The sequence below is a fragment of the Delphinapterus leucas genome, chromosome 3 (assembly GCF_059928025.1).
Source record: "Delphinapterus leucas isolate spDelLeu-1000000601 "Yukka" chromosome 3, BTC_Dleu_Yukka2, whole genome shotgun sequence".
Taxonomy (NCBI): Eukaryota; Metazoa; Chordata; class Mammalia; order Artiodactyla; family Monodontidae; genus Delphinapterus; species Delphinapterus leucas.
Window position 1 is genome coordinate 81,437,995 of NC_143131.1, and position 144,179 is coordinate 81,582,173.

Sequence of the window (144,179 nt, forward strand, 5' to 3'; positions counted from 1 at the left end):
ACCCAGTGCTTACCTAAGGGCTTATAAACAAAGTGACATGAGAGCAGGGATTGAGGTTATGCATGGGCTCAAAATCATGAAGTTACTCTCATCAGAGCTGATCTGATTACCACAACTGCTGAGTGCTTGACTGGCCAATAGGGTAAATCAGGGCCGAATCTCTGAAATGGCAACAATCCCCTGGGATACCAGCTAGCAATCTGGTGGCAGGTTGATTTCCTTGCGTATATCCTTATTTTGGATAAATGTCCAAAATGTCTTCCTTGCCTGAAATGTCCCTATCAGCACCGCCATCAGAGAACTTACTAATACTCTGTTCACTATTGTGGTATCCCATATAACAGTGTGGGGAACAAGTGTGACCCTAGAGTTCTTTAAAATTCTCAGGGAGTCTATGAGGTCAAAACTGTGTTGTTGTTGTTTTTTTAATTTTAATTTTATTGGAGTATAGTTGATTTACAATGTGTTAGGTTCAGGTGTACAGCAAAGTAATTCAGTTATACATATACATATATTCATTCTTTTTTAGATTCTTTTCTCATATAGGTTATCACAGAATATTGAGTAGAGTTTCCTGTGCTATACAGTAGGTCTTTGTTGATTATTATTTATTTATTTATTTATTGCGGTACGCGGGCCTCTCACTGTTGTGGCCTCTCCCGTTGCGGCCTCTCACTGTTGTGGCCTCTCCCGTTGCGGAGCACAGGCTCTGGATGCACAGGCTCAGCGGCCATGGTTCACGGGCCCAGCCACTCCGCGGCATTTGGGATCTTCCCGGACCGGGGCACGAACCCACGTCCCCTGCATCGGTAGGCGGACTCTCAACCACTGCGCCACCAGGGAAGCCCCTTTGTTGATTATTTATCTATCTTATATATAGTAGTATGTGTATGTTCATCCCAAGCTCCTGGTTTATCACTCCCCCCCACCATGTTTCCCCTTTGGTAACCATAAGTTTGTTTTTGATAACTGTAAGCCTGTTTCTGTTTTGTAAATAAGTTCATTTGTATCATTTTTTAAAAATTACATTCCACATATGAGTGATATCATATACTTGTCTTTCTCTGTCTGACTTATTCACTTAGTATCATAATCTCTAGGTCCATTCATGTGGCTGTAAATGGCATTATTTCATTCTTTTTTATGGCTAATATTCCATTGTACATATGTACCACATCTTTATCCATTCCTCTGTTGATGGACATTTAGGTTGCTTCCATGTCCTGGCTATTGTAAATAATGCTGCAGTGAACATCGGGGTGCATGTGTCTTTTTGAATTATGGTTTTCTCAGGGTATATGCCCTGGAGTGGGATTGCTGGGTCATACGGTGGCTCTATTTTTAGTTTCTTAATGAACTTCTATACTGTTCTCCGTAGTGGCTGTACCAATTTACATTCACACAAACAGTGTAGGAGGATTCCCTTTTCTCCACACCCTCTTCAGCATTTATTGTTTGTAGACTTTTTGATGAAGGCCATTCTGACCAGTGTGAGATGATACCTCATTGTAGTTTTATTTGCATTTCTCTGAGAATTAGTGATGTTGAGCATCTTTTCATGTGCTTTTTGGCCATCTTTATATCTTCTTTGGAGAAACTTATTTATATCTCCTGCCCATTTTTGATTGGCTTGTTTGTTTTTTGACATAGAGCTGCATGAGCTGCTTGTAAATTTTGGAGATTAATCCTTTGTCAGTCACTCCGTTTGTAAATATTTTCTCCCATTCTGTGGGTTGTCTTTTCATTTTATTTATGGTTTCCTTTGCTGAGCAGAAGCTTTTAAGTTTAATTGGGTCCCATTTGTTTATTTTTGTTTTTATTTTCATTACTCTAGGAGGTGGATCTGAAAAGATAATGCTACAGTTTATGTCAAAGAATGTTCTGCCTATGTTTTCCTCTAAGGGTTTTATAGTGTCCAGCCTTACATTTAGGTCTTTGATCTGTTTTGAGTTTATTTTTGTGTGTGGTGTTAGGGAGTGTTCTAATTTCATTCTTTTACATGTAGCTGTCCAGTTTTTCCCAGCACCACTTATTGAAGAGACTGTCTTTTCTCCATTGTATATTCTTGCCTCCTTTTTCATTGATTAATTGACCATAGGTGTGTGGTTTTATTTCTGGACTTTTTATTCTGTTCCATTGATCTATATTTCTGTTTTTGTGTCAGTATCATACTGTTTTGATTACTGTAGCTTTGTAGAATAGTCTGAAGTCAAGGAGTCTGATTCCTCTAGCTCCATTTTTCTTTCTCAGGATTGCTTTGGCTATTTGGGGTCTTTTGTGTTTCCATACAAATTTTAAAATTTCTTGTTCTAGTTCTGTGAAAAATGCCATTGGTAATTTGATAGGGATTGCAATGAATCTGCCTTGGGTAGGATAGTCATTTTGAAAATATTGATTCTTCCAATCCAAAAACATGGTATATCTCTCCAACTGTTTGTGTCATCTTTGATTTCTTTCATCAGTGTCTTATGGTTTTCAGACTACAGGTCTGTTGTCAAAAATGTGTTTTAATAGAACTAAGACCTTGTTTGCTATTTTCCTTATGTTCATTTATACTGATGGTACCAAAGCAATGGTAGGTAAAACCTCTGACCCTTAGCATGAATCAAGGAAGGGACACCAAACTGGACTAAAAGTCATAGGATTTTTCACCACTAGGCACTCACAGAAAAAATTTTTACATCAAGAATATGTAAATATTCAAGATGACATAGTAAAAATATTTAATTTTATTAAAGTTTGACCCTCTAGGATATGCCTTCTTAATAGCCTGTGTAACAAATGAGAAGTCATGCATATAGCATTTTTTCTGTTTTTTTACATACCAAAATAAAATGTTTGTCTTGTGGAAAAGCACTTGTGTGACTGTGTAAACTGCAAGCTGAACTAGCTGCTTTTATACTTGAAAGAACAATTGACAGACAAATTACAATTATTTAGACTTTTGTATTTGGCAGATATTTTCTCAAAAATAAATGAAGGGCTTCCCTGGTGGCGCAGTGGTTGTGAGTCCGCCTGCCGATGCAGGGGACACAGGTTCGTGCCCCGGTCTGGGAAGATCCCACATGCCGCGGAGCGGCTGGGCCCGTGAGCCATGGCCGCTGAGCCTGCGCGTCCGGAGCCTGTGCTCCGAAACAGGAGAGGCCACAACAGAGAGAGGCCCGCATACCGCAAAAATAAATAAATAAATAAATGAAGTGAGCCGGTCACTTCAAGGGAAATAATTGACAGTATTTTGTTTCCAGTGAAAAAATTCAAGCTTTCAAATAAAAGTTAGAATTTTTGAAAACTATCCACCTCTGTGAGCTTGAAAGCTTTGCAATAAAAACTTTAAATACTATAATGGTGATATTAATTAATGTGATTTGTTTTTGATATTGTATAATGAAATGTGTCATCATTTGGAAGGTCTGAATAACTCAGTGAACCAATATTTTTGAAATGATCGAAGCATGATGTTACAAAATCATGCATGCTAAAAGGTTCATTTAAAGTGCAAGATAGACCAGTAGTTTTGATGTAACACAGTACATTAAATAACAAATTTAAACAAAAGGCAAAAAACAAATTGAGAAAACTATCTCTAGCACATAGTAACACTTTGTCAGAAATAAAAAGCACTTTATGTTAATAAGTATAACAGATCATTGAGCTGTTTCTACTTGTTGAGGTATAAAAATGAAATAGTTTTTTTTAAGAAAATAATTGCTTGAAAATGTACTGTGTTGAATTTTCTTTTTTTTAATCCCTTAACACTTTCTTGCACAGATTCCAAAACCTTATGGTCACTTTGTTATTCAATGAGTCCTGAAAAGTTTAAAACCACAACCTCATATGCCCAACCTTAGTACCACTGAAAGATGTGTCTCTGGCTAGTGGGAGTGACTTCAGGGAATGGGTGTAGGGAATTGAGGAAATACTCCAAAAACTGTAAAGTGTTTCAATAACCAAAAAAAGATTACTCTGAATCCTAGTATCTCTGCTCCCCAGTCTGGTGCTTTATCTGGGGTGGCAGATAGTGGGTGGGAGGAGACTGGAAGAAATAGGGTTGTTTCTATAGCCTCTTTGTACCTTAGAGGGAGGGAGAATTGTCTGGTCAAAACTTCTGGTGACATTTTGGCATGGTGTTTCTCTTTAGCATGTAGGATACTTTGTACCTCTGAACCTCGACTTTAAACTTTAAACTACTATCTAGGTACCAGATAGTAGACATCCTATTTTGTGAGAAAATTACCAATACTACAGTAGAAAAATGACCAAAGAGCTTAAACAGAAAATTCCCAGGAATATGGAAGACTTACATTTGCTGTTTCAGATAATTAAAAAATTATTAGACTAGTATAATAATTTTACATATTATATTACCATTAAAAATTATAATACCAAAATGTTTCAAGGTTGTGGTGTAGTAGGCACTTTTCGTTCACTGTTAATGGGACTTTAAACCAGAATGGCCAGGTGTGAAGAATAACTTGATTACCTGTGTCAAGAAACACAGATACATCCATACTCTCTGATGTACTAAGTCTCTTTCCAGTAATCTACTCAAGAAAATGATCTTAGGTGCTATCAAGGGTATATGAGTAAAGACAATCTTCATGAAATTATAAGAGTACAGATTGCAACCACTTAAATGACCATAAAGAGGAAATTGTTAAATTATTTTGTAACCATATGATTGAAATATTATATAGCCAAGAAAGACAAATACTGTATGTTTTATATGTGGAATCTAAAAAACAAAACACATGAACAACTATAATAAAACAGAAAACAGACTCACAGACACAGAGAATAAAATAGTGATTGCCAAAAGGGAGAGAGGTGGGGGAGGGGTGAAATAGGTGGAGAGGATTAAGAGGTACAAACTACCAGCTATAAATGAGTCATAGGAATGTAAGTTATAGCACAGGGAATATCGTCAGTATTTTGTAATAACTTTTTATGGTGTGGAATCTAAGAATATCAAATCACTATGTTCTACACCTGAAACTAATATAATATTATAAGTCAATTATACTTCAATAAAAAAGAAATATTCTATAGCCGTATTAGTCAGAGTTGTCCAATAGGATAGATAGATAGGTAGATAGATAGATAGTTACTTAAGTATACAGTTGACCCTTGAATACTTCAGGGATTAAGGGCATCAACCCCCCAGCAGTAAAAAATCTGTGTATAACTTTTGACTTCCCCCAAACTTAACTAATAGCCTGCTGTTGATCAGAAGCTTTACCGATAGCACAGTTGATTAACACATATTTTGTATACGTATTATAGACTGTATTCTTACAGCAAGGTAAGCTAGAGAAAAGAACATGTTATTAAGAAAATCATAAGGAAGGGAAAATACATTTACAGTACATATATGTATTTATTGAAAAAAATCCACACATAAGTGGACCCGCATTGTTCAAACCGTGTTGTTCAAGGGCCAACTGTGTTTGTCAATTGGGAGACAATATCATCAAGTCACTAAAATTATTTATTGAATACTTTCACATAATTAATTGCTTACTTAAGGAATACCAAAAGCTATAGTTTGTTTAGAGTCTAGAATAAAGAAGAGAACATACATATGCAAGTTATTGGTAAATACCCACAGGGTATAAGGAACTGTCAGTATTAAGAATGCAGGAAATGCTATAGGAGTTCAGATTCCAAGGAATGATTGTTTTTTCAAGGGACAGAGGCAGCAGAGGAAGTAAGATGTAATTGGGCTTCTGAAAAAGAATAGAATTTTTTTTTTAAGAAGAAAGAAGGAAGAGAAATAGAAGCAGAAGAAACAGTATTAAGAGAAGTTTGAAATTTACTAGACAGTTGTATAAATTTCCTAGGCCTGCCGTAACAAAGTACCAAAAACTGGGTGTCTTGAAACAATAGAATTTTATTGTCTCATAGCTCTGGAAGGTAGAAATCCAAAACCAAGGTGTAGCTAGGGTCATGCTCCCTTTGAAACCTCTAGGGGAATCCTTCCTTGCTTCTTCCTAGCTCTGATGGTTTGCCAGCAACTTTTGGCATTCCTTTGCTTGTAGTACATGCATCACTTCAATCTCCCATCTTCATGTGGTATTCTCCTTGTGTCCATATCATCCTTCTTCAGTTCATGTCTGTCTCTGGGTCCAAATTTTTCCTTTTTATAAGGATAACAGTCATACTGGATTAGGGCCCATCCTAATGACTTCAGTTTAACTTGATTGCATCTGTAAAAATCCTGTTTCCAAATAAGGTCACATCTGAGGTACTAGGACTTTGACATATCATTTTGGGGGGCACGATTGAACTCATGACAGCAGTTTTATGGAACAATGATTTGGAGTAACATAATAAGTTTGAAGAGAGTTGCTAAGCCATGAATTCTAGACTGAGGAAATTAAGTTTTTAAAAATAGGTAAATAGGTGATGAAGAGCCACTGAAAATGTTCAAGAAGTGGGACTGAACTCAAGCATCTCTTTCACTTCCCTGTCAAGCTCCCACGGAAATGACAGGAAAGCTTTATTTGTTTTTTTCTTGTTCTTTGTTTGTTTTGGTAATGAAACCATAACATCACTCTTAAGTAGGTAAGATATGAGGAGTAATGAGAGGTAGAAAGCAAACGCTGTCAGATTGACCAAGAAAGAACAGAGAAAACAGCAGCATGGGATGGTGAAGGAAGCTCTGTTCTCCGTAGGAGAGCTCTGGGCTGAATTCATGCGAAACAAAACAAAACAGAACAAGTGGGACATGGAGAAATCTGCAATGTTTTATGTATAAAAACTGCCAAAAATTTCTATGAACTGGAAAGTCTATTCAAAATTTGCACTGTTGACTCTGTCCAGTGACTGTAACTGTGGTGACTCATCGCATAAAACCTATAATGAGTTTAATTTTCACAGACCACATGTTGAGTAATTGTCCTTGATATATGGCTTTATTATGACATCATTCTCATTTAAGAGCAACTTTATTTCTGGAAAACTTCACTCTGTAAGAATTATTTATCTATAGCTGTTTTGCTTTAAATCAGTGCAAAATTCTCTCATCAAAATAGTAAATACCTTGTTGAAGATGCTATCACTGCAAATCCAACTTAATTATATTCTCAAAGTTTTAATTCTTTATGTAAGTTCACACTTGAGAGGGCAAAGTACAGAGTCAAATTTTTATAGCGGCTTAACTGTTCTCCAGCATGAGGTGTGAACAATCAAAATTCCAACTTTATGCACTTATCACTGAAGCAGTCGCAATAAGTTGACTTTAAAAGTCAACAAATCTTGGGGCTTCCCTGGTGGCGCAGTGGTTGAGAGTCCACCTGCCGATGCAGGGGACACGGGTTCGTGCCCGGGTCCGGGAAGATCCCACATGCCGCGGAGTGGCTGGGCCCGTGAGCCATGGCCGCTGAGCCTGAGCGTCCGAAGCCTGTGCTCTGCAACAGAAGAGGCCACAACAGTGAGAGGCCCGCATACCACAAAAAAAAAAAAAAAAAGAAAGAAAGAAATGTCAACATATCTTATAATGAAAACTAGTTTAAATGTAATATTGAATATTTTTTAGGCACTGGAAGAAAATACCTTCTTTCCTTTTGGTCTCAAAAATCTCATATTGTTTATTAGAAGTGTCACAAAATATTGTAGGAAACAATCAATGAGCAAAATATTCAACTGTAGTCAATTGCTGAGATCTTATAAAAGTAGGAAAACCGCCGTACATGTCCCTATTCTTTGCCATGGGAGTTCTTTCCCTGTAGTAACTTTACTACAAAAAAAGGGAGACTTATTCAGATACATACTTATTTGGCAGTTTGTCAGTAGAGGAAAGAAGGAAAATCTGTGTGAGTGATGATTTGTTCTGATTCATATCTGCTTCAAGTTTTAATTGAACCTGAATCTGTCATTCCCTCCCTCCCCATCATTCCTTTTAACTGAAGGCTTGAGGATAGTAAATGTACCAGTTTTTTTCAATTTTATTTATTTTTTTAGCTGTGTTGGGTCTTTGGTTTTGCGCACAGGCTTTCTCTAGTTGCAGCGAGCGGGACCTACTCTTCGTTGCGGTGCGCGGGCTTCTCATTGCGGTGGCTTCTCTTGTTGCAGAGCACAGGCTTTAGGCACACAAGCTTCAGTAGTTGCCGTGCATGGGCTCAGTAGTTGTGGCACACAGGCTCAGTAGTTGTGTCACGCGGGCTCAGTAGTTGTGGCTCGTGGGCTCTAGAGCGCAGGCTCAGTAGTTGTGGCCCATGGGTTTAGTTGCTTGGCAGCATGTGGGATCTTCCTGGACCAGGGATTGAACCCATGTCCCCTACACTGGCAGGTGGATTCTTAACCACTAAGTTCCCCTAACTATTTTTTATTCCAAACAAATCATTTAAAAATCATGAAGTGAATGGATTAAATGGCAGATCAGCATTAAAAAAATTAATATGTGGTAAAAACTCCAAAATGGTGGGATTCAGATCCAGGTTAGATGTACATCCGTAAATAGTTGTGTAGAAAAAGGGCGCAATGGACATCAGAGGATTCTTGATAGTCAGGTTCATCTATGGCAATTTAAATATTCTCTAGATTATCAAGGTTCATCTAGGACCTGATCTGTTATATGGTTCTAATAAAAGGAAGACCTAACCTCCTTTTAAACTGCAGAACCTGCAGAACTTTCCTCCTTAAGCAGCAGAGTAAATTATTAAGAAAATCAAGCCAAGGAGATGTTTTGTTCCACAGGGAAGAATAAGGCATCTTCTTTCCCCAAACAAGGGAGGAGTAGCCAGAAATTTGTTTCTAAAGACCAGAGTTAGGACTTTTCTTCCTGTCCCTCCTTTGTCAGGGGGAAAGTAAACTGAATCATGATTGCCATGAAGGGAGTGGGCTACTGGTCTTTAGATGGACATCACAGGTTTATACGATGACAGAGCACAGACTAGAGTGCTTCTCCAAGTAATCAGGGCAGCTCTGATAACCTCTTCTGCCTCCCCATGATAACTAATGTCTGCTGATTTTACTTCCTTGTCAGTATGGGCATGACTCCAGACTTAATTTGATTTAGGAAAATAAAGCAATGTGATGCTTCCTGCACCTGGATGTATAGAAGATATTTGCCTTCTAGAAGGCAAGGGCCATGGTTGCTGTAAGATTAGATTCACATCAGGGCTAACCCCAAGATTTTCAAAGTTACTCTGGGATGTTTGTGCCAGAGACATAAAGTTATTCAGTGCCGGATTAAGTTTGTGCAAATAACCTGATAATAAAATTCTAGGAGGTTGGGTGATCATTCAGAAGAGCCTAAAATTTGTTGTTCATGAACTATGTTAACATACTTTTCTTCTGTGTTTACCTACTATTCTGGCTGTTTTATCTACTCTACTTTTTGCTTCAGTTGCTTTCTCTTTTATTATTAATCTCTCTCTAGACCAGCTGAAAACTCAAATATCTAAATCCAGGAAGGAAATATAAATTAGTAAATGGGGCTATAGTAAAAGACGATAAATGGTAACTGGCTCTTGGCTTCAGTGTCAGGGAAGAATACGGAGGGACGTGGTAGGGCACAATATTGAACACATATGTTCTATCTAAGGAGCGTAGTCACCATTCAGCTGTTAAACATGTGGGAATGTGGGTCCAGAGTTGCCAGATGTTAGATTTTTTTTTAAGAGAACTTGGAGGTCATGCTTTTTTCCCCCCTCGTGAAATACCCTGCATTTAAAAATGTTGGCCGTTCCGGCTTCCCTGGTGGTGCAGTGGTTGAGAGTCCGCCTGCCGATGCAGGGGACACGGGTTCGTGCCCCTGTCTGGGAAGATCCCACATGCCGCGGAGTGGCTGGGCCCGTGAGCCATGGCCGCTGAGCCTGCGCGTCCGGAGCCTGTGCTCCGCAACGGGAGAGACCACAACAGTCAGAGGCCCGCGTACCGCAAGAAAAAAAAAAAATGTTGGCCCTTCAAATAAAAGCATAGAGACTCTGTATTCCATCTACAGATTGGCTAAGGTCTGGTATGGTATGAGATAGGGAAATAGATCCTCTCATATACTACTTGTGGGAATGTGAGTTTGAGAATATTTCTGTGGAGACCTTTTGGCATTGCCTGTCAAAATTATACATAAATGCATGTATTTGACTCAGCAATTCTGCTTCTAGGAATTTACCATGCAAGTATACTTACATACTTGCAAAATGATATGTGCATACGGATATTCACTGCAGCACTTATTTAATAGTAAAATATTGGAGACATCCTAAGTGTCCATCAAAAGAGTCCTGGTTAAATAACTTATGGCACATGAATACAATGGAATGCTATATAGCCATAAGGATGAATAAGGCAGCCTGTATGTACTAACATGACTTGTTAAGAAAAACAAGGTGTAGAATAAACAGTTTATAGTCTATGCTACCATTTGTCTTTATATTTTAAAATAACATGTATGTATTTTATCTTAAAGATATATGTTATATATAATACTTATGTATATATTGTACTAAATGTATTCAAAGATTATCTGTGGAAGAATATAACAAAACAAAGCAAGGCTTGTCTCTGTGATGGGGAGCTGGGTGGTTGGCAACAGAGTTGGGAAGGCTACTTACTCTTTACTCTGCATCCTTTGTTACTTTTTGAAGTTTGTTTCATGTGCATGTGATCATTTATTTTAAAAAATAACCAAAAAAAGGGGAAAATTTTAAAAAAGTTTGAAAACTCTTGAGTAGGTCAACATTGAATGGACCACTAATTTGCAGCCTGCCCTTGACCTGCTACCTCCACACTTGCCTGAGCTCTTGGAGGCTTTTGCCTCTTCCCTCCTGTGCCACGATTTAGCACAGCGTCTTCGTCAAAGTAGTTGCTCAGTAAACGTTCTTACGTGAGTAGATGGTCTCTTCATGTTTCACTTCTCTCACTGTATCTTCTTTTATTCTTGTGTTCCTTCACAAGCCTCAAACTAGCCCTCCCCCAGATCTCTGGTCCTCATCCATCCACTCTCTTCTTGCTACTGTCCAAGATAACGTGCACATCCTGTTCTGGGTCTCAGCAAAACTGTGGCCTCAGCTTTGGCATCTGACTGGCAGACATGAGTTTAGATTCTGGCTACCACTTACAGGTGGTGTAAACCCTTCCTACCTTCTGAATCTCAAGTTTCCCTTCTGAAAGATAGAGATAAGAATGCCTGCTTGGCAGAATTATTGTGAGACTTAAAATAAGTAACATACCAAAAGTGCCTTTCAAAAAGTGCCCAGTCCAGAGCTCATACATAGTAAGTGAGCAATAATTGTTAATTAATTCTCAAAGTGATCAATAATGGTTAATTCACTCTCAAAGTCTTAAGCGTTCATCTACCTATCAAAATTGTTGTTCAATTCATCCATTACAGTAGAGTGTAATTAATAGTACTGCAGAAAGCATTTTCATTTTAGCAGAAATTAAAACATATAGGCTGAAGGCATAAAGCTTAAATGAATAGATTTTAAGTATTAACTAAAAGAGAGAATTTGTTGTAGAGGAGAGGGAGCCATGGGAGAGAGTCTTGGCAAGGAACTTGGAAGGGCTTGCAAACAAGAAGTAGTAGTTCTTGGGAGTCTCCTCAGTCCATCTGGCTCACCTGGGAAAGGCATACAAAGCTGTGGTGCTGTGGGACTATTTAAGTTAAATATTGTTAATTAAAGCCTTACACCCTAAGGGATAAAAACCAATGTGGGCTACAGTGGCTGTGTGTTAACAAAGCTACCTCTAGAGAATTTCTGAAAATCTCTGAGGATTTCAGAATCCACCCTGAGGATGGAACCTGAGAGTTCCAGAATCTGAGAAATCTTTCTTCCCACCTCTCTTGCCTGCCAGCTGTTATTTTCATTAAAGGTAAAGTACATTTAAACTGCACATCAAAGGCAGCTTGAGAGGGATAGAATATTCCAGAAGAGCCAGAGATGGCCTAAACTAACCAAGTGGAGAGAGATCTTACTCATATGGATTGCTTTGGTGAAGAGAGCAGAAGAGAGGGAAGAATTTGTGTGTATAATGTATAAAAAAAAGTATAAAAATGAATTCTTTTAGCATAAATTGGCAAAGACTACAGAGCTAAAGCTGTTTTAACAAATTGCACTTTGTTGACTTTTCAAAACAAAAGGCCTAGAATACCCATCTTAACTTATTGTGCCCTGTAAATTTATCTTGGTCAATGTATTGCAGAGTTGGAGCAAGGTTCTAGCAATGCCTTCTAAGTCGATGATTTTAGAGTATATAATTTTCTTCTGAGGTGACTAGAACAGTTTTCAGACTTTGCTTCATATAAGTCTTTGTACCACTTTAAAAAAAAGTCAGTAGTACCCAGGATCTGGATTATTTTAGCTTCCGGATTCCAGTGAGTATCCTGGAGAGAGGAAGATCTCAAAGCACAAGAGTGGAAGAAACGTGCCTAAATTTGCTTAGAAAGTACTGACAGCGCTAGGAGTTTCACCAGCATTTCCTGTGTCAAAAACAAGTTCTCACTTTGGTCTTCAATGGCAGTAAAATGGGGATCAGAAACTGTTACTGTTTGTTCAAAAGCAGAAGCTATAATCATTTCGGAGAAAGAGACAGCAAAATTGAAACTGAAACTCTCCTACCTGTCTGTAGCACCAGTGGTGTGTGTCTGCTGGGGGCTTCTGCTCCCTTGTTGCAAGTGAAATGATTAACCACAGAAGTGTCTTTCACTTCTGTTCTAAATCGGGACATATCTTACTGTTTTCTGTACCAACCAAGACATCTTATGGGCACCCAAAATAGCTCTTAGTGGCATTATGAAGTCTTGCTTCTTTCCCTTTCCACAGCATGTGTATTCACTGACATCACTTCGGAGAGCTTCAGTCTGATTTAATCATTAGACTAATCTGCACCATTAATCAAAATGCTCTATGAGATGACCCAAACTCCAAAGCACAGAAGAGAACTGCATGACATGCAGATGTTTGCTTCTTTATTTTAAGCAATTCCATGACCTTCTTGGGATCCAGGATCAGATTTAAGAGAATTAATTAGCCCTAAAACAAACAAATTTTTATCAGCAGGTTTCATTCATTCCTCATAGTGTGGTAGGCCACCCAGTATTCTATCAGACTTTAAAATTTCAAAGATAGTGACAGAAAAGAAATTAAAATAGAGGGAATTCTCATGGCATCATGAATGTTAGGAAATTATGTGGGGGAGGTGTTCACAGAGGAGGCAAAAAATTGCCAAGAGAGTAAGCAAATCAAGTACTTTTATACCTTTCTCAGACATTCTCCTTGCCTGAAATGCTATTTTCTTAATTTTAAGTGATCTCCTTATTCATCAAGGCTCAGTTCAAATATTTTTCCTGCCAGAAACTCTCTTATATCTGCCCCCAAACCTCAGATTTACTGGTTTCTTATTTGTGTTTCTGTAGATGCTTCTTAGTACATCATATTACAGATATTTATTTTTGTAGTTTTATCCTGTGATAGACTCTGAATTCCTTGAGGATATAAAACACATATCCTTTCAATTTTTGCAATATGCACATTATCTAGTATGTAGTAGATAATAAATCCTGTTGAAGAGAACCAATTTGGGAATAGGGAGTTGGTAGCTGAAAATGATCTAAAATGCCCCCTTCTTTCATTTTATCTCATTCCTCCATTTGTCTGCATATGTCTGTCACTGCTTAGATGATGCCTGATCAGGCCCTGCAACTATTAAGCCATCTTTCAAGTGTCAGACTCTCATTTCTAACAGTGCAACACAATTGCGTGTTATTTTAAATGTTTCAAACCTCTTTTGCATATATTACCTTATTTGGTTCTTACAAAAATTCTACAAGGTTCCAGATGAGAAAACTCAGACTTGACAGGCATCAGTGACTTGGACTAGAAATCAGGTCTGTTGAACACTGAGTGTAATTTCATTTGATCTAGAGCTTATTTTTAAGTTATTTTTGAAATAGTTTCAAACTTATAGAAAAGTTGCAAACTAGTGTGAAGAACACCTGTGTACTTCACCCAGATTCACCCATTGTTGTCATTTTGCTACGTTTATTCCTCTCTCATCTGTTTATCTACCTACCTACCTACCTATCTTATCTATCTATAATTTTATGAATCATATGAAAGTAAGTTGCAGGGACTTCCCCGGTGGTGTAGTGGTTAAGAATCCGCCTGCCAATGCAGGGGACACAGGTTTGAGCCTTGGTCCAGGAAGATCCCACATGCCAGGGAACAACAAAGCCCGTGCACCACAACTACTGAGCCTGTGCTCTAGAGCCCGCGAGCCACAACTACTGAAGCCCACGTGCCTAGAGCCCGTGCTCCGCAACAAGAGAAGCCCCCGAAATGAGAAGCCTGCGCACCGCAGTGAAGATTAGCCCCCGCTCGCCGCAACTAGAGAAAAACCTGCACGCAGCAACGAAGACCCAACGCAGCCAAAAATAAATAAATAAATAATCAAACAAATAAGTAATCAAATAAATAAATAAATTAATCAATTAGTGCTCTTTTACCCCTAAATACATCAGTGTATATTTCTTAAGACAAGAATATTTATTTACATATCATACTAAAGTTATCAAAATCAGAAAATTTAGCACTGATATACTACTTTAATTAACAGACTTATTAAAAGTTTGCAAATTTTCCTAATCACGTCTTTTATGACTTTTTTTCTGATTCAGGATTGAACAGAATCACTCATTGCATTTAATTTTTATATCTTTTGTGTCTCCTTTAATTTGGAAGTGCCCCCTCATTCTTTTTTTTTTATTTCATTATGATTTTTTTAAGAGTTCAGGGCATTTATTCTGTAGAATGTACCTTAATTTGGGTTTGTCTGATGTTTCCCCATGATTAGATCTAGGTTACACATTTTGGCAGATTTACTACATAAGAGTAATGCTGTTTCGTTCTCAGTGTATCACACCGGGAAGTGCATGATGTCATCTTGTCCCATCATTGGTGATGTCTGCCATGCTTCTTTGCTTGATAAAGTTTTCTTTATAAAGTTACTATTTTTCCACTTCTATTTATGCACAGGGCTTTAAATTCTTTAAATTTCAAGTAGGGCTAATTGTTGTATAGGCAACTGGTGTGCCCCAATTCATAGCCTGGTGGGCCCCCTCTCACTCCAGCCATCACTAGGCAACCATCCTCAGCTAGGTGACAACTGACATCATGCTCTCACCTCTCGAGTAGCGCCTCATTGTTACTCTACACAGCAGCTGGGATGCCTGAGTCAAGTAACAGACCTGCCTCACACACTGTGAGAGAGAGAGAATTAATGCCTGTGGGGCAACTCTTGATCAGTAAGAGACAGCCTCCGGTGGATTAATGCTACCCTCTTCTATCCCTTGGGTGTACAATTCTGAGCATCTTTAGAAGGTCCAAATGGATCATGTCCTGGATGTTTGTGGTCACATCCAACTTGAGAACATTCCATGTACTGATTTTCTTTCTTCTTCCATTTTATTCTCCTCAGTCCTTCCATCCCTGTCCCTAGATAACTGTCCCTTATCCCAAATTTACAGAAGAAATATTGAAATAAAATTCACCTCAAAGAAGTTTCATGGAAATATGTGATTACATTGTATAAACTCATAAAATAAGTTCAGAAACTTCAGAGCACACATACCTGTTTTTTTTTTTAAGTGTTTTAATTAGAGTTTTGCTTCTTTCTTAGGTGCTGACCTGTCCAGACCTTCCTTTTTAACCCAAACAAAACCACACCCTCTTCTACATTAATGCCAATCTATTAGGCTCTGATCGTGCCATTGGCACATCTCTCCAGTCCCAGTCTCTCCTCTGCCCACATTCCCTACCATTGTAGTGCCTTCCAAATTGTAATCCCTGAGGGAATTGCAAGAGAATGAGAAGGGTTTAGAGAATGTGATTGCTCTGCTCAACTGCACACACCTCTTCCTCCTCTTTCTCACGGTCCTATCCTTCAACTTTGCCTTTCCTTTCCACTAATTATTTTCACTTTGTCCTTGCTCCTTTGTTCCTGATAGGCAACTCATTCTCCTTGTGGAAAGAAAATAAAACAGAGGAAAGGTGAGACTATTACTTATTCCTGTGTAGTAGCAGAACAGAACGGAACAGAAGGCTCTGTGTGAGTGTGTTTCCTAGAAGAAAACAGCACCATGATTAAGCACCCAGTAAATAATTTGAGATGCTGATTAAATCAAGGAAAATGTCTGGATAGGTTTGTGGAATGACAAGTTTTGAGAACTGGAGAATTCTCTATCTTAGACATTAGGAAGCCCGACAATTGTTTCCAGTTCAATTCTATGACATTGTTCAAACTTTAAAACCTCCATAATCAATTTCCTCTTCTTTTAATTAAAAGATACAGTAGTTGTCTTTAGTTATCATGGAATTGAATAGAAATCTCAGATAATGAGATACATAATATAATTTTAACATGTTTTTAGGTGATGCAAGACTAATCCTCAATATCGTTTAATCAATTTCTTCTTCTTTGCCCCTACAATCATGCAGGTATGTGGCCTACTTTCTTTTTGCACTGGTTGTGTTATATTCTGTCACATCTTTCTTAAGATATTAAGGCTAGACTATAGGCCTGGAGCAAACTTTGCCCTTGGATAGTTGACAGGCATTGTAATTTAATTCAGTTGGTATTTTGGGCCTAAACTCTCAGAGCTGGAAGAGATCACAGAGAATCTTTCATCCAGCCTTCACCTGGTGTAGGAAACATATCTTCATCCACAGCTTACCTAACAAGTGGCTTTTTAGTATAATAATTCCAACCACTGGATGGAATTTTAAGGAGTACACAAGTATTTTGTTGCAAAGTTATTACTGTAACTACATTTTCTTACTTTTCTCACACTGCATTTGAAAGTATGTGTTGTCGGTCATAAACCAAGATGAAACAATAACCCTATGTAATGAAATTTTGTGGTTTGAGTCATCTTGCCAGTTATAGAGGTGAACATGGAGCAATTCAGCCACTTTCTTCTTGCAGAGATAAGGCATGTTTTTGAGGACTGTGCCAAGGACGGGAGAATAAGTGGTCTATGGTACACAGTATCCAAGTAAGCTAACCTGCCAAGGCTTTATTGGTAATTACTGGCCTTACAATTATAATACATGGCTGCTACAGAATAAAAGGAAGGTGGCAATTTATGCAACAGATCATTGTTTCATAGTCAGCACTAAAGAAGGGTGGCACTAAGCAGTAGAATTTTTTTAAACCTTTGAGGTAAAGTAGTAAAGATAGTATTAATAGACTAAGACTAAAAGAGCAATGTCCTAATTATGGTCCCTTTTTCTTTTCTGTTCTTTTTTTTTTTTTTTATGCGGCTCGTGGGTTCTTAGTTCCCCAACCAGGGATTGAACCCGGGCGATCTGCAGTGAAAGCACAGAGTCCTAACCACTGGATCGCCAGGGAATTCCTATGGTCCCTTTTTCTTATCCTTTCTTAAAGATGATTTCTACTGCTAGTGAAGGACTAGAAAGAAAAAAAGTTTAATACAGGGAACAGTAATTGTTTGGTTAAGATCAAAGAATCTTCCAAAATCTTGTTTGCTCAGAGTACCAGAAGTCAGATATCTTTCTACTGGAAGCAATAGGGACTAGGTAGCTCAAAAAAATGAGAAGAAAAGTACTTAATACCACTTAATGTACTAGGCTAAACTGTACTGCCTAATTTCATAGTATTTCAGTTTTTCAGAGGATCTTAATATTCAACAAATAGGCTGATATTTTCTCTGCAAGGGCCCAACCAAGTGGTCATCCAACCTGTGAGTGAAAGTCACAGAAAATCAGATTAGGAATCCAAAGAAAGAATGATAGGACAGAAAATGGATGAACATGAATGCTCCATCTGTAGAGAGATTCAGATTCAGGCTTCATGTCTAAGCAAGACATCTGCTTCTCTCCACCGTTTGTTTGTGATAACTTTCTTGTCCTTACTTGAACTATGCTTGCTCTTTGACCTCATGACCCCAAGTGCTTTGAGTCCTCCATATTCTCCTAATCAATCAGCCCCTTCCATCTTCCCATTTTCCCCCTTCCAGCCCCAGACACTGGTGTCCACCACTTAAATCATGCTTTCAATATTACTTTCAACTCTAATACAGCCATTCTCTTTCTTTGGCCTTTGAAATGAGCAGCTGAGAGTTCCTGGAGAAAAATTACACAGCTGTGACCACTGATGTCACTATATATTGCTGCTTTCTGACTACAGTTGTGTCCTCATTTATAGTCAATATGTCTGATCAACTGATAGTGTTATTCTAAATCTTCCCTTTCCTCTCAAATCCCCTTTTTGCCACCAAGTTTTCTCAGATTCAGCAGATGACTGTTCTGCCATTTCCCCGAGAAAAACCAAGGACATGAAGTGAGAATTGTATCTACCTCTCCCTCTTCCTTACAAACTTATTGACATCTGTACCTCCCCTTCCTGGTGGAAGAGGTGCCCAAGTAAAGTGCATTTTCAACCTGTGGCTTGGACTCCGTCCCTTCCTACCTACACAATGAGTTCATTATATCAATCATCTCCCCTCTCCTCCTTTACCTTAGAAAACAAAGAGAACAATGTTTTATCTCATCAAAAACAAAACAAAAAACAAGTCTACTGTATCAGTTTGGGCTTTTTAACTTTAAGCAAAAGAAACAAAATCAGAATAATTTACAGAAGAAGTACAATTCATTGGAAAAATACTGATGTAACTCATAGCCTAGAAGAAGATGCTAAACAGCCAAGCCTCCTGAGGGCAGAAAGTTCAGGATCATAGAAAATGGAACTGTGGACCTTTGTGGTCACACATATTTGCAAACTCAGGTCCAACCACTGTGCATCACCACTCAAGATTCAACTCCTAAGAAGGAATCATTTGACTGGCCTGGCACACCAGAGGAGACATTCTTGATACTTTCACTTCTGACTTCCACACGGCACAGTTAACTAGACATTGTTTGCCCTTATCTTGCTTGATTTCTCTGTAGCACTTGACATGGATGAACATTTTCTCCTTCCTAAGTTCTTCTCTTTCTTTGATTTCTGTGACACTGTTCTCATCACTAAAAAAAAAAAAGGAAAAGTTGACACTATTTTTAGTTTCCATTGTAGATTCCTTTTCTTCTGCTTAAGCATTAAATATTGGCTTTCCCATGGCCCTGTGGTCTTCTCTTCTCAGATGTATGGCTTCAACTTCCATTGCTGTCATGTCCCAAACCGTACCACATATCAAAATTTCTCTTGGGTCTTAGACTGAATTCCACACTTGAATATCCAATAAAATTCAGCGTATCTAAAAGAGAACCTTCTTTTCCCCAGATCTGCTCTATTTTGGTGAATGGCACATCTCTAATCAGTCTCCCAATCCACTTCCCAGGAGTCTTCCCAGGTCACTCTGACATCTAACACTCACCAGTCACCAAGCACTCATGAAACCCCGTGTCATTTACTTCCTAAATATTTCTTGTCCTCCTCTTTCTCTGACTTATAACCATGCTTTTGATTAGGATCTTCATACTTTCTCACTTAGATTGCCACATCAGCTTCCTCAAGACTAGTTTCCTTCCACATCACACTCCATTTTTCACAGAGTGATCTTTCTAAAATGCTAATCTAATCTGCAAGTTTGGATTTAGTCCATTTATCTTTCAGGATAAACTTCAAAGCTTATCCCACACATTCTGTCTTTGGCCACTTTCTAAGTCTTGCTTGATGACCAGTTTCTTACCTCTTTATTATGAAACAATCAAGCTTCCTTTTGGAGGGACTAGAGTTGTTTTGTAACCTTGCCTGCATGTAAGAAATTCTTGAGGGCATTTTAACAATTTAAATCTGCATTTAACATGTGCATTTTAACAATTTAAATTTGCATTTAACATGTGCAGATTCTTGGCCTGGCCCTAAACTTATTGAATTGGAATCTCCAGGGGTAGACTTTTGGTATCACTACTGATTCTTAAGATGGGGTCAGTTTATGAAATACTATCTGAATGTTTCTAGGCAGTCCTTTTGCTTATGTTGTTTCTTTGTTCTGCAATACCATTCCTTCTTGTCCTTCAGAATTTTATTTAGTGTCACTTAACAGGTGACCCTCATTTTGACTTAGATGCTCCTTTTCTGTGCTCCTGTACCACCTAAACCAATCTCTGTCATAGTACCCAGCACACAGATAAACAATATTTGATTGACGTTTTTTAATGCAACTGGTCTAAGAACTCATTGTTTGTTTTTCCCAGCACATAAGAAGCAAATAGTAGGCATTTGACAAAAATTGCTTTGATATGTAAAAGTGAATAAGAAGCTCAATCTGTGTTTTGTTGTTATGAATTTTTTTCTGTTGCCTTATCTCTTTTTTTATTGACGCACTTTTAAAATTTATTTATTTATTTATTTATTTATGGCTGCGTTGGGTCTTCATTGCTGCTTGCAGGCTTTCTCTAGTTGCAGCCAGTGGGGGCTATTACTCTTCGTTGGGGTGCGCGGTCTTCTCACTGTGGTGGTTTTCTTGTTGAGGAGCACAGGCTCTAGGCATGTGGGCCTCAGTAGTTGCGGCATGTGGCTCAGTAGTTGTGGCTCGCGGGCTCTAGAGTGCAGGCTCAGTAGTTGTGGCACATGGGCTTAGTTGCTCTGCGACATGTGGGATCTTCCCGGACCAGGGCTCGAACCTGTGTCCGCTGCATTGGCAGGTGGATTCTTAACCATTGTGCCACCAGGGAAGTCCCTGTTGCTTTATCTCTAAAGGTAGGCATAAGATGAACACTGTACAGCTTCTTTAAAATACCCTTATTACTCTGATTCCATTAGAATAACATTGTAGAAAAATATTTTTTGATACGTGAAAATATTATAATATATTGCTATAGGAAAATTGGCTAAGAGAATATACGTATAATAGAAACTTTTTTGTTAAAAAAACAAATTAAGTAAAAAATGTATACATATATATAAAACATACTGGGAAGATATTCAATTACTTTTATTACTCTTATCTTTGGGCCATGAAATAATGAGTGATTTTTATCTGCTTCCATCAGAAGTACATGAATTTTGTAATTAAAAATATGATAGGGACTTCCCTGGTGGTCCAGTGGTTAAGACTTTGCCTTCTAACTCAGGGGGTGCGGGTTCGATCCCTGGTCAGGGAGCTAAGATCTCACATGCCTAGCGGCCCAAAAACCAAACAAAACAGAAACAATATTGTAACAAATTTAATAAAGACTTTTAAAAAATATGATAAAAAGAGCAAATAAGCACTGTCTTCCCCAATCTACTTTGAAGATAGCGTGCATTTGTGCACACACACACACATACACACAAATGCACCCCAAAAGAAAAAAAGAAACGTTTGGGTCCTTTGAGACTTGACTATTCTATAGAAAGCCAAAAACTATTCAGAGAAAACAAAGTACTGAACTGATAAGGGGGGCTCAGGAATACATTGAATATGCAACTCTCATCAAAAATAATTATCTATTGGACTTCCCTGGTGGCGCAGGGGACGCAGGTTCATGCCCCGGTCCGGAAAGATCCCACATGCCGCGGAGCGACTGGGCCCATGAGCCATGGCCGCTGAGCCTGCACGTCCGGAGCCTGTGCCCCGCAACGGGAGAGGCCACAACAGTGAGAGGCCCGCGTACTGCCAAAAAAAAAAAAAATTATCTATTAACTAGAAAAAAGAGACAGGTATGTTTTAAACTTATTCAAAATACACAATTCTTTGAGATTTGTGAGTAGACAGGACTCAGTCAGGAGAAAGAGAAACTTTCTCGTGGGAGACTTATTTCCTCAAGCGAGGATTTGGGATTCTTGAGGATTATAAACCAGTTAAATACATGATGTTCTTCCTTAGGGCAATTTAGTCAACAGTACAATTAACATCATCAGCTGCCACAAGGAAGCAGTTTTCTGGAAGTAGATTAAAATAGGAAAAAGGAAGGGTCTAAAAAAAGATTCAAGTTGAATAAAGTTTGTTATCTACCTTCAAGCCTGTGATCTTGGAAGACTTTTCTGTATTTCTTGAAATAGTGCTTTATGTTCGTTAATTTTCCTTAAATATTTCTGCAAATGTTAGTAATTAAAATTTACTCTTTGAGGGAAAAAATGTTTTAATAAAATGTGAATAGTTGAATGGCCTGTGAGCCACTCCTGTTCTTTCTTAGCTATGGAGAGAAAAGCTCAAGGACATGGTCGTATCTCAAAGCACCACCCTTCACTGGTGGAAGCAACAAGAATGGCAGATATTGACCTAGCTGGTCTTATCAACCCTAACTGCAAATTTAACTCATAATCCCATATATAAAATATAAATTAATTTATATTAATATTATATTAATATATTATATTAAATTAATATAAATTAATTTTGGCTGGAATAATGAACCTTAAAAGCTATGTGTTACTTTAATTAGAAATTCCAGGAGCACTTGAAATACATTCAAACATAAAGTTAATATCTAAAAGCATGTACAAATTTAGTGTAAATAAATTTTCTTGTTACATAATTTTTTTTTCATTGTGTATTTCGATGCTATTATTTTAAGTAAGGGTTCCTGGCAAAGTTAAAATGAATATTGATGTTTAGACAATTTTTCAGGAGTAGGTCTATTACATAAAATGGGGCAAAAAATCATATTTAAATACCATGTTAATTAGCTTCAAATTAAAGTAAAATATATATTGTTTAGTTGTATAAACTACTTCATGCACAAATGATTAATAGAAAATATTGAAATCTGTAATGCTCTAACAAATTATGACTAGGGAATCTTAAATCAAGCCATCACTTGACCAGAAAGGTTTAACATCTGGCCTTTGATTTTTAAAAATATGTTGCTTACTCTGCAAGTGTCAAGTCCTAAATGATCTAATAGTAATCAGCTTCTTTCTCCTTCTATGCTTCCACAAAGCTGAGTTATTTTGACAAGATTCAATAACAGGAATGCTTCTTTTTTAAGTTGATTTTTCTCTCTTTTTAAAAAATTAATTAATTTATTTACTTTGGCTGCGTTGGGTCTTCATTGCTGCACGCGGGCTTTCTCTAGTTGCGGTGAGCGGGGCCTTCTCTTCACTGCAGTGTGCGGGCTTCTCATCGTGGTGGCTTCTCTTGTTGTGGATCATGGGTTCTAGGTGTGCAGGCTTCAATAGTTGTGGCACATGGGCTCAGTAGTTGTGGCGCACGGACTCTAGAGCTCAGGCTCAGTAGTTGTGGCACACGGGCTTAGTTGCTGTGCAGCATGTGGGATCTTCCCGGACCAGGGTTCGAACCTATGTCCCGTACATATTGACAGGCAGATTCTTAACCATCGTGCCACCAGGGAAGTCCCAGAAATGCTTTTTTTTTTTTTTTTTTTAAATAAAGTTATTTATTTACTTTTGGCTGCATTGGGTCTTTGTTGCTGTGCACGGGCTTTCTCTAGTTGTGGCGAGTGGGGGCTACTCTTCATTGCGGGGCATGGGCTTCTCATTGTGGTGGCTTCTCTTCGTTGCGGAGCACGGGCTCTAGGCGCACGGGCTTCGGTAGTTATGGCTTGCAGGCTCTAGAGCGCAGGCTCAGTAGTTGTGGTGCATGGGCTTAGTTGCTTTGCGGCACGTGGGATCTTTCCAGACCAGGGCTCGAACCTGTGTCCCCTGTGTTGTCAGGGAGATTCTTAACCACTGTGCCACCAGGGAAGCCCAGGAATGCTTTTTGAATAAAAGACCTGAGAAATTTTTCTTGGCCTTGTTGAGAATTAGCATATAAATGGCAAGCAAAGATTTATGTTCAATTAATTAATTAGAACCTGAGGTCCTATAAAACATCCTTTGTTTTTTCACTTTGGTGGGAATTATAGGTTTAACATGTCTTAGGATTAACTTCAAAGAACTAGCATAAATATACTTTTGATGTTAAAAAGATAATCAGAATCTATTTTAGGGAGTGTGATATGCTTTGTGGGTAAAATAAAAAGGCAAGGAATTGATAACTAAACTAGTTGAAGTTAAACTAAGCACTAAAATTTGAATTGAAAATAGATATCCAAATGTTAATTTTATATATAAAAAGACTAAATGAAAAAATAATTAACCATTTTCTGAAAATTCCTTTAACTTAAATTAGACAAAAACTGAAGTTTTATGGTCTTGAGTTTTGTCTCTACAAATGTAAGCTCCTTGAGAACAATGCCCTGTCCGGTCAACCATTGCTTTTGCACTCAGCCCAGTGTTTACATAGATGGGTACCTGAAATTACTCTCTATCGCTGTCCTTTAGACCCTATTTCAAGCTGACATAAGCTACATTGCTCCTTCACAATTCAGTTCCTTTGGTGGTTAGGTAGTTAACAACTTCCACTTGTTAGATGGAGGTGAAGACCATGGGTCTCTTTTTCCTCAACCTAGGTATGAGGTGATACATTACAACGTGAGAAATCAAGCAAGCTTCAGACTGAATTTTGAAAGTCAGCAAGCATTTATTAGCATGTAAACACCAACACAGTCATCCCACCTCTCAGTATTCTCAGTGAAGTCCAGCTGCCTTTTTGGGTCTCTGACAAGCAACTTGTGTGGAAGGTTTACTCAAGGCAGATGGAATAATATTATAGCAACTGAATTCAGGACCAGTGTGCCTGCAAAATATTTCTAGCCAGTCCATGTACATTGAACACCAATTATCTCACTAATACAAGATAATTGCTAACATCCATTATGTCAATTAATAAATACTTTGGTGGCTAGAGATAAAGATAGTTGAAGCTAGAAGCAGGTACTTTGAAGGGCTTTTGAGTAGTCATCCAAATGATAACTATCCCTGGTATATGTATTCTGCTTTTAGTTTGTAGATTAAAGCTAATGTGTACATATATATCACACTGCCTATGGTGATGTGTTTTAAGTTAAATATTAAATAGAACATTCCATTCCTAACATTCAATATGTTTTTTTAAAAAATAAAAACATCTTACATAGCCAAAAATGACATTATCACACCTAAAAAAATTAATGATTTATTAATGTCACTTAATACTCAGTTCATACATATTGTCTGCTTATAAGTGGTCTATTTGAATCAAGATTCAATCCAAAAACATCTTATTAAATCCCTTGAGTCTCTTTTGTTCTTCCATAGTACTATTTTGCAATGACATTCTGACTTACTGAAGTTCTCCCAGTTGTTTTTTAGAATGTCTTGTATTGTTTGATCCCTTTCATATGCTGGTGTTTTACCTGTTCCTTCGCCTCCAGTAATCTCTGTAATCTAGGAGTCAAAACTAAAGGCTTTATAAAGTTTAAGTTACATGTTTTTGCCAAAGTTAGAATCATAGGTCATGTTGCATCACACTGGGAGTCACAAATGTCTGGTAGTCCCACCAGTGGTGATAAAATTTGGCCATAGGATTGAAGGGTTTGAAAGTCTGATTCTTCCATTGCAAAGGTATGTTTCTCAGCTTGTGATCAAATTTTTATTTTTGGCTGGAACTGGTGAATATCCAGGTTACCAACAGCCATATGCCTAATCCTTTTAGCACCAATTGATAAGTCTTGGCTGATTCAATAATCTCATTAGGGCTTGCAAAGCACGTATAGTTGTAATTCTATCATTTATTTCACAGTTCTTAGCTGACTTTCTTCTGTCAAGTAGACTCTCTCTCTTTCAGCTAAGGCTATTTATATTATTCTAGATGACATATCCTTCTGGAAAGGTGGAAGAAATGTTAACTCATTTCTTTGCCTCTAAAATTTGGAGGTAATTTACTGAGCAGATATCTGTCTCCAGGACTCTAATTGACCCTGCACAACATGGCTGCTTTCTAATGCATAGTCTATTAATTTTTAAAAATAAATCCCATTGTGCTTGTGCCGAAATGGCTTTCTGGGAACAATTATTGTGGTGTATTGCATTTCCTATTTGTTTTTTGTGGTTATGTAAAGTTCCCTTAGTGTCCGAAGATGTAGTAATCACTGCTGTTACTCTATTCATTATATTTGCTTGTAGAGATTACTTGATTCATTTCCTGCCAGGGTATTCCCATGATGTTCCATGATTTCTGTTGTGTTCTGATTATTTCATTTATAACATTTATTTGGTGCTGAATGGGTTCCCACATATATCCAACGCTGATATCCTCTTACTTCCTGTTCCGCCATCACTAACACTCTCCTTGGGTATCTAAACAGATCATGGAACTGTCTTGTAGGGGGCTTCAGAAACAAGTTATATGGCCAATATTTGTTAAATGATAAAAACCAAAGATCTAGCACATCAGACAGGAAATCATCTCTTGAAAATTTTAATTATTTGTAAGACTGAATTAGATTTGACAATACCTGGATTTGTCATTATAGGATCCCACTAGTTTCTCTTCTGGTATTGGGCTGAAAACTGAAATAATTTGATACACTACTTAGGCCAGTGAAACACATGACATAGAGCGTGGTTTGAGAGATAAGGGGCCCTGTGAAAGAAAACTGCCTTGCTCTCCATCTTGAAGAATTTTAAAATAAATTATAGACAATGTAACAAAACCTCTAAGAGAGCAGGGACCACTGTTGAATTCCCAGAGTGAAGCGGCACACGTAATATAAATTGAACAAATCTTTGTTGAATGGATTAATTTCAACTCACTTATTTCTGTGGGAATTAAAGATCCTCTAAAGCATCACAGATGAGAGCTGGAAAAATCATTTTGTTGAGATATTCTCTCTTGACTGAGATTCTATATTATATTCTATAGGAAAGTGCACCAAAGTTCTTTTGCCTTTCCTGAAAGTGTTTATTACCCTCCAATATCCATTTCTTACTGATATTATTGCTAAACTTCAAGGTCATTTCAGAAATATTCGGCAGTACAATGAAGACACTACGTGAAGAAAACGGCCCCATTTCTATCATGCCTCAGGTTCTGTTTCCCATGTTGACACACCTAAAAACTCAGATATATAATTTTTCCTAATTGCCTAGACATATTTAATCATGTATACTCACTAAATCTAAATGAAAGAATAATGAACCATTTTCTGAAAATTCCTTTAACTTAAATTAGACAAGAACTGAAGTTTTATGGTCTTAAGTTTTGTCTCTACATAATGTAAGCTAGAGGGAGCTGATGTATCAAGAACGATGTCAATAGAAATATACCTGCCAAAGGGACAGAGCATTATTGATTAGTCAATGTGGTTCCTCTTCTCCCTTCCCCCACAAAAGTCTACAGAAGGGTCGTCAGGAGCAGGGAATTAGATAATTTTAATGACTGTACCACCATAGCTGGTACCTGAAATATCCATTTCCATTATGGTGGTTTAACTGCCAAATTAACACAAAGTCTATGCTTGTCAGACTCCTCTGTCCTCTAGAAACCCAGCACCAGTCAAATTAAGCTCTTCAAATTCCCCTTTCACACATAACAAGCAGACTACTCCATTCTTGTTTACATATTCTTTAAAAAGAAAAAAGTTATTGTCCATAAAATTGATTGGGTTTAAGCCTCCCAGTTATGACCATAACCTAATCACTTAATCCTATTACTACTCTGAGCTTCTACCTAGGTCACTTTATTTGAGTTTTAGTTCTCTACCAAAAGATGTCTGATCTTATCCTTTACTTTCCCCCTCCTGCTATATATATATTGTTGGGGGGAGGGAGGGAGACATGCTGTTTTCCTCATCATTTCATTTTGAAAATTTTCAAAATTACCACACAGTTAAAAGAGTAGTACAATGAATCTTTGTGAGTCTCTTACTTAGATTTATCAATTGTTAATAGTTTGCCAAATTAGCTTTTATCTTTTTTCTCTCTCAAATTTTTCTTTCTCTCTGGTTTAATACTATGGATTATGAAATTTTTCAATGCATAGTAATTCATTAGCAGTGTTATTATTTTGATGTCAAATTGTCCCATATTTACTAGAGGGAGTCCCTACAGACTATCTCCTTTATGCTTTTGACATGATCATATTTATGCACTATATTTTAATTCCTCTTGACTTCATGTCTTAGAAGATTTAACCTTCAGGTTTGGTGCTATTTTGCTATGTCCCTTATGCATCTCCTACCAATATGAATGATTTAGTAATTTGAAATAATTACTTGGTCTGTTCAATGTTTTTAGGGCAAGATTTATATGTATGCATAAGTTGATATTTTTATATTCCATGGTAAATCATGTTTTTCTTAAGAAAAATTCTTCCTGTTAAGTTCAAAGACTAATGCTGAAGATGGCAATGGGAATAATGGACCTTAAATTGACATTTGCTTCTTGGTATAACTTTATCTGCAACATTTTATTCAACACCCCTTTTTAGTGTTGAGTGTTGTGATATTTTTTCTTATGGATTTTTAAATTAGATGATATGACATTTAGTGTACTTTCAGAATTCTGAATCTAGCTAGAGGTTTAAAAAATCAAAATACCACAGGGATTTTCAGATGAACAATCCAGTATTGTTCAGAAATGTTAAATTATAGGACTTTCTTAAAGAATTTTCCTGGTGGCCTTTCCGCCAGAACCACTATCTTCCAGTAATTTGCCCAAATGACCAACACAAAGGGAAAGAGAAGGGGCACCTGGAATATGTTCTCTAGGCCTTTTAGAAAACATGGAGTTGTTCCTTTGGCCACATACATGCGCATCTACAAGCAAGGTGATATTGTAGATATCAAGGGAATGGACACTGTTCAAAAGGAATGCCCCACAAATGTTACCATGCAAAACTGGAAGACTCTACAGTGTTACCCAGTGTGCGGTTGGCATCATTGTAAACAAACAAGTTAAGGACAAGATTCTTGCCAAGAGAGTTAATGTGCATATCCAGCATATTAAGTACTCTAAGAGCCGAGATAGCTCCTGAAAAGTGTGAAGGAAAATGATCAGAAGAAGAAGGAAGCCAAAGAGAAAAGTACTTGGGTTCAACTGAAGCACCAGCCTGCTCCACCCAGAGAAGCACACTTCGTGAGAACCAAGGAAAGGAGCCTGACCTGTTAGAACCCATTCCCTATGAATGCATGGCATGATGGGTGTAAAGAAAATAAAAGATCTAGACTAAAAAAAAAAAAAAAAAAGAATTTTCCTGGTGAAAGAATACTTTAAAATGCATACAATGTCCAGTGCTGACCATTTTTTATAGAACAGCTTGCTATGCATCACCACTCAAAAAACTATGACTTCTTTAGTTCTTTCTAAATATTTTTTATATGTGTCATTAATGTTTTCACTTTAAAATGGAGAAAAATATTTTCCAGACCTGGGTTATTCTCATGACATAAAGAGGTTTTAAAGTCTTTCATTTCACAGAATATTGTTTATTTCATAAAGCAAGATTTAGCTAAAATGTACACTGTTACTCTGAAGATTTAAGTACAATTTCCCAAGATATCCAGTCAGTCACTTGCTCCAAAATGGCCCTGGGGGGATAAAGAAGCTTTATTTCTAGTCCCAGCTCTTGCCTTAGTTAACCAATTCTGTTGTTACTTTAGGCAAATTATTTGACCTCTTTGGGTTTACTTTCTCCACATGAAAAAAAAAAGAGAGTTTGACTAGATGATTTCTAGAATCATTTCCAATTCTAAATTTCTGTGAATCTTTGGTAACAGATTTAAATTTCAATATCTGAAGAAAGTACTAAGAGAAGTACTTCCTTTTATCTGCAAATTCACCTGCAATAATCTTTTGCTAGAGATGGAGATAAGAGGTGGACTATAGGATAGATATAATGCACTCTGCTAGCTCTTTCCTTACACATATTTTACAAACACGAAGTATTGCATATGCATAGCCTTTCTATGCTGAATGGTACATACTTTGGTAAAAATGTAGGTGAGAGGACAGTTGAGACATCAGGCAACAGCTCTTTCTTCCCTTCCAAATTTTTAAAATGCATTAATGCTAGTTCACAGTACTCTCCCACATGGGAGCAATATTAGGACAAATGTGTTCATCTGAAGGACATTGGAGGTTCTGTATCTCTGAGTAACATCTCTCCAACCCTATCTCTCTGCCCCTCAAGTTTTACCACATCCAATTATTTTCTAAAACATGGTAAAGGATTCAATACGTTAATGACAATAAGCTATCTCCTTGGAGCAGTGGCTTATCTGCCTTCAAATAAATGACTGGAGAAAATTTATTCAATTCAAAGAAGCAATATTTCTTACACACTTTCTAGAAAATATTTCTCAAAATGTTCTAATTTAGACATCCACTTACTGCTGGCTTAATGATCAAAAAGATTTAGAGAGCCCAAAGCATTTTGAAGTTGAAGTGATTTAAGTGCCTGTACTGCTACATCCCTTGTTCTTAAATGTGTTCACTCAACTTGCTGAATTTATAGTACCAATTTTTGAGAAGAACAATGTTTCTGCCTCCCCTAAGAAATTCCTCAAATTCCTTACAGTGACAATCAAAAGGAAATCTGAGTTGCACTTTGTGAGACACTTCTTACATACTCAGCAGCAGTAAAAGTTTTTACTGTCAGGTTTCAGAAAGAAAATTACAAATTTTCCTTATTTCTTCAACCTTTAAAAACATAGTAAGTGCTACACTAGATAAAAAACAAACAAAACCCCACAACTAACTACAGATGGAGTGCCTATGGCGTGAGCTTTATGATCAAACAGACCTGGATTCAAATATCAGCTCAGACATTTGCTAGCTCTCTGATTTGGGTTATTACCCTTAAGGAATATGAATCTCAGTTTTTCATCTGTAAAGTGGGACCCAATGTTTAGTGTTATAAGTTTTAAATGAGATAATGCGTATAATATACTTAGGTTAGTCCTTTGAACATATGAAACGCTAGCCATTATTAACTGGTTGCTAACCTTTTAATTTTATTTCTAAAAGTTGAGGAGTATTTTAAAAATGTGATTAAAATACCACTATAACTCCTCAAAGAAATTGATTCCTTGCTATCATGAAATGCCCAATCAGTGTTCACATTCCCCTAGTAGGTTTATCCAAATTAGGATCTAAACAAAAGGCACACATTAAATTTGGTTGACATTTTCCTTTACAGTCTTTAATCTATTGACTTCTTTCCCTCTTTTTTTTCATGCTTTTCATTTGTTGAAGAAATTGGATCACTAGTTCTGTAGTATTTCTCACATTCTTGCTTGTCTGGTTATATCTGCCATAGTGTTATTGAAAATGATAACTTAAAAAAAATCAGAATTTAAAACTTAATACTTACTGAAATTAGATAGTTAATTAGCTAGAATCAACCAGACTGTAAATTCCATGAGGTCATTATTTTTATTACTCTTTTGCATCCTTATGGGGCCTGATGATACAGTGTTAGGCAAATAATAAATACTTTTTATTTGATCAATTGCTGAGAGTAACAATCCTTCATTTGACTCATATGTTAACAGTTATGTTAGAGATGAAGTAAGAATTGGGAATTTAAGAATTAAGTCCTGCATTGCCATAATTTTGCTCCTTTTTAAAAAAATTTTTTTTCAAGTTTTTAAAATAAATTTATTAATTTTATTTATTTTTGGCTGCATTGGGTCTCTGTTGCTGTGTGCAGGCTTTCTCTAGTTGTGGCGAGTGTGAGCTACTCTTCGTAGCGGTGCGTGGGCTTCTCATTGCAGTGGTTTCTCTTGTTGGGGACCACAGGCTCTAGGCGTATGGGCTTCAGTAGTTGTGGCTCGCAGGCTTAGCTGCTCCGCAGCATGTGGGATCTTCCCAGACCAGGGCTCGAACCCGTGTCCCCTGCGCCACCAGGGAAGTCCAAATTTTGCTCTTTGACACTGAAAAAAATCATTAAATATTTCTGAGCCTCACCTTACCAGTCTATAAAAGAGGGATGTTCTGCCTCATCGATCTGCCCTGGGAATGAGAAAATGCATGAGTGATAATATAGATGCTGGTAAAAAATAAGCGTTATTCTTGTTGAATAAAAAGCATCAACACTGATATTTAATTTTAACATCAGCAGTTGAGTAAAAGGCTGAATGAACTTGCTGATTGAAAAACCAACCTTATATTTAAAAAATGGAAAATGGTTTTTCCTACTCAGTTTCCATTTCTCTCTTGGCTATTATCTTGCAGTTTTGCATGCCATATTATAATTGGAGAACGAACTTTCTCCTGGTTCTCTCACCAAGTGAAAATCCAGTTTAAATAATGATTGGCTTAGGTGGCAAATGAGACAAGAGACTTCGGTTTGTAGGCTCAGAGCTCCTGATTACGGCTGCCTTAGACCTCCTCTGAAAGCAATGAGGACTAGTCTCAGGTCCAAAAAGGGCAATTGAAGAATCATCAACTAATTTTTAACAAATGGCAACTTAAAATGGAATATCCATAGAAATAAATATGAATGCATGTGAATACAAATGTCATTTTAAAAAGTGTCATTCCAATGAACAGTAGACAAATTTGCAAGGAGGGCCATTTAAAGTAAAAACAATGTCTTAATTTCAGTTTTATCAAAGGCTCAACAAGTACCGAATGTCTGGGCACCTAATGTGTTTAATGGTTTAGAAAACAGCTTTAGAATTCTATTTAGGATTTATTTATGAAAATGTTAATTTACAATTCAGATACATACTGTGCTGGGAAAACTACAGTGAATAGCCAGGAAAGGGCATTGTTTCAGAGTTGCAGGAATATTGAACATACCAGACCAACTCTGCTTGTAGATTTAACTGGAGGTTTACATCTCTCTACTCTTTTTGGTTTGGATTGAAGGTCTTTTTAGTAAAGGAAAACTGAGCCATGCTTACATATACAAATAAGCCAGAGCAGTGGTTGTCATCTCAGGGAGACTATTTAAAAATACTAACATCTAGGGTTCACCCAAGGTCAACTACAAATCAGAATTTCTGGAGGTGTGGCCTAGGTATTTATTGATGCTAGGCCAAAAAGCTAGAATTGGCTCCTTTTAATTTTGTCCTCAGTTAAAAAGGGGAATCTGGTGATAAAATTAATTTTAGGAAAGCATATCACATATGAAAATTACAGTAGGTCAGGAAGGAAAGTAAATGAGGTAGCTGTTATATTTGTGCCCTCAGTGAACACAATTAGAAACCCCACACTGAGCCCCTGTTTAGGGTTTCTTCAGCCCCTTGAAGTTGTTTCAGGTGTTTATGCCTGATTACCTCCTTTCTAAGATTAGTCAACTTTAAGGACTCTATTGACATTTTAGATTTTCTAATAAGATTTCTTTCTTTCTTTTTTTTTGCAATTTTTCTTTTCTTTTTTTTAAAATTGGTGTATAGCTGCTTTACAATGTTGTGTTAGTTTCTGCTGTACAACGAAAAGAATCAACTATATGTATTCATATATCCCCTCCCTCTTGGACCTCCCCCCTGCCCCATCCCACCCATCTAGATCAACCCAGAGCACCGAGTTGAGCTCCCTGTGCTACACAGCAGGTTCCCACTAGCTATCTGTTTTACACATGGTAGGGTATATATGTCAATCCCAATCTCCCAATTCCTCCCACCCTCTCTTCCCCATCCTCTCCCCACAGTGTCCACACATCCGTTCTGTACGTGTGCGTCTCTATTCCTGAGACCACTTTTATATGTGAAATGTCTTAGGAAGGTCATTTACTAAATCAAAAAATACTGATGAAAGAGTTTTTTCCTATGACTCACCATAATGAGTAGACTTTCAGAAAAAATTATCTGGTCTGAAATATCAATGTGTTTTTGACAGGTTTTATCCCTCAATAACTGTTGAGAGAGATGTGTAATCTGCTAGAAAGGAAATTTCATTTGGAAAATCTGTTGAATTTTCAAGAATGATTTTTTTTCTGGGGGGTGAAAGAAATGGAAAGGTTCTTTGTCCAACTTCTTTCAAACTTCTGTAAGTTGTGGCTTCCTGGAAGTTAAAATATTTTTCCATTTATCCTACAGCTTTCATTAGTTTGACTGTTTTAAGTCATTTATCTTACTGCCAGTATTGAAGTGAAAGGATGAATCAGTTGATAAGGAAGTATAATTTTTGGAGTTGCAAATTTTGAACTTGTAAAATTTTGAAAAGACATGCAAATAGATATTCTACTAGTTTATTCTTTTGTGTTATTAGGTACTCATTAAGCTTCAATTACCCTTTGAAAACATATATGGCAATTAGACATTTTTCCTATCTCTTTCATATACAGTGTGTGCCCAGCTATTTTTCATTATTGGTTTAGACTTAACACAGTCTGTTGAAAGGATTATAGATGGATGACTTCCCAAGGTCCTTCCAGACTTATATATTGATAAACCTATGACTAAAATTAATCTTGGCTCCGTCTTGATGAGTTTATTTATCAATGCGCATGGCAGAGCTATAAGCACAAATTTGTCAGTTTCAAACTATTAAAAATAGCTATAAACACAAAACATTTATTGACTGCTCTGAGTTCAGGGGTATACAATCAGAAAACAGCTTTATTCTTCTACTACCATATGTTACACCTAATTTTTGGGCTTTCCCTTCTCCAGTATTTGATAGCATTTCAAACAGACTTTGTCGCTTGTCAGTCATTAACAGGTGTTAAAAAGTCCATTCTAAAGCAACATTTAATCTTGCTTCCAATGTAAAGTTTTTTCCCTTTAGCTTCAGCCCTACCCTTGTTTTAGGGATCAGTGATGAGGGCGGGGAGGGTCAAGTGTTTTTTCAAACCCTCTTCCACTTCTTCTCCACTCATAATGCTGCACCTGGCTCTTCCTTCGTCCAGGTGGGGAGTGTGATGAGCAGTAGAGGGGAGACAGGGAGGCAGGAAGGTACGGCAGTTAAGAGCATGGACTCTGGACTTAGATACCTGGGGCTAGATCCCCTACTACCTACTGGCTTTGTGACCTTGGTTATAACTCCATAGTGTCTCAGCTTCCTCATCTATATAGTGCCAATAATAATTTTATTTTAATGACTTTATTTCAATAGAGATTTGTGGTTGTGAGGATTCTATGAGTTAATTTACATAAAGCACTTACTCAATAATTGTTACTTGTTCTGTATATTCCTACTGAGTTTGTTACTACTGGATATTGTTCTTTCTTCTGGAACTGTGTTTTGAATGATGATTGCTCTCTACCTTGGTGGGCATCCATTGTTAGTTCTCTTTTGTTGGTTGATATTGTGGGTTCTCTGCCATCTCCTCCCTCTCCCCCCTCCACAGGGATCTCTGCACTGTAGTTTTGTGATGCTTGCCGTGCACTTGCTGGCTGATGCTTTCCAGTATTCTTGTCCCAGCTCCTGCCCTGGCACTAGACTCAGGTGGTTTTCTTCCCAGGTCAGGCAGCAAAGATTGAACATGGGAGAACTCATGCATCCAGGCCCAGCTGATCATTGCAAGTGTGGACCATTTGTCCTGCTGGTCTCTCTCCTTGCCCTGACATTACAGACTCCCCTAGCTGCCTCCTGCCTACAGACATTTTTAGGGTCCTCGATCTGCTCCCTGCGTCTGTATCCTTATAAAAAATGTCTTCAACACATGGGGACAGACGTTAAAGCATCCCCAAATACTCTCATGAATGTGCCTACACATTTTTGCCACTCAGCAAACTTCCACCTGGGAAGTGAAATATCTTCTGAAGAAAACCATAATCTCTCTGAATGATTCTCTTAGGGCTCCTTTTACCTGGATTGCTTTCGGAGGTGGCACACCACTCCCCGATACTGCACAGCAGGGTGAAGGGAGACACCATGGCACTCTCTTCCTTGAATATATTTCAAAGACTCCTTTTCTATGAGTCTCTAACTTTCTCACTAAGTGGGCCACTGGGTGTGATGGTTTCAAGATCCTTTTGGCTCTGCCGTGGGGACACGTATAGAATGTAGGATATTCATCAGTTTTTCTCAGCTGTCGCCAAAATTTGGAGTCCACAAAAAACATCCTATTTCACATCCTGCTGTAAGTGGTTCAGTCACACTTTGTGCTATAATAAGGGCTGAATCATGTGGCAAATAAAGTTCCAACATATCTGTGCTCTGACTACCTAGAGTCACATTTGTGTTGTTATATTAACACAGACATAAATAAGTGATTTCACTTGAAAAAATATCATTAATTTTATTATAGAACCTCTGCTACATGAGCAGAGAGAAATAACAAGCTTAAAAAAATCCCCATAGTCCCATGAATGTAAACTTTACATCATTCCTGTTAAATATACCTTAATAGCAGCTAATATGGAAATACTGGTCTTCTTTCTAAAAATCAAATATTTCATGTTAATAGCCATTATTAATAGTTTGAATCTAATGTTGTGATTATACCTCAGCCCTGCTCAGAATAACCTAGCTAAAGTGTGGCCATTTTTAAAAAATTAATTATTGTTTTTTTCTTACTGAAGTATAGTTGATTTACAATGTTGTGTTAGTTTCTGGTGTAGAGCAAAGTGATTCAGATATATATATATACACACACGTATTCTTTTCCATTATAGTTTATTACAAGGTATTTAATAAAGTTCCCTGTGCTTTACAGTAGGACCTTGTTGTTTATCTATTTTATATAAAGTAGTTTGTACCTCTTATTCCCAAACTCCTAATTTATCCCAAACCCCACCCTTTCCTCTTTGGTAACCATAAGCTTATTTTCTCTGTCTGTGAGTCTGTTTCTGTTTTGTAAATAAGTTAATTTGTATCATTTTTTAGATTCCACATATAAGTGATATCATATGGCATTTGTCTTTCTCTTTCTGACTTATTTAGCTTAGTATAATAATCTCTAGTTCCATCCATGTTGCTGCAAATGGCATTCATTCTTTTTATGGCTGAGTAATATTCCATTGTATATATGTACCACATCTTCTTTATCCATTCATCTGTCGATGGACATTTAGGTTGTTTCCATGTCTTGGCTATTGTAAACAGTACTGCTGTGAACATAGGGGTGCATGTATCTTTTCAAATTAGAGTTTTCTCTGGATATATGCCCAGGAGTGGGATTGCTAGATTATATGGCAACTCTATTTTTAGTTTTTTTTTTTTTCTTTCTCTTAGTCTGTTTTTTTTTTACATATTTATTGGAGTATAATTGCTTTACAATGGTGTGTTAGTTTCTGCTTTATAACAAAGTGAATCAGTTACACATATACATATGTTCCCATATCTCTTCCCTCTTGCGTCTCCCTCCCTCCCACCTTCCCTATCCCACCCCTCCAGGCGGTCACAAAGCACCGAGCTGATCTCCCTGTGCTATGTGGCTGTTTCCCACTAGCTATCTACCTTACGTTTGGTAGTGTATATATGTCCATGCCTCTCTGGCGCTTTGTCACAGCTTACCCTTCCCCCTCCCCATATCCTCAAGTCCATTCTCTAGTAGGTCTGTGTCTTTATTCCTGTCTTACCCCTAGGTTCTTCATGACATTTTTTCCCCCTTAAATTCCATATATATGTGTTAGCATACGGTATTTGTCTTTCTCTTTCTGACTTACTTCACTCTGTATGACAGACTCTAGGTCTATCCACCTCGTTACAAATAGCTCAATTTCGTTTCTTTTAATGGCTGAGTAATATTCCATTGTATATATGTGCCACATCTTTATCCATTCATCTGATGATGGACATTTAGGTTATTTCCATCTCCGGGTTATTGTAAATAGAGTTGCAATGAAAATTTTGGTACATGACCCTTTTTGAATTATGGTTTTCTCAGGGTATATGCCCAGTAGTGGGATTGCTGGGTCATATGGTAGCTCTATTTGTAGTTTTCTAAGAAACCTCCATACTGTTCTCCACAGTGGCTGTATCAATTTACATTCCCATCAACAGTGCAAGAGGGTTCCCTTTTCTCCACACCCTCTCCAGCATTTATTGTTTCTAGATTTTTTGATGGTGGCCATTCTGACAGGTGTGAGAAGATATCTCATTGTAGTTTTGATTTGCATTTCTCTAATGATTAATGATGTTGAGCATTCTTTCATGTATTTGTTGGCAGTCTGTATATCTTTGGAGAAATGTCTATTTAGGTCTTCTGCCTATTTTTGAATTGGGTTTTTTTTTTCTTGTTATTGAGCTGCATAAATTTTGGAAATTAATCCCTTGTCAGTTGCTTCATTTGCAAATATTTTCTCCCATTATTAGGGTTGTCTTTTGGTCTTATTTATGGTTTCCTTTGCTGTGCAAAAGCTTTGAAGTTTCATTAGGTCTCATTTGTTTATTTTTGTTTTTATTTCCATTTCCCTAGGAGGCAGGTCAAAAAGGATCTTGCTGTGATTTATGTCATAGAGTGTTCTGCCTATGTTTTCCTCTAAGAGTTTGATAGTTTCTGGCCTTACATTTAGGTCTTTAATCCATTTTGAGCTATTTTTGTGTATGGTGTTAGGGAGTGTTCTAATCTCATACTTTTATATGTACCTGTCCAGTTTTCCCAGCATCACTTATTGAAGAGGCTGTCTTTTCTCCACTGTACATTCCTGCCTCCTTTATCAAAGATAAGGTGACCATATGTGCGTGGGTTTATCTCTGGGCTTTCTATCCTGTTCCATTAATGTATCTTTCTGTTTTTGTGCCAGTACCATACTGTCCTGATTACTGTAGCTTTGTAGTATAGTCTGAAGTCAGGGAGCCTGATTCCTCCAGCTCCGTTTTTCATTCTCAGGATTGCTTTGGCTATTCGGGGTCTTTTGTGTTTCTATACAAATTGCAAAATTTTTTGTTCTAGTTCTGTGAAAAATGCCAGTGGTAGTTTGATAGGGATTGCATTGAATCTGTAGATTGCTTTGGGAAGTAGAGTCATTTTCACAGTGTTGATTCTTCCAATCCAAGAACATGGTATATCTCTCCATCTATTTGTATCATCTTTAATTTCTTTCATCAATGTCTTATAATTTTCTGCATACAGGTCTTTTGTCTCCTTAGGTAGGTTTATTCCTAGATATTTTATTCTTTTAGTTGCAATGGTAAATGGGAGTGTTTTCTTGATTTCACTTTCAGATTTTTCATCATTAGTGTATAGGAATGCCAGAGATTTCTGTGCATTAATTTTGTATCCTGCTACTCTACCAAATTCATTGATTAGCTCTAGTAGTTTTCTGGTAGCATCTTTAGGATTCTCTATGTATAGTATCATGTCATCTGCAAACACTGACAGCTTTACTTCTTCTTTTCCGATTTGGATTCCTTTTATTTCCTTTCCTTCTCTGATTGCTGTGGCTAAAACTTCCAAAACTATGTTGAAGAAGAGTGGTGAGAGTGGGCAACTTTGTCTTGTTCCTGATCTTAGTGGAAATGCTTTCAGTTTTTCACCATTGAGGATGATGTTGGCTGTGGGTTTGTCATATATGGCCTTTATTATGTTGAGGAAGGTTCCCTCTATGCCTAACTTCTGCAGGGTTTTCATCATAAATGGGTGTTGAATTTTGTCAAAAGCTTTCCCTGCATCTATTGAGATAATCATATGGTTTTTCTCCTTCAATTTGTTAAGATGGTGTATCACACTGATTGATTTGCGTATATTGAAGAATCCTTGCATTCGTGGAATAAACCCCACTTGATCATGATGTATGATCCTTTTAATGTGCTATTGGATTTTTTTTGCTAGTATTTTGTTGAGGATTTTTGCATCTATGTTCATCAGTGATATTGGCCTGTAGTTTTCTTTCTTTGTGACATCCTTGTCTGGTTTTGATATCAAGGTGATGGTGGCCTTGTAGAATGAATTTGGGAGTGTTCCTCCCTCTGCTATATTTTGGAAGAGTTTGATACGGATAGGTAATAGTTCTTCTCTAAATGTTTGGAAGAATTTGCCTGTGAAGCCATCTGATCCTGGGCTTTTGTTTGTTGGAAGATTTTTAATCACAGTTTCAATTTCAGTGCTTGTGATTGGTCTGTTCATATTTTCTATTTCTTCCTGATTCAATCTTGGCAGGTTGTGCATTTCTAAGAATTTGTCCATTTCTTCCAGGTTGTCCATTTTATTGGCATAGAGTTGCTTGTAGTAATCTCTCAGGATCTTTTGTATTTCTGCAGTGTCAGTTGTTACTTCTCCTTTTTCATTTCTAATGCTATTGATTTGAGTCTTCTCCCTTTTTTTCTTGATGAGTCTGGCTAATGGTTTATCTATTTTGTTTATCTTCTCAAAGAACCAGCTTTTAGTTTTATTGATCTCTCCTATCGTTTCCTTCATTTCTTTTTCATTTATTTCTGATCTGATTTTTATGATTTCTTTCCTTCTGCTAATTTTGGGGTTTTTTTGTTCTTCTTTCTCTAGTTGCTTTAGGTGCAAGGTTAGGTTGTTTATTTGAGATGTTTCCTGTTTCTTAAAGTGGGCTTGTGTTGCTATAAACTTCCCTCTTAGAACTGCTTTTGCTGCATCCCATAGGTTTTGGGTCGTCGTGTCTCCATTGTCATTTGTTTCTAGGTATTTTTTTAATTTCCTCTTTGATTTCTTCAGTGATCACTTCGTTATTAAGTAGTGTATTGTTTAGCCTCCATGTGTTTGTATTTTTTACAGATCTTTTCCTGTAATTGATATCTAGTCTCATAGTGTTGTGGTCAGAAAAGATACTTATTACGAGTTCAATTTTCTTAAATTTACCAAGGCTTGATTTGTGACCCAAGATATGATCTATCCTGCAGAATGTTCCATGAACACTTGAGAAAAATGTGTATTTTGTTGTTTTTGGATGGAATGTCCTATAAATACCAATTAAGTCCATCTTGTTTAATGTATCATTTAAAGCTTGTGTTTCCTTATTTATTTTCATTTTGGATGATCTGTCCATTGGTGAAAGTGGGGTGTTAAAGTCCCCTACTATGAATGTGTTACTGTCGATTTCCCCTTTTATGGCTGTTAGTATTTGCCTTATGTATTGAGGTGCTCCTGTGTTGGGTGCATAAATATTTACAATTGTTATATCTTCTTCTTGGATCGATCCCTTGATCATTATGTAGTGTCCTTCTTTGTCTCTTCTAATAGTCTTTATTTTAAAGTCCATTTTATCTGATATGAGAATCGCTACTCCAGCTTTCTTTTGGTTTCCATTTGCATGAAATATCTTTTTCCATCCCCTTACTTTCAGTCTGTATGTGTCTCTAGGTCTGTAGTGGGTCTCTTGTAGACACAAATATATGGGTCTTGTTTTTGTATCCATGCAGCCAATCTGTGTCTTTTGGTGGGAGCATTTAGTCCATTTACATTTAAGGTAATTATCAATATGTATGTTCCTATTCCCATTTTTTTAAATTGCATTGGGTTCGTTATTGTAGGTCTTTTCCTTCTCTTGTGTTTCTTGTCTAGAGAAGTTCCTTTAGCATTTGCTGTAAAGCTGGTTTGGTGGTGCTGAACTCTCTCAGCTTTTGCTCGTCTGTAAAGGTTTTAATTTCTCCATGAAATCTGAATGAGATCCTTGCTGGGTAGAGTAATCTGGGTTGTAGGTTTTTCTCCTTCATCACTTTAAATATGTCCTGCCAGTCCCTTCTGGCTTGCAGATTTTCTGCTGAAAGATCAGCTGTTAACCTTATGGGGATTACCTTGTGTGTTATTTGTTGTTTTTCCCTTGCTGCTTTTAATATGTTTTCTTTGTATTTAATATTTGACAGTTTGATTAATATGCGTCTTGGCATTTTTCTCCTTAGATTTATCCTGTATGGGACTGTTTGTGCTTCCTGGACTTGATTAACTATTTCCTTTCCCATATTAGGGAAGTTTTCAACTATAATCTCTTCAAATATTTTCTCAGTCCCTTTCTTTTTCTCTGCTTTTTCTGGAACCCCTATAATTCAAATGTTGGTGCGTTTAATGTTGTCCCAGAGGTCTCTGAGACTGTCCTCAGTTCTTTTCATTCTTTTTTCTTTATTCTGCTCTGCATTAGTTATTTCCACTATTTTATCTTCCAGGTCACTTATCCGTTCTTCTGCCTCAGTTATTCTGCTATTGATCCCTTCTAGAGTATTTTTAATTTCATTTATTGTGTTGTTCATCATTGTTTTTTTCATCTTTAGTTCTTCTAGGTCCTTGTTAAATGTTTCTTGCATTTTGTCTGTTCTATTTCCAAGATTTTGGATCATCTTTACTATCATTATTCTGAATTCTTTTTCAGTTAGACTGCCTATTTCCTCTTCATTTGTTAGGTCCATGGGTTTTTATCTTGCTCCTTCATCTGCTGTGTGTTTTTCTGTCTTCTCATTTTGCTTATCTTACTGTGTTTGGGGTCTCCTTTTTGCAGGCTGCAGGTTCGTAGTTCCCGTTGTTTTTGGTGTCTGTCCCCAGTGGCTAAGGTTGGTTCAGTGGGTTGTGTAGGCTTCCTAGTGGAGGGGACTAGTGCCTGTGTTCTGGTGGATGAGGCTGGATCTTGTGTTTCTGGTGGGCAGGTCCACGTCTGGTGGTGTGTTTTGGGGTGTCTGTGGAGTTATTATGATTTTAGGCAGCCTCTCTGCTAATGGGTGTGGTTGTGTTCCTGTCTTGCTAGTTGTTTGGCATAGGATGTCCAGCACTGTAGCTTGCTGGTCGTTGAGTGAAGCTGGGTGCTGGTGTTGAGATGGAGATCTCTGGGAGTTTTTCGCCGTTTGATATTATGCGGAGTTGGGAGGTCTCTTGTGGACCAGAAGTCCTGAAGTTGGCTCTCCCACGTCAGAGGCACAGCACTGACTCCTGGTTGCAGCACCAAGAGCCTTTCGTCCACATGACTCAGAATAAAAGGGAGAAAAAGTATAAAGAAAGAATTAGTAGAAGTAGAAAGAAAGAAAGAAAGAAAGGAGGGAGGGAGGGAGGGAGGGAGGAAGGAAGGAAGGAGGGAAGGAAGGAAATAAAGAAAGAAGATAAAGTAAAATAAAATAAAGTAAGATAAAATATAATAAAATTATTAAAATAAAAAAATAATTATTAAGAGAAAAAAAGAAAAGAAAAATTAAAAAGAAAGCAAAACAAAACAAAAAAAATGGATGGATAGAACCCTAGGACAAATAGTGCAAGCAAAGCTATACAGACAAAATCTCACACAGAAGCATATACATACACACTCACAAAAAGAGGAAAACGGGAAAAAATCATAAATCTTGCTCTCAACGTCCACCTCCTTAATTTGGGATGATTCGTTGTCTATTCATATATTCCACAGATGCAGGGTACATCAAGTTGATTGTGGAGCTTTAATCCGCTGCTTCTGAGGCTGATGGGAGAGATTTTCCTTTGTCTTCACAGTTCCCAGGGGCTCAGCTTTGGATTTGGCCCTGCCTCTGCGTGTAGGTCGCCGGAGGGCCTCTGTTCTTCGCTCAGACAGGACGGGGTTAAAGGAGCCGCAGATTCGGGGGCTCTGGCTCACTCAGGCCGGGGGGAGGGAGGGGCATGGAGTGCTGGGCGAGCCTGCGGCGGCAGAGGCCGGCATGACGTTGCACCAGCCTGAGGCGCACCGTGCGTCCTCCCGGAGGAGTTGTCCCTGGATCCCGGAACCCTGGCAACGGCGGGCTGCACAGGCTCCCCGGAAGGGGGGTGTGCATAGTGACCTGTGCTCGCACACAGGCTTCTTGGTGGCAGCAGCAGCAGCCTTAGCGTCTCATGCCCGTGTCTGGGGTCCATGCTTTTAGCCGCGGCTCGCGCCCGTCTCTGGAGCTTCTTTACTTTAAGCAGCGCTCTTAATCCCCTCTCCTCGCGCACCAGGAAACAAAGAGGGAAGAAGAAGTCTCTTGCCTCTTCGGCAGGTCCAGACTTTTCCCCGGACTCCCTCCCGGCTAGCCGTGGCGCACTAACCCCCTGTAGGCTGTGTTCACGCCGCCAACCCCAGTCCTGTCCCGGCGCTCCGACCGAAGCCCAAGCGTCAACTCCGAGCCCCACCCGCCCCGGCGGGTGAGCAGACAAGCCTCTCGGGCTGGTGAGTGCCGGTTGGCCCTGATCCTCTGTGCGGGAATCTCTCCGCTTTGCCCCCCACACCCCTGTTGCTGTGCTCTCCTCCGCGGCTCCGAAGCTTCACCCCTCTGCCAACCCCAGTCTCCGCCCGCGAAGGGGCTTCCTAGTGTGTGGCAACCTTTCCTCCTCCATAGCTCCCTCCCACTGGTGCAGGTCCCGTCCCTATCCTTTTGTCTCTGTTTATTCTTTTTCCCTACCCAGGTACGTGGGGGGTTTCTTGCCTTTTGGGAGGTTTGAGGTCTTCTGCCAGCGTTCAGTAGGTGTTCTATAGGAGTTGTTCCATGTGTAGATGTATTTCTGGCGTATCTGTGGGGAGGAAGGTGATCTCTGCGTCTTTCTCTTCCGCCATCTTCCCGGAAGCCTATTTTTAGTTTTTTAAGGAATCTCCATACTGTTTTCCATAGTGGCTTCACCAATTTACATTCCCACCAACAGTGTAGGAAGGTTCCCTTTTCTTCTAAAGTGTGATCATTTTTAATTTTAGTCATATAAGTTTCAAAATTTAATTCTGGAAGAATCCTGAGAGGTTATTATTCTGGGCTCAGCAGTTCACCAGTAGAACTTTTTGTGAAAATGTTCGTTATGCACCATCTGACATACGTGGTTGGGGAGCACTTGAAATGTGACACGTGTGACCAAGGAATTGAATTTTAAATTGTATCGAATTTTAATTATTAAAAGTTAGATTTAAATAGCCATATGTGACTAGTGGCTACTGTATTGAACAACTCAGTTCTGCCTTTACACAGACTTAGTTAAGTCTCAACTAATAATACAATTTTTTTTCTTTTGTAAGTGCCTTTTTTTTCCATGAAAAGTAAGACTAGAATTATTGAGTAATGTGGAAATAGATATAGATTCCTCTGCCTTAGACTACCTACTTTATCAAATGGAATAATTTAAAGGAGAAAATCAGCCCTGCCTTTTGACTACTAAGTGATCCTAGGCAATGGCATTTCTGTATTATTGACACGGAGGGAGCCTTCCTTTAGGGACCTTCCATGGCTTGTATTTGGTAGAGATGTAGAGTTCACAGCACATTTTCTCAATTTTTTTTTTTTTCAGAAAGAATCCCTTGTATTATTATCATTCTCATGTTAGGGGTGCAGAGGCTGAGCTACAGTGACCTGCCAGTTTTATCAGCATGAGTGTGAGGAGAGAGGAGGAGGCGGTCTGGTTCAGTTCACACAAAACGTTTCCTAGGGACTCATTGCTTGTGGCAGGTACTGTGTTATGTGCAGAAGATTCAGAGAGGAATAAAATAAAGCTCTCCTCTCTTGGATATTTTGGGTGCTCTCCCCTGAGGGAGGGAGAAGAGTGAGGCTGGCTGTGGACAGTCACATCACCTCTCTAGGAGACTACTTACTAAACGTTCTCTCCATCTGGGTGTCAGCAGCCCACCCCCCTTCTTCTAAGCCTGTTGGGCACTCTGCCAGTCCTTATTCCACTGACCTGCACTTTCTATTAAGGCTTGTCTGCATCTCACCGTATCTTCAAAACTCACCCCTTTCTAAAATAAATCCTCCTTCTTGAATTATCTGGTAAATGTCATCTGGTTCTGGTTGGGACACAGAGTGATACATCCCCTCCTTCTAATTGAACTGTTTCTGGGGGTATATCTCCTCTCTTCTTGGGTTGGGTGGAACAGCAGCACCAAGGTCTCTGTTCTTGAACACTGGCTGACACATGGAGTGTGATACTGTAGATTCCAGCACTCTAGATGCCCAGCATGCTGGGATCCTTAACCCCATCACAAGAGATGCCTCTGTGTTGAGCTGTGGGTTTAAATTGAGGCAGCATACCTTGGCAAATTATTCCATTATGGTATATCTAACAGAAGAAATATTTAAATTTATCAACGATCTGATAACAAATTCTGTTAACAGGTATAACTTTATTTATTGACCAACCATAGAAGGATTTCATTTATAGAGTGGGTGGTCAATAAATGATTTTGTTGATGACTAAGTTTGGATTTATTCTTAAATTATGATGCATTGTAAATACATACCAGAAATGAACAAATATATTAATTAAGAGGTCAGTATATTAACATTATTTAATATATCTGAATCACATGATTGTATTTTAACACAGATCTATTAATCTTTACTTAGATTATCATCAGGAAACACTTTTAGTCTTTTAAATAATGTAATTGAAGTAGCTGCCTATTTTATACTAAATGATTATTAGAGTATGATGTGTCATACACTGTGGTAGGTACTAGGATTAAAGTGGTAAACAGGTAGACACTGTTTGCATTTGGGGAGTGTGTATTTTATTGGGTAAGATGTATGCCAAAGGAATAATTTGCAAGTAATTTATGTATTGCAATTGTTGCATAGTTATATGGTTTTTGTTTCCTTTTCCCCTTCCTCATTCTACAACCCCTCCCCCACCTGACCTGGAGCCTGACTGATATTGAGACCAAGAAAACAGGGGATTTTTTGGGAAATTTGACTCAAGGAGGAGACAGATATTCTTTAGCATAATAAAGTGCAGGAGATACACTAAAAGGTATTAATCTTGGTAGTATGAAGATGATAATGGCTTTATACTGAAGCTCTAAAAGACTGACCTCAGTGAAAATTGTTTTCCCTTCTCTTCTCTCAGTGATGAAAATCTCTGGAATAATATGGCCATGAAACATAAAGGAGCTGAACAAGAAGAGATCCAGTGACAGAGTCTGGGTGTCTGCTTGAAGGAGTTGAGAGTGAGGAGAAAAGAGGCATAAAGAGAATCAGAGGCTGTGGAAGGAAGGAGATACTTTTATGCTTACATCTGGTTGGCCATATGGGAATGCCATGAATCTAGAGGAGCTGGGTGTGGAACCAGCTTTCAAGACAGTCCTCAATGATTCTAGCCCCCTTGTATTCACGTCCTTTTGTAGTCTTCTCCCACATTGGAAAAGGCTGACTTGTATAACCAATAGGATATTGTAGAAATGATTGTGTCTTTGGAGTTGATGTTATAAAAGATATGTGGCTTCTGTCCTGTTCTTTTGGACCACTCAGTCTGGGAGAAGCCAGCTGCTATGTTGTGAGGACTCTCAAGCAGCTCTATGGAGAGGTCAATAAGTGAGGCCACATGAGTGAGAAATCCTGGAAATGGATCTTCTAGCGTCAGTCAAGTTTTTAGATGACTACAGCCTGGGCTCATATCTTGCCTGTGAAATCAAGAGACCCTGAGCCAGAACCACCTGCTGAGCTTCTTCTGAATTACTGACCCAAAGAAACTGTGAGTAATAAATCTGTGTTGTTTTAAATTACTGTGCATTGGAGTAATTAATTATGTAACAATAGATAACTAATACACTGAGAAGTGAATTAAATAGAATCCATTCCAAGTTTCCACTGCCCTGTGAATTCTGTAGGAGTTGAACATGTTCTAATGTGAACTATTTGTTTGTTCTTTTGAATTCTGTGTCTGCTTGAGTAGCTCAAAGCAAGCCTTTAGGAAAATGTACTATACTTTTCCACCCTTCATAATAAAGGATGTGATGTTCCGGTTACAATTTTAAGTGCTGAAAGGAGAAATCCCGGGGGACAACGAAAGAACGTAACTCATTGATAGTGTTACTGCTTACGTGTAAGAATAATACAGGTGTGAGAGACTGAGTAATCTGAACAAAACTATACTGTGTGTACCTGTCTTAAGAATCACCAGCATGATGTTTTTCCTGCTGGAAGTATCTGTGTTCTTCTTTCCTCAGTTCCATTGACCTTTTCTTTTCTTTTTTTTTTTTTAAACATTTATTTAAATCCATTTCTATCGTAATTTGGATCATATTTTTGCCTCTCTACCCCTTTGAAAAACAACTTTGTTGCTCTCTCTTTTGGTAATAGAATATTCTAAAGCCCTCTATTTGTATTCTACATTAGCGCTTCATTTCAAAACCCAAATCCTTAAAATTGGCATTGCTTAGCAAATTAACGACTTATTCCATAGTGATACCTTGTTATGTTTTCTATTGTTTAATGTAACACTTTGGCCATTGCATAAAGGAATATGTACCAATGAATCTAATTGAAATACCATCCTGAGTTCCTCTTTAAGTAGAAAAAAGCCTATTAAAATTAATTCATTACAAAAACCCCACTGTATTCAGCAAGGCAATTTCAAGCAGAGTGATACCACTATCTCCTTTGCTCAGATGTTGCTATTTACACATTTAACATCCTGAACCACTATGGAGATTTTAAAACTATTTAAGCATTAGCATAAAGCTGGCATGTGAACCGGATATATCTGCCTATTGCTTTTACATATTTGACTCCTTCTCTCCTTTGCCATCAAACTCAGAAATCTTCACTAGTTCTAGGTAGATTATATTATTAAGGAAAGTCAGGTTCTGGCGCCCCCTTGTGTAGAAATGCTCCAGGTGTTAGTCTTATTGGCAGCTCAGTTGTAGTTTGTTTAGGGAAATGTGGAAGGATGAATCATTTTTCCATTTATTTATGCAACATGATTTGAATTTCTGAAACAATGTGACTTACTTCTTGCTCAGTTATAAGACTGAGGAACTGAGATAAATTTCTATTAAAGCAAACATGAGACATTATAAAAACTCTTGATAAAACAATTAAATTCCTATTAAATTTTGATTTGTTAGATGGAATCATTTGTTCTCACTTGTACTGATAATAATTAATTGCCAAAATACCATTGACTAAATTCGCTAAAGGGGAGTCTTCCATTCACCATTATTAGGAAGAATGTCCCTGCAGACACAATTCCACAATTCATCCTAGTGCCCAATTCCTACCCTGGCATCTCCTACACAGTGGTCTTCCTTGGCTTGTCCTCCACTGACATGTTACTTTTCTTTCCTGAGGTCGGAAAAAATAATTTAGTGATCCTTGAACACTTAACAAGAGTTGGAGTCTGAGTAATGGTACTGGGATAGCACAGTGCTTGTATGCCTAGACCACACAAAGCTAGGAATAAAATTAGGCTCACAACATGTAAATTATTTCTCCGATTCTGTTTATCCCTGCCTCTGTGGAACCTCCAGCTGCCTCCAGGTATCCCCATCCCAACTGTTTCTGGGCGTTCCCACAAATTCCCAGAAGGGCTCACATTCAGTTCTCTTAGCCACTGTGCAGTCACATATTTTCCTCTCTTTACGCCAGATTCTGGGGATGCACAGGCTGCCTGGTGTTGCCTGTTAGTGTGGGTGTAGGCTGCTGATGAATGTGTGGTCATAATGATGCTGCCCTTGCCACGTTGAGGCCAGCTGAGGTCACTGGAGCTTTACCCTGTGGCCGGAAATGTCCGGACACTGCTGGTGTGCTGGAGCTCTAGCTACGCCAAGGCTTCACTCTGTGTTTTGATTTCTCAAATCTGTTCTGGCTTCTTCTCTGATTGTGGAAAATGTCTACCCTTGTTGTATCATCTTTCAGTGCTGACCTCTGAGCCAGGCAGCTCTCCTGTATTCCTGTTAAAGGCTCCATCTCTGCGGCTCTGGCCCGTGTCCCTGGAGGGAGGGAAGGCACAGCCGGGAGGAAGAAGGGACATCACTGGACAAAGTGAATTGCACTTGCCTGCTGTTTCTCCTCTCACTCTTTACCCAGGGCGTTTTTGTTAGAAGAAACAGTGAGCTTCACTTCTCTTTCTTACTTTGACTAAAGGCTCCCTCTTCCCAAACAGATTCCTCATAGCTCTGATTCATCTGTTTGCAGAAATGCTCAGACATGTCTGCGTCTAGGAAGAATGCAGCTCACGCTCCAGTGGGGCTCTCCCTGTATTCATTAGTGGTGAGAAGGTGATAGCGGACGGTGGTGCCACGTTAAGAGAAAAGAAACATCTTTAGATGGAAGATGCTGGCTCTCCTCACGCTTCTAAAATGTTCTAGCAGTTATTCTTGAGGGGAGAATACATCTCATGGAAACTTGGAGGATAGTTTCAAAAGTTCTTGAACATATCATGAGAGAATAATGCTAAAAATTAGATGTTCTTGCTTTATTCTATCTTGTAACGTACTTTCACCTTGTGAGGTATTCAGCAAATATTACACAGAATTATTGTAAAGTTCCTGCTTACAAATATTAAGGTTACAACAGACCATATAGTCAAATGCCTCTGTAAGTGAGAAGGTGTTTTCTAAAGGGAGGTTAGCTTGACTAGCCAGAAGTCTGCATAAAGACTTTTTTGTTTCTTCTATTTTTCTAGGTAATTATATCATAGGGCTCCTAGCACCTCCTCATTTCTGTCTCTAGCATTTTATGGTGCAATAATATAAACCTAGATCTTGTTGATATTTACAATTAGGTAGCCTGAAGACAGCACTGGTAAGTGGAGGTGGGCTGCCTTTTTTCGAATCCAGGTGCTCCACTTACCAGCCGAATAACCTTGACAGTAACATTGGCCCTCTAAACCTCAGTTTCCTGATATATGAAGTGGGATAAATAATACTGACAGCACTTACTCATAGGTTGCAAGACTTCACTGAGGTTATTAATAAGAGCTAGGATAGTACAGGAAATGCAGTAAAGACTTGAGAAACTCTTGTCCTTACTAAAACAAAATGAAAATTTTCTCACTAAAGTGAGCTTTTATATACCAATTATTCCTCAGTAAAGCTGTTAATAAAAGTGAGGGAAGAAAAATTTAAGTAAAAATTGTCTGACCAAAAGAAAACGCTAAGCTTGACTCCCAAAAATTCTGAGATTTTTTTCAAAGGAAGATAAATTTCTGGGAAAGACGGACAGAAGGTCTGTGCTTCCTTCACCACTTTATGGAAGAAGGAGTGTCTGGGGAAAACATGAATTGGGGTCATAAAGTGTCCTTTGTGATAAATTCAAATCACTGCTTTACTGTGTTTTACCTGGGTTAGCACCATCCAAAAGGTAGCCATTAGCCCCATGTGGCTATTGAGCACTTGAAATGTAGCTAATCTGAAGTGAGATGTGGTATCAGTATGAAATATACATCAGATCTGAACATTTATTATAAAAATAAGTAAAATAATTTATTTGAAATTTTAAGGTATTGACTGCATGTTGGAAGTGATAATACTTTGGATATTTTTAAAGGAAATATATTAACAAAAATTAATTTTACCTGCCTTTTTAAAAGCTTTTTTCTAAATGTGGCTGCTGAAAATTAGAAAAATTATATATTTAGATTGAATTATATTTCTATACGACAGTGCTATGACCCAGATGCACTTATGCCTTTTCTTGTTGACCCAGGGATACACAGGAAGGACATAACTTCTGGAAGAAATGATACTGAGGCAGGTTACTTTTTTTTTTTTTTTGCGGTACGCGGGCTTCTCACCGCTGTGGCCTCTCCCGTTGCGGAGCGCAGGCTCCGGACGCGCAGGCTCAGCGGCCATGGCTCATGGGCCCAGCCGCTCCGCGGCATGTGGGATCTTCCCGGACCGGGGCACGAACCCGTGTCCCCTGCATCGGCAGGCAGACTCTCAACCACTGCGCCACCAGGGAAGCCCCAAGGCAGGTTACATTTTTAATGTCAGAGTATTCCCATTAAATTTGTAAAATTTTTATATATCCAATTCTCAGAAGAGTAAACTCTTTTAGATATTATCGCTTCAAATATAGACACCATCATTGACAATCTGTATGATCTTGAACAAGTGTCTGAATCTCAGCTTTTTCCCCTCCCCCTCCAACCATAGGGGTGATATTATTACCTAGGTCCAGAATCTCAGATGTTCAAGAATACATGCTTTTACCTTTCCATAACTGAAATTAATTTCTATTATGAATGCTCAGTCCATCTATTGGTGAAAACAATCTCAGTCCTTTCAGGGTTCACGTTCCCCCATATATGAAAATGCACCCTTTCCTCTAAGTAGTACACAGGTAAGGGAGGAAGAGCATATGATCAGCTGGGTCATTCTCTTGCCTGTCTGGGGTTTAGATATCAAAGTTGCTGTTTCTTCCTCATCCCAATTGTAAGGGCTCTTCAGGCACCCTAGTTTTCTCTTCCGTGTAGACACACTTTAGGGTTTATGGAAAACAATCATCCAGTTACAAAACCTACCTTCTAGGTACATTAACAGGAATAAACAAGATGATCCATGTAAAGTGTTTAGCACAATGCCTAAACAAATTAAGCATCTAGTAAAGGTAATTATTATTATTAATATTGTTGATGCTGTTGCTCTTGTTCTCAGCCAATGCATGTTGGGTTTCCAGAGATCTGGTTGCCAGAAAAGAGGTGGGTGAGGTTACCATTTTCTTTTGCTCCTTTTTTAGTATTGAGAGTGAGGAGAGAAACTGGATACACTGGGGGTAAACAAAGCAAAACAAAACATTGGTCTCCAGTTACTCTTTGTGCTGTTCAAGAGATTAGCAGCTAGGACTGGTGCTGGGAAGACACGTGAGCGTGTGTTGGTAGTGGATTAAAAACTGTAGATCTTCTAAAGTTGAAGGGAATCATTTAATGGTAGAAATAACAATGGCATAAATAGTTATTAAGCATCTCTGACATGCCAAGGATGTGATAAGTGATGTGGAGGATACAAAGGATGTGAAAGTCATAGTCCATGCATTTGAAGAATTTATAGTTGCATAAATGAAAAATACGTATTGCATTTCTAAAGTGAGAGATGATAGTGGGTTGGAAGGCTGACCATTTCTGCATGGTTTCATATGGTGATGACACTTTGGTGGGGATGTCAAAACTCAGGGTTAATGATAAAACTTTGGATAAAGAAACTCAATTTGTTAGTGTACTTTGAGCTAATAGAGATGTCAGAAACTTATTCTTTCTAACCAAACTCAAAGGAAGCTAATGGATAATTAGAATGTTGATGTATTAATGTAAAGTGGGGAATATTCTTTTCAAGTGAGGAGAATGCTTGTGTAAAATTTACTGATGGCTAATATCCAGTAGAAGATAAAATGAATTTTTTTTCAATTCATTAATATTCATTTTATTGATACATTCATTTTGTCATCAGGTTGGTACTAGATGACACTAAAGTTTTACTTTAAATGTATAACAGAATTCTTTCACATCAAAAGTTTTATCTACTAATTACACTTTTAAATATGCAGATTGAGAAGAGACTTCTCATGTTAAGATTTTAATAGTTAAAATATCACAGATCAACATGAGGGAAGCCAGTGTTTTGCAAGAGGATGTTTGAAAACCGCTGCTACAAATTTGAATGCCTTCTTATCTTGGTGCTTGTCTTATGCACTTGCATTTATTAAAGGGTTAAGACTTGATCTAATCTTTGAATGAGGTGTTAGATTTGGATTAGAATAAAAATAGGACATAAAACCTGGAGAGTGAGTAAAGTGTAGGAGAAAGATGTGCAGACAGACCTTTACTAGAATGCAGAGGAGAATCAAGTTAGACTAAAGAGAGAATGTGTTTTTTGGAGACTAGATTTGATAGGCAACATGACCCTACTGTATCATATTAAATTGCACAGTGGATGAGAGTATGATATTTGTTGGACAAACCTAAACTAAAAGGCTTATAAATCTCTTAACAAGAATATTGGTCTATGTGTCTGTTTTTGTGCCAGTAACATACTGTTTTGATTACTGTAGCTTTATAGTATAGTCTGAAGTCAGGGAGCATTATTCCTCCAGTTTTGTTCTTCTTTCTCAAGATTGTTTTGGCTATTTGGTGTCATTTGAGAGATTATCATACTAAGTGAAGTAAGGCAGACAGAGAAAGACCAATATCATATGATATCACTTATATGTGGAATCTAAAAAAATGATACATATGAACTTATTTACAAAACAGAAATAGATTCACAGACATAGAAAACAAACTTATGGTTACCAAAGGGGAAGGAGGGTGAGGGATAAATTAGGAGTTTGGGATTAACATATATGTATTGCTATATATAAAATAGGTAAACAACAAGGGCTTACTGTATAGCACAGGGAACTATATTCAAAACTTATAATAAACCATAATGGAATAGAATCTAAAAAAGAATATATATATACACACACACACACACACACACAGACATATATATGTATACAATGGAAGCACTTTGCTGTACACCTGAAAATAACACAACATTGTAAATCAACTATACTTCAATTAAAAAAAAGAATATTGAAATTTGGAGTGATAATTTCCACTTAACAATTGGATGTTGCTAAGATGCTAAGTATGACATGTCATGTAATAAAATTTATTTGAATTTTTCTACTCCATGAATTTCATTTTCAAAATGTTAACGATTTGGATGATAAAGGGGGCTTACTTTGTATTTGCCTTCTGTCAGCACTTGTTAAAAGTCACTTTACAAGCAGTTCTTTGAAACATTATTTGGAGAATCAGCTATTCTGAACTATGATGTGAACTATGAATGTGTCTGGTTTTAAACCACCTTTGCCTCTCAAAGCTGTTTTTTTTAGATGATAATTTAATAGATAGGCTCTTTGAGGCAAAAAGTAGCATAACACATATAATGCAGTGTTATTATCAAATCTTCTTTCAATATTTCTTCCCCTATCTCCACTAAATCTTATTTAATAACATCAAATTGAGTTATAGAATATATTAGAACTGTAAGGGATCTTGCTTCACATGGTTGCAATCTCTTTGTTTCTCTGGAATCCTCTAAGGGATTGGAGGAAATATAATTCAAAGTAGTCTTTTTTTTCTAGGTGGTTCCTAGGGACTAGCCCAACCTTATAACCTGGCCAAGATTGCAACGTTCTGCTCTGTATCTACAGTCAAGCCTTCTTGTGTTCTTCTGACATCTTGTTTGCTTCACATGGTGAAGCAAAACATGCTTTCTTTATTTGATTCCTTTTTGTTAATTTGGATACTCAGTTTCATAGCATTTATCCTCCCACAAATGAATAGAATATGGCAAATTTATTTTTGTATCATGAATTTGGTGAATGTAGCAAAGCTAGTTCCCACCTTCACTGTGTATTCATCAGTGAGATGCTTAATTGGGTGTGTTGACTTGGCTAGGCCACAGTATCCAGATGTTCAATGTTCAATAGATAAAACACTAGTCTAGATGTTGCTGTGAAGGTATTTTATGATAAGATTAACATATAAATCAGTAGACTTTGGGTAAAGCAAATTACTCTCCCATAATGTGGGTGGCCCTCACCTCATCACAGTTGAAGGCCTTAAGAGAAAAAGACCAACTTCCCTGAGGAAGAGGGAATTCTGCCTGCAGGCTGCCTTCAGGCTCAAGCTGCAACATCACCTCTTTATTGGGTCTGCTGCATGCAGACCTAGACTGGCACAAATCAAGTCTTGCAGATTTTGTGCTTGCCAGCCTCCATAATTGTGTGATACAATTTCTTTTCTTTTTTTCTTTTTTTTAACATCTTTATTTCAGTATAATGCTTTACAATGGTGTGTTAGTTTCTGCTGTGTAACAAAGTGAATCAGCTATATGTATACATATATCCCCATATCTCCTCCCTCTTGTGTCTCCCTCCCACCCTCCCTGTCCCACCCCTTTAGGTGGACACAAAGCATAGAGCTGATCTCCCTGTGCTATGCGGCTGCTTCCCACTAGCTATCTATTTTACATTTGGTAGTGTATGTGTCCATACCGCTCTCTCACTTTGTCCCAGCTTACCCTTCCCCCTGCCCCGTGTCCTCAAGTCCATTCTCTACATCTGTGTCTTTATTCCTGTCCTGCCCCTAGGTTCTTCAGAACCACTTTTTTTTTTTTTAGATTCCATATATATGTGGAATATGAGGAATATAAATTCCTCTCTGTCGTTCCCTATCTATCTATCTACCTATCTATCTATGTAGATCTAGATCTATAGTTTCTCAGGAGAATCCTGACTAATATAATCAGTCAATCAGGATTAAGGATCTACTTCTGGCCAAAATTCATTTAAAATCCTAGAGTTAGAGTTTAAAGTGAACGTGAAAGACTAGAGTCACATTTTGTAGATGAATGAATCAGTCTTCATAAGTAAAGAGAAGAAAGATAGAAGTCCAAAAATAAGAAAATAATTTACTCAATGATTTTATTTTTGTCCAGTAGCTCAATCCTTCAAATAGAAGGGGATTTCACTGTATCAGAGATTAGTTACCATTGGGAGCGGATCCAGGTTTTGCTCGTATAGTTTAGGGAGCTGTATTTAAGAAGAGAATATAAAAGTACTACTACCAAATTAGGTATGGAAGTGAATATTTAGGTTGAGAAGAGGAATCACAACAATTTACAAAAGTTTAAAAGCTGAAAAATACTGCAAACATAACAAAATCCACAAAGAAAACGTACACTTTTTATTAACTAATTGCCTGATATACCTGTACATTACTCCCCCCCAGAAGTTTTTTTTTTTTTTTTTGCGGTACGCGGGCCTCTCACTGTTGTGGCCTCTCCCGTTGCGGAGCACAGGCTTTGGACGCGCAGGCTCAGCGGCCATGGCTCACGGGCCTAGCCGGTCCGCGGCATGTGGGATCTTCCCGGACCAGGGCACGAACCCGTGTCCCCTGCATCGGCAGGCGGACTCTCAACCAATGCGCCACCATGGAAGCCCCACCCCAGTAGTTTTTTGGTGTATATTATTGATTATCATTTGAGAATATACAGATAATTTAGTCCATAAATTCCACACTACCAACAAACTTCCATGCCAGACACTGTAAGATACATTCACATGGAGATGGGACTTTGACTTGCACCTTCCTGTCATGATGGGTGAACATACCTAGTCTTTATTGGAAAGACTTTATTGAAAGTCTTTCCTTTCCTGAGATGGCTGGTAATCACTTAACTATACATCCATGTGACTGTAAGCCGTATAAATATATCCTGCAAAGCTCAAACTAAATGTGTCCATACTTACCTTTCCTTACCAGAGTCTAAAAACCCCACAGCCACTCCTTCACCACCCAACTCAAGGGGACATGTAATGGAAGGGAATTCAGAGAAAAAGACAAAGGACCTTAAGATAAGGTATCCTCATTTTGTGATTTTTACAGAAACATACAATTATGTGAACACAACCTTGGAAGGGCCCTGGGTGAATGAGAGCCCCAAAGTTTAAGCCTCTGGCTACCATGGTTACGTGAAAGTCTTCTCTTTTCCCACTTCCAAATAAGTTTTCAAAGAATCACTTATTCATGTAAATTTATTAATATGTTTTTGTGCTACTGGGATTAATGTGTGAAATTTTCCATAATTAACTGTAAATATTTATACTGTGAATGTGGGAACTACATATGAATGGGAAATGAAATATCTTTAAATCATAAATTTACAATGAATGTATTAGAACAGTGTAATTGAATCTTGTTTATAATTATAGTAGATGTACAATAATAGCTGTTTTTTTTTTTTTAATGGCCTTTTCTTTTTTATCCCCAGAAGGGCAGAGGGAAGGAACAAGAAAAAAGTAAAACAGACCAGCTTTTATCATGGGAGGCTGACTTCAAAATCAAAATATGTTCTGGAGCCATTCATAGTTAGAACTGATTTCAAAATAAAATTACCATTGGCTTTCAAGTGGAAATTACAGGGAGAAAATGTTAATAAAAATGTAATGGTTATAATGGCAACTCTAATGATGATGATGTTATGTGCGTGTGGTTAGATGAATGATTATATAATCTGTGACACTTTTTTTTTAGTCCATAGAGGTAGATTAAAATTGGTACTTATGGGATCATAATTTATTCACATCTCCCTAGCTCATTAAAATTACTTTGTCATTATGTCTAAATTCTCATCTTGTGATAGGGCCACGCACATAACGGCACAGAGAATTGGACTGACGGGAACTTTCAGTCAGTTCCAATTCTGCTTTAATTATTCATGGGACTAAAGACTCTCTCTATAAAATCAGTTATTTGGCATCTTCTCATTGATTCTGAAAGAGGTTTATACATGAATATGCAAAGGAATCTGTGGCAGGCTGGTGCATTGGTGGCCTCTCAATGCTAAAGCCTTTGCATAGCCCCTTCCACAAGGACTCTGGGCATGACCTCCTAACTGGCTGTAGTCAAAGGACATTAACAAATGTGACATAAGCAAGGCTTGTTGAGAGCATACACATTCAAGTTGCCCTCTTAGAAAACTCCATCATGGAACACAGATATCATAGCGTGAGGAAGTCCAGGCTATGTTGCTATAGAGAGAGCCTTGTGGAATGGTCATGGAGGATGAGACACCAATTCTTCTGGGTGAAAGAAAACCAAGGTGCCCTAGACAAGTTTCCAGTTGAATGTCACCATATAAGAGACCTCAGGTGACGCTACAAAGACTAGAAGCACACAATAAACCCACAAAAAATGTGAAAATATTACATCATTGTAGTTTTTTTTTTTTTTAACATTGTTATTGGAGTATAATTGCTCTACAGTGGTGTGTTAGTTTCTGCTTCATAACAAAGTGAATCAGCCATACATATACATATATCACCATATCTCCTCCCTCTTGCATCTCCCTCCCACTCTCCCTATCCCACCCCTCTAGGTGGTCACAAAGCACTGAGCTGATCTCCCTGTGCTATGTGGCTGCTTCCCACTAGCTGTCAGTTTTGCATTTGGTAGTGTATATATGTCCGTGCCACTCTCTCACTTCGTCCCAGCTTACCCTTCATCCTCCCCATGTCCTCAAGTCCATTCTCTACGTCTGCATCTTTATTCCTGTCCTGCCCCTAGGTTCTTCAGAACCACTTTGTTTTTTTTTTGGATTCCATACATATGTGTTAGCATACAGTATTTATTTTTCTCTTTCTGACTTACTTCACTCTGTATGACAGACTCTAGGTCCATCCACCTCACTACAAATAACTCAATTTCCTTTCTTTTTATGGCTGAGTAATGTTCCATTATATATATGTGCCACATATTCTTTATCCATTCATCTGTTGATGGACACTTATGTTGCTTCCATGTCCTGGCTATAGTAAATAGAGCTGCAGTGAACATTGTGGTACATGACTCTTTTTGAATTATGGTTTTCTCAGGGTATATGCCCAGTAGTGGTATTGCTAGGTTGTATGGTAGTTCTAGTTTTAGTTTTTTGAGAAACTTCCATACTGTTTTCCATAGTGGCTGTATCAATTTACATTCCCACCAACAATGCAAGAGGGTTCCCTTTTCTCCACACCCTCTCCAGCATTTATTGTTTGTAGATTTTTGGATGATGGCCATTCTGACTGGTGTGAGGTGATACCTCATTGTAGTTTTGATTTGCATTTCTCTAATGATTAGTGATGTTGAGCATCCTTTCATTTGTTTGTTGGTGATCTGTAAATCTTCTTTGGAGAAATGTCTGTTTAGACCTTCTGCCTATTTTTGGATTCGGTTGTTTGTTTCTTTGAGCTGCATGAGCTGCTGTAAATTTTGGAGATTAATCCTTTGTCAGTTGCTTCGTTTGCAAATATTTTCTCCCATTCTGAGGGTTGTCTTGTTTATGGCTTCCTTTGCCGTGCAAAAGCTTTTAAGTTTCGTTAGGTCCCATTTGTTTATTTCTGTTTTTATTTTCCATTTCTCTGGGAAGTGGGTCAAAAAGGATCTTGCTGTGATTTATGTCATAGAGCGTTCTGCCTCTGTTTTCCTCTAAGAGTTTGATAGTGTCTGGCCTTACATTTAGGTCTCTAATCCATTTTGAGTTTATTTTTGTGTATGATGTTAGGGAGGGCTCTAATTTCATTCTTTTACATGTAGCTTTCCAGTTTTCCCAGCACCACTTATTGAAGAGGCTGTCTTTTCTCCATTGTATATTCTTGCCTCCTTTATCAAAAATAAGGTGACCATATGTGTATGGGTTTATCTCTGGGCTTTCTATCCTGTTCCATTTGTCTGTATTTCTGTTTTTGTGCCAGTACCATACTGTCCTGATTACTGTAGCTTTGTGGTATAGTCTGAAGTCTGGGACCCTGATTCCTCCAGCTCCGTTTTTCGTTCTTAAGATTGCTTTGGCTATTCGGGGTCTTTTGTGTTTCCATACAAATTGTGAATTTTTTTGTTCTAGTTCTGTGAAAAATGCCATTGGTAATTTGATAGGGATTGCATTGAATCTGTAGATTGCTTTGGGTAGTATAATCATTTTCACAATGTTGATTCTTCCAATCCAAGAACATGGTATAACTCTCCATCTGTTTGTATCATCTTTAATTTCTTTCATCAGTGTCTTATAGTTTTTGGCATACAGGTCTTTTGTCTCCTTAGGTACGTTTATTCCTAGGTATTTTATTCTTTTTGTTGCAATGGTAAATGGGAGTGATTCCTTAATTTCTATTTCAGAATTTTCATCATTAGTATATAGGAATGCAAGAGATTTCTGTGCATTAATTTTGTATCCTGCTACTCTACCAAATTCATTGATTAGCTCTAGTAGTTTTCTGGTAACATCTTTAGGATTCTTTATGTATAGTGTCATGTCATCTGCAAACAGTGACAACTTTACTTCTTCTTTTCCAGTTTGGATTCCTTTCACTTCTTTTTCTTCCCTGATTGCTGTGGTTAAAACTTCCAAAACTATGTTGAATATTAGTGGTGATAGTGGGCAGCCTTGTCTTGTTCCTGATCTTAGAGGAAATTGTTTCAGTTTTTACCATTGAGAATGATGTTGGCTGTGGGTTTGTCATATATGACCTTTATTATGTTGAGGTTAGTTCCCTCTATGACTACTTTCTGGAGGATTTTTATCATAAATCGGTGTTGAATTTTGTTGAAAGCTTTTTCTGCATCTATTGAGATGATCATATGGTTTTTATCCTTCAATTTGTTAATATGGTGTATCACATTGATTGATTTGCGTATATTGAAGAATCCTTGCATTCCTGGAATAAACCCCACTTGATCATGGCCTATGATCCTTTTAATGTGCTGTTGGATTCTGTTTGCTAGTATTTTGTTGAGGAGTTTTGCATTTATGTTCATCAGTGATGTTGGGCTGATGTCTTTGTCTGGTTTTTGTAACAGGGTGATGGTGGCCTCGTAGAATGAGTTTGGGAGTGTTCCTCCCTCTGCTATATTCTGGAAGAGTTTGAGAAGGTTAGATGTTAGCTCTTCTCTAAATGTTTGATAGGATTCGCCTGTGAAGCCATCTGGTCCTGGGCTTTTGTTTGTTGGAAGATTTTTGATCACAGTCTCAATTTCAGTGGTTGTGATTGGTCTGTTTATATTTTCTATTTCTTCCTGGTTCAGTCTCAGAAGGTTATGCTTTTCTAAGAATTTATCCATTTCTTCCAGGTTGTCCATTTTATTGGCATAGAGTTGCTTGTAGTAATCTCTCATGATCCTTTGTATTTCTGCAGTGTCTGTTGTTACTTCCCCTTTTTCATTTCTAATTCTGTTGATTTGAGTCTTCTCCCTATTTTTCTTGATGAGTCTGGCTAATGGTTTATCTATTTTGTTTATCTTCTCAAAGAACCAGCTTTTAGTTTTATTGATCTTTGCTATTGTTTCCTTCATTTCTTTTTTTGTTTGTTTGTTGCCTTCATTTCTTTTTCATTTATTTGTGATCTGATCTTTATGATTTCTTTCCTTCTGCTAACCTTGGGTTTTTTTTTGTTCTTCTTTCTCTAATTGCTTTAGGTGTAAGGTTAGGTTGTTTATTTGAGCTGTTTGTTGTTTCTTGAGGTAGGATTGTATTGCTATAAACTTCCCTCTTAGAACTGCTTTTGCTGCATCCCATAGGTTTCGGGTCATTGTGTTTTCATTGTCATTTGTCTCTAGGTATTTTTTGATTTCTTCTTTGATTTCTTCAGTGATCTCTTGGTTATTTAGTAGTGTATTGTTTAGCCTCCATGTGTTTGTATTTCTTACAGATTTTTTTCCTGTAATTGATATCTAGTCTCATAGTGTTGTGGTCAGAAAAGATACTTATTACGATTTCAATTTTCTTAAATTTACCAAGGCTTGATTTGTGACCCAAGATATGATCTATCCTGCAGAATGTTCCATGAGCCCTTGAGAAGAAAGTGTATTCTGCTGTTTTTGGATGGAATGTCCTCTAAATATCAATTAAGTCCATCTTGTTTAATGTATCATTTAAAGCTTGTGTTTCCTTATTTATTTTCATTTTGGTTGATCTATCCATTGGTGAAAGTGGTGTGTTAACGTCCCCTACTATGATTGTGTTACTGTCAATATCCCCTTTTATGGCTGTTAGCATTTGCCTTATGTATTGAGGTGCTCCTGTGTTGGGTGCATAAATATTTGCAATTGTTATATCTTCTTCTTGGATTGATCCCTTGATCATTATGTAGTGTCCTTCTTTGTCTCTTCTAATAGTCTTTATTTTAAAGTCTATTTTGTCTGATATGAGCATTGCTACTCCAGCTTTCCTTTGATTTCCATTTGCATGGCATATCTTTTTCCATCCCCTCACTTTCAATCTGTACATGTCCCTAGGTCTGAAGTGGGTCTCCTGTAGACAGCATATGTACGGGTCTTGTTTTCGTATACATTCAGCCAGTCTACGTCTTTTGGTTTGACCATTTAATCCATTTACAAATAAGGTAGTTACAGATATGTATGTTCCTATTGCCATTTTCTCAATTATTTTGGGTTTGTTATTGTAGGTCTTTTCCTTCTCTTGTGTTTCCTGCCTAGGGAAGTTCCTTTAGCTTTTGTTGTAAACCTGGTTTGTTGGTGGTGAATTCTGTTAGCTTTTGCTTATCTGTAAAGGTTTTAATTTCTCCGTCGAATCTGAATGAGATCCTTGCTGTGTAGAGTAATCTTGGTTGTAGGTTTCTCCCTTTCATCACTTTAAATGTGTTCTGCCAGTCCCTTCTGGCTTGCAGAGTTTCTGCTGAAAGATCAGCTGTTAACGTTATAGAGGTTCCCTTGTATGTTATTTGTTGGTCTTCCCTTGCTGCTCTCAATATTTTTTCTTTGTATTTAATTTTTGATAGTTTGATTAACATGTGTCTTGGCATGTTTCTCCTTGGATTTGTCCTGTATGGGAGTGTCTGCACCTCCTGGACTTGATTGACTATTTCCTTTCCCATATTAGGGACGTTTTCAACAATAATCTCTTCAAATATTTTCCCAGTCCCTCTCTTTTCCTCTTCTTCTTTTGGGATCCGTATAATTTGAATGTTGGAATGTTTAATGTTATGCCAGAGGTCTCTGAGACTGTCCTCTCTTCATTCTTTTTTCTTTATTCTGGTCTGTGGTAGTTATTTCCACTACTTTATCTTCCAGGTCACTTATCCATTCTTCTGCCTCAGTTATTCTGCTATTGATTCCTTCTAGAGAATTTTAAATCTCATTTGTTGTGTTGTTCATCATTGTTTATTTGCTTTTTATTTCCATTGGGTCCTTGTTAAACGTTTCTTGTATTTTCTCCATTCTATTTCCAAGATTTTGGATCATCTTTACTATCATTATTCTGAATTCTTTTTCAGGTATACTGCCTATTTCCTCTTCACTTGTTTGGTCTAGTGGGTTTTTGCCTTGCTCCTTCATCTGCTGTGTGTTTCTGTGTCTTCTCATTTTGCTTAACTTACTGTGTTTGGGGTCTCCTTTTTGCAGGCTGCAGGTTCATATTTCCTGTTGTTTTTGGTGTCTGCCCCCACTGGCTAAGGGTGGTTCAGTGTGTTGTGTAAGCTTCCTGGTGAAGGGCACTGGTGCCTGTGTTCTCGTGCATAAGGCTGGATCTTGTCTTTCTAGTGGGCAGGACCATCACTGTAGTTTTAAACCGGTAAGTGTAGGTTTGTAGAGCAACAGTAGATAATGAAAACAGGACTATAGAAAGATTTTTTATTTATTTTTATGTTTTTAGCCACGCTGTGAGGCTTGTGGGATTTTAGTTCCATGACCAGGGATTGAACCTGGGCCCTCAGCAGTGAGAGCATGGGGTCCTAACCTCTGGACCACCAGGTAATTCCCAAGAAAGATTTTTTAAAACCATCTTACCTGTGTATGAAAATCTAAAAGTGGTTTGAATGAGAATTATAGAGCCGTATTAAGCTGAATGTCCATAAATATGACATTTATTCAGCCCTTTACATATTCAGCCTTATAATTTTAAAAGCAAATATTTATTAAGTGCTTACTATATGTTAGTCATTATACTAAACAGTTTACATTTATTAATTTTTAAAATCCATACAATAACCCTATGGAGTAAGCACTATATTTGTCCCCATTTTACAGATGAGGAAGCTGAGACTTAAAGACAATAAGTATTTTGCCTAAAGTTATACAGCTACCATACAGTGTGTGAAAGGTATACGAAAGAATTATAAAATGCAGTCTGTATAAGCAATGTAATGTGCAGTCTGCAGGAAGGTCTACACCCTTGACATTATTAGAAGAAGAGATAATATTTTATCATATTAAACAGTGTGGTATTTGTTAAACAATCTTAGTATTTTGAATCAAATTGACACAGATTTAAATGGTAGCTCTACCACCAGCTTTGTGACCCTAAATAATTTATGTAAACTCTGAGCCTGTTTTCTTATCTATAGCCTGGAAATTAAAAACATCTCTCTTCCATGGTTATTGTGAGTGTAACCTGGGCAGTAGAGCCAGGTTGTATCTACTTCTGTTGATTGTGTTCATCTCTTCCCAAATTGTGTTCAGGGACTTGGCGTTGGTAGCTTACAATCAGTTTTGGTGGGAGTATTAACAGTATGAAAATGTTAAAACCTCATTAGCCAAAGACTTCTAGCCTGTAGTCTGACAAAATCCAATTTACTGACTAATGCACAGCAAGGTAGCACTCTGAGAAACTCTGTTGGAGCCCACCCTGGACAAGGGGGTGGAGAGAATGGTGTAAGTGTTGGGTTCCTGCCAGAGGATCCTGAGGGTAGGGGAGGTCCATTCTGGTTTGGTTGCTGTTTCTCAGACAAGATTAGGAGGAATGGGGATTAACTAAGGGTTGTGTGCTGCCAAGAGGATAGGAAAGTTTAGCATCTAATTGGAAACAACAAGGGGCATCTGGGAGTGTCATTGGTAAGAAAGCAGCAATCACTCATAAAGGGGATTGTTATGACACTTTACAGCCACATAACCTTGGGAGAAGCAATTTGTTCTGTTAACTTTGCAGCTGACTTTATATGTTTGTCTTTTTAGCTTGTTTAACAGCAAGGCTGCTTTTTGTTTTTCAGTGCAAGTTTATTTTTACTCTTACTGTCTCAGAAAGTCTTTCAGAAATCAGCAAACACTACAAATCAGGGCTTTTAATTTTTCTTGGAATCCCAGTTGTTAAACATTTACTAGCATATCACTACTTGTTTGTTCTCATATTTCTGTCCTCGTGAGAGATTCGTCTCCATTTAAAACTCAATGAACACAGTCAAGTCCCTAATGTATAAAAGTCTAATATCCTCCCCAGGTATTTCTTAGAATCCTCAGGGAATGCTTTGTTTCACAAATCCAGCCTTAAGTATCTATCTTTGGATTATTTACTCATTTCAGGGTTTCCCTGAGAGTGTGTGAAGATTCTTGTCATAACTGCCTGGCTAAAAAGTGCTTAACAAAACATTTCCTCTCAGAACATAGAAAGCCTTTCTTCCAAGAAAAACAATTCTGTTTTTCACTTTTGTTTATAAAAGTTTCTTAAAATCACTAAAAAAATTCCAGATTTTCTAGCTTCAACAAATTGGCACAGTGACAATATATGTGAAAATGGGAACGATTGGGTTCTGCTCCTCTGCTTTTGTCCTCCTGCTTCTCTAACTGTACAAAGTGGATACATGTTAGTCCACCTGGGTAATATTTTAGGTAATATTGTTGGGGAAATGACCATATATTTACCCATGAAGTGCATTTGTTTGAAGATGTAGATGCAATTTTAAGGCAAAATATGAACATCTACTAGAGAACTTTTCAAGCATGATGTTTCAAAATGTGAAATTATTCCTGTTCTTTTCCTCTAAAATATTATATTTTGGAAGGAATACAAGTTGTCTCTATAATGGATGGAAACTAAGGTAAAGAGGAACTATGACTCAAAATGAAAGATGCACAGACTACTGGAGTTGAGAGGGATCTTAGAGATCATCTTAAAATATTTGGATTTAAAGCTGCTTGAGAATCTGAAGCTGTGGATCTTCTTCCCAGAAAAATACCTATGCCCTAGCGTGTGCATACGTACATACCACCATCACAGAATTTCAGTGTTCTTTGATCCCTTCCAAGCCCAACAATGTATTCCAATCTAAGGGGAACATCTGGATCTAGTCTGTCCATTTTCCTTTCTTTTATTCAAAAAGTTATCAAGCCAAGGTGACCTTCTGAAGTAGTAATAGGTCTAGGATTACAGATTACAAGCAATAACTCTTGCCTTAATTGTCGGCCACCCATGTCTTCTCTAAACTCCTTTTTCCCCTACCACCATCTGGAGGTGACTTATTTACTCAGGTTCTAAGTCTGGTGACTGAAAATGAGTTTGAATAGGCCATACGGTATGGTGGTTCAAAGTACAGGCTTTGGAGTTGGGGCAGCCTAGGCTCAAGGCATGGTTTTGCTACAGACTTTAGGTACAGTTCAACCTTTCTAAGCTTCAATTTCTTCATTGTAATATGGGGAAAATAATTGAAGAATCGTAAAGATGAAATGAAGATAATATGTATGAAGTACTTAGTTTTTCTGTCCTCAAAAATTGGAGAGACGAAGGCACAGAGAACCACAACTCACTGGAGCAGAAACCCATGAGCAAAAACCTCCATGGGGATCAGTATGGGCTGAGAAAACCTAAACCGTAACTGACAAGTTGCTGGAGGCTCAGACAAAGCTGAGAGCTATGGCCTCCAGAGGGGCATGGCCACACTTCTGTGAGATTTGCCTCCAAAAGCTCTACCAGGTTCTCACAGTGAAATTAAAGAAAAATCCCATTTTGAAACATACCATATCATTCCATTCTTCTTAACAAGGCCTGCCCTGTAACCTTAATTCTCTACTGGATCTAAGAAGAGTTGATTTTCAGTTTGTTCAGCTTCACGCTTGCTGTTATGATGGAGTGATGACCTCAAGCTCTTTACATGCTGTACCGTAAACCAGAAGCCCTATACAAGTCTTTTTGTGGACATGTTTTTATTTCTCTTGGGTAAATACTTAGAAGTAGAATTGCTTCTTTTTAGTGTTTCTTTCGTTAGCAATGAAGAATTATGACTACATTCAAGTACTATATTTCAAGTTTTTCTTCAAATCCATCAAGTAAATGTGAATGTATGTTTGGACAATGGTTCTTTAAAAAACATGGCACTGTGTTGCTGTCAGCTTTGAGATGTGCTGCTAGAAATTTACTATTGTAGAGAGAAGTTCTCACCAAAGAAACTGTACTGATTTTTTTTTTTTATGCTTTATCAAGAAGACCCTTCTGTCCTTGGTGATATGCTAGTCATTACTGAGGGTTGGTTTCTCCCTGCCCCTCCATGTCTATCCTTCCAAGAAGGGTAGAGAAGTCTTAGGGTCCTAAGATCTGGGCTTTGACTATAGTATATAAAGGGAGTTACTAGGAGCAGAGATTGAACCCATCTAGCACCTCAGCCCTAGGCTGATGAGCAGGTCAGGGTACCCCACCACACGGATATGAGTGCAGCATCCTGCCTAAACACCACAGGGGATATTTCCAGGACCCTGGTAGAGCTCTAGGGAATACCTGAAAACTGATGGGGCTGGGGGAGGGCCTCAATAACCCATGATTTAGGGATAGGATTGGGGCCTACCTTTGCATCCAAGCTGGTGACAAAGGGGAGATATGCCTGTTACAAAAGTAGTAATGATAAATAAAACAAATGTAGCAAATTATTTATATTAGAAAAGTTAACCTTATATTAACATTATTCAAGTTATCATTTTAATGTCACTTTTACTTGTTTTTATTCTACTATTTTTCTGAGAAGAAGAGGTGTAGATCAGAGTGTCTTTGGGGATAATTTTGAATATTCATTAATGAGAATTTTTATATTTTGCAGTTTTGTTTGCATAATCTAAAATTTTAATATAAGCAAAAATAAATATAATCTGGATCATCTGTTGAACATTTACAACTGAGAATGGCTCCATGATTCCTGTGGAGTGTGCATTTATGTTTATGACTTACATTTTATCCAGTGAAGGCCAAATGACATTGTGATGTGCTGTATGGATTGCATTTTCAGACTAGCTTAAGTTGAGAAAACTGACTAGAGAATTGAATCTTCTATGGCATGTGATAGTATCATAATAACATTGCAAAAAGTAATATAAATATCTCTAAGTTATTCACCCACCCAACTTGGAGAATTCTGTTAGTATTAAGAGTAATATAAAAAAGGCTTTTTAATTAAATAGAGCTTTTTACTTTTCAGTGTTGAATGTTGGCATTAGGTAACTGATTGATTCATCAAAAAATGATGGATAGTTTAAATGAAATATATTATTAAAAATAATGGCAGAGCACAGAGGGTTTTTAGGGCAGTGAAAATAATCTGTATGATACTAAAATGATGGATATATGTCATTATACATCTGTCTAAACCCACAGAATATACAACACCAAGAGTGAAACTTAGGGTAAACTATGGAGTTTGGGTGATTATGATATGTCAATGTATTAATAGATTCATCCTTGGTAAGAAATGTCCCATTCTGGTGAGTAATGTTGACAATGGCAGAGGCTATGCATGTGTGGGGACAGGAGGTATATGAGAAATCTCTGTACTTCCCTCCTAATTTTGTTGTAAACCTAAAACTGGTCTAAAAAAAAAAGTATTAAAATAAGTTTAAATCCCCCTTCCCCAAATGAGGGATCATCATGCTTAAAATAAGAAGAATCAAGTTGAACATTAGTTATTGCTGCATAACAAATTACCACAAACTTAGTCACTTTAAACAACCCATATTATTGTCTCAGAGTTTCTGTGGGTTGGGAGTCTGAGCACGTCTTTGAGGTGTCCTCTGCTTAGGGTTTCACAAGGCTTTAGTCAGGGCTTCTGCTTGTCTATGTTCTCATCTGAAGGCTTGAGTGGGGAAGAGTCTGCTTCCAGGCTCTTGCAGGTTGTACACAGAGTTCATTTAATTGCAACTGTGGGAGTCGTGGCAACTCGCTTCTTTGAAGTCAGCAGTAGAGACAAAGAGTCTCTAGCAAGATGGACTCCTATATGACATACTATAATTGTGGGAGTGACAGCCCATCACTTTTGCTACATTCTGTTGGTTAGAAGAGAGTTACAGGTCCCACAACAATCAAGGGGAGGGGATTATACAAGGATGTAAATATCAGGAGGCAAGTATCTGAGGCCACTTACAAGACTGTCTAGCCCACAATAAATGAAGTGTAAGACTTGTAAATAATCTATTAACCCCAACAGTTGTAAATTATGTTCAACAAAGCAATGTCATCTATCATACAAAACTGATATAATTAATAATGAAAATAGTTTCACAGTGGTAAATCAGGATAGTTTTTCTTCTTTAAAGAGGAATCTATAAATTACCTAGCATACCCTGAAGAAACCATTGTTTTCTTCAGAAGGAAAAGTTCTGTTATCAGGATGGTCTATATAGTTATTCTTTAACACCTATATAAAAGTATTAGCTCCCTATGGCTGCTGTAACAGCCAAGTATGACCAACTTGGTGGCTTAACAACCAAGTATGACCAACTTGGTGGCTTAAAACAACAGGAATTTATTCTCTCAAAGTCCTGGAAGGAGGCTGGAAATCTGAAAAGAAGGTGTCAGTAGGGCTGTGCTCTCTCTGAAGGCTCTAGGGTAGGATCCTTCCTTACCTCCTCCTAGATTCTGATGGTTGCTGGAAATCCTTGGCATCCCTTGGCTTATAGATGCATTGCTCCAATCTCTGCCTCTTTTGTCACCTGGCATTTTCCCTGGGTGTCTCTGTGTATCTTCTTTTCCTGCGAGGACACTGGTCACATTGGATTAAGGGGCCACTCTACTACAGTACGACCTAAATTTAACATCACTAAATTCATCTGTAACAACCTTAGTTCTAAATAAGGTCATATTCTGAGGTGCTGGGAAGGATATGAATATTGGGAGGGCACTATTAAACTCAGATAACCCCTCTAGTTTAGTAGCACCATGTGGTAGACAGTTTTGAAATAACTGTCCATGATCCCCACCTCCTTTTATTCACCTCCTGTATAAGCCACTCATCTTTTGTGTGAGCTGGATCTAGTGGCTTTCTTCTAATACATAGAATAGTCAAAAGAGATGGGATGTCACTCTGAGATTAGTAAAGTAAAAGTGATTTCCGTCTTGCTTGTGAACTCTTTGGTCTACCCTCAGCTTACTCTGATGAAGCAAGCTGTCATGTTGTGAGCGACCCCATGGAGACGCCTGTGTGGTAAAGAAGTGACGGTGGCATCTGGTCAACAGTCAGTGAGAAACTGAGGCCCTTAACCCAACAACCAGAGAGGAACTGAATCCTGCCAACAGCCAGTGGAGTGAGCTTAGAAACAATTCCACTACCAGTCAGATTTTAAGATGACTGTAGACCCAGCTGACCGTTTGACTGCAGCCTCCAGAGATGATCCTCTTGAGAGGTCCAGAGCTGAGGGTCCAGTTAAGATATGCCTAGATTCCTAACCTGGAGCAACAGTGAGATAATACTATTGTTTTATGGCAGTACATTAGCCAATAATTTGTTACATTTCAACAGATAACAAATATTCACCTTTTAAGTTTTTCTTCTGTATCATTCTCAACAAATATTACAAAACTTGAGGATAAGTTTTGCATTTTCTTTTATTTAAAAAAAGTCAAGCAAGTACAGTCTAGTGTAGCTTAATATAGCATAGTACTAACAGTGTCACTGTAAACTTTCTATGGATGATATAATACTGTCAGTGAAATTCTTGCCTGCTATGAACTCTGAAGAAAATCTTAGAGATTTGATCATTAAGGTTTAATTAGAGTTGATGGGATGAATTATTATATCAACAACATTATGCTGCATGTTTGTTTTTAACTGAAGCGCTGGTGATTTTGTTCTGGACCTTTGAAATAAATGGAAATTTATTTTGGTTTGGCAGTTTAGATTAGTTGGATATGGTTTTATTATTTTCTTCTGAAGGTTGGGTTTATAATGATAAGGCAGTTAGCCATTTGACATACCACTTTCCTGTTTATTCTGAAAGAACTAGAAAAGCTAATTTTTTAGCCAAGAAAAAAAAATATTTCTGGGGGCTTCCCTGGTGGCGCAGTGGTTGAGAATCTGCCTGCTAATGCAGGGGACACGGGTTCGAGCCCTGGTCTGGGAGGATCCCACATGCCGCGGAGCAACTAGGCCCATGAGCCACAACTACTGAGCCTGTGCGTCTGGAGCCTGTGCTCCGCAACGAGAGGCTGCGATAGTGAGAGGCCCGCGCACCGCGATGAAGAGTGGCCCCCGCTTGCCGCAACTAGAGAAAGCCCTCACACAGAAACAAAGACCCAACACAGCAAAAATCAATAAATTAATTAATAAACTCCTACCCCCAACATCTTCTTTAAAATACATATATATATATATATATATATATATATATATATATATATTTCCGGCTTTAGCCCAAAGGCTACATAAACCAGCAGCATAAAGCCTTAAGAAAAGGAGAAGTGGATATAAATGAGCTCCATTTTCATTGTCTTTAATTATTCCATTGATATTAATACCTTTGAAAGTATACACAATGGTAATGAATATGGTGGGATACAAGGATGTTGAAAAAAAATTTTAAAGAAATTTTGTAATTTTCCATTAATTAGATCATTAAAACTGTGCTATCAATTTTCCATTTAAGTAATAAAGCATTGATTATTTAATTTTGAAAAATTTTAAGCATTTCTTTGGCCAATTAATTCAGATTTTTATAAATAGTTTATTCTGAACATCTCTTTAAACAAGCCTGTGCAACATTATTAGCTCAATTACCTGGTTTAGTATTGAACTTGAATAGATTATCAACCCAAGGATTGGGGTCTTTTTTTCTTGCTTTAAGTCTCCAAGTTTTGGGATGATTTGTCACAGAGCATTAAATTCTTACCACAGTTATTGATTTCCCCTCAGCGTGAAGATGCAGATATCTGACAGGAAAGGATGACCTCTGGTCTACCTAGGTTATAGTAGGTCCTCAAAAATATTAATTGAATTAATTAATAAATACATAATGAAAGCAGTTAAAAATACAGCCCTAGAATTTAGCTAAGATTTCAGAAATGAATTAGTATTCTGATGATCAGAAAAATATTTTTATATTGTTAAAACATTTAGCCTCATGGCATGGAAGGAGATGCATAGAATATGTTGAATAATAGGACAAGGCTATAATTCCCACCATAAAGCAGAGATACTTATTCCCACAGTAATATTATGAGAAGAAAATAAGAAATAAAGGCATTTGATTTTTGGCAGAGAGATGGTTAATTTTATATGTCAACTTGGCTAGGCTATAGTATATGGTGATTTAATCAGACATAGTCTAGGTGCTGAGAAGGCATTTTATAGATGTAGTTAACATCTCTAATTAGTTGACTTTAAGTAATGTCGGTGGGCCTCATCCAATTAAAGACCATAAGAGCAAAACCTGAGATTTTCTAAAACAGAATTTCTGTTCAAGAATGTAAGTATCAACTTCTGTCTGAGTTTCCAGACTGTTGGCCTTCAGATTTCACATTTACCAAACCCCTCGATCATATGAGCCAATTCCATACAATCTCTCTCTCTCTCTCTCTCCAGACACACACACACACACACACACACACACACACACACTCTCTCCCCGCTATGGTTCTTCTTCTCTGCAGAACCCTGACTGATACAGAGGGTACCGCTCAGTGAGTATGGATGTGTTCCCCTGCATTTTCCCAGCCTTCCTTAGTTTGATGCCAAGTGATCAGACTGGACAATAGGCTGTGAGCAGTAGTGACTATGTCATATTTCATTAAAGCCACTGAGGAGCCAGGATGCCTTCTTCTCTCCCATCCCAGACTGGGAGAAACTTGGAAACTATGTGCCCGAATAATATACCTATACCTTAAAAGAAGGCAGCCAACTAGTATTGGGCTGTGATATGAACAAAATTAAATCTCTGTTGTGTTAAGTAATTGAGATTTCAAATTTTGTTATTTCATCAGAGTTTATCCTACCTTGAATAATACACTATCTAAACAGAAAAAAAATCAGGTCATGGGCATATTAATCAGAAGTCTTTAGGTTGTAAGTGAATGAAAATCCATCTCAATCCATTTTTAAAAAAGAAAAGGAATTGAATGGTTTATATAACTGAATGGTCCAAGAGTAGGTCTTCAGAGTTAGTCATAGCTAAATCCAAAGAATCAAAAACTGTCATCAGGATTTGGGTCTCACTCCTAGCCTAATGTACACTTTTACTCTTTTTTTGTACCAACACAGTCTAGAGGATGATTCTGATTCACCTGACTGGGTTATGTCCCTTACTCTGAACCATTCACTGTGAATGGGTCATGCAATAAACTCAATGGTCAAGTTTATTCATATTCTTATTCTTAGAAATGGGGTGATTGGGGGACAGGTAAGATCAGCCCCACTCATATCACAAGGACTGAAGATAGGGTAGGGGAGATTCTCCAAAGGAAAACTGGGCTGCTGTGACCAGAGTGGAAAGGAAGTCAGGCAGGCAAAAACAATAGAGTTCCATTGTAGGGGAGTAGAAGTCTTTATGTCTCATGTATTTCAAGAAGGGAAGCTGGGTTGCATATATAGAAACACAAACGTGTTTGCTGATCATGTTTTTTAAAATTGAAGTATTGTGGTCAATAAGTGGTAAGCTGGCTGTGTAACTGACAATAGGGAAAGTAGCTGTTGCAATGTGATAATTCACTTTAATCAAAGATAAAAGAGATAATTTGTCCCATCACATCAAGACCATGTATATCAATAATACATCTATCAGTGTACAGAAGATGTCACATCTGATTGAAAGCAATTGAAGTGATATTACATCTCTCAAGAAATAAAAGCCAAGGGCAGGCTATTCCATATTGAAATCACACCACAATTATTCATTATTTAGATAATAATGACACATTTAGAACTTGCTCAGAGAGCAATTAACAAGCTGACTGTCTGTTCAGCCACATCCTAATCTATTTTATATGTGAATAAAACTAGTCAAGTAGAAAACTGTGATTCAAATAGAAAGCTCCTTGTTTCTCAGTTATGTTATTTATATGTGATAAGTTGCTAGATGACTTAAGGTAATTATTGATTGTATAGAGATTATAAAGCACATATATAGGGGTGTATGTGTATCCATCCATTATTGACCTAGTTTTGTGATATATATATATATCCATAATTAATAAGTATAAATAAAACTGAATATAAGCACAATTATAAATCTTTTGTATATATAATAGCACACTGAATATTTGCTAAAGATTTTAAAATTTTATGTAAGAAATTATTCTCTCATTTAAGAAGTTTAGAGAACTGTTTAATCAGCAATTGGAATTGGGTGCCATGAAGTAGAAAAAGTGTTCAAATAACTTTTTTCCCCTTCCTTTCCCTTTGCTTTTTCTTTTTTTAAACAAAGAAATTGACTATAAATATAGAAGGTAAGAGTCTAGTAAAAGACTGAAAGAACAGTGAAATTTGGTACATGTTAATTTCTTGCCAAGTTTCAGGATTATGTTCCTGAATTTTAATGGGCATGACAAAACTGGAGTTGGTAGGATCAAGGTCTCATAGAAGTTTGGAAATCAACAGAAATTTGGTAAATATTGCAATATATAACAAAATGGAGATATAAATATAACAAATTATAAATAAAAGTTAAAAAAGCAGCTGCTTTCAAAACAAACCATAAGCCAAAGCTATGAAAAACTTGCACTAATAGATAATTCTTTTCCTGAATTACTTTCTCCAAGAAATTTGCTGTGATGTTTTGATCTGCTGTGGCAGATTCTTTCCCAAGTTTTGTAATCAATCTCACTGCACCTCTATTCAAAGTATGTTGATCTAAGTACCTGCACTGTCCTGGGCATATTACAGGCATTTTTTTTTTTTTTTTTTTGCGGTACGTGGCCTCTCACTGTTGTGGCCTCTCCCGTTGCAGAGCACAGGTTCCGGGCGCGCAGGCTCGGCTACCATGGCTCACGGGCCCAGCTGCTCTGCGGCATGTGGGATCTTCCCGGACCAGGGCACGAACCCGTGTCCCCTGCATCGGCAGGCGGACTCTCAACCACTGCGCCACCAGGGAAGCCCTACAGGCATTTCTTAAACTCACAGAGTTTAGGAAACTTTCTTGAAGAAGTGAGAAGACACTTATATGTGGAACCTAAAATAAATAAATAAATCTCATAGTTACAGAGAACAGATAGGTGGTTGCCAGAGGCGGTGGGTAGGGGTGGGTGAAATGAGTGAAGGGAGTCAAAAGGTACAAACTTCAAGTTATAGAATAAATGTCATGGAGATGTAATGTACAACATGGCAACTACAGTTAGTAATACTGTGTTGTGTATTTGAAATTTGCTAAGAGAGTAGATCTTTTTTTTTTTTAAATAAATTTATTTATTCATTTTTGGCTGTGTTGGGTCTTCGTTTCTGTGCGAGGGCTTTCTCTAGTTGTGGCAAGCGGGGGCCACTCTTCATCGCGGTGCGCGGGCCTCTCACTGTCGCGGCCTCTCTTGCTGCGGAGCACAGGCTCCAGACGCGCAGAGCTCAGTATTTGTGGCTCACGGGCCCAGTTGCTCCGTGGCACGTGGGATCTTCCCAAACCAGGGCTTGAACCCATGTCCCCTGCATTGGCAGGCAGACTCTCAACCACTGCGCCACCAGGGAAGCCCAAGAGAGTAGGTCTTAAAAGTTCTCATCACAAGGAGAATTCTCTATGTATAGTGATGGATAACTAGACTTATTGTGGTGATCATTTCATAGTGTGTACAAGTATTGAATCATTATGTTGTACACCTGAAACTAATATAATGTATGCCAATTATATCTCAATATAAAAAACATTTTTAAAAGGCGAAGAAGAAAAAAAGAAGTGAGAAGAATTCAGGTCTGCCTGACTACATCTATCCCATCTACAGTTTCTCAGTCTGCTGCAATGCACACATCAGGCTTTCATGGCCGTGCCACCCTGTTCCTGATGATTCTCTAGTCATTCCTCCCTAACATGCATAGGAGCCCCATGGAGCACTTTCAGCCACCTGATTTCTGGTCCCCTACAGAGTTCCAAATACTATAGCATGAATTATGCTTCTTAATATTAAATCACCTTGGCTCTTTTAGTCTCACAGAAATAAGAAGACCTAGGTTAGTATTTCAGCTCTCTCATACCAGTTACATGATCTTGGACAAAGGCCTTAAACTATTAGTGCCTCAATCCTCATTCTTTATCCCTCTCATTGACTCATGAGATCTTCTGACCTCTTTTCCCAGCTTTGTGGAATTTTAGTGATGCCAATGAATTTGAACCTATTTTAAATTACCTTGCATTTTTCTGTTGTTTTTTAGTTCTTGTGTACTGAAAAATTGTTTTGCTCTGCAATTCTTGGGGAACAATATACAACATTTTTTCATAGCCTAAATGTGAATTTGAGCCCCCTACTTTAGTCTGATCTTTTTCTTTTTGTGGGGAGGGTAAGGGTGGTAGACCTCTTTTTAATGTTGTACAGACATTCACCTGTTTGAAAAATGGGAGAAGATCCTGGTTCTTAGTCCATTGTGTTGGTTGTCATTAATATTCTTTCTATGAAGGGATGCTGCTGGGAAGAGCTGCATCTCTACCATTATTCAGGCACTGCTTCCCCTGAAGGATTCAGATGCCTTCACATCAGTTTTCAGTACTGACCTCAGGCTTGGCCACAGAGACTCTCTTCTTTGTGAAGAAGAGTCAGGATTCCACAGATGTCCAAAAGCCTTCTATACTCCCTAGTCTCTGGAGCTGGGAGCAAGGGTTTGTGAATGCTCACTAGATATGAAAATCATAAAGTCCCCCTGTGCCTTCACTAGTCCCCCAGAATCTATTCTTTCTTTTCCAAGATGAGCTTTTTTAAAACATTACTCCAAGCACTGCCTCCTTCTCCTCTCTCCACTGAGATTACCCAGCCGAGTGTACCAAATAAAAGCCACAAAGGACTTGTCTCCTTGGTACCAGACAATACCTGTTTCTGCCTCTGGAACCCAAAGCTGTCAACAAGCCCTAAAAGTTAAAGGAAATCAGAAAACAATGCTTGGAGTTCCTATTTCTAAGGATCTGGGTAATCATAATGAAATGAAAGTTTTGCATTTCTTCTGAGAATCTCATATAGGAGTGGGAATAAGAGAGAAATTATCTCAATAAATTACCCTGCAACATTTTTCTTCATGTATATTTTAAATGGGTGTCAATTTAAATATCTGGAGCAAGGATGGTGAATGCATGACTTTTGCAGCCACTGCTTTCTCCCTCACACATGGCAGATATAGCTAATTAATCATTTCTATCTGTGGTCTACAGTTGCTTGTTAATTGTCAACATAATGGGTGAGACAGCCAGTATTAATGAATTGAATCAGAAATTGAAATAGGAATACGCTTACCATCTGTTCCCTAAAGATTGTATAATGTGGAAAATTCTGAAATTTAGTGATGTTGTCAGTGGGGTGGGATGGAGTGGAAAGATGAAGGGTGGGGGAGAAGGAGAGAAGGGATGATTGATTGAAGCTGTATTTCAGAGAGGCCATATGGAGCATATATCCCATGTGAGCCTACCTTGAGCCTAGGATTTGCTCTTCAGCCTTGGTTCTGAGCACCTTTATATTGTGAGTTCAGGAAAAAACAGGCTTTGGGAGATAGATATATTCTGAAGAAACTGAGTCATTAATCTTGAAAATTTCATGGTTAAAAATGAAATTTCTAGATAAGAAGTCTAGAAAACACATGTTTAGTGGTCCACCTAAGTGGTCTACCTAGTCTTTTACCTGCGACAGACTTCCCATGAAACCAAATTAATATCAGAAAGTTAATAAAACAATTTAAAGAAAATAAAGAGCTGGATGTTCCTAAAGAATAACGGCTTTAGGATAGGAGAGTGTATGGACCCATCAGCAAAGTAGGAATGTATGTGATGAACAGATCAGCGAACTAATATCGTGGATGGCCTAGTATATTAGAGTTCTCCAGAGAAACAGAACCAATAGGATATGTATTTTATATGATAAAATATAATAAAAATAGATTTATTATAAGGAATTGGTTCACAAGATTATGGAGACTGACAAGTCCCAAGATCTACAGAGTGAGTCAGCAAGTTGGAGACCCAGGTGATCTGATGGTGGTGTTCCAATATGAGGATGGCAGGCTTCAGACCAAGGAAGAGCTGAGGTTTCAGTTTGGGTCTGATAGAAGGAAAAAGTCAGTGTCCCAGCTTGAAGGCAGTCAGGCAGGAGGAATTCTCTCTTTCTGGGGGAGGATCATCCTTTCTGTTATCAGGCCTTCAGTGGGTTGGATGAGCCCTCCCTGCTTCCAGCCCCAGCCCACCCCGACCCACCCATATTAGGGAGGGCTTTACTCAGACTATTGATTTAAATGTTAACCTCACCCCGAAACACTCTCACAGAAACACCCAGAAAAATGTTTGACCAAATATCTGGCATCCTGTGGCCCAATTTGACACATAAAGTTAACTGTTACACCTGGGAACTCTTTTTCCTGGAAGGGCTGAACTGGAGACAAAGGAATTTTTACCCTTTGAGTTCAGTTTTTTAAAATGTCATACAGTCTGAAGTTTATTTTCTATGAGTTATATTTATTTTTTTTTCGTTTCCATGAAAGGATTTTAGTAGACTATCCAGATTCACTAGCATTACAATTACAAAATGTTATTTCAAGGTGTTACTTATCCAGATAACCAATACTCATTTAATAAAAGCATATTCAATTCTAGTTTAGAAGATGGTATTATCTTAACTAATTCCAAGAGATCAGCCCATTTCAGCCTAAAAACACCATTGCATTAATCATATATTTGCAACTTATTTATTTTAAGGTCTTCTGTACATCTAATTTATGTTATTTAACGTGTATCAGAAATCCACCCACAGACACACTTTATGCACACATTTAAACCATGCAATAAATTTAAAAGTAATATTCCCTTGTAGAATTTTCCATGTATCTGTATTACTCCTTTATGCCTATTCTCCCTTTTCCCCAATTTTTTTGAATGGCATTTGAAAACTAACTTCAGATACTTTGTAAGCATTCCTTAGATTTTTGGCTTTTTTCCCCTTTATTTTCTAACGTTAAAGACAAGCAGCTGAGAGAAAACAGAACCAAATTTGGTTCGCCCTAATACAAATTTCAACTATTTATATTCCGCAGTTACCAACCAAACTTACTTTTAAGAAAATATTAACAACTTTAGCCACAATCTAAATTTTATCATATCAGCAAACGCTATAAACTCTTAAATCAAAAGTAATTATACAGAGTAAAATCTAGTTTAGTGGGCATGTGAATCTATAATATAACAAAAATCACAGGATAATCCTCATTTTTTCCAATTTTTTTCTGGAAAATGCATTATAAACACATTGCATTTTCCCACAGGAACCTAAAATTGCAGTTGCATTCCTGCTCAGTTAACTCACCATTAAATAAGTCATGGTTGTGACTAGCAACACATTATAAAAGCAAAGATAAAATGATAAACCTACAATAAACTTAATAAAACTATAAGTGCTATAGAATTAGAAAAATGTTCTTCTTTCTATATATATTTGAGATTCTACTCAAAAAATTCTACTACTCAACTTTGAAATGTTGGCGAGTAACTTAAAATGTTAAACACACACATGCCCCACTATGTGGTCAAAGAAAACATGGATATGGACCCTGTTGGGCGTCAGTTCATAGCCTTCCTTACAGTTCAACCTTTGGCTTGAAGAAACGAAATGATACTTAGAGAAGAAGAAATTATTTAACTTAGAGAAGTTAAATAATTTGTCCATGATTACACAGCAAGTCAGAATACAAGTCAGGACTAAAACCCAGTCATTTTTAATTTAGTTAATATTCCTTCTGCGTCACAGAAGGAACACCTGAAGATGCGCTTTGAAAATTTGGTAAGACTGTGAGAAAAGAGGGCGTTCCCGGTTAACTGGACCCCAAGGGCAGTGCTTCAAGTACCCCGCAATCAGGAAAGCCAGGAGATTCTAAAGTGTGAGCCGGAAAGCGCACCTTGGGCCTCTGAGCGAGGGGAACCAACCTCGCAACCTGTAGGCGGCGCCGCAGAGCGGCAGGCAGGTTAAGGGCGAGGAATCACGACCTCTGCTCTAGACTCCTTTTTAATTCAGTTATTTAAACGCATTCGTTTCGTAGCTGCTATATTCTACATACTATGTGGAATATAAATGTAAAGACATGTTTTCTGACATCCAGAAATGGAAAAAAAAACAACATCTGACGTAGATAAAATGAAGCTGCTAACTAAAACAGCAACAAAACAGTTCAACGGTAATGTTGATTGCCTTCTTAGAATTTAGCTGAGCTTTGGGAACTGTTTGGAATGAGCCAGGAGGCTTAAAAACTGTCCAGGTAAGTTTTACTGGTGATTTGTTTCTGATGAATTTCCTTGTAGCAAGCGGAAACATTTAAAATTATGCTGCTAAACTTCCGTATGCTCAATATTATGTTTGTCCTTTTAAAATTTAGACACTGGAGCATTTAAATAATTAAAGGCATCATTAAGCACTTCAGTCATGATGGGCTGAAGGTGGATGCCTTCTTACTCATCTTCTCTGTGTTCTATTTTTAGGCCTCTTCTTCTATACACCCACTCCAAACAAGATGGACAGCTTTGAAAGGGAAAAGTTCTGGGAGGATTCATTCAGGGAGAGACAGGCAGACACCCCTAAGTCATAACACAAACTGTTTGGCAACACAGGACTTTCTATATCATTAGCTGAGAGGCCCACCTCCTTCTTTTCCTCCCTTCCAAGCCTGGAGAAGATTGTTAGACCAACCTTTTATGGAAAGTATAGACTAAATGGGTCAAAGTGGTGAGAAATGAAGTTCAGGTGTCAAGTTGGCAGATTTGAATGAGCAAAGATACGCAATGTACTGGACAAAAAAGAAAATTGGTATTATTTCCTAGTTGACAACTGTAATTATTCAGATTTCCCACTATAAACCTCATGGACCCTCTATTTTTAAAAACAGGAATTTTTCTTTATCTATTTTTAATAGGCTTTTCTACTGTAGTGCACCATACCTCATAATTACTGAGTCTGTGCTACTATCTACTCATGCGTTGATTTTAGATAAACTTAGACATCTGGTAACTTTTTTTTTTTTTAGATAAATGACTAATAGTTCCACTTATTTTTTCTGATATTTGAGAAATATCTAGTTTCTTGATGCAAATTTTAGGTTTTCAAATGAATTAACCACAAGCCATATCCTCTAATATACATGTAAAACTGAACTGTCCTCATTAGATGATCTTTTTTCTGGCTGGTATTAATATACTCAGTGATTTGAATCCTGGCTCTGCCACTTGCTAGCTGTGTGACCTTAGGCTAGTTATTTAATGTCTACATGCCTCAGTTTCTTCAACTGAAAGTGGTGATGATAGTAATAATTCCTCATAAATGTGTTATAAGAATCAAATGAGTTAACATTATAAAACATCTAAATGGTGCCATATAATGAAATATGCATGTTCCTTAAATAAATAAAATACTTATCCCTCTTTTAAATGTATATGCAAATCCTACCTAACTTCAGACTTCATTTCAACTGATAGACTAATTGCCTTCTCCTCGTCTTCATTTCTCTTCTCCTCCCTATACTCATTTTAGGCTTCAGGAGAACAAAATTAGAAATTACCTAAAAAGACTGGCCTGTGTGTGCCGCTTTTCAAAACTGAAATTGCAGATTGTATTAGCATACTTTTGGAAGCAAGTAACAGAAAATTCAGTTCAATCCCACTCATTAAAATTGGCCCACAAAGTAACAGACAAAAGCAGGATGGGTTTCAGGTCTGGCTTTGTGAGTACAGTTCCTTTTCTCTGTGGTTTCCTTGGCTTTGTTGCTATTAGTATAATGAGCTTTTGCTTAGGCTGACTTGCCTCATGGTGGCAAAAATGCCTTTTGAGCCTTGAGTTTCTTGGCTCCATATAATGGAGCATATGCAAAACGACAGGAATCTTTTTTGCTTTTGCTTCATGACTTACTGGCTCATATTAGGTTACAAGCTAATTCCTGAACCAATTTTTGAGGCTAGGAGACCACCATGAACTAATTGGATTAGCTGAACCAATCTCTCTAATATGGGGAATGGGATTACTCTTAGATAAATGAGGCCCAATTCTGTGCTAGGGTCTATCAACTTCCTTTTAAAACTGTTGATAATGGGGGGCAGAGTCGTTGCCTGAGTAAGAGTGGATTGTGTTAGAAAAGAGGAAGGAGGAATGGATACTGGGTAGACAACTATTGATGTCTACCACACAGGTTATGTTCCCTATAGGAGGAGGTTAGAAATGCATCAGTGTCAGTAACACATATCTGAATGAATAAACAGTTGTGCCTGGTGTACCTTGAAATTCCATAAAGTGGGCTTTTAAATTGTATACATCATTTTTAGGATTTGTTTGGTTATTAGACCAGGTATACTTATGACAACATAATCAATCTTGTCTGTCCATGGTGCTGACTCTGGCACCAGGGCTGCACACATCCAACTGTAGTTTCTGAGCTTAGTTTTTTTTTTTTTTTTTTTTGCAGTACGCGGGCCTCTCACTGTTGTGGCCTCTCCCTTGCGGAGCACAGGCTCCGGACGTGCAGGCTCAGGGGGCTCAGCCGCTCCGCAGCATGTGGGATCTTCCCAGACCGGGGCACGAACCCGTGTCCCCTGCATCGGCAGGCGGACTTTCAACCACTGCGCCACCAGGGAAGCCCTGAGCTTAGTTTTTAAAAATTTAATTGTAGAATTGAATGTTTTTCTTTGGAAATAATTTTAAATTTGTATAAAATTTGCAAGAATAGTACAATGAACTTTTTTGGTCTGAACTATTTGAAACAAAGTTACTGACATGATGCCTGTTACAGTCCAATACTTAATGTATAAATCCAAAAGCAAGGACATGTTCCAACCTAAACACCACATAATCATCAAAATCAGGAAATTAACATGCTACATTACTTCCAGCTAGTTGCTTACCCTATTCATGTTTTGGCAATTGTCCCAATAATATGCTTTACAATAAAAAAAATCCAGTCAAAGATCACGTGTTGCATTTAGTTGTCGTTTCTCTTTAATCTCCTTCAGTCTTGAATCTCAGTCATCCTTGACTTTTTTGATCTTTACAGGCCAGTTAGAATACTCCTCAATTTGGGTATGTCTGAGGTTTCCTCATGATTAGATTCAGATTTTGTGTATGTGGCAGGAATATCACAGAAAAACAGAAGCAACATGTTCTTTTTATTGCATTCTATCAAGTAGTCTATGAGTTTAATTTGTTCCATTATTGGTGAGGTTTATGTTGAATCCTTGATTGAGATGGTGTCGGTCTGGTTTCTCCATTGTGCAGTTGCTTGAGTCTCTTTATATTAGTAAGTGTTTGAGAAGTGTTTCTATGCAAGATTGGACTTTAGGCCTAGCTTAATGTAATTCTTTCCTTTTGGAATTTCTTTAGTTCTTTTAATATGTGACTATCTCATTTTTGTCAAACTTTCATCTGTTAATTTTAGTGTCCATCGATATAGTGGGGCTGAATTAATTGTGTTATGATAATGGTTACCAAAGTTTTGATTTTTTTAATGTAAGCATTCCTTCTATATTTATTAGTTGTCATTCTAGTGTAAGGTTTTCTTCTCCCTAGTTATTTATGTATTTATTTATTTCGATACGAACTCACAAATTCCTGTTTTATAAAATTGGCTGTCATTTGTTGTTATTGTTGACTTTGGTACTCACATTGTTCTTGATTTGGTCAGTGGAAGTTCCATCATACTGGCTTCTGTGTCAGTTTGATTTGTTCCTTTCATTCATTGAGTACTTTATTATTTTCTGGCACAAAAAGATGTTACATACTCATTTTGTCCTTTCCCAACTTCAGCCCCAGAATTAGACGTTTCTCTAATGGGTCCTGCTTCTTTTAATGTTGAATGGTATTTAGAAATCAAGATTTGGGTGCTAGAAGTGCTCATTGCTGCTGGGGTGGAACACCGTTCCCGGGTTCTCTCACTAGTTAGAGGTAGAGAAAATATTTCAGTTCAAACCAATACTTCAATATTCTGTTTTTCAATTCAGCATACACAAAATCTAACATTAGCTTTCTTAGAGGGATCATATAGAGGATATTGGATAACACACAAAATGATTCCATGAAATGTCCAACTTATTAGTTTCCAATGGCTGCTGTAACGAATTACCAGAAATGTGGTGGCATAAAATAACACAAATGTATTCTCTTACACGGAGGCCAGAAGTCTAAAATCAGTTTCACGGGGCTAAAGTCAACATATCAGCAGGGCTGATTGCTTCTGGAGGCTGTCAGGAGAATCCATTTCCATTCTCTAGAGACCACCTGTATTTCTTGGCTTATGGCCCCTTCCTCCATCTTCAGAGCTCATCCCTCTAATCTCTGCTTCTCTCTTCCAGTCTCTGTAACTGCTTTCTCTCTTTCTGACTCTGATTCCGCCTACTTCACTCTTATTAGAACTTTTGTGATTACATTGGGCCTACCCAGATAATCAACTCATCTCAAAATTCTTAATTTAATCACATCTACAAAGTTCTTTTGATCATGTAAGATGACATATTCACAAGTTCCAGGAATCAGGACGTGAACATCTTCGGAGGAACTACCACACCGATGCTCAGCTAAATGTTTTAGTTTTCTATTTGTGTAGAATAAATTTTACTTTTGAATTGTATTAATCAGGACACTTTAATTTTCAAGTATTATAAAAACAACAACAACAACTCAGTTAGGCTTACCCAAAAAAGGGGTCTTATTGGCTCCCATAAATGAGTCACAGGGCTATGTTGCACTGGCTCTGGTGAATCCAGGGGATCAAAGATGTTGACAGGAATCTTTCTCTCCATCCTTTGGCTCTGCTTTCCTTTGTGTTTATTTTCATCTCCTATTGGCAAGATGGCCTCTAGTAGCTCCAGGATTTATTCTTCCATTTTGGAACCACAGGTCATAGACAGGTTTTTTCCCCCTATAGTGTCAATAGAATCTAGTTACTGAGTTTCACTGATCCAACTTTGGTGGGACTCTATAAATCAAAATGTTTGCTGCTCTTACTGAAACTGCAACCATTTTATATATTTTTAGCTTATTTACCACTTGATATATTATTAGTTTATTTACTCATTTAAGGTCTTCAGAAACTTCCCCTCTTTCTCTATCCCCCTCCTTCTTTTTTCCTTTCTTTCTTGTTTAATATTCTCCTAATTTCAAAAAGAATCAGGCAGTATATCTATATGATTCTTATTGTTTTTTAAATTTCTTTTTTTATCATATTTTAGTTGTTTTTGGAGTTAAAATAATTTAGCAAGAAAATATGATCTTAAGGTTTATTATAGTTGATAATTCAATTATTTAATGATTCATTAATTTACTAATTTAATTATTATTACATTTAATAAGTTTGTTTTATTAAACTGATTTTTATAATAATGCATTTAAGTAAATTACTTAAAAGTCCATTTCTTTTTTTGTTTTGTTTTTGTTTGTATATCAGTAGTTCATTACTTTTTATTGTTGAGTAGTATTCCATTGCATGGAGGTACTGCAGTTTGTTTATCCATTCACCAATTGAAGGACACCTGGATTGCTTCCATTGTGAGGAAACTATGAGTAAAATTGCCATAAACATTCATGTAGAGGTTTCTGGGTGAACATACATTTTCATTCTCTTGGGTAAATATGTAGGAGTGAGATTGCTAGGTCATATGCTAAGTGTATGTTTATTATTATAAAAAACTGCCAAACTGTTTTTCCAAGACACTGCCAATTTGTATTCCCACAAAGAATGAGAATTCCAGGTGATCTGTATCCTGGCCATTACTTGGTATTGTTGGGTTTCTTTTTATTTTATTTTAGCCATTCTAATAGTATATACAGGTATCTAATTATGATTTCAATTTGCATTTTCCTAATAACTAATGATAGTGAGCATCTTTTCATGTGCTTATTTGCCATCTGTATATCTTCTTTGGTGAACTGTCTGTTCAAATCCCTTGCCTATTTTTTTTAACTGACCTGTTTGTTTTTTATCATTTATTTTTGAGAGTTCTTTATATACTTTCTGAATACAAGTCTTTTTTCAGACATATAATTTACAAATATTTCCTCCTAGTCTATGACTTTTCATTTCATTCTTTTTCTTTTTAAATTTAATTTTATTTATTTTTTTATACAGCAGGTTCTTATTAGTCATCAATTTTATACACATCAGTGTATATATGTCAATCCCAATTGCCCAATTCAGCACACCACCATCCCTACCTCCCCGCGGCTTTCCCGCCTTGGTGTCCATACGTTTGTTCTCTACATCTGTGTCTCAACTTCTGCCCTGCAAACCGGTTCATCTGTACTATTTTTCTAGGTTCCACATACATGCGTTAATATACGATATTTGTTTTTCTCTTTCTGACTTACTTCACTCTGTATGGTAGTCTCTAGATCCATCCACGTCTCAACAAATGACCCAATTTCGTTCCTTTTTATGGCTGAGTAACATTCCATTGTATATATGTACCACATCTTCTTTATCTATTTGTCTGCCGATGGGCATTTAGGTTGCTTCCATGACCTGGCTATTGTAAATAGTGCTGCAATGAATATTGGGGTGCATGTGTCTTTTTGAATTATGGTTTTCTCTGGGTATATGCCCAGTAGTGGGATTGGGGGATCATACGGTAATTCTACTTTTAGTTTTTTAAGGAACCTCCATACTGTTCTCCATAGTGGCTGTATCAGTTTACATTGCCACCAACAGTGCAAGAGGGTTCCCTTTTCTCCACACCCTCTCCAGCATTTGTTGTTTGTAGATTTTTGGATGATGGCCATTCTGACCTGTGTGAGGTGATACCTCATTGTAGTTTTGACTTACATTTCTCTAATAATTAGTGATGTTGAGCAGCTTTTCATGTGCTTCTTGGCCATCCATATGTCTTCTTTGGAGAAATGTCTATTTAGGTCTTCTGCCCATTTTTGGATTGGGTTGTTTGTTTTTTTAATATTGAGCTGCATGAGCTGTTTGTAAATTTTGGAGATTAATCCTTTGTCAGTTTATTCGTTTACAAATATTTCCCCCCATTCTGAGGATTGTCTTTTCGTCTTGTTTACGGTTTCCTTTGCTGTGCAAAAGCTTTTAAGTTTCATTAGGTCCCATTTGTTTATTTTTGTTTTTATTTCCATTACTCTAGGAGGTGGATCAAAAAAGATCTTGCTGTGATTTATCTCAAAGAATGTTCTTCCTACGTTTTCCTCTAAGAGTTTTATAGTGTCTGGTCTTACATTTAGGTCTCTAATCCATTTTGAGTTTATTTTTGTGTATGGTGTTAGGGAGTGTTCTAATGTCATTCTTTTACATGTAGCTGTTCAGTTTTCCCAGCATCACTTTTCTCCATTGTATATCCTTGCTTCCTTTGTCATAGATTAGTGGATGATAGGTGCATGGGTTTATCTCTGGGCTTTCTATCTTGTTCCATTGATCTATGTTTCTGTTTTTGTGCCAGTACCATATTGCCTTAATTACTGTAGCTTTGTAGTATAGTCTGAAGTCAGGGAGTCTGAGTCCTCCAGCTCCATTTTTTCCCCTCAAGACTGCTTTGGCTATTCAGGGTCTTTTGTGTCTCCATACAAATTTTAAGATTTTTTGTTCTAGTTCCGTAAAAAATGCCATTGGTAATTTGATAGGGATTGTATTGAATCTGTAGATTGCTTTGGATAGTATAGTCATTTTCACAATATTGATTCTTCCAATCCAAGAACATGGTATATCTCTCCATCTGTTGGTATCATCTTCAACTTCTTTCATCAGTGTCTTACCGTTTTCTTCATACAGGTCTTTTGTAGGTTTATTCCTAGGTATTTTATTCTTTTTGTTGCAGTGGTAAATGGGGGTATTTCCTTAATTTCTCTTTCATATTTTTCATCATTAGTGTATAGGAATGCAAGAGATTTCTGTGCATTAATTTTGTATCCTGCAACTTTACCAAATTCATCAATTAGCTCTAGTAGTTTTCTGTTGGCATCTTTAGGATTATCTATGTATAGTATCATGTCATCTGCAAACAGTGACATTTTACTTCTTTTCCAATTTGTATTCCTTTTATTTCTTTTTCTTCTCTGATTGCCTTGGCTAGGACTTCCAAAACTATGTTGAATAATAGTGGTGAGAGTGGACATCCTTGTCTTGTTCCTGATCTTAGAGGAAATGCTTTCAGTTTTTCACCATTGAGAATGATGTTTGCTGTGCGTTTGCTGTATATGGCCTTTATTATGTTGAGGTTGGTTCCCTCTATGCCCACTTTCTGGAGAGTTTTTATCATAAACGGTGTTGAATTTTGTCAAAAGTTTTTTCTGCATCTATTGAGATGATCATATGGGTTTTATTCTTCAATTTGTTACGATGGTGTATCACATTGATTGATTTGCGTATATTGAAGAACCCTTGCATCCCTGGGATAAATCCCACTTGATCATGGTGTATGATCCTTTTAATGTGTTGTTGGATTCTGTTTGATAGTATTTTGCTGAGGATTTTTGCATCTATATTCATCAGAGATATTGGTCTGTAATTTTCTTTTTTTGTAGTATCTTTGTCTGGTTTTGGTATCAGCGTGACGGTGGCCTTATAGAATGAGTTTGGGAGTGTTCCTTCCTCTGCAATTTTTTGGAAGAGTTTGAGAAGGATGGGTGTTAGCTCTTCCTTAAATGTGTGATAGAATTCACGTGTGAAGCCATCTGGTCCTGGACTTTTGTTTGTCGGAAGATTTTTTTTTTTTTTTTTTTTGCGGTACGCAGGCCTCTCACTGTTGTGGCCTCTCCTGTTGCAGACCACAGGCTCTGGACGCGCAGCCTCCGGATGCGCAGGCTCAGCGGCCATGGCTCACAGGCCCAGCCGCTCCATGGCATGTGGGATCTTCCCAGACCGGGGCATGAACCCGTGTCCCCTGCATTGGCAGGTGGACTCTCAACCACTGTGCCACCATGGAAGCCCTGTTGGAAGATTTTTAATCACAGTTTCAATTTCATTATTTGTGATTGGTCTGTTCATATTTTCTGTTTCTTCCTGGTTCAGTCTTGGAAGGTTATACCTTTCTAAGAATTTTGCCATTTCTTCTAGGTTGTCCATTTTATTGCCATAGAGTTGCTTATAGTAGTCTCTTAGGATGCTTTGTATTTCTGTGGTGTCTGTTGTAACTTCTCCTTTTTCATTTCTAATTTTATTGATTTGAGTCGTCTCCCTCTTTTTCTTGATGAGTCTGGCTAGTGGTTTATTGCTTTTGTTTATCTTCTCAAACAACCAGCTTTTAGTTTTATTGATCTTTGCTATTGTTTTCTTTGTTTCTATTTCATTTATTTCTGCTCTGATCTTTATGATTTCTTTCCTTCTGCTAACTTTGGGTTTTGTTCTTCTTTCTCTAGTTCCTTTAGGTGTAAGGTTAGATTGTTTATTTGAGATTTTACTTGTTTCTTGAGGTAGGCCTGTATAGCTATAAACTTCCCTTTTAGAACAGCTTTTGCTGTATCCCATAGGTTTTGGATCATCGTGTTTTCATTGTCATTTGTCTCTAGGTATTTTTTGATTTCTTCTTCGATTTCTTCAGTGATCTCTTGGTTATTTAGTAATGTATTGTTTAGCCTCCATGTGTTTGTGTTTTTACGTTTTTCCCCCTGTAATTCATTTCTAATCTCATACCGTTGTGGTCAGAAAAGATGGTTGATATGATTTCAATTTTCTTAAATTTACTGAGGCTTGATTTGTGACCCAAGATGTGATCTATCCTAGAGAATGTTCCTTGCGCACTTGAGAAGAAAGTGTAATCTGCTGTTTTTGGATGGAATGTCCTATAAATATCAATTAAATCTATCTGGTCTATTCTGTCATTTAAAGCTTGTGTTTCATTATTAATTTTCGGTTTGGATGATCTGTCCATTGGTGTAAGTGAGGTGTTAAAGTCCCCCACTATTATTGTGTTACTGTCGATTACCTCTTTTATAGCTGTTCGCAGTTTCCTTATGTATTGAGGTGCTCCTGTGTTGGGTGCATATATATTTATAATTGTTATATCTTCTTCTTGGATTGATCCCTTGATCATTATGTAGTGTCCTTCCTTGTCTCTTGTAACATTCTTTATTTTAAAGTGTATTTTATCTGATATGAGTATTGCTACTCCAGCTTTCTTTGAATTTCCATTTGCATGGAATGTCTTTTTCCATCCCCTCACTTTCAGTCTGTATGTGTCCTTAGGTCTGAAGTGGGTCTCTTGTAGACCTATAGATCTATAGATGGGTTTTGTTTTTGTATCTATTCAGCAAGCCTGTGTCTTTTGGTTGGAGCATTTAATCCATTCACGTTTTTTTATTGTTTGATTTTTTTTTTTTTTTTTTTGTACACGGGCCTCTCACTGTTGTGGCCTCTCCCGTTGTGGAGCACAGGCTCCGGACACGCAGGCTCAGCGGCCATGGCTCATGGGCCCAGCCGCTCCACGGCACGTGGGATCTTCCTGGACCAGGGCACGAACCCGTGTTCCCTGCATTGGCAGGCAGACTCTCAACCACTGCGCCACCAAGGAAGCCTTCCATTCACGCTTAAGGTAATTATCAATATGTATGTTCCTATGACCATTTTTTTAATTGTTTTGGGTTTGTTTTTGTAGGTCCTTTTCTTCCTTTGTGTTTCCCACTTAAAGAAGTTCCTTTAGCATTTGTTGTAGAGCTGGTTTGGTGGTGCTGAATTCTCTTAGCTCTTGCTTGTCTGTAAAGCTTTTGATTTCTCCGTTGAATCTGAATGAGATTCTTGCCAGATAGAGTAATCTTGGTATTAGGTTCTTCCCTTTCATCAGTTTAATTATATCCTGCCACTTCCTTCTAGCTTGTAGAGTTTCTGCTGAGAAATCAGCTGTTAACCTTATGGGAGTTCCCTTGTATTTTATTTGTCATTTTTCCCTTGCTGCTTTCAATCATTTTTCTTTGTCTTTAATTTTTGCCAATTTGATTACCATGTGTCTCGATGTGTTTCTCCTTGGGTTTATCCTGTATGGGACTCTCTGCACTCCCTGGACTTGGGTGGCTATTTCCTTTCCCATGTTAGGGAAGTTTTTGACTATAATCTCTTCAAATATTTTCTCTGGTTCTTTCTTTCTTCTCCTTCTGGGACTCCTATAATGTGAATGCTCTTGCATTTAATGTTGTCCCAGAGGTCTCTTAGGCTGTCTTCATTTCTTTTCATTTTTTTTTTTCTTTATTCTGTTCTGCAGCAGTGAATTCCACCATTCTCTCTTCCAGGTCACTTATCTGTTCTTCTGCCTCAGTTATTGTTATTGATTCCTTCTAGTGTAGTTTTCATTTCAGTTATTGTATTGTTCATCTCTGTTTGTTTGTTCTTTAATTCTTCTAGGTCTTTGTTAAACATTTCTTGCATCTTCTCGATCTTTGCCTCCTTTCTTTTTCTGAAGTCCTGGATCATCTTCACTATCATTATTCTGAATTCTTTTTCTGGAAGTTTGCCTATCTCCACTTCATTTAGTTTTTTTTCTGGGGTTTTATCTTGTTCCTTCATCTGGTACATAGCCCTCTGCCTTTTCATCTTGTGTATCTTTCTATGAATGTGGTTTTTGTTCCACAGCCTGCAGGATTGTAGTTCTTGCTTCTGCTTTCTGCCCTCTGGTGGATGAGGCTATCTAAGAGGCTTGTGTAAGTTTCCTGATGGGAAGGAGTATTGGTGGGTAGAGCTGAGTGTTGCTCTGGTGGGCATAGCTCAGTAAAACTTTAATCCTCTTGACTGCTGATGGGTGGGGCTGGGTTCCCTCCCTGTTGGTTGTTTGGCCTGAGGCAACCCAACACTGGAGCCTACCTGGGCTCTTTGGTGGGGCTAATGACAGACTCTGGAAGGGCTCATGCCAAGAAGTACTTCCCAGAACTTCTGCTGCCAGTGTCCTTGTCCCCACAGTGAGCCACAGCCACCCCCTGCCTCTGCAGGAGACCCTCCATCACTAGCAGGTAGATCTGGTTCAGTCTCCCCTGGGGTCACTGCTCCTTCCCCTGGGTCCCGATGCGCAGACTACTTTGTGTGTGCCCTCCAAGAGGGGAGTCTCTGTTTCCCCCAGTCCTGTTGAAGTCCTGCAATCAAATCCCACTAGCCTTCAAAGTCTGATTCTCTAGGAGTTCCTCCTGCCGTTGCCAGACCCCCAGGTTGGGAAGCCTGATGTGGGGCTCAGAACCTTCACTCCAGTGGGTGGACTTCTGTGGTATAAGTGTTCTCCAGTCTATGAGTCACCCACCCAGGAGTTATGGGATTTGATTTTAGTGTGATTGCTCCCCTCCTACCGTCTCATTGTGGTTTCTCCTTTGTCTTTGGATGTGGGGTATCTTTTTTGGTGAGTTCCAGTGTCTTCCTGTCAATGATTGTCCAGCAGCTAGTTGTGATTCTGGTGTTCTCACAAAAGGGAGTGAGAGCACGTCCTTCGACTCCACCATCTTGGTTCAGGGCCTAAAAGTCCATTTCTTATCGTGTGTTAGTGAACCCTGAGGTGAATATAAAATGCATGGTTGTTAAGGATACTTAGACATATAAAAATATATGAAAATATGTTTATATTAAAGAGGTTAAAATGTTCATATACTGTTAGTCGTTGGTTTTGTTATTTATTTTTATGTTATTGCTTTTTTTGTTTCTATAAATGAAATATTTATGAAGTGTCAATAGATTCGGACCATGTGCTGATTTGAACAGATAAGTTATGGTATCTTTACTCCTAGCTCTTTTTCAGAATTTTCTAGTATCAAATATCCTATTTATTTTTAGGAACAAGGACATGTCAAATTCAAACAAAACTAAGTTTACTTGAATAATAAGACACCTATTAAAAAATTCAAATTTTATTAACCTATTGTAATATATATATTTTTAACTTCAAAACTCATTGAATTTTCAGTTGAAAGTTGAACTTATAGGTATTTTAATGCCTCTTTAATCAGAATTTATACTCCTTTGAAGGAGAGAGAAAGAGAAATGGATACATAGATGGAGTTTAATCAGTACCTGTAGACTCATTGCTATTCACATTGTAAAGCTGAAGTCTGTTACTTAACAATGCCTCTTTAATTGAAGAACCATAACAAGAACTTGTCTTTTTCATATTGTGGGATATTCAATTGCTATTTGACAGATTGTGACTGTGAAATATTTGATGCTTTGTAGTCTATTGATACTATTATATTTAGGTTCAGTGTAGAATCATTATATTGAAATAGTGGGACACAGAGAGTGTGCAATCATGAAGCAACCTAAGATTCATCTCCCATTAATCTTTAAAACCTTTTCTATGGGACCAGTTCTCCTCTTGCCCCATGGATAAACTTAAGGCTAGTTCATGACTTTTCAGTTTACTTTTAGGTCCTCCTAGTTTCTCAGACAATCTCAGATCATTCAAATATTTATTTCCATGGAATAGAAATTTCAGATTTATTGAAGTTAAAGATTCTCCCTTTCCTTAGATAGGGTCACCAGCTATGGAAAGAAGGGCCTGGTTAGCTTCTTCATTTCTTCAGAGAGTGAACCCTCTTTTCCACTCATGAGGCTGCCTCTTGCTCCTCCTTTAGTGTTGAAAGATGTGTGGAGAGGGCAGATATATTTATTGATACTGCTTGTCTGGCACTGATTTTGTTTGTTTATTTTGGTCACGGCAGATGTGTAAGGTCAACTTTTACTGGCAAAAGTGCTTTTGTTACTCTTTGGATAACACCATACATTCCTTCCTCCATTGTTTGGAGATATTCGGCCTATATTTTGTTGATGCTGGTGAATGTATTTTCTGATTGACTGTGTATAGCTCTTCCTTCAGTTCTTAGAAATCTAGAAAGTTTACTCCCTGCTGGATGTGGGACAGGCAGTCTTCTTGGGTGGGACCCACCCAGGCCAATTGTCTTTTGTGTCAGAAACACATCGAGTTCAGTGGAACAGTCTCTCCTGACTCTGCCTTCATCCAGATAGGCTAGCCAGGGTCAGCTGTCAGGCAGATTTATCAAGTGAGTCTGATGTCAGGCAGGTGTGATTTCCATCCTCCAGAGGAAATATGCCAAACTGTCTGACTAGGCCGTCAATGCCCCTTTCTGCAAGCTTCAGGGTGGTAGTGCATGTATAGTGGTCCATAGCAGTCTTCCTCCTCCTAATCTCTTCTAATTTTCACCTTCCTTTTTCTCTTCACGCTCATTTTTTTTGCGAGGAGATGGAGGTGACAGATTGGCTAAACAGTCAGTGAGACCCTACATGAGCCTAGGGTAGGGGAGCAAAACAGTGTCTCAGGCATCTTACTTGCAAATTCTGCTTAGGTGGTTTTGAAACTCCCTTTGGTATGCAGGACTGGTGCCATCTTTTCTTCAAATCTGAGATATAATGTCCTATTTAAATCTTGTCATAAGCAAAGAGCTAATTAAGGACATAATCTTATTCAGGGACCAGTTATTTGATAGCTGCAGTATGATGTGGGATTATCTAAGTTATGATAGGTTTTTTTTTCTGTTAATTTTACTGTTGACTATTAAATTTTTGTTGCTCCAATTTCTTCATTCATAGTATTTCTACTTATCTCATGGCGAGATTATGAAAGTACAGTAGTGTAAAGTGCCTGAAACTAGTATGGGGGACTCTAGTAATTATCTGACATACATCTCATTTTTCTGCCAGGCAGATGTTATACAAGTGCTATTATCTGTATCTTGTCAATGGCAAATTGAGGCTAAAATGAACACTATTTTGGAGTAACAGTGTATTAAACTTGGAATTTGATTCCCAGAGCACTTACCTGCCAAAGTAGTGACAAAGGATCTGTAGGAGAGGAGAAAGAATAGCTTCACCTTGGGTAGGTATTTTTAACATCAAATAGTCTGCTCAAGTTTCAAGGCATTTGCAAAATAAGTGCTTGGTCAAGTTCACTCTGCTTAACAATTAGCCATTATTGGTAGTGTAATTTTTTTCAGCAACAGTTTGTAAATAACAGCAGCTGGTTTATAAATATTACACAAATCTTAAAATGCACAACTGTTATCAGTATTTTGTTAACAGGCTACTAGGATGCTGCAAAGAAGAATTGTCATTTTAATAATTATTTGAGTAAAAGGGGAAAGTTATAAATATGATAGACATAAAAGTATTAATGTATACTTGATTCCAAGATCAAGATACTAGCTTTTAAAAAAAGTAGCTTAGTATGCTATGAGATTTGTATGTTATTTCTAGAATTTGTCATTTTGTATCCAACATTTACATGTGCACACCTTTTAAGCCAGTCATTCTACCTGTAGAAATTTATTCTTAAAAAAATAGTCAGATAAGTGTGATGTGTGGGTATATGTGAATTATTGCATTTTAAAATAAAAATTATTTATATAAAACCCAGAAATATCTAAATGTCTATTGGTAGAGATTAAATAAATCGGGATAAGTCCTTAAAATAGAATACTATACAACCACTAGTAATTGATGTAAATTTTCATTTACTTGCATTTAAATAACTTCACAATATATTGTTAATTGAGGAAATGCAGTCTACAAGCTGATGTGGATAGTGTTATTCCATTACTGTAAAAAAGAATGTAAATATCTTTATATATGTCTAGAAAATTCTGGAAGGATATACACTTAAATTTTTGTAGTAGTTGCTTCTGAGTGATGGGATTCACATACATATATATTTCTTTAATTGTGACTGGGCATTATGCTAGGAACTACATGTACAATGGAGATAAAAATGATATTGTTGCCCCATAAAGCTTAAATTCTAGATACTAAATGAATAAACATAAATAAAATTATTACAGATGGAGACAAAAGAAATATTTTATATAGGCAGTAGCTGTATCTCATAAATTTTGATATGTTGTATTTTTATTTTCATTATTTCAAAATATTTTATTATTTCTCTTTTTATGTATTCTTTGACCCGTGGGTTGTATAGAACTGTGCTATTTAGTTTCTGAATAATTGGGTATTTTTCATATATGTTTCTGTTACTGAATTCAAATTGAATTCCATTGTGGTCATAGAACATACATTGTATAACTGGATTCACAGCTTTTAAAATGATAAATAGTAGATGGGAATTAATCCTATTGAGTCAGTGTGCTTTCTCCTTAAAACCTTCCCTAGCGCTTCTGGCCTTCTTGCTAGCCTGCTTTCTTCTCTTAAATCATCAGCCCGTATTTTTTCTTTTCCCAGTGTACATTCACCTAAGTAAAAGGCTGTATATCCCTTTAGGGGAAGGACTGGGAGGATCGTCACAGTGTATAAGCCAGGGCCTTTTTCCTAGGGACCTGGCCACCTTTTAAGCCATTGGGTTCCTATTCTGGACCTGAAAATCAGCTCAAGTCTGGAAAATGAGCAAAGGATTGTAGCTTTTTATTAGAGCAATCACTTTTAGTGTAGGGTCCTGCTCCTCCATTCTTGCTTACCTCCCAACCCTCCCAGTGACAGATAGTAAGCAGCGCCTGGTTGGCTGGCTGTCAATTTTGCATGTTGGGACCCCATTCTCTCTTAACTGTCTCAATTCCCTGCAGTTCCAGTGACCTTGGCTGCCCCTATGACCTTGCTGGTCTTCATAGCAGTTGTAGCCTCCTGGGTTTGGCAGTTGAGCATCATAACACCTGCCTTCAATTACATCAGAATCCCATCATCTCCTGAGATATTAACTAACCCAGTTCTGTGAATGCCTTTCCTGCCACCATACCTGGTCTGCCAAGGGGAGTGCCCTTTTCACCAGCTCATACCTTGTGGCCTTGGTGAATGGTGTATACCCTGAGCCCTCCCATGGAACATAGTCCTGTGCTAGTTTTTCTAGCCTCACATATTATTCCACTTCTCCCCATCTCTGTTTCTTTCTCTGTTTTATTCTAGGACAAATCAGGCATTTACACTTTGTTGACAGTGGCCATTATTTTTTCCAGACCTCTATGAGCCATCTCAGCAATGAATTGGCCATTCCCTGGAGACATTGTTAAGATGCTAAAATCCTGTGTCCAGGGCTTCCCTGGTGGCGCAGTGGTTGGGAGTCTGCCTGCCGATGCAGGGGACGTGGGTTCGTGCCCCGGTCCGGGAGGATCCCACATGCTGTGGAGTGGCTGGGCCCGTGAGCCATGGCCGCTGAGCCTGCGCGTCTGGAGCCTGTGCTCCGCAACGGAAGAAGCCACAGCAGTGAGAGGCCCGCATACAGCTAAAAAAAAAAAAAATCCTGTGTCCAAAGAAATATCCCCAAATCAATGAATTCTTTCTTTTCCACTCTTACCTTCTTCCTCTGCTTGATTAAGCATTCTCAAAATCAATCCTAGGAATTCTCCTTTGGCTCCTGCTGGTAAATGCTTATTCTTGCTACTCTTTAGGTACATCATATCTTTCATCTTTTATTGGATCCATTATTGCTTCTGCTCAGCTTTAACGCTTGTGGTTATCGGTCTGGTGGATCGAACAGAAAGTTTCTGATGGGAGCAGGTAATGCTTTATGAGGGACAGGTCTCTATAACATCTTCTAGCAAAACAGAAGTGATAGCTCTTATTAGGGAATTGTTGACCATTTATGTAAATCCGTAGGTTTCAGGGGTTGCAGAGACAACATCCTCAGGGGCATCCTTTCAGATGATCCCATCTCATGTTTAAGTGTCCCAGGTTTCCCACCAGGAACTTGACTTTTACATAATATACCTGCCTTGGCTGAGCACTCAAACATCTCTGGGACTCTGAGACTAACGATTAAGTCTTCAGCTTATTGCTCAGCTGTGTCGGCCCTTCCTCTATCTGAGATAAGGACATCTTGTGAGTTATTAGATAGGACATAGTGCTTTCACATTTAACCATTAATGGCTTGTTAACAACCCTCAGTCTCTCATTATCCTTCCATAGTGTGCCAAAACAACTTAGCAGTGATTAGGATTTTTTAAAAAAATTTATTTATTTATTGTCTGCGTTAGGTCTTCATTGCTGCACGTGGGCTTTCTCTAGTTGTGGCGAGCGGTGGCTACTCTTCATTGCAGTGTGTGGGCTTCTCATTGCGGTGGCTTCTCTTGTTATGGAGCACAGGCTCTAGGCACGTGGGCTTCAGTAATTGTGGCACACAGGGTCAGTAGTTGTGGCTCACAGGCTCTAGAGCGCAGGCTCAGTAGTTGTGGCACATGGGTCCAGTTGCTCCATGGCATGTGGGATCTTCCTGGACCAGGGCTCAAACCCGTGTCCCCTGCATTGGCAGGCAGATTCTTAACTGCTGTGTCCAGGATTGTTTTTTTTGAATGCCTATCATCACACATAGCATAGCATTCTCCTCCACTGGGACATTTTCCCAGGTTACTACTGCTGAAATTTTAACATTTGTGTTGTCACCTTGTGTGTTGGGCTGTACCCCACAGGCCTGCAAGCCTTGTAGTTGCCCAGCCTCAAGACTGAAGAAAGAGCTCAGATACAGTGACAGAGACATCATTGGTTTACTGGATAGGGGATCTTACAAGTCCAAAACAAAGGGTCCTGGAGCAACACTCCACCATATATACGGCCAACGGCAGGCAGGACATTGCAGCAATCTTCCTTACTTGGGGGAGAAAGAGGCTACCATTTATAGGGGGAATTGACATCAGGTTGGCTCATGAGTTATCAGGGAAAACAGGGGCTGGGGCATGGACAAGGACATAGGCTGTTACTGATTAAGCCCTATAGTTAAGCAGATTGGATAGTCATGTGTGTGAAGCAGGGATTGGTGGAGGAGGGGATGTACATAGAGCAGGAGAACAGCCACTTGAGTGCCCTGACCAGACATTGTGTCAACGACGGACTGTGAGCCCCTGCTAACTAGGATGGTATTCAGTTCAATTGCCGGAGAGTAGGCAACCAGCCCAAATCTTGAACTTACTGTCTTTGTCTAGGTTTACTACTGATACAGCTAAGACCAGTTTGGGTTGCCAATAAATCAGTTGCCAGGATCGCTTAAATGTAGAAGAAATTAATTAAGTAGGGAAATGCCTGGCCTCCAGCATGGCCTCAATACAAATGTGATGGTTTCAGAGAGAAGCAACTGGGGCCATTGGTGAACTGAAGAAATTATACTCCCTGCAGTCAGAGATCTGAGAGGCATGTTCTCATGGCCACCACATATGCCAAATGTTAGAAGAAACTGGCTCTGGACATATTTTTATCTTGGAAGCTATACAGGTGATGCTGATTTAGAAACAATAGTGAGTAATGAAATGAAAAAGTTCAAATGTAGATAGAATCAATCTTGGGTGTCATCAATATTTTACAAGTGGTAAATTAGGAGTCACATGGAAAAAAAGAAGTGGCCAGAAAAGTCACATTAAAACCAGGATAAAGTGGCATCCAGCTATTTCTCTTCATCTTCACAACCACCAGACTACTTTGAACCATCACCATCTCTTACTTGAAAGATTAGCCTCCTCTGTGACCTGTCCACAAATCTACCCAACCAGCGTTTTCTCCTGACTAGCCAGGATGGTCTTTGAAAAACAAATTAGATCATATCCTTCCTCAGTTTTCATTCTTTCTTCTTAGGATAAAATCTAAAATCTTAAAAATGGCCTGCATGTTCATAGTTTCTACCCATCTTTCCAGCTCATCTTCTATGCTTCCCCTCACTAACATATTCCAATCACAATAACTATCGTTTAGTTCTTTGAATCATTTCCCTTATGCCTTAAAGTCTTTACATACATAATTGCTTTTGTCTTAAAATCTTTCTGTTCTTTGTTTCATTCCATCCTTCTCCAACCCAAAAGCCAAGGAAGGAAAGAGTGTCAAGAAGATGATAGTAACCAATTTTGTCAAAAACAGCTAAGAAGTCCAGTAATTCAAAACTGAGAAATTCCCATTGGGATTATTAATAAGAATGTCACTGGTTAAATTGGTATTAATTATTTCAATGGCATGGAAGAAGTAGAAGGAACAGTGGAGTAGGTTGAAGGATAAAAAAGAGGTTAGAAAGTGGAAACAGTTATTATAGACTATCTTTGAGAAGTCTGAGAAGAGGATAGAATAGTGTCTATCTAAGTAGACATAGGGTCAAGAAAATTTTGGTTAATTTGTTTGAGACTTAAGAGACTTGGGCTAGTCACATATATATCAGAGGTAAAAATCCAGTACAAATGGAGATGTTGAAGACAAACAAGAATAGGTTACTATCAAGTATAATTCCTGGGAAGTAGGAAGGGATAAGTTCTAAAATAAAGATGAAAGGGATTTGCCTTGGAAGAAAGGCACCCACCTTCTCTGTTACAAAATTTGCAAAGAATCAGCCCAGGCTTGGATTCTTTTCATGTCTTCTCCATCTGATGCAGTGGAATAGGAATCTTGACATCTATCTAAGAACAAAAGATTTGAGCCAACATACAATTGGCATAACTTTGGGAAAGTCACTTAACACTCTGAGGCATGATTTTCTCATTTGTGTGATGATTATTTACTCTACATATGTTTTAGGGTAATTTTGATGACCGTATGAGATTACTCAGGCCAAAGTCTTTTGAGGCTTTAAAAAACCCCACAACTCTTGAGAGCTATATAAATAAAGACCAATGTTATAACCACTGTCCCTCTAGATGAGGGGAAAATTCTTATTTGCATTTCCCAGATAATTGATTACATTGTATTACCTTGCCAGATCTCTTGATGAAGATCTGTTTTCAATTCTAATAAAGGAAACATAGTTAAGAGTGAATCATTCATAGGTCTCTAGATCAAACAGCAAATTTATAATCTGTGTGTGGTACCGAGAAGTCAGGGAAATTGGTCTTTTTGTATCCACTTTTCTCACCAGTAACCACTGATAGTGGGATAAGACAAGTTTACAAATTTTTAAAATAGACTTTATTTTATTTTTTGGAGCAGTTTTAGGTTCACAGTAAAACTGATGAGAAGGTACAGAGATTTCCCACGTATTCCTTGCCCTGACACATGCATAGCCTCTTACATTATCAACATCCCCCGTAAGAGTGGTGCATTTGTTACAACTGATGAACCTAGACGGCCATATCATTATCACCCAAAGTCCACAGTTTACAATAGAGTTCACTTTTGGTGTTACACATTCCATAGGTTCTGACAAATGTATAGTGACAAGTATCCCCCACTGTAGTATCATACAGAATTTCACTGACCAAAAAATCCTCGGTGCTCAGGTCTATACATTTTGTATACTTCTTGTTGGTACAGGTGTATCCTTCTTAGTTTCATAAGGTCTCTGCCAAAGATATTGCTCTGGGTAATCTCCAAGATCTATGCTGAATATGGTTCCTTCTAGGAGCGCTGCACACTTGTTTTCGCAGGGTCAGCCCCAGCATACAGCAAATACTGAGTGTTGCACATGGGAAAGAAAACCCTTTTATCGACTCATCTCACTGGAATTGTCTACTCATTTTTTTTCTGTTTTCCATAAGCGCTCAGAAACTGTTCCATGCTTGCCTAGCACTCCTTCTATTGACAGAATTGATGAATTTCACATTTTCCCTGGGTTTCATTTTTTTCAACGGCCTTGCCCCTATGATTCCTTCTCCTTGTCCTAGCAATGTAACATTTACCCATCATGTACATGCAAAGAGAAAACTTATAATATCAGTTAATGTACTGGCTTTCAAACTTTTAAACAATAAAACCCTTTATTCAAACAAATGTCAGTGTGTAAAACTCACAAAATCATGAGATAACTGTAAAAGAAGGTGTGTGGGAGAAGTAAAGACTTGCCCACACACCCTCTAGGAAGCCGCCAAGATACTTTTCCAGAACTTGCAAGATTTAATGGGATATGAAAATTTCTGTACTAGCTCATACTAATATTATTTCATCACATGAACAGTGCTCCTAATTAAATAACATTTGTCTTATGAAGGGTCTCAGAGAGAATACAATGGAACTTATTAGGGAAAATTTTGGATGGTGGTAAAAATATTTTAAGGCTGGTAGGTCTTACCATTTAGCCTTTTCAATGTTCAAAGTGTTGCTCTATCCCTTCAAAGAATTTGAGGACCCACTTTTCTTGTTTTATTTTTAAATCAAATGGAGAAAATCTGATTTGGAGCAAAGATTTTCTGTTCTTGTTCAGCCATATGCACAAAGTAGGTATTGTACTTACTAAATGAGCCTCTTGAATTAGAGAAGTACAAAGGTTAGGTAAGGGAGTACCTAGCTGCTTACAGAGTGCCAGGGCAGGAGTACATGTCTCTAGTTTCTGGTCAGGGCTATAGTTCTTGGTTGTGCAAGTTTTGCATTACACAACTCCATGGAGCAGTATTTACATCAGTGGACATGATACACGTCATTATGACCATGTCATTAGATGACATTAAAGTGTCTTGAGGGAGGAAAACATTATTCTAATTTATGCAAAGTCATCTTTTAGATTGGCAGCCTGTTTAGTTATTGATTTGTTAGGCTCAGGGGACTGACTCAAATTGATCAAACACTGAAGAGTCTGAAATGTCAGCCAGATATTGAGAACAATAATTGTGAGTGTCTGGAAATACTCCTGTTGGTGGGTATTGCATTGGCACCCTGATGGGGAAGTCTGTGTGGGAAACAAACTTTATGTATAAGCTGGTGTAGTGAATGTATGTGTTGGATATTTGTTGTTTTCTTTGTCATCTTTTCCTTGCGAATTGCCCTTCCTCGTTCCCTGTAGCTCTTTAGTAACTGCCAATAACAAGGTCCTTCTAGCCTTCTCATATGGGTGGGCGTGGGACCAAGAGTGGGTCCATCATAATGTCCCATCCCCTCAGCTATAGTGTTTGACTCAAGAGTGAGCCTAGAGTAGCCCAAGCTGTGGAAATATTGTCTCTGAGAGAAAAGAGCTTTCCTTTTCCTCTTGGGTTATGTTGACTATATCCCTCTGTCCTCTGCCTTGGCGAGGAGTAATGAAGTACATGTATAGAGCAAAATGGAGCTGGGAGATTGGATGTGGGAAGAGTCAAGAACAGGGACTAAGCAAGGATGAACAGATGATGGTGTTTGAATCCCTGAACTGCCTGAGACCAGCTCCATCCATAAGTGTTCCAACCAAGCTCCCTCTCCTACTGAAGTATGCTTGAGTGGGTTTCTTTCACTTAACATTGAAATATGTCTGACTAATGTAGTTTGGGTTCAGAACAAGAGGTCCTATCTGAGTCCATTAGTCTCCTTGCACATGGGCTGTACCTACCTGGTGATAAGAGACTTATCCTCTGGAGCAACCTGGAGGTGAACTTGTACATCTGTCCTCTTTGACCCTCTACTTTCAAGTTCCTCATAGGACACCTTCCCCTGCCAACAGACTTTTCTTCAGAGGACAGTGCAAGTTATTAGACTACAGTTTTACTTAGTCATGATGCCTGACACTTTTGAAGAGTTTTATTTTTTTTCCCAAGTCTCTTTGGACATGCATTTCTAAAACATTCATTAGTGTAAGTTCATTTATAGATGCCATTTTTCCTTGATTTTACTTTGTTATGGGTTATAAGCCACACCATTTCCTTGGTAATAACCTATTAAGAAAACAATAATGCCAACAGTATGATGCATTATGGTTTAACTAATGCTGAAAAGTGTCTTAGAATCCTAAAAGTATCATGTACATTTCATACTTAAGTTGTTAATTCTTCTATATTGTATTCCCAGTAGACCATTTTATGTCACTGTTTTTGGGAACATCTAACAGAGTCCTCTATGATAGCTCTACTTGAATTAATCCTTCCTAGAGCCGAGCTTTATTAGTAAGTTTCTTCAGTCTTTTGTAAGATAAAATTAGGTGTCTCAGGATAAAGAAGCCCAACATGTTCAATGGTGCTTTTTAAGAACTGATGAACTAAATAATAAAGTTGGTCTATATTATCTTGTGAAACACTTTCATGGAGTCTTAGAATGGCACTGGCAGAGCTTAGAGTAATGGACATTGGATTTTGGCCCTACTTATTCAACTCTTCACCAGGGGCTGAAGCTCTACTGAAGATTTCGGGCAGGCACTTGTTACCATATCTAAACATCACAAAGTAATACCAAAGTAGGAGAGAAGGAAGAAGAAAGATTTTTGATTTCCTTTTACCCACCAACATCCCTCTACCCTATTTCCATTCACTTTTCATTAAATGAGATGATACTGATATGATATATGTGAAAGGGCTCTCTCTAATGTTAGATACTCATTTAAGAGATGTTATTCCTTATGTTGATACCAAAGCCCTTCTTCCTCCAATAGCTTTTCTCTAACTGTGACTCTCTGGTATGGTGTAGTAGAGAGAGAATTAGATTTAGAGCTGGGAGATTCTAGTTTCAGTCTTGGTTTTTCTATGTTTCACAACTTCTCTCCAAACCTCAGTATTTTTTGTTAATATTTGTTTGTTCATTTTGTTTTGGTTTTAAGTTGGGGAAGGTTATGACTATATCCTCTCTTCAAAGAAAATGGGAAAGGCATATCTACAAATGCATTGCTTTAGAGACGAAGACTTAGAACAATGTACAAACAGGCCGAGAAGTCTGATTTTCATTATTAATCATAGAATGACATTCATGCAAGCATACATGTACTCACACACACATGCATAAATGCACATACATATGCATACTCTGTCTTTCCAACACATTTTACCACTGCCTATTCAGAGTAACCAGAGAGAGGTAACTTCAGAGTTGAAGCAACTCAAGAAGGACTATTTTTTTTCTTTTTCTTTTTTTTAACATCTTTAATGGAGTATAATTGCTCTACAATGGTGTGTTAGTTTCTGCTTTATAACAAAGTGAATCAGCTATATATATATCCCCATATCTCCTCCCTCCTGTGTCTCCCTCCCATTCTCCCTATGCCACCCCTCTAGGTGGTCACAAAGCACAGAGCTGATCTCCCTGTGCTATGTGGCTGCTTCCCACTAGCTATCTATTTTACATTTGGTAGTGTATATATGTCCATGCCACTTTCTTCGTCCTAGCTTACCCTTCCCACTCCCCGTGTCCTCAAGAGGAAGGACTATTTTCAAGGCTCTTTTATATGTGTCAGGAAACTTGATTCAACTTATCTACTTGGCTCATATCATAATTGATCAATTGATATCCTGAGATGTTAATACCTGGATAAGTTGGTATAGGGGTGGATTTCTTTAATTAATAAAGAGCCACCAATCCAGTTCAGTAAGAACCATTTAGTGTAGTTGATAACGGGTCAGGAAGTGAGACAGTTTTTCATATTTGACTCTTGCTTTTTTGATGTGAAAACATACATGGCCAGTTGACGTTCTACAGACCCACTTTTATCTTGCAGTTTGTTGTGTATCCATTTTAATCAATAGAACATGCAGTTGGTCTTCAGGAAACATGCGGGAATCAAACAAAGGCACCTCCAGTTTGCTTCATTCTCCTTCAAACTTTCAGCCTGTGTTTATGATAGTGGAATACATTTGTTAATCACTGCAAATGAAACAATTGTTTGTCTCAAGTTTATTCTGCAACATCGTTACTCTTTTTTATGTCTTTTAACAATGGCTATTAATAAAATTATGATTATATTTTGATACATAATGCCTACATTACCTCACATGATTATTGAGAAGATGGAATTAAATATGGCCTTAGGAAGTGCTGTTGATCTAAGTTATCAGAGTATGGATTGGCAGCAAGGGTGGACAAAATATAGGACTGAGAAGAGAGTGAGAGGGGCTTTACACTTGAGAACTGGGGGTCCAGAAAAATTGAGATTCAGGAGGCAAAGCACAGCATAAAAATATGTGGAAAAGAATGTAACTCATTAGAGACAGATAGGTCTTGTTTTGACTTCCTTTTCTGCTGCTTTATTATCTGTGTGATCTTGGGCAATTAACCTTCCTTGGTCTTAGTCTTCTCAGCTGTGAAAAGGGATCTCTATCTCAGAGTACTGTTTTAAAATTTCAATGAGATAATGCTGAGTAAACTTAAAGCGCTTGTAACAAAGTAGGCACTCGTAACCCATAGTGTGGTGGCCGCTCTGAGATGTCACCTATGGCCCCACCTCCTGGTGTTCACACCTCTGCCCAGTTCCTTCCCATGTTGTACCTGAGTTGGTTTGGGCAACAATAAAATATAGCAGAAGTATCACTTCTGAGATTAGGTGATAAAAAGATTGCTGTTTTCATTTGAGGTTCTCTGTCTCTCTCCATATCACTCACCATGGGAGAAGCCATGTTGTTGCAGTCCCAGCGAGAGGCCGGTGTGCTGAGGAACTGAGGCTTCTTGCCAACAGATCTCTGCTTGAGTTTGGAAGCAGATCCTCCAGACCCAGTCAAGCCTCAGACAACTGCAGACCCAGCTGACACTGACTGCGTTCTTGTGAGAGACCACGAGCCAGAACCACTGAGCTAAGCTGCTCTTGAATTTTTGACCAACCTAAACTGTGAGGTAATATGTATCAATACTTCTCCTTTAAGCCACTAAGTTTGGGTTAATTTGTTTTGCAGCAATCAGTCACTAATACACATAGTCATTATTTTGAAGATCTGGGAAGGGAGGGTTAAAATCTAAACTAAGTTAGGACTAGTGGTCGGGGGTGAGAATTTGAGGTGGGTTTGGGAGTGAGAAGGAAGTTTAAGCACTGATTTCCTAAGCCCCTTTATACTTTGTTATCTATTGGAGGGCTTTAAGCCGGGAACTCGTAACTGGTGTGTTGTGAATTGGGCATATACAGATATTGACTCTTCTCTGTCCTTTGGTAGTTCGGTGAGGTCTCTGGAGCCTGGATTCTTGGGGCTGGTCACCTCTGGTCATGAGAAGGCTTCTTCCTTTATGCTTGTGTTTCATACAATATTATTATTTTCTAGATGTGCCGTCATGTGAAACAGTTGGACAGCACTGACATTTATAAGACCAGTATATATTTGCTTTGGGTACAGAGATATGAGACCAATAACTTCATATAAAACATGAATTGTGAAAGTTGGACTAAGTCAGGATGAGAGTCCTATGGTCCCCTAAGGTCTATAAATGGGGATTCAAAGATCCCATAAACAACACGAAATTTTATTCTGTGTGTGTCTGCTGCTGTGCTGTCATGTGTGTTTACATATTTCTCAGAGGCCAAGTTTTATTCCTTTTAGCAGATAAGTCCATAAGCCAAAAGAGATTAAGGGCCACCACAGTACATGCTTAATAAGGCCCTTTCCCGCTCTTAAATTTCTAGAATTCTAGATCTAATGGGATTGGGCTATAGAAGATCACTTTCTCTTTCAAGGTCAGACAAAGCAACTATAAAATTCTAGGGTAAACACTTTGGGACCAATTTTGAGGCTTGTTATGTTTTCTCATAGTGTAGGGTTAAGAGTATGAGCTCTGGATCCACACTGCCTCGATTTGACTGAGTGACCTTGGGGAAGTGACTTAATCTTCCTGTGCCTCAGTTTCCTCAATTATACTAGCAATTCTATCCATTACACAGGATTGATGTGATATTACATGAGCTATCCCATGTAGGGTGCTTAGAACTGTGCCTGCCTGGCATGTATTCAGTGCTCAATAATGTTTGTCATGATTATTATTATTGCTTCTGGCCCCTGGATCCACACTTCCTCCTAACTGCTCGAATGCTTGAAATCAGATTGGATTAAGGCTTCCTGCCTCCACAGCGGGACTGGGTTATTGTGGCCCAAGGCTGCGACTCTGCTGTCCCTTTCCCTTCTTTTGCTTGAAGAGGTATCTCCCTAGAAGACAGATAAATCTTTGGTAGTTATTTGTTCATTTTACCCACACTTGGCAAGAACAGGCAGCTGTTCTTGAGCAGACCTCTATAGGTCTCAAATTCTTTGTAAAATGAAAGGGTTGGACTACATGACTTCTAAGGTCTCTTTCAGTTATAGTAATCTGTGAATTTATGAATAATAGAGAGAATGCACTGGTAAGTGACATTAGTGGTAAAGTAGAGTAAGGGGTAACCAGTACAACTGCATTTTCGAGTTTAAAAAAATGCTCTGGACATTTCAATGAAAACTTGGCTTCCAACGCTATCTAAGAATATATCGCATATGAAACAAACCTAGTTTCTGGAAAAATGAGAATTATCATAGTAATTATGTTATTAAAACTTTATTAGATTTTGATACAAAATTCCATGTTCTATGTCATGAGGATTACCTATCTATACCTATGTCTATGCCTCCATATGCATATAGTTATATACAGCTACCATATTAAAGAAAATTTAAAGCATTGTTCATGAACAAATTTAATTTGCTGAAACATTAATAATATTAAAATTAATATTTTCATCCAACAGTCTTACTTTTCATGTATTTTTTTCAAAAAGTAAAGCAACTGCTGTGGAAATGAAAGACTCAAATTGCTGAAAATGTGTCAGGGCCAATAAATAAAGTTTTAGGAAGGCAATTAAAAGATTATAAGTAAAAAGGAATACCTCAGATAAAGTAGATAACTTCAGCTTCCCTCTTGTCAGTATTACCATGGTTTAAGAAAATAATGCCCCAAAACTGACAGCAGAGGTCCTCAGTCCCATAGTTTTTCAATTCTATTGGAACTCTCCCTATGGCACTATAACAAACTGATTTCAGGGACTCATTTGCTCACTTTGGATAACTGATCACAATGAATGGCCTACAAGCTTTAAACTATTAATGGAAAAGAATATATTTAAATAAAAAATACATTTAATATGTACAACAGTGTATAATATGTTGGAAAACACTATAAAGATACAAAAGAACAAGGGAGTAAAAGTGCAAGTTACATGTTTTTAAATAGTTGGTTAAAGGTAGAGAATGGTGAGGAAAAGACTAAACCATTATGTACAGGTCTCATTTTTTATCATTTCAGCTTTATTCTTTCGTCACTTTGAACTATTATTATATTTCTGGGAGAAAAAGAAAACAAAAGTATTTATATAGGACCTTCTTAGGGTAAAACTTTGGAATAGTTCTTTTTCTTTTTTTTCTTTTTGCTGCAAAAAGCTTTATTGTTTCCATTTGGTCTAAGGCTTGAGAGAGGGCTCCAGGGTGATTAAAAAGCTGCCTAGTGGCTGCAGAGCGGGGCTTCAGGCAGAAGCCCTGACACCGGAGGGGATTTTCAAAGGCCGCTGGGCTCCAGAGGCTCCTAGTCGTGCTTGAGGCTAAGCCTTTGGAAGAGAACTCACCCAGTCCCGCCTGGGGACTAGCCATTCTGAGGAGGTTGGTCAGGTGGTTGCTATCTTCTTGATAAGTTTCACCTCCTCATCTAGGAAGTGGTTTCCAGGAAGTCACAGAGGTGGTGGTCTGGGAGGCAGAACCCAGGGCATGCAGATCCAGAAGGGCCAGGTTCGGGTTCTTCTCCATGAGAATGGCAGCTTCCATAGCATCCTGGGTTTTAGCCCACTCATCTTGAGAAGGCTTCTCCACGCCCTGGAAGAGGGCACGGCAACTGCACTGGTTTTGCATTTTCAAGAGACGCTCAGAGCCCTCGAGCTTCTCCTCAGCCAATTCGTGGAAAAAGCGGCGTCCCCACCCACCCACACTAGAGCCACATCATCACAGTCGAAATAGAAACCCAGAGAGAGAGGTAGGTGTAGGGGGCCCACAAATGCATGTTGACCAGGCTGTTGACAATGCCTCCACCTTGGTGGAATAATTCTGACTAATCTGGGAGCTGATGGTTGATCGGTAAAATGGAGTTAAGCTCAAAAATTGGTATTGGCGTTCCCAGTGGCCAAGGATAGCTGAGTGGCTGATTCTGAAATTTGTGACTGGAAGAAAGGTTGGAGGGTGTTCGAAGGCTGGAGCAAGGGGCATCCCTGGGTCTGTTCCGTCCAAACACTGTTGAAGCAAAAGACAGATACGTGGGACCCCTGAGCGCACCCCATGTGTTTTTCATTAAAGATGAATTTTAAAGAGGAAACAAAACAGAACTAGAAATAACTAATGGGAGTTTATTGCTGTCTGAAATAAAGTTCTTTGAGTTGCCAGTCCCCCTATTTCTTTTCTGTCTTTACACTGAGATATCACAGTAAATTCTCTTAAAGAGAAATTGTCAATAGGGTGACCACCAGCGAAACTTGGGCATCTCTTTTGATAGCCCTTACTAGTTTCCTGGTGTTGTACTAGGGCTGTATTGTGACAATATGTGCAAAATATCAAAAACCAACATCTTAGAAGAAAACCAAATTTCAAGACAATGGTGAAGGCTTAGTCTTTTGGGGCCTCAGTTTCCTAATCTACAGAATGCTTGAAGGTGTGGCTGTGTTTGTGGAGGGCATGAGTTAGGGAGGGCAGGTACACTAAATGACCCATGAGTGACCCATGAGTGGCAGGCAGATTGAGTAGATATTATCTCATGGACAAGAAGCAACATAATAGAAGTCAGATACAAAGGAAGAAAAGATTCGAAGGATGAAATTATGATAAATGCTGTAAGTCCCCTACATACGAACAAGTTCTGTTCCGAGAGCACATTTGTAGGTCCAGTTTGTTAGTAAGTCCAACAAAGTTAGCCTAGGTACCCAACTAACACAATCAGCTATGTGGTATTGTACTGTAATAGGTTTATAATATTTTTCACACAAATAATACATAAAAAACAAACACAAAAAATAAAGAAAACATTCCTAATCTCGCAGTACAGGACCTTGAAAAGTACAGTAGTGCAGTACCACAGCTGGCATACAGGGGCTGGCATCGAATAAACAGTAACAGAATTACTGACTGGAGGAGGGAGAGGAGGTGGGAGATGGTAAGAGCTGAAGGATCGCCAGCAATAGGAGACGGAGGGCAAGCTGCAATTGCACTCACGCCTGACGTTGATGGCACAGGTTCTGGTTCCTTGCTGGATTCAATTCTATCTACCCTTTTGAGACAACGATCCAGTGATGTCTGGGCAGTAGCTCTTTTTTTCTTGTCATAGATGGCATGGTAGCGCTGGATTGCATTCTGAACGGCTGCTGCAAGCTTTGTGTACCGTTCTATGTTTGGATCCTGTGCCTCAAAAGCTAACAGTGCCTCCTCAAATAAAGAAAATCCCCTTTCCATTTCCTGCATCATGAAGCTCTTTGGTTTTTCAGTTACTTCTTCTTCCTCTTGGCTCTCTTCGTCCTTTCTCTGGGCCTCTAATTCCATCAGGTCTTCATTAGTAAGCATCTCATGTTGCACAGCAAGGAGTTCAGTGAAATCGTCCTCTTGCAGATCTAGCTCCAGCTTCTTGCTGAGGGTCACTAAGTTGCTGAAGACCTCTTTGGACTCCTCGTGCACTTTCTCAAATCCATGAAAATCGTGAACAAATTGCAGGCAAATTTCTTCCAAACCCCATTCATGGTGATGGCCGTAACCTCACACCAAGCAAATTCAATGTTTTTTACAGATGTTATAGTCCTTCCAAAATTGTGGTAAGGTTGTTCCTGATTCGTCACTCACTTTTACTGCCTGACAAAACGTGTGACGTAAATAATATTTCTTGAAAGTTGCTATAACTCCCTGGTCCATAGGTTGGATGAGCGATGTAGTTTGGCTGAGCGATGAGTATTCAGTGGCAGGTGTACTACTTTGATGTTGGGATGAATGTTGTCCATGAATGGGGCGTGACCCGGCATATTATTGAGCAGCAAAAGAATGTTGAATGGGATGTCCTTCTCCAAGCAATATTTCTCTGTGTCTGGGATAAAGTGGTGGAAAAACCAGTCCTGCAAAATGGCCTGTGTAATCCAGGCTTTGGGGTTACTCTTCCACACAAGAGGAAGAGAGCCCTTGGCTATGTTTTTAAGGGCTCTTGGGTTCTCTGAATGATAAACTAAGAGAGGCTTCAGCTTCATATCTCGGGAGGAGGTATTGCCAGCAAACAACAGAGTTAGCCTATCCTTTGCTGCTTTATAGACTGGCACCAACTTTTCTTCCTTACTGATGTAACTTCATTCTGGGATCCTCTTCCAGTACAGTTCTCTCTCACCCACATTAAAAACCTGTTGGGGTAAATATGTGCCTTCATCAATAATTTCTCAAAGCATTTCAGGAAATTCCCGGGCAGCTACCATATCTTCACTCGCTGCCTCGCCACTTACTTATGTTGTGAAGGTTGGCTCCAGCCTTGAACCGATCAAACCAGCCATGGCTGGCATTAAAGATGTGCCCTCTGATTCTTTGCCGTGTTTCTTCTTCAAGACTTCATAAAGGCTTTTAGCTTTCTCTTGAATCAGCATTAAGCAGAGTGGGACTCAATGCTGACACTGATCCTGCATACACACATGGAGAAGTTTCTCCGTCTCCTTTCCACACTTCTTCGATATTATTGTCGACATCATCGGCACAGCAGACTTCACATGTTCTATGATCCTGTCCTTGTTTTTCAGAATCGTGCCCATGGTTGAACGATCCATGTTATGAGAATGAACAGCTTCTACCATCTTTTCGCCTCTCTCCACTCTCTCAATTATTTTCACTTTTGTTTCCATCATTATTGCTTGGCACTTTTTAGCAGTACTAGCTACATCACCGTTGCTTCTACGCTTGCTTCCGGACATTGGGCTTGAAATATACTGTACTACTGTACTCTATACAGTACTGTACAGTAAAGTACACAAAAGCACAACCACTTGTAGAGGATGCACCCATGTGACAATGTACGCCAGACACGTGAACTAACTTACGTGATTGGACATGAGAACGCACGTTCGCATCTTGGAAAATTTGCAACTTGAAGGTTCGTATGTAGGGAACTTACAGTAACCCCCAAAGTAAGAGAAAAGAGAAAGATTCTTCTAAGCAACTGTCTTCTCATTTTCTAAAATTTTTCTTGAGGTTGTTTGCTTATGTTTTCTTTTTTTTGATATTCTGTGCTCCCTATATATTTTTTGTGACCCCTGGCTCCCTTGAGAATTAGAGAGTCTTTAGAAGTCAAACAGAGAAAAGCTAATAATGGGAATATGGGACACCTTTTTGGCCTTTCTCAAGGGTTGATCTAGGAGACTCTAAGTATCTGAAAACTAAGCAGCCTTTTCAGATTAAAAAAAAAAATGACTTCTGCAAAAAAGGGCTGGGTAGAACTTAAGCAAATTCATGGCAGCTTTTACAGCAAGTAAACATCTTTGGAGAAGGACTTGTTTATCTTACTTCCTTCACCAGCAAGAAAAAACTGAGTGGGAAAGAGTAACCAAAAGAAATGTTATTGTCATTTTTAATCTGTTTGTTAAGTGTGATAGTCCATTTTCTTTCTAAAACTCAGGCTCTCAGATATTCTCAGTGGTACATGGAATGATCTGAGTAACTAATATTCATGTACACAATGATTTAATAGCCATATTGATGCATAGAGGTCTTCAGGTCTGGTTGTCAAATGCTTTGGTTTTACATAAAGATGTCTGGAGCATATGTAGTGTTTTATTAATTCAAATATTGCATGTACATAGCACAGCATCTTTCCAGTGCATTAAAAATGCTGCTCAGGTGTACATACTTTATTAATCTTTATGTCTTTTTTTCTCATAAAGCTCTTTATGTGCTACTATTTATTTAAGGAATTCCATTATATCCAGTGTTCCTATGAACACTATTTAGACCTCTGAATAGTAATAACTATCTCTAAAATATTTTTTGACCAAGTGAAAAATAAAATAAAGTGAAATTATTATATAACATATTGGAAAGAGTTACACAGAAACTCATAAACATGGCTGTTTTATATATCAATACAAATTAGATCTTGGAGTATATTCAACCATATTATAGAACCATTAAAGTAACATTTCATTAGATTCAGAAGCTCTTATGTATTATTTTGCACATATATTCTCATGTATTCTTACATTTTCTTTATATGGTAAATGAATCTATAAATTTCGTGACTCATATTGATAGATTATACTTCAATTCTATGGCTGTTAGCCTAGTCTGGTTTGGTATTTTTCTGTGATTTGGTAAAGTTGAGGGCAGTGGATTTTATTGTTTCCATTTTTCTCTCTCTAAGCAACAGCAAATATCTTAAAATATGAAATAAAAAATTTTATCCCTTTTTTACTGACTAAAATCAAATAATATAAATCAGACTACCCATTGACAGATCAAATCTGAGACATTCATTGATCAAGAGCCATAGATGCTCTGGGGGCTTCTAATCTAGTGTGGTGATTACTACTAGGGAAAAAGAAAAGCCAGGGGAGTTGACCAGTGTCCCTAAGGGACAGGCACTGGAAATGCCAGTGCTAAACATTAGCCAGGGTATGACAAGAGCTATATTATAGTTCCTTCCTTACACATATAAATGTTATGGGACACATCCAGAGCAGAATATAACAAAAATTCTGAAATTAGTTTTAAGAGGTGCATTTAGAAGCTTGAAAATATAATTCATAGAAACCAAGAAGCTCAACCATTTGTTTTCACATATTTCAGGGTCCTTTACTCCTGTTTAGTTCCTAGGTGATGAGTTACATACAATCCCTTAATCTTTCTCACCTCGTTAGTTTTCAATTTTGCACATCAAATGTCTTCAATGGTGATTCCTTCTTTTCTATAGAGAAATGCTGATTTGCTCAGGCTAAGTTATGGAGAAGAACTGACAGGGGAAAGAGATGGAAGAAAAACTAACAGACAATTTCTTCCCCAAGGCAACTTAACTGGCAAAGAGGTGGATTGATTCCTAAATCCCCACATTGGGGCTAGACTTTGGCATTCTAGAAAGTGATGGTGGTGGAAAAATGTGATCTTCTGGTTATGTTAAAAATAGAAATACATTTTAAAATGAAGTTTGAGTTTTTCATTTTCATGTTAATATTTATTGCTGGTTCTCACTATATTAGATGGGCAAGAAGCATTATTCTGAAAACAAACCAAATGAAACAAAACAAACTACAAAAAGCTTACAACTTTTTATGATTGTGTTAAGAATGTTTACAGTGAGATAGAGACAAGTACGGTGGACCAGTATCTAGTTCAGGTGATGATGATGATTATGGTGATGGCTTTATGTCATTCTGTCAGTAATGGTGATGGTTTTATGTCATTCTGTCAGTAACTCAACACAGATATTTATGTGAATAAGGTGATAAAGGGCGAGTTAGTAAATCTTCTCCCTCTCCTAAAATTATTTTTTCCATTGGGTAATTATTACTTCTTTTTTTTTTTTTTTTTTTTTTTGTGGTACGCGGGCCTCTCACTGATGTGGCGTCTCCCGTTGTGGAGCACAGGCTCCGGACGCGCAGGCTCAGCGGCCATGGCTCACGGGCCCAGCCGCTCCGCGGCATGTGGGATCTTCCCGGACCGGGGCACAAACCCGTGTCCGCTGCATCGGCAGGTGGACTCTCAACCACTGCGCCACCAGGGAAGCCCTACTTCTATTTTGTGAAAATAAAGTGTAAATTATAATCTCTATCCAATGCCATACTAACTTTGCCAGGAGGAAAGGCTTAAATCAAAGAAGGGTTAAATTTAACATTTGTTATAAGCATCAAGTAAGATATGGTGGTTTATGGGATGAACTCACTGGTAAGTGTGTCTAACATATTGCTTCTGTTTTTATTCAGATCTTATTCCTAATAAATGGCAAATAGTGGCAGTAAGGCTGAATCTCCTTTTCAGCATTTTTTGGATGGTCGGGGAGGAATCTGGGAGGGGGTTGGTCCACCTTATGATCTGACTGTTTTGGACTGTGATAATAGAGGAGGTAGACAGTTACAGAGGAAACCAAATACTTCGGAAAAGGAAGGTTCTGGTGACCATAAAAGATAGGAAGCTCATACATTATCAGTCCATATATTTGCCTCTCTCCATAATTTTGCCCTTCTACCTTTATCTAAAATATATGAGGAATTACTTGGGCCATAATATTGATAGTTCTAATTTCAAAATGGATTGTTTCACAGTGCTAAGGCTTACAAAGTAGGGTTGGCAAGGGGTTGGTGGAAAAGGATATATTTGTTTATAAGCTCTTTTCTTGGCTTCCCTATTTTTTCATTTTAGAAAATATCACAATAAATATTTTCTCCCAGACTTATTTTTTTCTTGTTATTTAAATGTTAAATCAGTATTAATATACAAAAATATTTTATTTACAATTTCACTTAATTATAAATTTACATTAATTTGAAGAGGGGCTTAACTAAAATGTACCTTTCTTTATATTTTCAATGAAAAAATGTTTTCTAAGAAAATTAATAGTAAGTGAAATTTCAATGGCACATCTGTCTAATTTGGTCAACTAATTGTTTTCAGACAGTTTTGAAGAACTTTGAACATAATATTATGTAATTGTTATTTATGAAATAAGTTTGATTTCACATACTTTAATAAAAGCATTCTTATTTATTCATTAAAGGAGGATTTTAATGTTGGGTAGCTCAGTTAATGCAGACAACTGGAATAATAAAGCCATACATTTGAAATCATGCTACATTTATTATTAAATATATAAAATGATGCTTTTCATTAGACAAAATCATTTCTTTTGCAAGTAATAAAAACTTGATAAAGTTTTACAGTATTAGTTTTTCAAAAGATGGTAAAGGACAAGGAAGGTTTTAAAACAGTTAAAAGAGATCAATTTATTCTTTCATTAAACTCCTTATAGTTAAAAAGATTACATTAGAAGTTACTTATACATGCTGAAGTATTATCTTGGCAAAAATATTTTTTAAAATCCCTAGAGATTATGTAATTGCTGGAAGTGTGGGCACTTTGATTGTTTTTTAATAGAAAACACTCTATGGTATAAAAATAGTATTCACAGTGCAGTAGTACAAAAATACTATAATAGTACAAAATCATATTAATTAATCTTGTGACATTGGTTGAGTCACTAAGCATCTCTGGTCTCAATTTCCTAATCCTTAATATGAATAATTTGGACTGAATGATCTGTAGGGTTACTTACAATTCTACAATAATCTATATCTATAATATTACTATCATGTAGCCTCAAAGAACATTAGTATCATGTAATTTTGAAGAGTGTATTTATTTAAAATAGTAAGACTTTTGGCATATGACTTTAATCACAAGGTTAATTTATTAAATCAAAACATTTGTTTTTGAGGAGACTACCGAACTTGCATGACTGTTACTATTCAAGGAAAAGATACTTTATTCCCTAGCAGAGGAAATGATATGTTATCTGGAAGTTTCCTTCTGTTGTTGACACTCACATTTTAGGGACACCTGAAGAAACCAAAGTGGCTTTTTACTACTGGTTACAATTGGTGTTTATAGTACCAAGGGATGTAACCGGTTTTTCTGAGTGAGATGTTCAATACTTTCTTTCCTGCACGGAACATTTTAAAAAGCTTGCTTGGAAAAGAAGTTTATTTTTCATACAGTAGCTGGTGATCCTTTTGAAATGGAATTATGTTCTTGTTGTCATGGCAACATAGGATTCCATGCTCCTGTTTTCTATAATGTATATTTCTCTGAGTCTGGGTGTTTATAAGTGTTTTATTCATTGGTGGCAGTGTGGTTACTGGCATCAAGAAAATAGATTAGCCAGATGACATCTATGGTGCCTGTCATCTTTGAATTTCCACGATATATTAAGCATTCCAAAGAAGGTGATTATGGTGTCTATTTTAGGAGGGAGGTGGGATACTAACTTGTACTTTCTATATGAATCAGTGTGTTTAATACAGTGCCTGTAAGAAGCAACTCCCATATTTCAGTGGTTTAACACAACAAAGGATTTTTTTTCTTGCTTATGTCAGATGTGGACAGGGCAGATCTCCACCAGAAGGTGACTTGTCTTTGTTGACCCTTAGAGGCTATGGAGTCCTCCACTCTCTTTCATCTGCCTGTCTAAGAAGCAAAGAGAAAGCATGCGGGATCATACAGGTTGTTTGACAGACAGTTTTGGAAGTGGTGCACATCAATTCTGCACACATTCTACTGGCCAGAACCCAGTGATATAGCCCTAACTAGCCACAAGGGAGGTGGGGTTTGTACAGAGGCCCAGAAAGAGAAAATGGGATTGACAAGCAGCCTGCATGCCTTTTTATTTACAAATGTTTTATGTTTAATTGGAATATCTTTGGAAAAATTTAGATCTCTCTATTTAAAATTCACTTTGAATGATAAACAGGTGGTAGCTGATATATTAATTCAAATTTATCCTTGTTGCTTTTTCATGAAAGGCTTATTCACTTTTCCTTTCTTTCTAATTTAGGGTATTCTGAATATAACCGTTAAGTTCTTATTTTTATATTTATTGCTACCTTAGGATCTCACTTTAATTATCAAGCTCTTTGCTTCTGTTGAAGAGAACTCCATAACTTACAATGTAATAATCATAACAGGACTTTTGTAATTCCTTGGAGGCCAGATGAACTTCATTTGAAGTAATCTGAAGTAAATTATTTTGTTATGAAATATCACTTTTAGTTTAATTATCTGGTAATACCAAAAAAAGTTCTTGATGATCTATTTGCTGTTTTTTGCATGTGCAGTGAGTATGTAGCCATGTGTGACCAATTAAAGGTGTCCTCAAATTGTTTGACCCTTCTTCATTGAGAAGTGGAGCCTGTGGCCCCTCCCCTTGAATCTAGGTGAACTCTGTAACTGCTTAGACAATAGAATATGGCCGGGTCGATGCTGAGCCAGTTTTCAGGCCTACACCTTAAGAAAATGGCAGCTTCCACTTTTGTGGAATAGACACGCTTGGAATGAAGCCACCATAGTGTAAAGCTTAAGACACATGTAGAGATTATGTGTAAGAACATTGGATAACAGCTCCATTGACCTTCCATCCTGCAGCCAGTATCAATTGTTAGCCATGTGAGTCAGCCATTTTAGATGTCGGTCCAATACGCCCTTTACATAAATTCAGCCCCAGATGCTTGCCCAATGCAATCAATGAGAGACTCCAAGCAAAAACTGGCTGTTCCAGCCAAGTCAGGGATGTGGGGGATCATAATAAATTGTTGTTTTATGTGATTATAAAAACCTGGAACATTATATTTTTCTTTATTAGGATTTGCTTTTGTTGGAAAAGCTTCCGATATCACAAGTTTTCAGTAACCCCTGAATATGGTTGAACAGCCTTTGGAGAAATGAACATGAATTGCATTTTTTTCTATCAATATCTATCTATCTATCTATCATCTTTTTATGTTACTTGCCAGCTGGGACAAGTGGGTAGATTAATATTTGAGTCTGAGTGACATTACTAAGGACTGGCTTCAATAAGATATTTCTCAGGGTTGACAGCAGACAATATTCTTACAGTTTTCTGGGTCACTGTCATAAACTAGAATTCTAGAACATAGTAATTTAGTTTAAGGGAACATCAAGCTCACTAGTTTGTCCCTGGTGGCAGTGTCAAAATATAATTGGTGTCCTCAGGGAAAAACTGCACACTTGAAGCTGTGCAAGAAAAAGAAGATACAAACATTTATTGGTCAAATAACATGAATGCAGGAAAGCTAAACTGTGTGTCAGTTATAATTAGCTGATTCCTTATATTGCATGACTTGCAAGAGCCAGCAGGAAAAAATTACTTTAACTACTTCCCTCATATAGGAGTCTAAATCCTGAAATGTCACCATCTCAGATTCAGTCGTTTGTGTTCTTTTCCCCCCAAAACCTCCATTAAATTGTGAATATTCTTTGATGAATGTGACTTGAAAAAACTCACACTCGGGTATTAAAGATTTTCAGGTATAATCTTTCTCCTACAGGGAGAAGAATTTTCAAAATGTCTTATTGTTTAAAGAGCCTTTAAAGAGTTGGTGTTGTTCTTGGGAAGATGCTGAGTATTGGAATAGAGAAAAAGGAGAGGTGACATAAATTGCATACTTCATAATTTTATCTGAGCTTATGCTGAATGCACTATGTACTTATAATTCTATATATGCCATATTCTGCTGATCTCCTTTGAAGTCATATGCTCTTTGAGGCAGGTTCATGTATTGTACATATATTATAAAATAGTAATTTTGGTAAGTCAATAGCATTTATTACAACCTACTGTTAACTGGTAAGCATGCCTTTTATCAGCCTTATTCCAGGTCATATGTAAATTTATGGAAAATGACAATATGAATTCCTAATAGAACAGGATAGTGCTTTCTTCAACAGGTGTATACTTAGAATTATAATTCTTTTGGTAGTTCCTTAATGTATTATGCATGAATGGGTTATAACCTAAGAGAATAGTTTCTCCAGGTAGTATAGCTAAAATAATTTCACTGGCAGACTCCCCTCACTTCTACCATTCCATTTTTTCTTTTTTTGGGAGCAAATAGCCATCTAGTTAGAGACTACATTTCCCAGGATTCTTTTGGTCAAGAGTGATCATAAGTCTAAGTTATCACCAGTGGAATGGGAATAGAAACGGTGTGGTAAACTTCAGACTCATTTGCTTAAAAACAAAAAAAAAATATTCTAGATTTCCTCTCTTTTTCCCCTTCTCGTGAGTAGGAATATAATGTGTTTGTGACCCAGCTTCACCCATGCAGATGAAAGTAATACCTTAGGGGAGTGGTAGAGCAATAAGATGAAAGGAACCTATAATCCTGAAGGACCTTGTGTAACAGAACTACCCTATCAAACTTGAATCCTCCACTTGGGATTGTTATATGAAAGAGAAGTAAATTATATCTTACAAAAGCCACTGTTTTTATCTCTTTGTTAAACTACCTTAGCTTTTACTGTAACTAATATACCTCACCTTTTATGCTTGAAATAAATATTTTCTTCTGTGAAAGAGCTCAACATATACCCTAGTGCATGTGATGCTTAATTGTCTCAGTAACTCAATGATGCTAAAAAAAGGTTCTGAAAAGATGCACTTGGTTGAATGCTTTCATAAATGTAATCATATAACAGTATGTATGTGACCCAGTGAATGTCTAATTCAGGATGTAGACCCAGTGAGAAGGCATCAAATTTCTTCCTGTCAAAATATTTTTTATCTTTGTTGTTCACTTATTTCTTTAAAACTTAGAATTCTAAAGCTGCCTAATATGTGTATCTTTCATTCCCTTATTGTGTCCTTAGTTTGTTCGAAGTGCAAGAAAAATCAAAGAAGCGTTGGCTCTGATTTGAAGGCGCTCGTGCTCTTGTCTGTTTTGATGAACACCATCTTCCAGAATTCAGAACGCTGACTACTGCGTGGGGTGCTCAATGAATATTTGAAGACTGAATGATTATGGTAGTTGATGAGAAAAGACATATAGAAAAAGGCTTAGTAATACAAAGCAGGGTTGGAATGACAAGTGGCCTTGAAATAAGAGTTGTGGAGTTTAGAAGAGTGAGGGTTCAACCATAGAGGAGAAGCTCTGAAGGACGTATGTGGTTTATCTGGAGAGGGTTCTTGTTGGTAACTGGGGACAAGGACAGATAATATGCTCAAAGTTAAACGTAATATAGAGCATCTCTGTCCGATGGAACCTTCTGTGATGATGGAAGAGTTCTATATCTGCACTGTGTGATATGGTACCAACTAGCTACATATGGCTACTGAGTACTTGAAATAAAGCAAGGGTGACTGAGGAACTGAAATTTTAATTTTATGTAATTTCAGTTGATTAAAATGAACATTTAAATAGCCACATAGCTACCATATTGAGAGCACACGTATAGATAATTCAAGTATAAGGGTGTATGAACAAAGATTTAGGTATGAGAATGAGCCAGGTAAGTTTTGGGCTTAGTTGAGTACCTGAATTCACTGACTAAAGTGCTGGAAGTCGGATTACTGAAGTATAAAATTCAAAATAAGGCTGCAGAAAGATACATGTCTTCAAATCCCATCTGGAAACTGCTAAGATGGTATTGGATTTGCCATAGGACTGCTTTGGTTGTATACACACACACACTTATGGGTTTGAAATGAGAGTTATTTATTGAAAGATATTGAGAAAACTAAAGAGGTGGTCAAAGTTTTAAAACTGAAGTCTGTGTTTTCTCCCTTTTAAATTCAAGTTACTAGCTTTTAAAGAATATAATTCTGAGATTGTATACATCAGGATATCTAAATTCCAATTACAGGAGTTTTCCTAAAATCATTTATTTCATGGAAAGCCATGACATGCAAGCTGGACATGCAAGCTTGTGGCATTCTTTTAATCTAAATATTTTCCAGGCAATTGTATGTGAAAATAGAATCTAAAATGTCTTCCCTAAATCTAGTATAATTTATTTGAAAGTTGTACATTATTTGTGTTGATTTGCCTGAAGAGAATTTTTTTTTTTTTAATCCATAGTAAGTGCTGGTAGTTGAAGTGTAGTGAACACAATTCTGAAATGTATTATATAGCATGTTCTATTTTGTGCATTTATGTGAGAAAAAGAGAATTGAATGAGAAGGGAAGATGGAGATGAAGAAAGGAAAGATGAGGAAAAATCAGGACAGAGGATGTATTTACTGACTTATTTGATGGAATATTTACTTACATTGAATATTTGAGTCCAATTTCTGTTCTCCAGATGCACGCAAGTGAAATGGAACAGCAGCAAGACCTCTCTAAACTGAGGAGTATCAGAATGTGATAAATCTCTCTCCCAGTTGTCGTGGTGTATAGCATAGTATAAGCAATGTGCAGTCTCTGTGATATGAGAAAAGAGAATTGGATGGGAAAATAGAGAGAATATTTTTTCTTCCAGATATCGAGGTCATTTTATGAGATGTAAAGACAGAAATGTTTCTGGGAGGCATTCTGCTCATTCCCAGAGAGCTTTTATCGATCTACCATAAAAAGCCAATTTCTACTTTCATATGTGTAGAACTCCTATTGAGGTCAAAGGTAAAGGACACACCCGGATCCAAAAGGGATGTTTTGGCTTGAATTTTCTAAAATAAATTTCAGCAGGAAAAAAGTTAATATGAAATATTAAGCTCAGAAGATACATTTCACACACGGTGATATCTCTGTAATGTTATCTTTCCTCTGCAGGAAACTTGATCCACTCTATATTTGTTTTGAATTGCTCTGTCCATCTATCTCACTTCCAGAGATCACCTTTATTCCCCTACTCAGCTAGCTGTTTAAGGGAAAAGACAGAAAAGAAAAGACCTAACACAAAGGCTGCTGGAAACTTGAGTTTTTAATTTGTAACTATTTGTTTTACTGTGAAGTAATAACTGTTGAGTAGTTTGGGGCAAGCTACATTTAACTCTTTGATATTCAGATTTAGCAATTCTATGATCCCTGTCAGTTGTCGATGAAAAAATTCAACAGGGCTTTTTGTGTTGCTATTTAAATTAGAAATATACGTGGTTTAAGCGAAGTCTTCAGACTAGCTTCTATGCTCTTCTATTTGCAATCTTGCTTTCATTCATATTAGAGCAGTTATTAGATGCTTACTGTGCTAAACATATTCTGCAAGTCCCTTTGTGAGGAAGAGTTTTGCGGCTGGAGTAAAATCAGTTTCCTTAAGAAATCCTAGGAAAAATTTTGATTTATTGAGTAATTTTACTTTCAGTGAAACATATTTCTGAATAATTGATTTTCTACATAGAAATTTATCTCCCATCATGCTGGAACGTTTATATGTCTTTAGAATATAAAAAATTTACTGATTCCTTAGCAGACGGTCCAGCCCTGACTCATGGGGCCATCTGTTCTAAAATCGGAGTCTGTAGAAGGGCTGTGGACATTCTTATGACACTTTGACATTGTAGTAATCGAATTACTGTCTCCTGGGGAGAGTAATAACTCCTTTACTCTGAGTATTCTGAATAGTAAGCTGGGGACGCTATATCCAGGCTGGAAGAAAAGGTTCTTAGTATTTCTGATGAAGTTGGGAACTGCAACATTATGTGCAGAATCAAGAGTTCACTCTAAAAACTGGCTAGGTGTGTGACTTAGGATCATGGTGATTCATTTTGTTGTTTCCTAAGCACAAGTTGGACTTAATTGGGTTTAAAGTACATCCCACCATAATCTTGCTCCACTAGTCACCTTCCATTAGCAAGGTGCTACTGACAGTGGCTTTACACAGCGTTAACTAAGGGGTCCATTTGTCTCTGAGTGTATGTGTGTGTATATATGTGAATTCACACCTTCCCTCTTAATTTTGAACCATTTGAAACAAGCCAGACCTTCTTTGTGTCCTTTCTTCTACCCAAATTTCTTTATTGATGTTTGAATTCCTATACGTACCATTAAAGGTTAATAAAAATATTCAAAGTTATTTTGAGAAATAGGACAAGTTAATTTTTTACATATATATTTATTTTTTTCAAAATGGAAATTCTCAATTATACACAAAAGAAGAGAGAATAGTATAGTGAACTTATACCTAGCTTCAAAAGTTATCAGCTTTTGCCAAGTGTTTTTATCATTTTATCTTGCTTCTCTATTTTAAAGCAAATCTGAAACATCATACCCTCTAACTACACTGATATACATTTCTAATCTATAAAGAGAAATTTAAAATGTAACTATTACACAGTAATTATTTCTAACAATTTTACCAATTGATTTTTCATTATTTATAACTAGCGCTTATTTAAGTTTTTCTGATTATATCAATGATGTTATTTTGATGCTCGTTTATTCAAATCAGGTTCCAACAAGGTCTATAGTGACATTTAGTTATTATGACTCTAAAGCCTCTTATTCTACTAAAGTCCCCCCTCATATACCACTTTTTGTTCCTTTTTGTAACTAACTTGTTGGAGAGACCAGTTCATCTGTCCAGTAGAATGTTCTGCACTCTGGATTTGGCTGATTGTGTCCTTGTGGTGTTGTTAAATGACTGCTCTATGCCCTGTGTTTCCTGGGTACTCTTCACTAGAGCTAGAGGCATTATGAGATTCAGATCCATATTTCGAGGCAAGGCTACTTCATAGTGGCTACTGTGTACTTCATATTGTATTACATCATGAAGCATATTCTCCTTTGTTGACATTTAATGACATTAAGATTGATCAGGGCTTCCCTGGTGGCGCAGTGGTTGAGAGTCCGCCTGCCAATGCAGGGGACACGGGTTCGTGCCCCGGTCTGGGAAGATCCCACATGCCGCGGAGCGGCTGGGCCCGTGAGCCATGGCCGCTGAGCCTGCGTGTCCGGAGCCTGTGCTCCACAACGGGAGAGGCCACAACAGTGAGAGGCCCGCGTACCGCAAAAAAAAAACCAAACACACATTGATCAGTTGGTTCAGGTGCAGTCAGTCTCAGCCCTCCATTATAAAGAAGAGCATATGGAAGCTTAAACTATGAGATAGCCTATTTACAGGATACCTTATAATTATAGCACCCATTGTTGATTGCTGTTTAGGTCTTCAATTAATTGTGATTGCAAAATGGTGATTTCTTTTTTTATTAAATTTTTTTTATTTTTATTTTATTTATTATTTATTTATTATTTATTTTATTATTTTATTTATATTATTTATATTATTATTTTATTTATTTATTTTAAAATTTTATTTATTTATTTTATTTTTTTATTAAGTTTTTTATTAAAAACTTAAAAAAACCCTTAAACCTATAGAAAACTTGGAACTACAGTACAGAAAATTGTTTTTTTCTTATATGTTTGAAAGTTGGCTGGTGATGTGATGCCCAGCCATCTCCTAATACTTTAGTATATTTCCTGCAACAAGGGCATTCTACATAACCACAACTCAACAACTGAAATCAGTAAATTAATACTGACACATTACTGTCATCTAATCTTGGACCGCATTCAAGTTTTGCCAAATACTTCAGTAATGTCCTTAATAAAAAAAAGATCCAGTTCAGAATCTTGCACTGTCTTTAGTTATCATGCTTCTTTATTCTCCTTTGAAATGGAACAGTTTCTCAGTCCTTCCTTGACCTTTATGACTTTGACTTTCTTGAAGATTATAGAGCACTTATTTTATAGTATGTCCTTCAATTTGTGTTTGACTGGTACTTCCTGATGATTAGATCCAGGTTATGCATCTTCGCAGAAATATCACAAAGGTGATATTGTGTTCTTGTTCCAAACTATCAGGTGGCTCATGATTTTGATTTGTTCCATTGCTGACGGTATTCATTTTTATCACTTGATTAAAGTAGTGAGTATCTGCCAGGTTTCTCCACTGGGAAGTTATTCTTTATCCTTTTGTAATTACTTAATATTTTATGGAAAGGTACTTTGAAACTATTTAAATATCCCACTCTTCATGAAAATTTCAACTTATTGTTATAGCAGTGTGCTATGTTATATTCTCCTGTTTTATTCAATGAGTTATAATCCATTAGTATCATTTAAAATTTTGATACTCAAATTGATTTGGCCAGTCAGAGCCCCTTGAAAGTTGTCTCCTCTGTCCTTTTGACATGACTCCATTATTCTTTAAGCAGATATCTACTTTCTGATACAAGATGATCCAGGCATATCATGACCTTTCATTGCCCAGGGGAAGAGAAAGAAGAGGTAAGAGGAAGAATCAAAAAGGTGATTTTCTAATTTGGTTATTCCTTCTATATATTTTACCTGGAATTTCTCTTTAAAGTCTTACCTCAGCCACTTTGTTATCCAGAATACTGTGCTTAATTTTGCTCTTTGTCTGTCAGTTTTCAAAATAAGGAGTAGGTTCCCTAGCAATATTTGATGGTGATGATGAGTTTGTTTAAAAAATATAATTGTGAACTTATGAAATTTTGTTTTCATATTTGAATTCAGTGTGTTTCAACTTATTGTTTTTGTTATTCCTTTTGGTGTTCAACTTGTCCATTTTTGTGGTATTGTGAGTCCCTTTATGTTGACTTCTGTGTCCTTTTGACATAGACCCCGTTTATCTTTCAAAGCTTTTTGCATTCTGGCGCAGCAAGATGATCCAATCTTTGGTGTAAACTTCTTGTTCTAGATATGGAATCAACCAAGAAGTCTAGTCAGAAAGGATATTTAGAATCATGATCTAGGTAAGTAGTCATAGCTTCTAGGCCTTTTCAGTGGATAGAGTTAGAAACTGTATAAAGGTTATTTTTTTAAGAATACAGAATCATGAGTTCATACTGACATTTTGATTCATATTTAGAATTTGCAAGTACCTAGAGTTAGCTACACTTGAGGTTAAGGGCACAATCCTTTAGACTGCCAAATCTGCCCAAGACTTCTGACACCAGCTGCAAGTTTGGGGGTCCCCAGGGCCATCCTGACTTCAGATCAGCTGGCTACAAATTCAGAGTCCTCATGAACTCCCTCATGTTTGATAATTCATTAGAACGGATCACAGAATTAATGAAAGCGTTACATTTATGATTATAGTTTTATTATAGCAAAATATACAAACTAGAATTGGACAAAGGAAGAGATACCTTGGGAGGAGTCTGGGACTGGGAGGGTTCCAAGCTCAAAGCTTCCTCAGTGACATGTTACCCCCACAGCATCAACGTGCATCTAAACTGGGTGGACAGCAGTGATAGTGACTCCCGTTCTCTGGCTTCTGTTTGGGTCAGACAGTGGGAGCACTTGCAGTAGGTCAGAGTGAGAAAGGAAGAATTTATTCCTCTAGTTTCTACCCTGTGGCTTCTCGCCACAAACTGGATGTATTCTTAGTCTAAAAGTCATAGCTCTTTTCAAGTAGCTTTCTCCCCACTGTGTTCTCTCTCTTTCACCCTCCCTCTCTCCCTCTCTCTCTCATGTCTCTCTTTCTCTCTCTCTGGGTTCTGGTAGGCACTCCTCCTGTACCTCATTGCTTCGGGCCTGGAGGTGTTAACATTGCCCCACTGTTACTAGCCCTGGGATATGGCACTACCCTTTGTGGCTTCTTTACACCCTGTCTACACCTTTGTAAATAGATTTATATATGAAATTCTCCTCACAAAATAAATTTGAAACTTCATTATTTTCAGGCCAAAGCCTATTCAGAGTAATTAGAAGCAGGGATAGGAGAGATACTGGGAGTGAATTGCTCACATAATTCAAGAGAACCTTCTTGCTAGGGGGCATAGGGCATGGATGATTATTGGCGTGTAGTGGCAACAAGGTCATCTGAATATCAATAGTAGTGGACAGGATTAGGTGCAGGTGGAGGGCAAGGCAATGAGAGATCAACTGTGAAAATAGTTGCTGTGCTGTCTGAGTGATTATAAAAGTTTGGTCCTAGAGAGAGTGTGTACAGTGAAATGGAGAATTTTAAAGCTTAGAACATGCAGAGAAAAATCAAACAGCCTCAGAGGCTGTTTAGGATTGTCTTATCTTCTGTTGTGGCTGAGGACAAAGAAGAGGACCTGGCTGTAAAAGGTACAGAATTCAGCCCCAATTAGATGTTCAACATTGTCAGGTCTATTATAGTAAGGTCAGAGCAATAAAGGAGAAGGGCACAAGGACACTGATATGTGGGAAAGAATCATTAGGACAGACATAGACAAGACAAGGTTGAGAACTTTGAGCACCCAAATCCCCCTGAGCCTCTTATGCTGGTAGAGGCAGAATCTCTCCTTTACCTTGAAAGAACCAACCTAACCTTGAAAAAAGTTTTTTTTTCTTTTTTTTGTGGTACGCGGGCCTCTCACTGCTGCGGCCTCTCCCGCTGCGGAGCACAGGCTCCAGACGCGCAGGCCCCGCAGCCATGGCCCACGGGCCCAGCCGCTCCGCGGCATGTGGGATCCTCCCAGACCGGGGCACGAACCCGCGTCCCCTGCAACAGCAGGCGGACTCTCAACCACTGCGCCACCAGGGAAGCCCCCAAAAGATTTTTGATGATAGTATCTGTTGCTTCACAAGGAGATGGTCAATAGCATAGGACTTCCTCTCATCAGGGCTGACCCAACACAGGCTACTGCTGTGTATTCATCCTGGGCCATTCTCTGGGATACAAGCCAGTTACTTGGAGGAAGTTGATTACATTGGATCTCTTTCATCAATACTTTGTCCTTCATAATTTGGATATGGATTTATACTTCTTGCCCAATGTGCTTCTGTTGGTGCCACAGTTAGTGCATTTACAGGATGCCTTAGCCATTGCCTTGGTATCCTTCCTAACATTTCCTCCTATCAGAGAACACATTTGACAAGCAAGGAAGTGTAACAATGGCCTAATTCCCACAGAATTAACTGGTTTTAGCATGTGACCCATCAAACAGATTAGCTGGATTCTACAATGGTGGAGTGGCTTGCTGAATCTCAGTTCCAATTCCAGTTGGGAAGTAATAAAGCCCGGAGATAATGGGTCCTCTATACTGCTTTATCTCTTATGATTTTCCTACCCCTTACCTTTTATCAAACTCTCTTTCACTTGTCCAAATTAATTATGACATCTGTTTCTTGCCAGATCCCTGACTGACAAGATTACATATCAAGTAGATCTTTTTTTACTCTTATTTTCTGCCCCTATACATAGTCTGATTTGTAAGTGATCAGTTCATGTCAGTGTGCATTTCTTGAGACTGATGGAACTAACAGAGAAAGGGATAGTTGTGGAAGTTTGGGCTCCTTAGCTCTAGAACACTGCTTGTATGGCTTGTAATTAGGAAGGTACTTGTAGAACAGCCCCAAATTCAATCTGAGGAGTTGAACTCAACTGATAGAGTAAATTGTCCCAAGTGTTGTATCTTTCTTATTTTGACATACAAGGATTTTTTAAAAAACAAAATTCAGATGAATTAGGACTATGGACGTGTGGATCAGTAGGTGAGAAAAAGAAGTAATTTGGGACTCCACTGTGTTCAATCCCTATTTCAGAGACAGGGTTAAGCAGGCTCTTTGAGCTCAGTTATGGTGTAGTTTTTTGCTAAATCCCTGTTTCATTTGCCTAAGCTAGAGTCATGTTGGAGGGTATTACAGATGCCTAGGCCCCAAATAGCAACCTCTATATGGGAGTCATACAATTTTTCTCCTATTGGTGATGGTGGTGGTGGTGTTTGTGGGTGTGGGGAGGGAAGTCGAATTGTGTTGTTGACACAAGTTCATGAGGCTAAACTACTTTGAAGGTTAATTTAAAATTAAAAAATAACTTTCTGAAATCAGTGCTGGGTCATACTTTCTAGTGCAGTAAGCCACAACCCAGACAATTTTGGTGAATTTTATTTACTTCTATTAATAGGTGCACTCGTTTTTCTAGTTCTATCCCCTTTGTTAGAGTTTATAACACTTAATGATATTCCACAATCCTGAAATTATAAGTTTGAAAACTGATCTAACAATTTCTGATGGTCCTACAAACTTTATACTTTTCTGACATACATGTAGAATTGAGCTGGCTCCCTGAATAGCTGCCCTTTGGCATACATAAACTTGAAATGCCTGACCCGGGAGGTATGAAAGGATAAATGGTACTTATAGCCCTAGACAGAGACCAACATTTTCATTGTGTATAACAACAGAAGTTTGCAACTCAGAAACCGTATACTTTCCTGATCATATTTTACCAGAGGCTGCTCTCCTTGCAGCTCATAGTTTAGGGATTTGTGCATGTCTTTGACCTCGAACTTTAATGTATTCTTTCGGACTAGATTGATGCCATGTGGAGTATTGATAAAGGCCCAAGTCAAGTGGCTCCAACAGTGGATGAACAATATATGTCTTAGTGCAAAGTTCTGTCACCATCCACCAGACCCTGTAGTCCCATGGAACTGCCTATGGTTTTGCACAGAGACACTGTGCTCTTATTCCTCTCTCCCTTTAGCCTGGAATAGCCTTCTTCTTTTCTTCCTTCATTTTGCAGGTCCCATTCTATGGAATGAATTCCCCAGTGGCTCAAGTCTGTGGCAGGTGTTCATCCAGTGTGCCCTCAGAGTGCACATCTACTGTCTATTTTGCAACTGACTATTTACTCCACTAAATTATATGCTCTTTGAGGGAAGGAACTGTATTTATATTTATATTTGTAGAGTCCATTTAATGATTATGAATATGGCCTTTGCAGTCTGTGAGACCTGGGTTCAAGTTCCAATTTACCATTCATAAGGTGCATAACCCTGGATGAGCTATTTATAGTTTTTGAGCTTTAATTTCTTCCTTAAAAAAAATGGGAAAAATAGTATTACATAATACAAGTATTTTGAGGATGAAAGTATGTATATGTACAAAGCACTTAACTCAGAAGGATATTACATGCTCAATAATTATTATAGAGTGTTCCTAAGAGATGTAGAATAAGTCTTTCAGTTCTTATACATAACCTATTGGACTTGGGTAACTAATGAAAGCAGAACTATGTAATTGTCTTGAATCATTGACCCACAGGAAAAAGTGTTAACTATGAAGCAAATAAAAACTAAGGGCAATGAGCAGGATATCACAGTTAGTTTTGGTTGCCATGCCATTGCAAACATTACCCTACTGACCACTCATGTATCATCATATTTGAATGTTACAATATTGATATAAAATTGCTTTCAATATATTGAAATTGACAGTTGCTGTAACAGTTAGCCTGCCCTGATTAATAATGATATTGCTGAGAGAATAAAGTCCAAGCTGATTTTTATGGCATAAGGCTGTCTTCTTCTCTTACCCTAGCTCTCTGTGAGCTCCATTGCACATTTTTGGGCTCTTATCATATGCAGTTTAATTGTAAGCACCTTCTCCTAAAAGTTTCTGGTCCTCCCAATTTACATAGCAAACACTTAACCCTCTTCCATGATCAAGATCAAAAGTTATTTCTGCTGATAAAAATTTCTCAGTAAACTAATATATAATTTCCGCTTTACTTTTTGTGATCCCACCATACCCTATAGATTTCATGGCATATTTCTCACATGGATATATTTCCCTGCTGGACTGTAAGCCACATGAGGGCAGATGCTAATATATAGCAGGTGCTTACTATATCTAAGTGAAGGAACACATGATAAGTATTCTAGGCATATGTAAGTGATATTAGTAACTAATGCTTACATTTCAACTCCACTTTCTTGCCATACACATTAATAAACAACTATCTACTTGTGTTTTCAAGAGTCTGTATGTTCTTAAACGTGTCTTTTTGTATGTAGGTCAGTATATTGACTTAAATGATCTGGGAAGATAATCTCTACAAGAATCAGGAGGATGTACTTATAACATTTAGGGATTTTTTAAAAATTTTATTTATTTATTTATGGCTGTGTTGGGTCTTTGTTTCTGTGCGAGGGCTTTCTCTAGTTGCGGCAAGCGGAGGCCACTCCTTATCGTGGTGCGCGGGCCTCTCACTATCGCGGCCTCTCTTGTTGTGGAGCACAGGCTCCAGACGCGCAGGCTCAGTAATTGTGGCTCATGGGGCTAGTTGCTCCGCGGCATGTGGGATCTTCCCAGACCAGGGCTCGAATCTGTGTCCCCTGCATTGGTAGGCAGATTCTGAACCACTGTGCCACCAGGGAAGCCCCAGGGATCTTTTATTTTAAAGTAGATCTTATTCTCTCTTAAACACTGTCAACACACTGCCCAGATGACTAAGGTAATAACATATGAGAACAGTGAAAATGAAAGCTATTTCCACATGAGGAAAATTGGACAATATCCCATTTGTTTATGAAATGAGTTTATATAATTTGGCCAATATAAACACACTGGATTAACACTTAAGATCATGGTTCAACTCAAATTAGACCAATAGAATGAGTTTATTATTCTGAGGTCAAATGCAGAAGAATACTTCCGGAGTAAGACCAATTGCAAGGCTAGAGCTTATCTGTTCTGCTCAGAATAAGAAAAAACAAATTGGAAACATGTTTTAGCCAGTTTTGGCTGCTTCCTGTATCTCACCTGTGTTTGAGATGCAGATGCCTTCTCATTCTCTTCATCTGTCTGATCAGTCCTCTCTGCCCTGATTGTGTATGCGCTTCCTAAAACACTCCTGTAATTTCTCCCTGCTTCTCCTCTGGCCGAGGAGTTGTTCGGATGTGAAGGTTGAGACCCAAATTGAAGTCCAGTCTCTGCTCATTAGCACTGTGACCTTGGACAAATTTCTTAAACTCCCTGAAGCATAGTTACTGCCATTGCAAAATGAGATTACATATCTTCACAGGCTATTTGTGAGAACCAAATGGTAGAATGCACATGAAAGCGGTAAGTAAACTGTAAAACATGCAAAGGTGAGTTTAGTGTATAAATCTGTGCTACACTGTGAGTACCGGTAGGCAGGGACTGTCTTCTTTGTCTCTAACTCCACAGCATTTTTCTTTTAAGGGTGCTGTTGGTAGAAGGAACCTGTTCTGTTACCACGTGTTGAGTGAGAGAATGTGAACATGAGGACATGGCATATTTCAGTCCACTCACTGGACAAACTTAGGGGTAACAGTCTGTCTGTAGAACCAGGTGTTCTGTATGGCTGAGGGTTTACTCTTTTAAGTCTCAACACTTTAAAAATATTTCTTGATGGGAATCTCTTCCAAATAAATTTAATGGGGAAGGAACTAGTGAAGAAGAAGAGATGGATTATTTACTGTGAACAGAAGGAAATATAAAATATATTCTGGATGTACATTATTGCCTTGTAAAGTGCATACTTACCGTAATTTTCCATTTTATTGGTAATTCAGGGACACCATTAAAAATATTAATCATACTCTGCTATAACACTATGATGACTTCAGGGAATATGCTGTATATTGGGTTATTTGCCTTGATATCAAATAATTTCAAATTATTGTATATTTTGAAATTTGATGGATTTCATAATTTTTATTTCCTCCTCTGCTGTCACTTTTCTTCACTATGAGACAATACCCATTCCAGATGTTTCCTTCCTTCTATTTGCTGCTTTCTCGTAGAAATCGAGAGAGAGCCAAAGTGCTTCAAATAAGCCTGCCTTTCTGTAGGCCTCACTCAGCAGAGGTAGGCAGACACTTCAGGCCCTGCGCACTCCCAGAGAGACTCCAATCTCCCCAACCCCATGGGACACTCAGAACCTTTCCCCCACAAAGCATCTCAGGACAGTTGGTTCAAATATTCAGGACAAGAAATCAATGTTTTCCAGGTCATCACTTGTTTCCTAAATGTTAATCCTCTTTGTCCAAGATGTGTCTTTTTTGGTCCCATCTCTCACTCCTCTTCCTTCTTCTGAATCTCCTCCAGTTTGCCTTCTAGATTCATGTTCTGGAGTCAAAGTCTGTCCGGGGCTGAAAGAGTGAATATCAGCTCAGACTGAAAAGAGGAAAAAATATCACTGCTGTTCATCAGGCCAGGAGGTCAGAGAAAAATAAAGCCAGCTGCAAAATGAACAGGAAGCAGGATTTCTGCAGAGGTCATGCAGCAACCGTAAAATGCCACAAGGCTCCCCTCATCGAATGATTATTGCTTTCTTACCCATGACATCCTAGACCCACTTTGCTCTCCTCATGTATTATTGGGGACACCCAATTGCTCAGCCACCCTCACCTCATAACAGCCCCTGATCCCTAGTTAATGCTTGCTTCTCCAGATTCCACCTCAGAAACTGCAGCTGATCTAGAACTGATCCTGACTTCCCTCAGTCCTTCCTCAGAATCCTTCAGCAGGAACCCAACCCTTACAAAGCATGCTTTCCTCCTCCCTCTGGTTGAAAGGGGCATTCCAGGATTCCTCTGAGTGCCTTTCTCCACTGCATCAAGTCAATAAATTTGATTTTGTTAGACTACAGTTTTGTTCCTCATGGTCCTTGGCTGATTAGACTTTAACACCAGTCACTGGCAAACTGCCCTTTATCACTGACCTCTTTCCTGAACATGACATTAATGCTGTGTTTTAACTGGATCTGGACACTTCTTCCCTGGCAGCCCTCCCGAGTGGGAGGTGTATATTCTTTCATGCAATTTTATACTGTTGGACCAGCAGGTGGAGTATATGTTCTCTTTGCTGATTCCAATCATTCTTTCTTCTCCTTACAGACGCTCAGCTATAAATCTTACTTCATCAGACTTCATTATTGCCCCCTGGTCCTCCTTCTTGCAATCATCTGTTGCCACCATCTGCTTCACTGGCACCTACTACCTTTTATTCCTTGAAGATTTTAGCTCTTGGCTTACTGACACTCTTTACAATAATACAGTTTTATAATTCTTGATAATCTCACCATCTGCATAGATGATACAACCAATATCCTGGCCCAGCACTTCCTTGACCTACTGTTTAGTGATTTTTTTTCCTCAGCCATCTCTAAATTTTTCACTCCCATGGTCATGTTTTAGGTTCTGTCAGTACACATGATTTAATATCACCATAATCTTAATTTCAAGCACCCCTCTCCCTGAAAACCATCTCCTGGTTTTTTTCAGTTTATGTTCTCAAATATCTCAACTCCAATAATCTTCCAATCCTATCAGGTATGATTCCACCAGAATTTTAGTGTCTGTAATCTCCTTTGTGTCCTCAGTTCCCTCATTTTTTAAAGTTACACGGTTTATCATTATAATGACTTCTTACTTGACCTTGAAAAGTAAGTAAACCATATTGTTTAAACCCAACTCTCCCCCTGCTCTGTGTCTGCATAGCTAAACATGGCTGGAGAGAAATACAAAACTATGCTGTCTGATTTTGCTTTATTTTACGTGTTTTGCATGACAAATTACCTTTTTATTGTGATAAAAATGTATATTACATAAAAATTACCATTTTAACCATTTTGAAGTGTACAATTCACTGGCATTAAGTGCATTCACATTGTTGTGCAACCATCACCACCATCAATCTCCAGAACTTTTTCATCTTCCCAAACTGGTACTCTAACAATAACTTTACACAATAAGTTTTAAATAATAACTTTTTATTTCTCATTCCCCCCAAACCCCCAGCAAGCACCATTGTACCTTTTGACTACTCTCATAGGTACTCTCTAGGTAATCTAGGTACCTCATATAAGTGGAATCATATGGCATTTGTTCTTTTGTGACTGGTTTATTTCAATTAGCACAATGTTTTCGAGGTTCATTTGTGTTGTAGCGTGTCAGAATTTCATTCCTTTTTAACGCTGTGTGTAATATACCATATTTTGTTTTTCCGCTCAAGATTTTATTTTAAATTTGTGATCACCTATCTCTATCTGGGCCTCGATGCTGTCACATTGTTTTACTCCATTCTGAAGTCCGTTTTACCATCTCTCTCCTAGACTATTATTTCATACCTTATTCTATTTTTTCAAACCCACCATGCTTTACTCTCAGCTCTTAATCTTGATTTCTATATTACTGAAAAATTAGAAGAGAACTTCTTTTTTAAAAATTTATTTATTTTAGTTATTTATTTTTGGCTGCATTGTGTCTTCATTGCTGCACGAGGGCTTTCTCTAGTTGTGGCGAGTGGGGGCTACTCGTTGTGGTGCGCAGGCTTCTCACTGCGGTGGCTTCTCTTGTGGAGCACGGGTTCTAGGCGTGCGGGCTTCAGTAGTTGTGGCATGCAGGCTTCAGTAGTTTTGGCATGCGGGCTCAGTAATTGTGGCTCGCAGGCTCTAGAGCACAGGTTCAGTAGTTGTGGTGCATGGGCTTAGTTGCTCTGCGGCATGTGGGATCTTCCTGGACCAGGGCTTGAACCCGTGTCCCCTGCATTGGCAGGTGGATTCTTCACCAGGGAAGCCCGTAGAAGAGAACTTCTAATTAGAAGTTCTATTAAGTTCTCTTCTTAAATTAGCACGTTAGCACCAATATGCACTGTCTTCCTGCCTCTTATTATCCATCTGCTTTGCACCAGCTCACATCCCTTTTCATTATTACTCAAGGTCATTGCTATAACAATTGTCCTCGCTTTCTTCTACATCATCAGGTTTCCTCATCTATTAGACTATTTTCACGAGTGCTCAACATTGCTGGAACTTATCTTAAAAACAACAGCAACAAAACTCTTCCTGACTTACTTTCCTTTCACCACCACCAATTTTTCTCCTTACCTTTGTGGCAAAACTCTTTGAAAACTGTCTCTATACTTCCTGCCTCAGTTTCTCTTAATTAGTTCTACTATATCTTATGCTCCTACCACTCGAATGAAACATCTCTTATCAAGGTACCAATTGATTCCAAATTGTTAAATCCAATGGACACTTCTCAGTCCTCATGCTATGTGACCTTCAAAAACATTTGACACTACTGACCCTTCCTTCTCTTTGATATACTGTTTCCTGCTTGGTTTCCTGGACACTGCTGCTCCTGGTTTTTCTCCTATCCCACTAACTTTTACTTATTAGTCATCTTTGGTTCTTTTTTTGTTTTCTTTTCCTTCCCATTTCTCTGATTTCTGAATGATGGAGGGCCCAGGTCCCATTCCTTGGTCCTTTTAAAATTTCTGTATACATACAAACTCTTAATGAGCCTTAAAGATCTTCACAAGTCTCATGGATTACATGTTGATAATAGTGTGATGGCTACCAAATTTATTTCCAGGATGGTCTGTTCTCTGAATTCCAGATTTATGTATTTCATTGACTACTTGAGATTTCTACTTACATGTCTGATAGTTATTTCAAACTTAGTATGTTCCAAACTGAGTTTCCCATGTTTTTTCCCAAATCTACTGCTCTCCTAATCTTTTGCATCTTGGTAAAGTGCAACTGTATTCTTCTGGTTGCTGAGGCAAAAAGTCTTGGAGTCATCTTTGATTTTTCTCCTTCTCTTACAACCTATATCCAATCTGTCAAATCTTACTGGCTGTACCTTCACAATATAACCACAATCTTACCACTTTATATAGCTTCTTCCCTCACCTCCTGTATGTCTTTACTCAAATGCTGCTTTCTCAGTGAAAGTCAAGATATGCCACATTGGACCTTCACACCTACCCACAACATTCTTTGCTTCCTTTCCTGTTCTGCATTTATTCCTTAGCTCTCATTACTATTTAACATACTATGAATTTTTCTTGTGTACCTTTTATATTGTCCATGAGAGCAAAGACTTTTTTTTTTGTTTATTGTTGTGTCCCTAAGGCTTAAATCAGTGCCTGACACATAGTTGGAATTTAATAAATATACACTGGATGAGTAAATAAAAAGAATTATTACTGAGAATTAGGGAAAGTAAGATATTTAGAGCCATGTGTACAAGAGCAAATAGGCCCTTGGTTATTATCTCCATGGTTCTCCTGTGAGTAAAATTTTAGTTTCATGAGGTAGCAGCTTAATAACAATAATAACAACTCAGTACTTATTATGTGCAGAAGCTATCCCACATGCTTTATTTACTTCTTCTTATTTAAGCTGTATAACCATAAGAAATAGCTATCATTATCTTTGTTTTACAGATGAGGCCAAGCCACTTACTCAAAACCACCTTGCTAGGAAATGATTATGCTGGGATTCAAAATCAGTTCCATCTGACACCAAAGTTCTTTTTTTTTCACTGTAATACCTGGCTTACTTTTTGGCTCTTGGCTGGTGTTTTTGTTAATGGGAGTATTAATGTAGGCAATAAACTTGGCAGAAAAAATGAATGATATGCCATTAAGCCTACTGAGGTCATCATTTTCTTTATTACACAAACTTCAGTATTATGCAATTTTAATATCTTCTTTATTTGTAGGGAGATCTGAATAGCCAAAATGTAAGGCAACTATTATTGGCATGTTTAATTGAAAATTAAAGGTTGCTCTGTATCAAAATTTGCATGCACATAATAGTAAAAACAGGTGTATTTGAACTTTTTTAGTATAATATTTGGTTGTTAAAAATGGAATTTTATTTGGTTTGACTATTTCTCTTGCATTTAGGTGGCAATAAAAAAGCCCCCCTGCAGCTAATTTAATAACAGCAAATTCTCATGGATGTAATGCAAATATCTGCTGTGAGGCAAAGCCTGATTCATTTAATTTATTTATTTCTGAATTCATTACATTGATTGCACTGTAATGGGATTCAGGGGCTTTAAAAATGGAAGAGAAAATTGGATAGGTACATGTGAGAGAAAATTAGTGAGCCATTTGCCCTGCATTTGGACCAGACATTGTGATTTTTGTTTTGAGCTTTGTAACTCATTCACTTTGTGGGATTGTGATAAGCAACATAGATTTCACTCAATTTTCCAAATGTAATTTGGAACAAATTTTTCTATTCGTATATTTTTAGTTATGTGATAAAATGTGTTGATAAATTAATCTACTTTTATATATAAAACTTCATTTCCTAGATCAAAGAGAATGTTCATTGTAAATCACATCTATCTGAGTCATCCAATGATTTAAGCATTAGAAGAACTGATTCCTAGCTCCAACATTTACATTTTCTTATTATCTCTGTGCCTTGATTTCTTTCTCTGGAAACTGAGAATAATCCTCATCTTGTTTATTTTATGGACATATTGAAACTCGCATCAGGCAATTTATGAAAAATCACTTCGTAAATTGGAGTCTCTATGTAAAATGATAATGATTTTATTACTATTGTGTGGCTTAAAGGGATAATTGTTTTATTGCCAAAAATTTATGGTTTTGGATTATAACATTTGCTTTTTTAGATTATTTTTTAGTTAATGCAGAATTTCCTGGAGTAAAAGATAAGCCACTTATGGGCTTCGACTATAGCACTGGTAACTGATCAACACCTTAGAGCTTATTCAGATTGTATTTTCTTTCTCACGTTCATTTTTCTTTTGTTACTAAAATAATTAATATTGATATTTACATTGTTTCTATTTTTTTGTGGTTATAATGAAAGCAGGGCACATTTGAGTGCACAGGGCTTTCCATTAAATTTGTATAATTTAATCCCAGGTATTCTGGTTGACGTTATACATACTTTACAAAAGCTTCTGCCTAGATCCTATTTGGGTTAAAATGGAATACCTTTTTATCAGTCTCTCCCAAATTCTTTGTTTTAAATCTATAATTTTAAATCTACAAGAGGATCATTGGACCATCACATTCCACACTATATGTAAGTACTGAAACATAATCAATTTATGTGTCAAAAGAGCAAAAGAAGGAATAATAAGACTTTTTGTTATTGATTTTTAATTTAATTCTATTGTGGTCAGAGAACCTAATTTTTTAAAAATCTAAGTATAGTTCATTTACAGTGTTGTGTTAACTTCAGGTACAGCATAGTGATTCACTATTTTTGTAGATTATATTCCATTATAGTTTATTACAAGATGATGAGTATAAATCCCTGTGTTATACGGTAAATCCTTGTTGCTTTTCTATTTTATATATAGTAGTTTGTATCTGTTAATCACATATCCCTAATTTGCGCCTCCCCCTTCCTTCTTCCCTTTGGTAACCACTAGCTTGTTTTCTATGTCTGTGAGTCTGTTTCTGTTTTCCATATACATTCATTTGTATTATTTTTAGATTCCACATATAAGTGGTATCATATGGTATTTGTCTTTGTCTGACATTTCACTAAGCATATTTTCTAGGTCCATCCACATTGCTGCAAATGGCAGTACTTCATTCTTTTTTGTGGCTGAGTAATATTCTGTTGTATATACATACCGTATCTTTTTATTTCAATCATCTGTTGATGGGCACTTGTGTTGTTTCCATAGAATGTACTTTTTTCCCCTTGGCATATTATGCTTTATTATTTCAAGAAAGGTAAAAATGAAACTGAAATGCAAAAAAGGTTTGTGCAGTTTATGGAGAAGGTGCTGTGACTGATCGAACTTGTCAAAAGTGCTTTGCAAAGTTTTGTGCTGGAGATTTCTCTCTGAATGTTGCTCCATGGTCAGGTAGACCAGTTGAAGTTGATAGCGATCAAATCAAGACATTAATTGAGAACAACTTGTTTTAAAAATAGAATGTACTTTTTGTATGACTTTGTCCTTGATTTTGTGGCCCAGAATATGATTTATTTTAGAAAATGTTCTGTTTGCACTTAGAATGCATATTTTACTGTTGTTGGGTAGAGTGTTTTATAAATGTTAATTAGATCGAGGTGTTTGATAGTGTTGTTAAGGTTTCTATATCTGTACTAGTTTGATAGGGCTTTCATAACAAAATACCACAAACTGAGTATCTTAAAGTCTGAGATCAAAGTGTTGGCAGAGCCATGCTTTCTCTGAAGGCACTAGGGAAGGATTCATTCCAGGCCTCTCTCCTAGCTTTGGTTGTTCCTTGGCTTGTGGCAGCATAACTACAAATTTCACATAGCGTTATTTCTGTGTGCTTGTCTCTGTGTCCAAATTTCCCTTTTTTAATAATTCAAACCAGTCATATTAGATTAGAGACCCATACTACTCTAGTATGACCTCATCTTAATTTAACTAACTACATTTGCAATGACTATTTCTAAATAAGGTCACCTTCTGAGATACTGAGGGTTAGGATTTCAGCATATGAATTTTGGTGGGGACACAATTTAATCCATAACAATATCCTTACTGATTTTCTGTCTACTTTTATATGTATTATTGAGAGACAGGTATTGAAATCTCCAACTCTAATTACAGATTTGTCTATTTTTATATTTCCTTATATTTCTGTCAGAGTTTGCTTTATGTATTTTTTAAGCTCTATTGTTAAGTACATAACTCTTAGAATTGTTATATTTTTGGATGAATTAACTGCTTTATCATTATGAAATAAACTTTTTTATCCTTGGTAAATACGTGATATTTTTTTGTTCTGAAATTTACTTTGTAAAATATTAATAGAGACTCAAGTTTTCTTTTGATTTGTGTTTATCTGTATATCTATATCTATATATCTATTTATATATTCTTATTAGTCATCTTTGCTCTTTTTCTCATTTCTCTGTTTTGATTAATGAGATATGGATTTCTGGAAATGTCTTGTCACATAGGCCCTGTAAAGATTTGGTACAAAATGTTTCATAGCTTAAGCACTCCTCACTGTGTGAAGAGACGTACGGACCTTACTTGGAGGCCTCATCTATTATTCTGAGCCAGACAGCACACGTGTGATACATAAAGAGCGTACCTGGGGAGGCACGTGACATGTCTGAGATGTCTCCTTGCTTCAATTGTGCTTTTTGATTGCACGTATCCTTGAAATTATTAACATAGTTTGATAGTGAGGAAGATCTCTGATTTATGGGAATCTAATTCTTGACAGTCGGACCCTTTGTGTTGAGTCATATACAGACATTTAGACACATATCTGCAAAAAAAGAGAATTTAAAATTTTCTAAGACATTTTGATTTCAAGGTCCCATTTTGCTTGGTAGTAGCTGAGGCAGAAGGCTTGGGGGATGGTAGGGGAACACAAACTTGCCAACTGAAGACTTATTACTCTTTTCAGATTTAAAACAGATAAATAGTAAATTTAAAACTGGTAATTGTCATTCCATTCAAAGTTCTAATCCCACTGTTTTCTCCCTATTATATTCTAACGTGGATGCAGGAGGTAGGAGGAAGTTTGCTTGCCCTCACTGAGATGAGGGGTGATTTGTCTAACTGAGGGTCCTCTGCTATTATCTGTCTCTCTCTCTGCTGAGTGGGTCTCATCTTGGCACATGACTGAGACTCAGTTATGTCATCCCTCAAGCCCCAGACACTTAAATCACCTCACCCCTCACCATAATGGCCCAATGTTAGTACCACTGGCTTTAGAGCATGTGTGAATGCTTGAAGATTTTTCATAACTCATGGAGCCAAAACAATCTTTGGGGAGGGGTGCTTCCTCTAATCCTCTTCTGCCCAGATGTTCTCCACACAATTTCTACTTTGCTGTAGCTGTTCCATATTGTGGTAGATGATTTTCTTTTAGAATCTCTAGTGGTAGGTGGGGCAAAACCTGTCTAATTTCAACTTTACCCTCTCTCATGCTTTGATGTCATTGCCTCTTGCTAATAAATTGAGGGAGTAAAAAGGAGCTTGGCATCCCACCATTTTTGCTCTACTCGTGGCACCTCCTACCCCTTTCAGCTTATCTCTGCCAATTCTTGTTTTTTTTGCTCTGTTGAATGAGAGTTCCTAATGATATAAACTTTTACTTTTTTATTCCAGGACCTCTTTGAATGCACCCTCTTCTTCCTGATGCAATGAACCTCAAGGCTAATACCTAATGGCTGAGCAGTGCTAAGGGAACATGATTTAGAGGGTCATGGACCATATATTGGTTTAATATTTCCAAAACTATTGTCCTCTTTATGCAAACCAACAACAAATGAAAAAAAAACAGATCAGAGAGTATTCAGATTTTACTACTACTATTTCTAGGGGTGTTGGAACTGGATGAAGTTGCAGGGATAATTTATTATTTATTGGCCTACAATGGGAGCCAATGGATGGTGCAACTGATAGGGCAATTAAATGAGATGCCAGGGTCCTCTTGACCCCCTCTATGCCCAGGGCACTTATCATAGGTTATTTCATATTAAGCTTTCATTAACCTTGTAAGTTAGATTTTTTTAGCCCTTCTTTATACATGAAGAACCACAGAATAAAGTTATAGCTAAATGCGACAAAGACAGAATGTAACTCTTAAACGCCCGTTCTGTGAATCCCAAACCTGTTTATTCTATCAAATCCTTCTATTGGTTCCAGAAAAGATCCAAGGCTCATATCTACAGAAACTACAAGCAGTCTATATTCTACCTCACCAGCACCAAAACAAAGGAGTAAACAGGCTGTTGTGCCCTTTGTGGATTTTTTCCTGTTGATGTTATGCCTGTTCACACCTATTTTTCTGATTAAATCTTATAGTTAGACACATAGGTAGGGAGACTTCTCCTGAGTGCTACATGCCTCTAGAAAAACAAAAAACAAACAGTGAGATAAATTTTAGGATTCGTAAAGGAGATAGCTATAAAGGTGCACTGGCGTTTTGGAGAAACAAAGTAAAAACCTTTTTAGCAAAGGGTATCTTGGATGCTTGAAAATATGGTGCTACAAAAACTTAAATTGGGCTCAACAGTTCTTGAGAATTTGATCTAAATCAAAAGATTTTTGGACAGCTTATGGATTTTTTTTTCTTCCTTGAAACTGTTGGAAGCCATAGATTTGAAAAGGAATTTCACACAGATATGATTATCACAGCAGCAATAAGCTGTTATCTCTACAAAACAGAAGTAGGTGAGCCGTGCTCTGTGGGACCAGGTTCCTCAGCCATGGAGATTTCAGGGGCTGATGTGGGAGAGACAAACTGAAAACATGGGATATTATTCATGTTAAAGGGCTCACAATGAAATCTCACCAGCCAAAACTTCACCAGGTCACTTTAATGTAAATAAGATGAATGGCTTGGAAAAGAGAATTTTTGCGCTTTCTTCACCAATTTTAATTTGACAATAAAATATAGCTATGCCAACTAAAATGTTACCATCTGAAGTAGTTGTTTGCACATTTTCCAAATGGCACTGTCTTAGCAGTATTTTAAAGCATGCTTCTCCAAATTATGTTATTTTTATTTATTTTACATTTTCATGGTGTGTTATACACATTGTTTAAAGTACACGCAAATGGAAATTTAAAGCACAAGTAAAATGAAATAAATAATATTTAAAAACTAAAAACAATTTTTGCTTTTACTTAAAATACTAGTAGTATTACTATTAGAAACGTAAGTGAGTATGTTTCATTCTTTTTGAAAAACTTGGTTTAACACTTTGTGATCCAGTTATTTGGAAGTTTAAATCTAAGGTCAGTTTATTTCACAACTTATTTTAAAAAGGTGATAAAGATACCTCAGTGAAAAAGATACCTCATAAAGATAAATTGAAATAGAAGAAAGAAATGTATCTGGCTGCATTTATTAATCATGGAATTCATAAAAAATCATCTACCAATTTTACAAGTTTTAAATTAAAAAGTACTAAATTTCCACATTCTTT

General features: G+C 37.8%; 1 long non-coding RNA gene and 2 pseudogenes across 1 annotated transcript; 2 read left to right on the forward strand and 1 right to left on the reverse strand.

Moving 5' to 3' along the window:
* Positions 1–13,836: 13,836 nt before the first annotated feature.
* Positions 13,837–33,216, forward strand: LOC149749594 (large ribosomal subunit protein eL21 pseudogene; annotated as a pseudogene).
* Positions 33,217–42,487: 9,271 nt separating this feature from the next.
* Positions 42,488–58,116, forward strand: LOC149749595 (uncharacterized). Its single transcript, XR_016392727.1, has 3 exons — positions 42,488–46,198; positions 46,295–46,918; positions 56,991–58,116. It is a non-coding gene; the product is annotated as an uncharacterized LOC149749595 (long non-coding RNA).
* Positions 58,117–108,712: 50,596 nt separating this feature from the next.
* On the reverse strand, positions 108,713–109,478 carry LOC149749596 (ferritin light chain pseudogene; annotated as a pseudogene).
* Between the last annotated feature and the right edge of the window lie 34,701 nt (positions 109,479–144,179).